At 37.4% G+C, this 144,179-nt stretch overlaps 1 protein-coding gene across 5 annotated transcripts; it reads right to left on the bottom strand.

Annotated features, from left to right (window-relative positions):
• Positions 1–48,439: 48,439 nt before the first annotated feature.
• Positions 48,440–115,058, bottom strand: ETV1 (ETS variant transcription factor 1). Of its 5 annotated transcripts, none has more exons than XM_085050823.1 (13): positions 114,887–115,058; positions 114,230–114,363; positions 113,327–113,414; positions 111,562–111,609; positions 101,627–101,680; positions 81,016–81,145; positions 79,261–79,449; positions 75,196–75,443; positions 63,279–63,347; positions 60,830–60,898; positions 57,626–57,795; positions 53,843–53,944; positions 48,440–51,268 (listed from the first exon to the last, which is right to left on the bottom strand). In XM_085050823.1, the coding sequence occupies exons 2-13, from the start codon at positions 114,272–114,274 to the stop codon at positions 51,047–51,049; spliced, it is 1,434 nt and encodes a 477-aa protein (XP_084906949.1). In that variant the 5' UTR covers positions 114,275–114,363; positions 114,887–115,058; the 3' UTR covers positions 48,440–51,046. The 5 variants fall into 5 exon arrangements, with proteins under 5 accessions (XP_084906949.1, XP_084906950.1, XP_084906951.1 ...); XM_085050824.1 differs by lacking the exon at positions 114,887–115,058 and adding an exon at positions 114,465–114,612; XM_085050825.1 differs by lacking the exons at positions 113,327–113,414; positions 114,230–114,363; positions 114,887–115,058 and adding an exon at positions 111,045–111,186 and having other exon boundaries at positions 111,562–111,593.
• Between the last annotated feature and the right edge of the window lie 29,121 nt (positions 115,059–144,179).

Below are 144,179 nucleotides of genomic sequence, written 5' to 3' on the forward strand. Positions count from 1 at the left end.
CCAGACACATATGTAGTGAGTACCCTCATCCTCTATACATGCCCCATTTCTATTACTCACCAAAACATTTAGCTGTTTCTAAGTTTTTTATTACAAACCAAAAAAGAGATGTGATTGTATAAACTTCTTCGATTTACTACGGATTTAAGACAAATGCATTTAAATATGGGTATTAAAAGTTTTAGAAGACTAAGCTGCCTGAAAAAAATGATGCGTATTGGTTAAATAAAGAATAAATTATTTGGAGCATCTGTTCTGGTTAGAACAATATTCTTCAATATTGATAACAATCCTCCTAGTTTGTTTTGTGGGCCCAAACCCAGGGCAGTCTAATCAGTATCAGTTCAAGATTATTTTGTGCCAAAATTTATGAGGACTAACAAAGTTGGTCAAGGTCAAGAATATCTAGGATGACTATAATGTATATTTTTGTTATGCCCTTGATCATCAATTTATTTTGAGTAATTCTCCTATGCACTCTTACCATACGGAAAAAAAACCAAACAAACAATCAAACCAAAAAAGGCAAGCCAAACAGCCCTTGCCACAAATAAGGATTGAAAGGCTGATGTACTCAGCCTTTCAATCTGGAGGCAGTGAAAAATTATTGTCAGCTAGTAATGGATGCTGTTCTTTCATTTTAAAGGAATTTTAAAGAAAATTCAGGATACAGGCCTGCTGAAATCATGTTCCATGCCAGTAGTGATAGCAATCCTTCTTGTATAAAGTTCTATATCCTGTCTACAACCAGACACAGCACAAGACTTTTCTGTTGGCATATTTTTTTCAGATTAAATGAATAATTATAGAGATGGATTGGATGGAAAGTCAGGAGATCTAGCTTAAATCCTACAGCTGCCACCTATTTCTGCATGACCATGTGCTGAATGCTGAAAATGTCCTTCCATTCTCTCAGACAGGGATGCTGATATTTCTTTTTCTCTCTTTCTTTGACTATCATGTTACCTTAGAATATAAAACCCTCATAGCAAAGACTGTTTCTCCTATATCAAATAAATCCTTGTATCCTTGGTAGGATATGTTATACACAGTTGTGAGATAAATAATCATGTTCCAGTTCCTAACTCAACATTCATAAACTGGGAAATTGTAGTAAACTCCTGAGAAGATTAGTTTGAATGGATTATGAGAAAGATTAAAATGACAACACAGTGGCTTGGGCTAGTCCTTTTAAGTGGGAATGTTTTGTCTTTAATGTCTGCCACTACGTCTGTTATTGGGTGGTGAAAATATCTGTGACGTGAAAATATATATCTAGCACCATCTTCATTTATACTTAAAGTTTCAGCTCTAGAACTCTTTCCTCAACAAAGCAGGTATGGAGAGGAAAGAAAGGAAGGGAGGAGGAGTTATTGAAAGTTAAATTATTTCATGACAATGTCTGAGTACTTTCTGGAGTTCACCCAATCCTGATAAATTGCTCTTCAGTTCAGTCTTGTAGTTCTCCTTCACTGTGGTCAGACGATGAATCAATTATTATGCTGTTTCTGTCCATTGTCTGTTTTTCTTGCTTTCCCTGTGTAATTAAACGTGAAATATTCTTCTATTAGCTAGAAGACAATTGACCTGATCCACAAAACAGTAAGGAAATGTGACGTGTAGCACAGCTATCTTCACTTTGCCTGAACATTCGGCAGAATCTGGAGATGCTGCCAGCCTGGTGCTTCAAAGGATCAGGCCCCTAAAATGCTCAGTAGTTTGTATTTATGCAACAGAAGTTACATCCTGAGCTAGCTAATCTACTGTATTCCCCATGGAGGCATCCCAGCATCAGCTACGTTTGCTATCTCTATTCCTGTTTAAAGGTGTCAGCCTAAATTCAAGCAGCTGTCAGCTACCTAGTGGGCTTGGCTCTTTTCTGGTAGCTAATTGTGCAGACACCATTGATTGGGAGTGTAAGCCACTTGCTCAGGTTCTGCTTTGCAGGAAAACAAAGAGGAAGAATGAGAGGAAAATAAACCCATTCATTATATATAAGCCAGACATAACAAATATAACCTCAAAGCTATTTGCAAAATTAGCCAAGCATACATGCTTAATGTGCAGATTATTTTCCATATCTTGATCGTGCTATGGCCAAGATATGCTGCAGAAACAGAAATGAGATGTAAGCAGTTTCTTTTCAGTCTTGTTTCTGATTTCAGTTATTTTTGAGGAGACAAAAATCTTTCAGAGAAAATCAGATTCATATAGTTTGCTGGCCAGAAGGGCACATTATTTTGACCTTTGTAAAACACAAGCCACTTCATCTTGTTAACTCCCTATCAAGCTCAATAGTGTGTTAATGTCAGATTGTGGCAAATATTCCATAAACATCTAATAATTTTCAAAGGCAGAAAATGGAGAGCATACAACACAGAGTGAAAAGGCATCTAGACTCGCACCAGAAACTTTCTGAACAGATTTAAGTTCCCAGCAAGATACAAAATAATAATTTTCCCTGCTAGTATAGATGTGTGAGGCACTTTCTCCTTTTCTAAGCCATGAGCAGAAGATTTTTATATGAAAATAAGGTATCCCTAAGCATTGTTACTGAAGTTGTAACCAGTATAGCTGAACAAACTAGCCATTTGGAGTTCTGCTTTCATATCCTGTTGTAGGTGTGAGTGAAGGTTTAAGGTACTGAAGTTTTAAGGATGTTCTGTTAATATGCAGTTCAAACTTTTCAGCATTTATTCTAAAAGCTGTACCCTATAAACAAGCTCTTTTTTTCCCTACATTGTCTACTGTAAAATAAATGTGTACACACATGTATGTGTCTATGTGCAAACTAAATCCTAATTTAAAATGCTCAGCCATGAAGAATCACAACATTTCTTGCTTTCATACATGAAAATTATAACATATATACTTGACAAAAATTCACTGCAAAGCAGTGGATACCCCTTCAAAATCACTCACCCTCTGTGGGATGTCACTCTTCTCTCAGCAGTAACTGACTGACTAGTCAAACACATCTGACATGCTTTGGGGACTTAAATCCAATAACACTAAAATGGATAAGGCAGTGATCTGGATGGCAACTTGAAGAATGGTGGATTTGTTAAATAGATCAAGGTCAGCAACAAGATTCATCTAACTCTTTCTCTCCTCATTTTTACAAGTGCTAACTTCCCTAATTTTTCTTCTCTGGTGACCTTTAACATGTTCAGTGATGATGCCTCCCGCAGAGCCTTAACCTGTAAATTTTTCTGCTACCATCACTCATGTGTTTTCCACAGAAGGGTATTTCTGATACAGATTTATCAATATCCAGACTTCTAGTATCAGAGCATGGTGTTTGCTTCTAGAAAGATTCAGAAAACTTTCAATGTCCAAAAATTTTAGTACACTGAAATTTTCTATCCTTAAAAGCTGACTAAGCCAAAAGAAAAAGGTGAAACAAGCTTAAAGGGATCTGAGAATCCTATTCCTCCCCCATCCCTGTTCTTTTTCATTTCCCCTGGAGAGGAAAGTGACATTTGTTTTGGTACACACAGAATCTTTTTGAAAATCTGACTGATTGCATATTGAGCTTTGTGTGCAACCACTTTGATTTGAAAGAAACTGCATTTTCCAAAATAAAGCAAGGAGCGCTGAGAAGGGAGAGACACAGCTGTATGAAGCTCCACGTCCCAGCAGTGGGTGTGTCAGGTCCCCCCCACTCCTCCAGATGCTGGTTTCTTAGCTTTTGGGCTTTCAGCACAACTTTGGGGGAGTTTCTATCTCATGGTTTCTTACTCTGCCTAGCAACATTTTTAAGACTTTTTTTCTGTCTGGAATTTTGTCTGTGAATCATTTCAAAGACCATATTTCTGGTGATACATGCTATCAGGCAGAATTAGCAAAATTTTTCCTGACTCAGGCAAATAATATTTGAGCTAGTTTCTGGCATCAGGAAGAACACCCACAAAAAAGTGCCACTTTTTGTATTGTCTGAACTACCCTTTTCAACCTACAGGCAATTGGCACCCAGGCCTCTTGAGAAGGCATCCCACCTTTGTGGTGGGCACAGTGCCACCCTAGCAGATGGTCATGAGTGTTGGCATGCTGAGAATCAGTATGTGCATCACGTTTGAGTACAATAGGTCAGCCTCTCATCCAAGTATGTGGGAATGAGAGTGTCTGCGTTAAGCTTCTGTGCCAATGGTTAAAGGAATATACCATCACTAAGCTAGCTGAAAGAGAAGTTTTGTTTTTTCAAAAATTGAGTCTTGTTCTTTGTAGCTATTTGGGAGCAGCACTTCTGATGCAGTTCTCTGGTTCCTGGATCACTAATAGAAGGCAGAATGCATGTATGCACACATGCACACACATAGCCCAGCCAGGGAGACACCTTCTTGTTTCAACAAAGATGTATTTTTGCCCTATTTGGTACCCCTGCTGAATGGCTCATCTAGGTACAAAAGCCAGATCCATAGAAGCCAGCATATAATTTGAGCTCAATAGATCCCTAAGAGCACTAGAGTATTTGGCATGAAATTTGCAATGGAGCCCTTGAAGGGCCTTTCCCATCCTGGAACCAATGGAGGCTAATTTTGATTCAGTAACAAAAAAAGCACCTTGCTGACATAATAGAATGGACTTGTTCAAGCTCCTTTTTTCAGCCAGGTTTGAAAAGTTACTGATAACAGTAGGCATGCTTTTTGTACTATCTTCTACAAAAACTGTAAAAATTCTTCCCAAGTAGTATGGAGGCTCAGGGCATTTAGGCTGAATTGTCTTATCACAACCTCTTTCAGTGTAAAATGTGGTAGGAAATAAGACTGCCATTGTCTGTCAATGGCTTCTCTAGCAGAGAGCATATACTAAGAGCAAGCCAGGAGCATCTGGTTCTCTAGAGAGATGATGACCACTCAGACTTATTGATGTCCTTTGGCCTTATACATTTGGAACTACATCACAAGGTGCATTGCAATTCATCAAATTTCTTCCCTATGTCACTGAATATTCTGTTTGTGCTTACAAATGTCACTCTTATTGGAAATCTAAACAGCTTAGTCCAAACTGAATAGATACTCCTGTTGTCATCAATTTTAAGTAGACATATTGAAGATATTTTTTTTTCGTGGACAGTGAACAAAACCACCTATTTTTTTTACCTTATGTATATTCACAGTATGATATTTTTTAATTAGTTTTATGACTCCGTCAGGAAGAATAATTATGAAACTTTTTCACTACCTTACTAGTCATTCTTGAGAAAAAGAGAGATTGACTATAATGAATAAGTGAGCAACTGATGTGGAAGAGCCAGAGTCATATTGCAGACTTTACCTCACTTGAAATTATGTGAAATATTAAAAATAATCATTATCAACATCAGCTAAAATCAAATAAATGCAAAAGGACTCAAGTCCACTTCCAATATCTGAGCTCTTTGAATCTGTTCCCTGGAGGCAGCTCTATTAATGAAAATTATCGAAATATTTTAGGTTGGAAAGAAGTATATTCTGGATTAAAGCCAATAATAAGCAGGTTTTATAACAGTATGCCAATTACATCTTACATAGGTAAATTAGTTGTCCTTGTATCATCAAAAAAACTACCAAACTTTGATGGCAGAATTTTCAAAGGTACCAATGAGGTTCAGTAGATTACTTAAGTTTTTCTCATCTTTTGGAAATTTCCCCTATTTCCTCATGTTACTAATAATAGCTGGATAGGGCTCAGAATCACAGAATCATCAAGGTTTGGAAGAGATCTTAAAGGTCATCTAGTCTAATCTTCAACCCAGCACTGATATAATCACTCCTAAACAATATCTCCAAGTGCCCCATCCAGACTCTTCTCGAAGTCTTCCAGACATAGTGACTCCAGCACCTCCATGGGCAACTTATTCCAATGTCTAACCACTCTTTCAGAGAATCTTTTTCTAATCTGTACTTCCCCTGGTGAGACATTTCCTCTCATCCTTTCACTTGAGACATGGCAGAAGAGACCAACCCCACCTGTCTATAGCCTCCTTCCACAGAGTTGTAGAGAACAGTAAGGTCTCCCTGAGCCTCATTTTCTCCAGACTAAACAACCCCAGTTCCCTCAGCAGCTCCTGATAGGAGAGGTTTTCTGGACCCTTCATCAGCTCCATTGCCCTTCTCTGGACACACTCCAGCACCTCACTGTCCTTTGTGAAGTGAGAGACCCAAAACTGATCACAGAACTTGAGATGCAGCCTCACCAGTGCTGAGTACAGAGGGGATATCGCTGTCCTGGTCCTGCTAGCCACACTATTCTTGACACAGGCCAAGATGGCATTGGCCTTCTTGGCCATCTGGACACACTGCTGACTCGTATCCAGCTGGGTACCTATGTCTGCTACTCATCCTACTGCGTCTGCTTAGAGCAATAGGAACACAGCTCCCATTTCTCATATATATATATGAGAAATGAGATATATATATATATGTATCCTCCAGTATTTCTCATAAGAAAGAAGAGAAGAAGGCACAGAAACTAGTCACAATTAACACATTCATCTCTATGGTCTAACAACTTGATTAATAAAAGCTGGATAGGGATTCACAGGAAAGGAGAAGTTTCTGAGGACATTATGCTTGCATTCAATAACAGGGAAATAATTATATTTAAAAAAAAAACCCAAGAACAATTACATAAAAATAATTAAAATTCCAGCTACAACTATTGTTTATAATAATATGACATATAGAAATGTCCATATAATTTTTAAACACATATGGTGATATAATTTGATATAGTAAAATAGTAATATATTGTATACCATCATATAATAATTAGAATGCTAACCCATGCTAAATGTTCTTGTAAAACTGAAAAATCTTCATGATTCAAACCATACTACAACACTGAAACATCAAATCCCTCGTTGAGAAGCTGAGTAGAGAACGTCTTTTTGCGTGTTAATTATGCAATGGTCAGATTAACAGCATGAAAACCAACAAGCTTTTACTATATCATTTACTTAAGTCTTTGTATTTCAGACTTTACACAAGTGAAGAGCTCCATCTGGGCCTTATAATTTTAGTAGCACTAACTATGCAATAATTTTTTCATCATTTAAAAATAAAAGGTAAGAGTAGAATTAGAGGTACCACTAGATTGTATCATATCAATGATTTGTTCTTAGTCCTTCAAAAGATGACAGATTCTTAATTAATTTTTAAATAAATAAAATTTGTCATCTCAATTATATTTTTAGAAGTACCTGCACTAGTTCAATACATAGCTTGAGTTTTTCTCTTTTCTTTAATATCTTCCCATGCCCTTGCAAATAATTGTTTTGTCACTTAAAATAAGCCAATAGAGCAAGAGATTACTAGTCCTGTTGGGACAGTAAGTAACGCACCTCTGTGTGCCTTCCTATGTCTTGAGAAAGAAAAGGAGAGGAAGATAAATTCATATCTGGATATGGACCTGGTGACTCCAGCACCTCCAGCTGGACCTTCCTATTACAAATTGTGGCAGAGCCCAGAAAAGTAGGAGAAGTTCTGACAAGCATTCTTTCCTTAGTGCCCACAAGAAGATTGTCGAGGAAAACATCTTGCTGAAGTGAAAAAAGTAATAGTAATATATTAAACACCCTATTCTAAAACACTTTGAAAACTACTAGAAAAGCATACATCACACCTAGAATGCCATTGTGCAACAGAACTACTTATTTTACAGAATAATAAGGTGGAACCTGAAGCTTCTGAGTTAGGAAGGACGATTCTTAAAGATGACCATAACCATGGTACACTCACCATAACTTGAATGACAGATTCATCCTTTCATCAGTTTTCTGTCCATGATTTTGTTTTCCTGTTTTGCGAAGAATCTCCAGATTGAAAGGATCAGGCCTTTTCTGCCATCATTGGTGACCAAAAGAAAGATAATAAAACCATTTTTAAGGTGAGAGTGTAAAACTTGAAGTTTTAGCAATGATAAAGGAGTTTTCTTTATTTTCACAACAAAACTGTTATTACTACTTCATGTATTAAACTAAGTTAAACCATATCTCTTCCACATCTCCATAAGAAATATGTAAATCAACTTCCTGTGTTAAGCAGCATAACAGTCAATGTGCTTAGTTTTCTATGAGAATTATCTACCCTCCATCCTTCCCTGGAACTGGACAACCTTCCTTCTAGGCAGTCCTCCAAAGATTTAAAACAGCTAGCACAGTGACAGAATAGTAGAATGCAGTATCAGAAAACATAGCCAACTTCATTAGTAATTTATTAAGTTAATTAATATATTTGTGTCCCTGGCTAATTTCTTTTCTTTTTTTTTTTTTTTTCTCATTAAGGGTAATATTATACAACCTTCATTTAAGCACATGACATTGTCATAGACAGTTCTATAGGTACACCGCAGGGCTATCACATTATGCATGAACAGGCACCCAAATGAATGACAGAGAAAGAAAATAAATTACTGAAAGACAAAAAAGAGATTTAGATGTATTCCCAATGATTGCTGCCAGTAACGTGCTAACTGACATGATGCCTGTGCTGGTTTTGGCTGTAGTAGAGTTAATTTTCTAAATTACAGGATTTATAATCAAGTATATCAAAGAGTCAGCATTTTTTGTCTATCACACTTTTCTTACATTTTTCTGCTTCTGAAAGTTCTAATTCTCCTTCAAAGTGTTTTTTGTAAGAGTAGCATCAAAAAAGATGTAAAATTTGAATTTTTTAATCAGATGTGTTATACAAAAATAGTCATTCACAATTCACCTTATCTGCCCTGTATGACTTTGTTAAATCTGTGAAGGATTCCATAAGTAAGCACATTGTGTTGCAAACACATCTGACTTATATAGAGGTATCTTATGTGGCTTAAGGCAATCTGGCTCAAACAGCAGGTGAACTAGAGAAGGTAAGTTCACCTACACCTATCATAGGCTACACCTCTTCCAGCAGCATAGCAAAATGTTATTCCAGAGCTTAGCTTTCTAGACTCCACCTGAAATGTGGAGGTACTCTCAGGCTGAACAAATGACACTCAAAACCACAATAATAAATAAAATGCAGGCATCTCCCTGGCTAAGATGTCCCACTCACCCCTGGAGAGTAAGCCAGAGCACACATGCATGCTCTGCACTGAAAGAGGGTAATTTAGATTGGCTATTGGAAAGAAATTCTTTCCTGTGAGGGTAGTGAGGCACCAGAATAGGTTGTCCAGAGAAGTTGTTGACATCCCATCCCTGGAAATGTTCAAGGCCAGGCTAGATGGGGCTCTAAGTAACCTGGGCCAGTGGAAAGTGTCCCTACCCATGGCAGTGGGTTGGAACTAGATGATCTTTAAGGTTCCTTCCAAATTAAACCACTCTATGATTTTATGATGTCCAGCTCCATGTTTCATTTCTGAAGAAAGGCAGAAGGTTTACAAGGCAGGGCATTATGAAAACTCAGTAGGAAACCAAGAGCAAGCTGCAAGGTTATGGCTCAGAGTTTTACTTCTGAAGCTTTCAAGAGCAAGACACCATGCCCAGCTGCGTTACAGCAGCCCTCAGAATTGCCCATCTGCCTAATACAAAATTACTGAAATGTCTGTTCCTTTGTCATAGCACAGCCTATCTTTTTCCTAAAGTTCTTCCCTAGAAGTCACTTAAATGATGTTTCAGTTCCCTCAGCAGTCTTTGAGAGGTTCAGGTGTAAATCTTCATGGAGAATCTTCAGAAGGAAGACTCCAGTTAGCACAGAAGACACCCCAGCAGCTGTGCTGCCTTGCTGGGGTCAGGCTGCCTTTCAGTAGCTGCAGTCTGGCTCTGCAGGGCAGTGCTGGTCCTTGGTGGTCTATGATGGTGCCTATCTGAGCAGAAGTCAAGGGCTTTTTCTCACAGTCTGGTCTCGTTCTTCTGTTTGTTTGTTATTCACCCAGACCATTAAATGTAACGAGGCATAAATAGCCCAGTGAACACAGATCAAAATCCAGATCTCACACACCATGCCAGAGTCTTTAATCAATAAGCTAAAGATTTGCTGTCCCACTTATCTGTTTTCGTTCTGGCCATCAGAGTTAGACAGTGATGGAAAGTAGACTCTCTGACTCCCTCTTTTGAATTTAGGTATCTATGTTTTATCAGACAAAGTGGCCTTTTCTGTACAAATGTCATTAACTCTCCCCATTCATTGGGAGCTAGGATTTCTGTATGTGCCAATGATGCAAACTAGCATCCCTGAAAACTGTCTAGCTTCTGGGAGCTTCTAGAAAACCTGCCAGGTTCCCAGTGCAGGCAAAAGCAATTCTAAGGGCAAGATCATTTATATGGAAAGAGTGAGGAATGAAAATCCACTGGCATTTTATACTAAATCCTCCTAACTTCTGCGAAAGTATTGTGGAATTTGTTCAAGTGACCAAGTCTGTTTTATTTTATATGTATATACTTTATCTAAGGGAAAGGATTCTTTATCCAGCACTTTTACACTATTATTTCTGTCTTCCTCATAAATACATTACATTATTGTAAAGACTGAAATACAAAGAGATGAGGGTAGTTCACTGAACAATCTGCAGTATTGTGGGCCTGGTTTGATCCTAGCTGATCAGTATGTATTAGGAACAACACTTCAGAAGACCAGAAAGTCAAACAGACCTAAAACCAGTGCAAGGTTTCTGGTTGGAGATTTCTTACATATGAAATTACAGTTGCTGTCCTCTGCCTGGTTTACAAAAGTGCTATGCATTAAGGAGAGGTCAAAAATTTATGAAGTCAGTGACTGCCATATAAAGAGTTCAGTCATCAGGGTGAGAACAATCTGACACTGTCTAATAATAAAGCTAAAATTTCCCTGTATTTTAATGTCCTCTTCCTGAGCCCTTTGAAAAGAGCCATAATTTATCAGATCCAAGATAATTAATAAATCAAAGTGAAGATGGAATGTATGATCCAGGGCATGAGCATCTTGCAACTATTCCCACTATTGCTCATGCCAGGCACCTCCAACCCCCCAGCTGGAGTCCCAAGTACTGAGCTAGATACCTAACCTCTCAGAGTCATTTACATGAAAAATTAGGCACCACCAAAACATATCCTTAACAAAATCTTGTCGTGAAGGGAAGCTTCCTAAAGAGCTGGGAATCTCCTATGTCTAGCTAATAGGAAATGCCAATCATGTCTGCAATCCCTTCTCTCTCCTCTGGAATTTTGATTCCCTTCTCTGAGCTGTGAGCAGACAGATACTCCTTTTCCACTTGGGACCCTCAGTCCCAAATCCTCTCCTGAGGGAAGCTTTACCAATTGCTCTTTGTGCAGAACTCATTGTTTTATTTCAAAAATAAATCCAAAGGAGGAGCCACATGTAATAGCTCGGCGGGTAGAGGCACTCCCCGAGGAGAGTGAAGGGGCACAGTGCTCTCTTCAGCCTGAGGGGGCATCAAATTAGCAGCTCCAGGAGCTGCTCCAGCCACCGAGCCCGAGGGGAGTCTCCTTCCTGCTGCTCCCCTGAGCAGTGTGGCTAGCAGCAAAGCCATCGCAGCTCCTGGGGCCAGCGCTGAACAGGGAGATCTCACTGCAGCTAGCTAGTGGTGACTGGCCATGATTTGTTCTGCCAGCTTGTTTTGTCTTCCTCACTAGGAGAATTCACACTACAACACCGTAGTCCAGCTGTCATACTCCAGCAAGAACCCCTGTCAGTACATTTCCTATAGCAACAGTCAAACCTGATTCACCCAGTAGCATTGTGGAGAAAAATGTGGAAACATTAACACCTCCAAAACTGACAGCATCTGAACAGCAGTACCCAACTGCTATTAATCATTGTTACTGTGTCAGTACCATCTTCTTTCTAATATTGACCATTCTTTTTACTTTTGCCAAAATTGTTTTTCCCCTTCAGCCCTCTTATATTTTGTAAGAGTTCTTTTAGGATACATCAGTGTCTGGAATATTTCTCATACAGTGCTGAAATAGAAAGGAAGCACAATGCCCCACTCTGCTGTAAAACAGTCGGCAATTTTTTTTCAGCAATAAACAGAATAACAGGATCTAGTGTTTTGCAATTAAATTGATATTACTACTTAAAAAAAAAGCTAGCAAAGGTAGAAATCTCTCAAGATTCCTCATATAATTATTTTTATGTTTTGTATATAAAGTCTTCCAAAGACTGATCTAACTACATTTCATCATATTCTCCATATTCATTCACTATGCATTATGTCACATCAAAGGTCAGAGTAACTTTTTTTCCTACTCAAGAACAGTAGATTCTAATATCAAATACTTTTTCAAAGAAAAAGCAGATAATTAGTGGATAGGATAAGCAGAAGTTTTATCTCTAGAGAATTCACTCCTCACAGATCTCTAATTAAAGCAGAAGAAATTGCATGATGTGCATATGCTGTTAAGCGTTAGCACAAGCAAACCTTGAAGAGGGCTGGTACAAAGTGATACAGGATATTTTATTTGCTTGTTTCTCAACACTTCATGCAGACAAGACCTCTACTTTCGCTTCAGCTGCTAATCAGCTTGTCTGGTTACAGGATGTTTTTTTGTTGGCATTATTAGTAATTATTTGCATTGCCTTGGTACTTGGGAGATCTATTTACAAGCTGAAATTATGCTACTCCTGCCAAAAATGCAGGCTCTGCTTCAGCAAGATTACAATTTAAGGATATTTCTATACTGTACAGGAGACTACTGCTCATGATAAAATCATTTCATTTAAAGATATTTCAGATATTTTCTCTCTATTCTGCAGCTAGCTCCATAAATATTATGGAGATGTGCCTGAAGTATGATAAGAGGCAACAGATACAGACATATGGGGAAATACAAGGGAAAAAATGAGATGATATTGGCCACTAAGATTGATAGGGGTCAAAGGACATTCACATCATAATTGCTGTCAGCTGTTCACTAAAATTTATGGCCCCAAAGAAGAGAGTTTTAAGGAGAAAATGAAAAAGGATTATAAAGTAGCTATGTATATAGTTAGAGGAAGCTTTTCCCCAGGATGAAGAGCAGGGGGAGAGAAAGTTCAGAGGTGGCTGAAGAGACAAGAAATGAATAATGAAGATTCAGGTGTGAATAGGGGAATATTGAGGGTGGAGACAGGGTCTGGAGAAACCTAATGGTGAAAGCAAGCAGTTCAGATCTTACATAAAAAATGTGGGAAAAGATGCAGAAAAAGGAAAAATTCTATTCTTTAAAGGATTGAAGAAATAAGTTAAAGAAATTATTGTAACAGCATTTTACATGACACCAGATTGTTGTAAAATTTGGACTAAGACATCCTACAGTATTACATTGTTTGTAGTTATTAAATATCTGCAAGATTTAAATTCACAGCAACTTTAAAGTTATATTAAGCCAGTGGCTGAAGCCACGTCTACAGACAGAAGAGTGAGATTGGCAGCTCAGGAAGATGATTCATCTTCTTCTCTAAGAGAACTTGTGTGGATCTCCTTTTGACTAATAGACACAATCAAAATCTTTCTAAACACATTTTGAAATGACTGTATTGAGCTACTTTTTTTTTTATTCCATTTTTTAATGCACCGTCTCAGTTACATCCAGGCTTCCTGTCTCTTCCTGTTCTCTAAAGGTTATGAAGTTAATTTATCAAAGTGGTTTTAAACATGAAGTGGTAATGAATATTTACACACACTATGTCTGTCTTTGATGAGATAAAATGTGAGGATTTATTAAACAATTTTCCAATTAAAGATAGTCTACAAAGAACAAAAGATACATCATTGGGCTGAGTAAAGCAGCACATGTGGAGATGTTAAAAGCTTATGAATTTAGGGAGTATTGACCTGTAATAATACACTACTTCTGGAAAATCCAGTACTGTTTTCTCAGACAGTCTTAAATTTTGGTATGAATTGCCCTTTCTGTGATTCTTTGTAGGTTTGTACCCCATGATGCAAATTTCATAGGAGGCTTCCACCCTAATATCTGTTGTAACCTGTGGATAGTATTTCACACAAAAATGTACTTTCTTGCAGATCTGTAAGGTATAGCATGCAACAGGAGGACAAGTAGAAAAATGGTATTACTTTACCTGTGTTTGAGAGGAAGGCTCTTTTCTTTTGGTGATGGTGGTCATCATATACAATGATGTCAAGAGTTGAGGGAACAGTTTGGCTTCCAAACAACTTGTTTACTGGCCACACAAAATCTGGGAAAAGGTGCAGTTAAGTCCTACATCATGTCTGTTTTCTACTGAGAAAAAAATTTGTATACACACAAATATATAGGACTCTTGGGTCATCCCACTTCTTATAAGGAAAGCTGAGTAATGTCAGTATTCCTGAAAACCAGTGGGCAAATTCACAGAACCACTGTCAACTTGAAGAGTTTGTTCAATATTTTTCCTTTTGTCATTCCATGGGTCCTAAATGTGAAGAGTCTGTCATTTCTATACATAACTACATTATACGCAGCTCAGCTGTTGGTAGGAAAAAAAGAACAGAGAGTCTACACTCCTCTCTTTGAACTCCAAATTACACTCACATTCAAGAAAATATTTATCTTACACAATTATCAGACTTACCATGATCTAAGACAATTTTGTAACTTTTATCAAATGATGAAAAAATAATTTTGTCCTTGCCTTCTTTCAAATCCAACAGTATTCTTACTATTAAGTGGGCTGTAAGTGCTAGTTCACATTCCTGAACCTTTGAAAGAAAACCAACAAGTACAAATGAAAATTAGTTATTTGTCAAACATCACTAACAAACTTATACAAGGGCCAAAAGACATCTGTATATTTTAATTTTGGGGGGGAAAGAAAAGACATACATTTACCATTCAAATAAAATCAGCACTAAATATAATCAGACTGGGTTCAGGTAGTCCAACTTATCTGTTGGCACTTTAAGCACAAAGCATGTTACCTCAATACAGGACACTCCTTGCTGGTGAGTAATTTACCACCCATGTGTGAAAGCATAAGAATAGACATGGCTGAGGAGTTATTAGACATTGACTACGTATTGCATGTTGCTGCTCTAACTCAACCCCCAACAAAGCAGTATTACAGTTTTTATACTTCAATAAGAATTTCAAGACATGCTGTGTCTTCTCAGAAGATGATATGGCATGTCAAAAAAGAAGTCAAGATCAATTTTGTGAAAATGGAGCAAGAATTTTCTACAGCAAAATGAACACCATCCAATTAGAATTTGTTCTAAAATCAGCTGTTGGTTTTTTTTCCTCTTTTCTTTCACCTGCCTCTTTTCAGTCAGAAAAGGCAAAATCTCAGTGTCAGCTTCTCACATACTGTCTGCAGCTGATGCAAATGAAACTAGTTATTAGCTTTGGATAAAGGAAATATATCTTGACAAATAAGGTTTTTTGTCAACTGTGTATAAAACCTTTGATACATATTCACAACTGAGCTTGAATCTAGATGTACTATTCTCCTCAAGCATATGTAGTAGAGCACAAAATGACGTTATAATTTTTAAGGGCTAATTTATAGTGGAATGAACAACTAATGTGCTTTTACCTTGCAAAATATGAGGGTGATATTGGACTTTTGACTTAATGTGGCCAAAAGAAGTAAAATCATTTCTACTGTCCTTGTCAGTGGAAGGCAGTTGTCAGCCTATGTTTGTATTAAAGCAATTAGTGCATCGATCTTAATATGAATTTCGGCATTCAGAAATCTCTTACTGAGCGGGACTGATCCTTGCAGTAGTTTGAATAAAACAAAATACACATTTACCTGTGATTCAGTAACATTTTGACGTTTCAGACAGAACATATCCAGTCTGATGAAATCTCAGCTGGGGCTTAAAGCCTGGTTCATGATGGTGGAGATTGCTAGCATTTTGTGTCAGGCAACCCTCTGAAATATGTTACACAATGGCTTTTCTTCTGTGGGATAATTTCAGGTTGCATCTATCATTGCAAGTTTCCACTGTAAATCTAAGAGGCAGTTGGGCCTCAAAATGTTTCACTCCCACTTTCTTTAATAAATTGCTTTTAACTCATTAATAAACTCCAGAATTAATGAATGTAAACATTATTTATATTATTAATTAATGATAATTAATTAATGAAGCCATAAACAGGTATAATAGTAAAAATGTGATTAATGCAGAACAGAGCTACTGAAAAGTACTTTTTAGTTTTCATAAATATTAAACAAATGGGAATCGTAACACATTTTAGAAAAAATATTGGCAGGTAAAATCAAGAGGGGATTGCCTGTAACTTTACTCACTTCTGGCATTTTGGAAATTGTCTCTACTAATTATGTCACAATCTTTCAGGTTCTCCATGGAGATCCTAGTTGGCAGCAGAAAGATAAATATGTACCAGATAATATTAGTCTAAATTAAAACTGCTGTCATTGTAATTGAAGGAAATGTGAACATAGGCAAATTCAGCTCCCTGAAATTTAGAGCCTTCACCTATTCAAGTCAATGGGTCAGCATTAATTTTAATTTAAGCTTCTATTGCAGTAGATAATGAAATTTTAAAAAACAACAGAGAAATAGATTATATCGTTAAAGTTTTAAATCCAAAGAGATGTATACATCAAACCCAATCTCACACCAAGCCAGCTGCCCCTCCCTACTCTGTCCATGTTCTTCCTAAAATGATGTACTCACTGCTGCCTCCAGGGCCAGCATCCTGGCTACTGAATGATCTTTGCACATAGTGCCTCCTCAGATACATCTGCACCACATTTCAGATCAGTCCACGGCAGTTGCTGATGTGATAAAATCCCAGGAGTTCCTGAACAGAAGCTGACATCCCACAACACCTTGAGGGTACTTAAGAATAAACTCTTTTCTACCCTCAGGACTACCCTTTGCAGTTACAGATTCCTGTTCAGCTTCACACAGAGCTTCTACTATCACTTTTAGAGAAAAATATGATAATCAGGCCAGTTAACCTTAAATTGATTGTTTGTGAGACTAGCTGTTGGAAAACACTACCTGTTCTAGTCATCACTAGTCGTTCAGGAAGTCCATCTCATATCTAAAAACGGTGCAAGGGGGATAAATCCAGAACTTGGCCCCAGCTGACTGAAACAGATGCTGTTTGGTGAACTTAAATGCATGAATGAGTGACTGGGGAGTTTGGGGGGTGGTGGTGGTGGTGTCCATTTCAAAAGGTAACTCACAGCAAGGATCCTTTGCCAGGCTAAAGCCGGCATTAAGAATGAAGAACAGGAATAAGGCTCCAATCATCTTGATGCAGCAACATTTGCCTCTGATTTCTAGTTCTGACACAGACCTCCAGTGGGAGCATGGACAAATTCACAGACCAAACTCTGCCTCAGTAGCCTGTTTTTAGATTAGAAACTGTTTTTCTTTGCTTCTGAAGGAATAAATCTTTCACAGTTATGCTATATCTGTAGGAGAGCTGGGTTAGACATCCCACATTTACTTTTCAGAGCAAAATAAATTAGCCAGATGTAACTTGCAGACAGAATCACAGAATCACAGAATCGTTTAGGTTGAAAAGATCTCTAAGGTCATTGAGTCTACTGACCCAGCACTGCCAAGTCCAACACTAAACCACATCCTCAAGTGCCACATCTACACATCTTTTAAATACCTCCAGGGTTGGTGACTCAGCCACTTCCCTGGGTAGCCTGTTCCAATGCTGGAAAATATTTCGGTGTTGCAGCTGGACTGATCCTAATTCTTTCTTTAGAAGTAACTCAGTTTTGTCTTCATAGTTCTTTTATATTCGCAAACATTGCTACACAGGCTGTAGAACTAGCAAATCTACTGTCTTGCTAATAGCTTATCTCAGTCTGGCTGTCTGCTTGTTTCCAGCACATATGACATCCATGTGTTTATACTGGTTCAGAGATGACCAACCCCCAGGCAGCAACAGTGCAGACAAATCCATGGATTTCAATGGGAATATTGCTGTTTAGCTCAGTAAACAGAGGGTCAGAATCTCTTACACTCAAATGAACAATTAACAGGCAAAGGATAAACTGACACATGTTCCTGAAGGCTTCAAGAAGAATGAGGAGGATGCATCTCTTACAGCTCAATTAGTAAAGGTTAAAAGCTTAGGACATCTGATTATAGGACTTCTAAGCCTCATTGATCTAGGACATAGTTGCACATTAAGCAATGAGAAATATTTTAATTGATCATCCCAATTAGCCATGAAGTGTGGGGTGAGCCAGCTGGGCACTGAGCACTACCAAGGCTGAAAATCAGAAGTGTCCTCTAATTTAACTGGATTTGGTTTTTTTTTCTGTCCTGCATTTTACTTGCCTATTCTGTATTTTCTCCTATCTGCCAAAAGTCTTAGCTCCTCTGTGCACTAACAGCTAGATCTCAACATCAGCCACTTCAAACTCAGACAATGCAAAATCAATTTTGCTACCAACATTTGCCAAGTCACAGAATATGTTTGTGTCAGCTTTTTAAGTTATCTGACTTTTTTTCCCCCCATTGCCCTGTTTCCAACAGTGAGGGGCTCAGCTGTTTTTAAGGCAGGAGGGTTTTTTCACTTTGTGTCAGTACAATATCTTTGATGCAAACATCTTCACATGTTTTACAACCATGCATTAACTTCATTGCATGTCATGGGGGATTGTGTATTTGTCTATCCGTGCAGCTATATTTATACACATTATATATATCCATATAGCACATATACACATATGTAAACAATACATATATTAGTATACATTTTGCATTATATGATTATACAACGCTGTGTGTGGTTGCCAGTTAGCCTTATGTAATCCCTCAAAGAAATTATGAAGACTGTAAAGGGTGGTTGTAAAATATGTGAACATTTCTGAGTCAAAGATCTTGCATATACAAAATGATTGTATATACAATCATCACTGTCCCTCTTCACGTCAGGATAAACTGTAGCACGTAGCAACTTCTCAACACCATTCAACAAATCATGAGCACAATTGGGAATAGGCAACCCTAGCCATGAGATACAATTTATTTTCAGTGCTGTGTATTGAGAGATGGAAGGCATTAATGATGGTACTGATACCTAAGTGCTAAACAAAACAGTGTCTCTTTCTTCCCTGATTTCCTCGTTTTTTGGCAGAAGTGATTTTATTTTTGAACATTTATATTCTTCTTGAAATAGAGTGCTTCGAAACAAGAGTGTCGGAAAGTTAAAGTGCAGGAAGATCAATGAAGCTTTTTAAATGGTTTCTAAAAATGTGATAAATCTTTCTTCTAGTTTCTTCTATAATAAGCACAATGTTTAGCAAAGTAGTTAAAGCAATTTTGGGCTCCTGTAAATCTGACTTAAGCTGTTCTAGCATTAATATGGAGAGGAACATTAAAGAATTACAAGCATTTGTTTAGAAACTGAGTATAGCTGATTTACTCTCAACCAATAAGCATGTTCTAAGGCATTCAAGGTATTTCTCTTTTGTCTGATTAAACTGCAGTTAAGAAAACATATAATTAAAATAGTTGTAGTCTATGATTCATAATCAATATTTAGTAGGGTAGCACAGAGATTTCTAAGGGTAAGTGAGGTACACATAAAGCTTTCTCAACAGAATGTTAGTCCACTCTAAAAGAAAAAAGTATTATCATATGTTGGTGGCTAGGGATTTACCAATCTTCTGCATTATCTGCTCTTCCCTGTATTAGTACCATAGTTTCCCAGCAGTCTTTTGGTCACTGCATGTTCTTAAATACAGTTAAATTAACACTATTTGCAGTCTATGTCACATGGTCTCCATAACTTCAAATAACTTAAGCAGTATGAATTGGTTAACGTATTTTATGACTGAGCCATATTAATGAATACTAAGCAGATTTTAACAAAATTAAAGAAAACCAGCTCAACATGTTAGATTTAATAGGTAACTTGGAAAACTAAATGCTTTTTTTCTGCTTGAAAATAGTCATCTGTTTTTTTGTTACCGCTTGAATATGAATATTCTGCTGAAACTGGTGTAGCTGTTGCTTTCTGTTGCTCTCTGTTACTCAGTGTTTTCAGAGCTTGGGAACAGATGGTGCACCACCTGACTCTGCACACTCTAATGTAAGATTCATTGTGCTTCACAGGAAATCAAAGATCAAGCAACATTGCAGAAGGTGAAGCAGCACCTCAGCAACTAGCAACACAGTATGATATAGTCAAGTGGTGGAGCAAGAAAGCAAAAAGAGAGAAGGAGAGAGAAAAAGGGAGACATAATAGAAGAAAGATAGATTCTTGAGGTTTATTTTGCTTTCTTCTTTCTCCTTTTACTTTCTGCTTTTTTCTTTTTCTTTTTTTTTTCTTTTTTTTTAATCAGTCTCAAGTCTATTTTTTGGGAAAAGGATCATGTGATAATGAAATAAAAAACTTTAATCCTTAGGTTGTCAAAAGTTCAGAGCTCCCAAGCAAGATCGGAATGTTTAGAAGCAAGAGAGATATCTGATCTGGTTGTTTGCTTCCATTTCACTAAAAAAAATCCTGTTTGTAATATTAACAGCTTTAAAAATATTTAAAAGCACATTCCAAATTTTAGAGGGTCCTATGGCTGTAAAGAATTAGTTATTAGTTACCTGTCTCTCTTCACTTGCTACCCATTCTTCCCTCCCTTTTCCCTGACTTTCTACACCTGGACAGCACACTCAGGTCTGGGCCACTCCTTTAAGGAAATCCAGAGTTCGCAGACAAATTGCTACATGCCCAGGCTGTGTGATACCAACAAGGGCAATTAAGCTCTGGATTGAAGGGCCTTCCCTTAAAACACTTGCCATCCTTAAATCTTTTACCTAAAAGCTGGGAACTCTTGCCTTGGACACCTGCACTGATGTCAAATGATACAATTTCAAGTGAAGCAGGGTGTTACCCTGATGTACCTTCTGTACTTATATTCAGAAACTAAAAACACTGCCTAGCCCAGATGGCAATTTCAGGTACCCAGGACAGCACCATGCAGAACACACAGCACTTTTCACTTCACTCATGAGAGGCAGGTACCTATCTGGAAGGCTCATCCCCTACTTTCTCATAACTCAAATACAGGAATTTGCATAACTCTGTATCCTTAAAATATAATCCCATCCCAGCATCTAGGCCTGACCTAAATCTAAGTGAAGGCAATAGGAAAACTACTTTATGATTAATTTGAAGTTCATCAGAACAAGCCTTGCAGTAAAATACTGCAAGGCTGTGTGTTTGAAATGTGCAAATAGTGCAGCAAAACACATGGCTGAAACCTTTACCACAGTGAAGAAAGTAAGGAAAGTCAAGGATCACCCAAAAAGAATGGTCAGGGGAGGGTAAACAGCAAAGAAAACATTCATTCAGTCATCAAACTCTTTGTGTGCCCAGCTTGCACCTGGGTATCTAATGTGCAATGAATTAAAAGTGAGGTGGCCCTTAAGGATCTGGTCAAGACTAGCAGGTCAGCAAAATTATTAAAGCCATTGAGAAATACAAAATCTATGTTGTTATTACAGAACTCTGATGCTATGAAGATCAGATCTAGGCATAAATATACAGCAGCAGACTAGAGCACAACTGCACTGCCTCTTTGGCTTGTGGTGTGTCTCAAGAAAGCCATGCTTGTACCTGTCACTTAGAAAGCTTAGAGCCTGTATCTTGTAAGTTTTCACTTTTAACCCGTCTAGGAAGAGAGCCCTGAACCCTGTGAAGTCCCTGTTCCTCATCCTTGGCACAACCAAGGAAGAAGATAAATATTAATTTGTTAATGAAGGCTTAAGATCCATCCACCTGAGACTTATGATGTCTGGATACTGGTAAGAAGAAGGGCAAAACCAAAATTAAAAAAGCTGATTGTCCCCCAGGACAATGTGTGTGAAGCTCAGTACATTGCAGTACCAGATGAACAGAAGTTATACCAATCTTAAAGACAGTGAAACATCACAGAAGACAAGGAGCAGAAAACAGCACATCATTCATTGCATCAGTGTTTCACTGTGCTGCATACACAGCTGATAAGACCGAATCTTACACTCCTCCTACAGCATTCACTTTTGAAACAACCTGATTGCCTCTGCACATATGCTTTCCAGTTGCATGTGCCAGCTTTACTGCATACTCCTCTTTCACATTTCTAACAGACCCCATATTTATAGGAATGATGCATATAGTGATGTTTTTTTTCCAGCTAGAGCAATGCAACAGGGAGCTGAACACAGCTGATGTGCTGCCAGTTTCAGTTCACTGTAGTGAGGCTGTATCTGAGAGGATTGCAGTGGTGTAGCTAGAAAGATTAGTTTAGTTATCCTACCTATCTTCTTTGTATGAACAAGCTGGTACCTAGTCCCCTTGGTCAGGCACACAGTGAGCAACAGCTTTGTTTAAACCTCAGGATTTAAAAAGTATCTGGTAGTACAGGGGGGTGCAAACACAGTTGTGCTATCGGTACGCTAATCATAACTGGAAATTTCATTGGTTTCATAGGTTTAAAATGGCTCCTTTACCCCTAAGCATAATAATAACAATAGAAGTTACAAATTTTAGTTATCAGGGTTTTTTTTTTTTTCAGAAATTTTCATATACAAGACACAGCTTAAAACAAATCCTTATTTGCAGATGGATTATTCTTTGACATATAGAAAGTGAAACAGTATTTTTTGCAAACACAGCAGGCTTGACACCTCTGCATGTAAAATCAATTTGATATTACCAGTATACATTACCTTACTGTAAGCTTTATTTTCTTCCTTTTTTTTTCTTTTTTTCTTTTTTACTTCAGGCAATTATAATGTAAGCTTTGCAAGTAATCCTTCACAAATCACTGCCCATGTAGGGCTCTACATTGAAAAGTGATGTGGCTGGAATAATGATATTTCTGTAAAGAAATAATAGGCTGGAAAAATTTGGAATATACATGGCATTAGGGAAGAGATACCTAAATTTTTCCTGGTAAAATCTAAAGTAGTTGAAATAGAAAATTCAACAATCTCTTCAATCTAATTAATTTTTATATCCTTACAGTATTTGCTCACTTACATTAATAATGTAATTTGTTACTTCAGAAGTCACTGCAGTAACTTAGTTTGACTCTTGTAGCTGAGCATGACACAGAATAAGAAAAGATACTTTAGATTCAATTTGTCCACAATATTTGAAGAAAAATACTTAACCTCTTAAAATGAAAACGTAAGGTTATTAACCAAAGAAGACAGTAAGCTTGAGTAAGAAAGGTCTAGCTATAAATATGATTACCATTGTTATTTATACTATGTTCTACCCTGCTCTGCAATTACATTTGACTATTTTTAAAATTTAGTAAAGATACCTTAATATCTTCCTTACTTAGATGACTGTGGACTGAGAGAAGAATCAGTGACTCAGCTTTGTGGACTGAGAGAAGAATCACCTCTTCACCAATGAAGAGAATAAGCTTTACTACATCTTTTTCCATAGAATTTTTTAATTCTCCCCCTTATGTCATATTTGTGACTATTAAGTCATACTCAAACACAAACAACAATAATCCTGAATACTCCTCATCTCTCCCCTGGCCATACAGTTTTATTCCCTCCTTCTCACCCATGCTGGTGTTTCTGTGATTTGGCACTGAGCTAGTTCATGGAGCTGAGTTGGCAGAAAATCACTTGCTTTTTAAAGGCCGGGGAAGAGATAGGCAGAGCTGTGACTTTGGCTGGTGGCACACTGCAAAACAACACACTGAGGGATGGGAAAAATACTTGCTCACAACAAATCTCTTGAGTCCACTTGCAAGTTTTTAGTGATGCGTTGTGCATGTTGTTGTACAGTCTGCTCCTTCAATAACAGATGCAAAGGGGAACGGGTGGAGCACTTCTAGAGACTCAAACATGTTCATTCTTGGAGATGTTCAAAGGCTGTCTGGACACCGTCCTGGGCAACTGGCTCCAGGTGGTCCCACTTGAGCAGGTAGGTTTAGTCAAATGACCTCCACAGGTCCATTCCAACCTCAGACATTCTGATTCTGTGAAAATTACATGGACTCTGATGCTGATCTGTTTTTTCCCAAATGTGGTGCTCATAGCACCTTGTTTCATTCCAGCTATATATCTGAGCTCCATAGGCATTCTATTGGGATGTCTTATGAATCAGTACACACTCTTTAAGTTGCATCATTTAAAATCTAGGGATGCAGTACCTTAAAGATTTAGCCATGGGTCTTGAATAACCTTCCTAAAAACAACAGAATTTAGACAATTACTGTGTAAGCCTGAGCTGTTCATAACCAACCTCAGCTTTCAAGAGGAAATTAATTTGCTTTTTCCTGTTTTACCAGGAATTTATTTATTACCACTGCAAAGCAATTTGCACGTCTCAGTGTTGACACGAATACAGAAAGGACTGGGCTTTTCTGGAAGAAGCTGGCAAATTGTCACAAACAAGGCTACATATTAAGTCCAGAGTGGTCCTTCTGCATCACTTTTCCTTGTACACATAGTAATTTTGAAGCAGAGGGTTAATAGATTCCACTTTTCAAAAATCCAAACTGCACACTGACAATAAGGTAAAAGCCACCAATAGAACTAAAGTGGCTCATTTTTGCCACAGATATATAGCAAATATCTAATCTAACCTTGGTGCTGGAGAACTGACTTTCTTTGGTAATACAGTTCTTTCTTAAGGTATCTCTTTACAGCTACCAATGATTGTACGCCTTACAATCCAACTAATGAAGAATTAACAGTGACAGGATTTCAGAAGTTTTATTAAGAAATAGCATCTAGTTCTCTTAATCTAAAAAATATTACTTCCTCTCTTGGAGAACATAGCTAAAATTCTTAGTTTTGACCCACATGAGGGTCAAAAACTGGATCTGTATTTCCCAGAGTCTTCAGAAATGATGGTTTTTGGAATAGGAAAGTGGAAATTCTTCTCAAAATGGCTTCTCTGGGAACAGAAATGTCTTCCAAAGACTGAACAAACAAACAAGAAGCAAAAAGCATTACTGGAGTCATGTCTATCTGCTTATTAGATAATTTGCAGGATGACAGCTTGATCAACCACAACAATGCCTTTTTTCTCTGGCACTATTATCTTTTTATTCCCAATGCCATTACAAATACAGTAAACTCCTGAATATTCATATTCCCTTACCTATAAGGATTTCCACTTACACTCTTCCCGTCCACCATTTTATCTTCTCCATCCTGTCAGCTGTTGTTGACTGTTTTTTTGTTCACTTTCCTTGGCCTACCCACCTGTCCTGCATGACTTCCAGAGATTTCCTATCTACTTTTATACGTAACTCATCATCCACACCCTATTTGTCTTTCTCAGTCAAATATTATCTCATTCCAAATATTTGTCTTTCACTCTATCAAGACCAAACAGACTTTCTGTTACCCTGGCCAAACCCAGACAACAGTAACCACAGAGCACAACTTTCCTTCAAAGGCTGGGTTGAGCCCTGTAGGTCTCCACTCCTGCTCCATGTCACCATCCAGGTTGCCTCTCCTGTCCATATCATATCTGCTCCTATCAGGTTCCATCAGCTCATTGTAGCCATCGCTTCTTCCTTCCCAAAACACCGACCAAACAGAGGACACACAGCTTCAGGACTGGTTTTGTCAGTCCCCCAAAGGATTGGGGGAGCAGCACTCTTTACCTCCTTGGAGAAAGCTGGGATCCTGAGCACTGTCTTTGTGTTGATCTCCGTATTAAAATGCAAATGAGTGGAACCAAGTTGCTCAATACTGGCATATCCATCCTTCAAGGATCACACAGTCTCTGATGCTTGGACCAGGACCAGGAGCAGGAGAATCTTCTGTGCATCCTATTTATTTATTCACTCATTTTGCAAACAGTACTGTTTCTCTTCTGGATTTTCCCTCCCAGGAAGATTTCTTCCTGGTAATTGAATACAGAGGCTGTCAGCCAGGAACAAGAAGACCAGTGTTTCAGGAGCAATACCTAATGTAGCTATATTTGAATGTACCCAGACTGGGGCCTCAAAACCAGAAGATGGGAAATGCAAAGGGGTTGCTAGTTTCCCTGACTCAACATTTCTTGACAGACAGTTGGAAGCCCTGTCTTTGTGAAGGTGAAGATGTGAGGCTATGAATTTTATCCAAATAGAATTAATAGTATTTACAATACCAAAAAAGGTAAAGAAATTAACACCTCACCTCTTTGAGAAATGGGAACCTTTTCCAGGCTATATCCAGATGTTAGATTCTCATTCCAGCTTCTTCTCTTTCTGCCATATTAACAGCTTTCACAAATTTATATTGCTCAAGAACAAAATTGTTCCACAAGGAGCTTCTGCTTCTTCTTGCTGGTGATCTCCAAGACACTGCAGTACTGCAAGCCTGAATTCCATTCAGATTTCAGACAGACTGTTGAACTGTAGATAATGGATATTAAAACACAAGCTTATAGGTCATGGCAACTTCTTGCTGATATTGCTGTTATTTTAAAAGTCATTTTCATGCTGTCCTTGAAAGTTAAAACCAGATCATACTAAGAAAGAAGGCATTTTGCTGGAATCTTTAGGGCTGTGAAAATCACGACTTGGGCCTTGACTTTTCTTATGTTGTCACTTTGTTCTCAGAGCCGAGACCTTGCCAACTTTGCTTCTTGGAGAATATTGAAGCAAAACAGCTGAACATCAGAAACAGCTCATGATGAGCTTGTCATTTGAGTTCAACAGCAGGGGCCCCACACTTGGTAACCATTACCACTGCCTAATCTACTGCATGTTTTCTTAGTCAGTAGAGATTAGAACAATGGTACTTCAGACATCTACTGGGAATAGGGCTAAAATTGAATTCTTAAAATTATGTGCAAAAATAAGCGTGTATCATATACACAATATTTCTTTGCTGAATGCTGGCCTAATAAAAATGCTGCTTGATGTTATGCTGGAGTCCTACCTTTGGGAATTGACTGTAGACTCTAACAACAAAACACAGAGACTATGGGCTTTCAAGGCTTCTATAAATTTAGAAACTCATTGAGAACACTTGTCCACACAGGGGGAAGTTTTCTAAGTTACGTGCTTGGGATTAGGCTGTGTGATTGCCAACAATGTTAATGGGAGTTATTCTTGCCTCTGAAAATATCAGCCTAACTCTGTAATAAAGTAATTTCCTCCACTATTGGTTTAAGAGCTTTGTGCCAAATTTCTGACCTCAGTTACTTATTTGAAATCCAAGGTTGTTTTCTGGATTGTGTTGTAATGAATCAGTGCCTGCAGGCAAGAGAAACAATTGCTCAATAAAATTCAGAGACAACCAGTTCATCCAGGACTAATATTGTCTGCTTCTAATACATATTTTTGTACCACTATACTCCACAAATAAACCACCAGTAGGGGACATTAAATGCATTCTAAATAGAAAGTCTGTGAAAAAACTTCATAGATTAAGAAAAGAAGTATCACCTGAGAGAGCTGCCTGCTGAATGAATCCAGTGATTAACCAAGGCTGGTTCCTGGTCCTTCTCCTTGAGGCTGGCAGAGCTGTTCAGTGCAATGGACAGGAGGCTAAAATGACAAACGCCAGCTTTGCATTCCAGAAAGTTCACTATCCCTTGAGACATTGTGGCTTACCACTGCATTGCAGTGAGCTAAACACTGGCCCACAACAGCAGTCCAAGTGGGCTGTAGGAGGCTGTTCTGCTGTTTTAGAAAATGTTCACTAAGATGCAATAGCTCTGACAGACCAGGAAGAAAAGTTTTTGAGACCTAAGTAGGAGTGGGGAGGTATTTTATAGGCCATAACCATAAATCAATGTTTATCATGATTCCAAATTGGGGTGACAGCTTGAAACAGAGCTACTCACACACTATAGTGCAAAAAAAATCCCAAAAAAACTGATACTAAAGGTGAAGCAATTTTCTTGTAATTTCAGCATCAAGTAATTTCATTATACCAAGTAGAAGTGAAGCTGGAAGACATTTTTTCCTCTACAAAACTGTCAGGTTTGTTGACTGTGTCTTACAGAGCCATGTGATACTGTTCTACTCTTTCTGGATGTCCAAAGATGCAAGCAGCTAGGACAAGTGGAATTTCCCCCTTTCCAACATGGACAGGGCAATGCACTAAACCACTCAGACCATGTAAAAGTGAATTACTTGAAAAATTGTTAGAAGAAAGTTAAACCAGAAACTGCTGTTCAATATTTAAGTTATCTAAAAAGAAATTAATTTTATTCAATTTAACAAAATTAATTGTTGTTGAGAGATTATAAGTTATCATACTCTAATAATAGAAGTAGTTTTGTTTCTTTTTCTGCTGTTTTTGTGGGTGAAATCTGCATTTTTCAGCTGAACAAACATGTTAATTGAAAATAGTATGACTAGATCTAGTTTAAATGCTATAAGCATTTTGGGTTTACAAAGTGCTGGGCATCTTGGCTTTGGTCTGATAAAAAAGCCAAGTAAAGTATATTTAACTTTAAACACAAGAACAATCCAGCTTGTATACTGCACCTGCATAGTTTGCAATTCACTGTGGTCTCTAGCTGACTCTTTCCCATCGGTGGAAACTCACTCAGTGGGCCACTGGACATCCTGGTCTTCTGATTATTTACACCAAAAGAACCTGTTGGAGTCACAGATGCTCTGTTTTTCCCTGCATATCAGTATTTGTTTACAAAGAAAAAAGGAACTGCGCCTGCATCCCATCCCAACATGTAGTCAGAAGTACATTGACTAAGGCAAATACTTGAGGAGGAGAGTGGTTTACACTTTGCCAAGCATTCACACCATAACACATCTATAATGTAAAGAAATTTTACAACCTTCTTCAGCTTAGCTTTGTGGTAAACACAAGCACAGGTGTCCTTTTTTATCTGAAGAAATAAAGCAGATTGTTGCTGCTGCAGTTTGGCAAGTGCTGACAATGGTCACCCAGGTGTTATTGCAAAGGCCAGGAAAAAAAAACCTGAAAAACACACTGTCCCAGACACCAAACCCAACACTCCCAGGTAAGAGCAACACAGCTATGGAAGGGAAGAGATGGACTTTCAGTGCAGCAGTTACACTACTGCCTTTAGGTCCATTGCAGTAGTAGATTATCACTATTTTTAAAGTGTTACTTCATTTACATTCATCTTTTTCAGCAAAGACATGTTCAAAAAAAGTTCATTTTTCCCAGAAAAGTGATTTTCAGTCTTTCAGTGTGTGCACCCTTTATATCTCTCCACTCTGACCTAGAATATCAGATCAAGAAAAGCAGTATGACTCAGACAAGAAGGCATTGGTTCTACACCAAAGACACGAAGTGGTTAAAGTTGTTGTGTGGATTACAGACCAAACAGGAGAGATCACTCTGGTATTTACAGTTGCCAGGAATGGTGAGAAGGTCCTGTATTTATTATCCTGTTCAGCAAAATGCCAATTTGAGAAAATTAGGGAATCGGCAAGAATTAGAGTTAGTAGCAAGTTAGTGATACTAAATTTGTCTGCTGGGAAATTTGTCTTCTGTCAGTTTCCCAGTTAAAATCTGTGAAAATGCAAGTTGACTAGATTGAGTGAAGAACCACCAGCATTTCCAAAGGAGGATGTTGCCTTATATCTGCTGATGAAAGCCTAGATCTTTGGTCTTCAGTCTTTTTACAGTATGTTATTTATGGTGTTCTCTCATGTCAGTCCTTTTATCTTATCAGGTTTCACATGAATTATTCACTGAAGCTCTGGCTATATGATTTGATTGCTCTTCTAGAATGTATGTTAAATTTAGTTATGCTGCACTTTTCTTAGTGAAGCCTTATTACTGAGACTCACAGTTTAGCAGGATACAAACCCCTCCTCCCACCTTCCAACTGTGGGTTTTGTTGTGGGTTATTTTTTTTTAACAGAATGTCAACAACATAGTGCTAGACAGATCCTCCATTTAGACTCTGAGGCTTCATTTTCATCTAGGTTTTCACCTCTCAGAAAGGTCTTGAATGTCTTGAACTATGTTCTATTCAAGTGTATTTCTTGTAGGATGCCAGCTGCTTTCCTGGCACTAGGCATGAACGTCACTGTTAAATTATGCTCTATAACACTGTCTCTGACATCTTGAATGCAATGTTTCTAACCCTGACCCCCCTTCTGAATTGAAAGACATGTTGAGGATTATTCCTGTTCTGGCCCATTCTTTCTCACTTCCCCTTGTATTGTGTTAGATAACTGAACTAATTGCTGTGACTCAAAAATGTCACAACTTTGCATGTAGGGGCTTGCTATCTTCCTCCCAGACAACTGACAGCATGAATAATGTTGTATCAGCAAGCTTTTAAAATAAGGATGATTTAAAAATATTCTTTCTAACTGTGAAACAAGAAGATTATTTGGAAGATGTCTTTTCTATTGTCTGCCTAATGAAAATGTTATATTGGCACATAAACCCTGTGTATCTCTTACCGCTGACCTTACCAGGACTGAAAAATCTTAAAATCATGGTCTGAAAATTTTCAGACCAAGATCTGAAAAATCTGATCTGTGAAATCAGAAAAGACTTTTTGTATAACCGTCTACTGAAATGAGAGTGGTCAACAAATCCTTTTTTGTTAAGATATTTAGTCAGGTGTCCTCACCTCCGATTAGCCCTGGTCTGCATACCCAAACTCTCTGAGCAGCCATAGCCCTGAGTTTCCCTTTCTGACCTGAGCAGTGTGGGGAGCATGGCTTTTTACACCACCTTCACATGGGAGTGATGGGGAGGAGCACATAACATGACATAGAAACAAGTGAATGGTTCATATTAATTGCATAAATGTTTCAACATTTTATGAAGCTTGAGGATAAATATCTAGACTGCCCAAGACTGGCATTACGAAGAAACACATAATGTTCAAACCAGGAATACCACCTGCCTCTAACTTTCTTTTAAATTATTTAGTACAACTTTTGTTTATAATTCCAGCTTGAAATCAAGAACATCTACAACCCCAAGCATCAATGCCCTTCAATATCTAATTTCACAGTTTTCTTAACACATATCTCATGTTATTTATTATAGTCAGTGTCATCCCAACACCTTTGTCTGTTCTTGCTACATTTTAAATGGTTTAGCTGGCAAGCCATCAATCATAAATCATGAGACATATTTTAACTTCAACTAAGATCAGTTTAGAAAGAAAATAAGTTTTCAATGGCCTAAATGTGTACATAACTCACATCTATAAGTGATAAATGCCTGTTCTGGAAAAAACTCTTTTTTTTTAGAGTTTTGGTATACATCTATAGAAAGAAACAAAATTTTCCATTTCTTTATGGCCTGGAGCAACAATGTAATTGATAAAACCAAGCTTTTAATGTGAGGAAGCCTCTGCAGACCTGTTTCAGAGCTCAGGAATATATCCATTAAACACAAACTTTTTTTCCTCCAGTTGTATTTCAGTCACTAGGTAAATGGAGGAATGATATAATCTTAGGTATAACTGAATTTCATCCTCTGGAGACATAAAGAAGCTGGAATCATTGTTTTTATTTACTCAGCATATTTTAAAGCTTCCCTTCCTGTAAGATATCATATGCAGACTAGTTCTTCAATTGCTCTCTAACCTCTGACTCTATTCAAAAACAAAGATATTTGAAAAATATGAACTCATATGTGAGTTGGCCATGTGCTGCTGTTAAAGAACAATATGACAACAATAACAAACTCACAATAGAAAATTATGGAAGAAACCAAAACTATTCAGTTTTACAGTACAATAAACAAGTATTTAGAAAAGATGGTGGCAATTTCTAGAATGCAATTTTAAATCAAAAGAAAATAGATAATTTTGTATATTCCATCAGGTCTATTGTACTAGCCACATTAACCAGGTGATGCTCATTTCATTTTACAGGTAATTTATTGCAACTGCAACACTAACTCCAAGGCAGTTCACAAAAAATAATTTACTTAAAGTAAACACCATTTGCCTCTAATGATGGGGCAAAACAAACTTGCAGAGCATTTATGAACAGTAACATCTCTCTCTTTCAGTACACATTTGGAAACTAATCTCTGTTGTTTGCAGATGAATTAAGCATGGCTTGAAATATCATTAAAGCCATCTGCTTTGATGAGAAAAAAGACCTGCTGTGATCATTTTATTGCACTGACAGAGGCTAGGGACCATTTTACAATATTTTTTAGCATCATTTACCCTAAATTTGACATCCTGTCTAAAAAATGATCAGTATTATCAGTTATGTCATGCTTATTTAGAACTACATGTACAGAGAAAGCAGCTTAAACAGGTAACTCAAGGTATTTGTTTTGCTGGTCTCCAACAGATGGATGAGCCTGTTTCCCAACCATTAAAATCAGTAGTTACAACAAACTAAATGTTTATGGGTTCTGTAGAAAGCTTAATCTTCTTCCTAAATGATAGCTGCTAATAGGCATAAAAATATCATCAGTGTTTCAGTTACAAATTAGTTCCTATGGTCCATTTAAACATAACCTCTTTTTATTTTTTTTCAAGTATGCTCTGCAGTTATTCAAAGTATAACAAATGAGTAGGTTAATATTGCTGGCTTTTTACTTTCCAAATACATACTTTTTAGACCAAATCCATCTCATTTGCTAGAAGTAACTTCTAATAACTTTCAGAATCTTAATATTTCCCTTTCAAAAATACTATTGGAACTCCTATAATTTCATCAGATTTTCATCTCAAATAGCTTTCAGCAGTATTTTAGTGACTGGATTCCACCATTACTGACTCCCTTGTAATACCATACAAGATATACAATTGCAGCAATCCTCTACCAATAGCAACACTGTCCTACTCCCTATTTAGCTTTTTTTTAACGAATAAATGTACTGCACATATGGAAGCTGTTAGTAAAATTTGTGGCAATAAAACCTCCTTACATTAAATGAGTCATATTATGGTGCTTTCTTCAATTCCACGGCAGAGTGGTGGATGGACCACCTATTAAGTGACACCTAAGGAATGTCACTTATTCCATCAACATCCTAAGCAGGATGGCCCACATATGACCTGAGCTAGGAACCAAGGAACAATAACCAAGGAACCATCTGAGGTAGTAGCTGCTGACTAGAACCACAGAAAGTAGTTTTAGGTACTAATAGTATCCCTGTTTCCTGTACACACTGTACTCATCCAAGTATTTTGGCACATAACAGAATCCCCAGTCCTGCGACCAGTCTAGAATAAGCGGGCTCTGAGCATCCATTTCATGCATTCATCACAGTTACAGGTCCTTATGGAAGTACATAACCAACACAGCACAAAGCAGGAATGGGACTGCTTGGTTTTTAGATTCTGATGGTGATAACTTCTTGATCCAGTCTAGGACCTCATCTGCTTCTTTATGACCAGATCACATCCTCCTGTGGTAGGTGAGTACTTCTGTGTACAGTCTGCTTTAAGGCAAGATCATTCAGAAAGAACTTAATAATATGGAGTTCTCATTCATATGCATCTGCCTCTTTTTCATTTATGACTCTTCAGTTCTCTCCATTCTAAGTCTTTTCTAGATATTCCCCTAATTTCTATCCCATCTCCAGCAACCCTAATCCTTCATATGGCTCTAGTCACAGAATGACCCTCTCCTCATTTTCTTTACTTTCTCTCCATTTAATTTTCTTTTCACTTTGCTTCACACTTCATTATGTCTAGAGAAGTACACATTCCTCTCTTCACTCCTTACTTGCTGATCCTCTACCTTTACCTTGTGGTTATACATGTACATGTCCTATGGATGTCAGCAACCCCACTCCAAAAATCAGTCAACAGCTTAATAAAAGTTATTGAGTTTTCAGCATTTCTTGAATGCTGAGGAATTTTTCTCTCAAACTCCCCTGTGGCCATATCTGAAAAGCCCTAGTCTTTGTAGCAGATTGCATTAACAATTGTTATGCTTCCAATAATATTTGGGGATATCAAATCAATGCAATTATTCCCATTTTGCAGACAGAGAACTTGAGCACAGAAAAATGAAGATGGTGACCATCCTTGTAAAGTAGGTCAGGTAAAGATCTGAATCAAAAGACAGGTCTCTGGGAACATATCACCAAGGTTTGTTCATTTTCTCTAGTTCATATGACAAATATTTGACAAATTTTAAGCATACTTTCCCCTGAGAAACATTAAAGAAAGTCACCTACCTGAAATCTTCCATACCAAGGTGAAAACATATCATCTAGAAACTAATTCCACTGTTAAGTACAAAATATACTTTGTCATTGAGAGCATTGTGCAACAAAAGGAGTTAAATTGACAAGGAGCACAGCAAACTCATCACACATGTTTATGTTTCTGGGTTAAGTATGGAGCCCTTGGGCTCATTCCTTTCTCATCTTTTTGCAGGTGTTTGACCTGTAAGTGTCATCACTCTACCTCCCTTGTCTGAGAAATATATCTGCTGGTACACACAGAGGTCTTTGCGAGATCCTAAAAGCAATCCAGCTGTATCTCTAATGGTGCAGAGGGACTAGAAAGAAATAGCTAGGAGTTTCTTTGACTATGTAGCAGATCACATGAAATGTTTGATGATTGCATATGAAAATATTTGATATCTATCTCAGACATGCAACAGAAGCTGTTAAAGTCTATGCAGTATCAACTATACAATCACAACTCATTACCTTTCTCATTACCTATTCCATGCTAATTCTAAGAATAAAGCATCATATTTGCATAAGAATATTGTCTCAGTTACTCAACATTGTTTTTAAAGGCAGACTTGGAAGTTAAATAGTGATATTTTTAAAACAGTACAATGAACATTGTACGAAACAGTCACATAGTAGAGAGCTGAGTGAGATAATGCATGTACAGTATTTTTTCTGTCTCTAATAAATGATATTTGCAAGCTTCTGTGATCAAGCTTCTGTACTCCTTGAGTGACAGAATGGTACAGTTGATCCCTGAACATCTTGACCTGCCTTTTAAGATCCACTCTTTTAATTAGGTAAAGTGCCTTGGATCTCATTGCTTTTATCCCAAAATGTTCTCACATAGCACTTTCCTTTTAAAACTTCTTAGATTGTGTCACAGACACACACACACAAAAACAACAGTCTTTCAAAATTAACTCTGAGGCAGAATGTTCTCCTGCTGGGTTTGTCTGGAAAAAAACCTCGTCATTTCAACACTGTCCTACTGTTCATCTAGTTTCCTTTAAATGAATTTATCCTTCCATTCCCAAAATAAAACTTTTGAAGGAAAGATGAAAGATACACTGCAATGGAAGACCTACTACCATCTTACATCAGAAATCAAGATTCATAGTGTTGAAGGAGATAGCAGCTGTTTCCTGTGCACAAGATGTAAAATATATCATATACAACATACAGCATATAAAGAATTTTAAATGTATATTAGCTAATCTTATAATTTCTTTTCATCTTCAAACAGTTAGTTCATACATTTTCTTTTTTATTCTGTTATACTGAAGAATATAAATATTCTGCATCCAAGCTTACATTCAGAGCCAACTTTTCCCAGCTGGTTAAGAGTTTAAGGAGCACTGCCAATACTTGCTGATTCACAAAGTCGTGTTACTCATTCTCTCTTTGTCTGTCTTCCACATTTTCTCTACTCTTTTCTCTATTTTTCTGATCAGTATTGTACAAAAGAAGCAATCTTTTCTTTGTTTGCATATTTGTTCTGCAAAAAAATAGTGTTGATGGTTCTGATAATGACCAGAGTATGATTTATCTTGAAATATTCCATATTTGTGTTTCATTAAAAATAAGACACATGGTTTTATCTGTCCACTCTCACATCTTCTGAGTTCTAGACAAATGGGCTACTGTATGAAGGTTTTCTTCATTTACTTTGAATAGAAGCTATCTTTATTTCCAAAGAACTATCCAACATTTTCCATCAACTCATTTCTTTGCTCTTTACTTTTCCCAACACTTAAACATGTGAGCTTTCTTTGTGCAAATATGCAAGTAGAGTTGCAACAAATTACATTTACAAACTAGAACAGCAGTTACAAGCTAGAAAAAGTTAGAAGCTACAACTCTAGGTTTCACAGTGAAGCTCAGTATTTGCAGAGTACATTACATCACTGCTATTTTTAGTGCAGCAGCAATAAAAGCAGATTCCAGACCCCACAGCACAAAATACTGCAGGAATATGTATTAAAGAAAAGCTTTTATTCAAAGATCTTATGAACTCAGATCAACCTACTATAGGCGTTAATGGAAACAGTCTTATTAAATTTTATTTACCTCCATGTTGGTTTGGGCTTAATCTGTAATTTGCATAATAATGGCTGCAACTCACATACAAACTCCTGAAATTTCAAAAGACTTTTGTGAGCACAAAGACAAAACAAAAACAAAGCAGCAGAGAATATTTTCCCTGACCTTGGGCAACCAATTCAGACGTGCATTGTCAGTGCTGCTTCTACAAGCCAAATCAGAAAGCAAAGATAGGAGAATTGCTCTTCCTGTTTGCTTTGTGGCAAAACCTCAGTTTCTCTTTGAGACCTATAGTAAGATACATGAAGAGAGAAGGTGAGAATTACAACTGCAGGAAGGATGGAAGAGAATATGACATCTGGACTGGCATCTGGGATGTACAGGGCTCAGTACTTCATGGCATCCCCATGAGGACATTCATAGAATCATGGAATTGTTTAGGTTGAAAAAGACCTCTAAGATTGCAAAGCTCAACTATTAATCCAGCACTGCCAAGTCCACCACTAACCGTGGGCCTAAATGCCACATTTGCTTGTGTTTTAAGCACCTGCAGCAGCTGAGCAAGGGGCATCACCTACTGTGGACAGGAGAAACCACAAATGAACCGCTTGCTGTTTGGAGCATCTACAACAACCAGTGCCTCAGTTCTGCTAGAGCTGATGTTTCACTGCATCCCAGCAGAGCTGACATCTAATGGCAGACTGGATATGGACTTATAAAGGATTTCTTTATCTTATGGAAAAGCTCAGTATGAGAGAATGAATTTTTTCTGACACACTCGTTGAAAGTTACTGCAGTTATCACATCACTGAAAAGCTGTTTTTGAAAATCTATGCATAATACCCTGTGTTCCATTTCTGGTTTCAATTCTGCTAGATTCTCCATGAGTTTTCCAAATGGAGAACTACTATTGTATTGATAGTAGTATCACTGATCTATGATAAAGCCTGAGTAATATTATAGTTATTTGACCATGCCTAAATATATAAAGGACAAAAAACCCACACTCTTTTCTGTGTTTTTTCTGTCTAAATTTTAAAAAGTTAACTAGCTAGTAATTGCTTTGCTGTGAATTTTTACCTCAGGAAATTATAGAGGCATTAAATTTCTGAGTGAAGTAACAAAAGAAAAAACTCTAGGAACAATTTTCTATTCAATGACTCAAATGATTGCAATTAACCGCTTTCACATTTTCATGAGTTTAAGAAAGAATTTGACCTTCTTAACAAAGAATCAGAAACTGACTACTCTTTCTCTTAATCACTCTCTGAAACTGAGCTAATTTAATTCCTGGATGGTGCTGATTTCTTTGCTATAGCACAAGTGCAGAAATTTGACCTTAGAGCTTATAAAAATTGGTTTTCAGTATAAGTATACTGGAGATGTTTTTATACAGTATTAATTGATGCTTATTGCAAGCTGGAGGGCTGATCATTTAAAGCTGTGGTATCAGGCGTGCCTTGCTTGTGGGCCTTTGCGACATGACAGCAAATACAAAGACTATTAAAATCTCTTTGTGAAAACACACAAAAATCAATCCTCTTCCAGAAGGAGGTGCCCTCCAGCACAATCAATACAAACTGGTACAACAATATCTTATGGTGCTTGTCAGCTGCTTTAAACCCTTTTGCTCAGCAGAGCTCACAAAGTGCTGCTGCCTTTCATCTCTGCTGGATTGTGCCAAATGAAGATGTATTTCTAAATGTGTTGCAGGGGCAAATGCTGCCATCAGTTACCCCCGTGCAGATGGCTTTAAATTTGGCCAGGTTGTACCAGACTGATCTCAACTTGGATTTCATCCACTAGAGCTAAGGAAGATGAATTTGTTTACTGCCTGAGACTTTTCTTTCCTCTCCTTTAGTTATATTACAGGTTCTTGACAGAAATTTTTGCTCTACATTTTGATTCTTGCATGCTAGAGAGGCCAGAATGCAAAAGCAATCTGAGTCATGACACTCTACAGGTTCTTTCACCTTCCTTCTATTATTAATCAATGGTATTAACTCCAATTACAAGGCTACTGGTGGAAACTAATTTCTTCAAGAGCTGTATGCCTTGATCAGGTGCATATCTACCTACTCCTTTAGCTTCAACTTTGCTTTGTCTCATTAGGATTGCTGTGCATGTCACACTTCTAACACACGGCTGTGGAAATCCTAGGATTTCTGCAGTGACTTTCTAGCAATCAAATATTTTCCCTAGATCATTATGAACCCAGGACCTGATAAGTGGAACTATTTGGTTCCTACTGCCTATCACCCAGTTCAATCAGTTTTATCTTCTGATACGTATTCCTTGAAAATAAGCACCACAAAAAAAAGAGCGATAAAGAACTCTGGCTTAACATAATGTTGCTAGGTGTTGGACACAGTAAAATACTCCACTAGCCCAGGAAAACATACCTGCACACCCATTCAATACAATAAGACACTTGATAGGCTTGTACAGTGAAAAATTAGACAGTATTTTCTGTTCTTGTGCTGTATTTCTTTATGTAATGAGACATCAAACACCATGACTGAAACCAAATCCCATAAAATCTTGTCCAAACAAGCCCAGTCAAATCAAAATCCCTTTTATGGAAATTAACCTTCTGTGAGAAGAACAGAAAACCCAACCAAATAGGCAGCTGCATGATATTGTAAATTAGTACATTAGCCTTTCAGCCTTGGGAGAACAGAGTTTAAGTTCTGGCATTAGGCAAAAAAGCAAACAAATTTTGAGGTCTCATGTGAGTCATGCTCATGATGTACTTTTGATAGTTCATGTTCAAAGAAAGGTCATTGTGATTTGTATGGATCACACAGTAGATTTTTAGCCCCTGTTATTATTAGCTACTTAGTTAATGTATTGAAAGTAACAGTGAAAAACAAAAAAAATCCTAAATTCCCCTCCTTCATGAAGAAAAAATATGCAAATGAGATAGATCCTGGTTTGTGAGTCAGGGAATAGTAGTAAAAATGTTAGTTTTTCAGTATTGCTCCATTATTATTTTGAAAATACAAAATACCTTGGACAAAGATGGAATTGAAATGGGACAGAAAAACCTCCTAGCAAGTGCAAAGTGTATCTGGTATGCAAGCACTTTGCTTGATCTTTTCTCTTATTGAGATTAGAAAGCCTCCAAGATCTCCAACTTTATTCTGTACTTTTCAGTTGAGTGGAGCTACCATTATGGGTCCTGGCTAGCAGGAGATGCCTGTCCTGCCAGCACTCCTGCAGAAATCAGGGATTGGCCCTTATTCTTTGAAGCTGCTGGGGTCCATCAGTGCTGGTCACATTTAAAACACCACCTCCTAAGGGCACAGGAGCAGGAAATTCCCAAATGACAGAAGTCAAGCAGGTGAGGCAGAAGGCCAGTTTGGCTGAACAGGGATGCTGTCTTGGAAATAAGGCAAAAAAAGCAAGCTGTATGCACAGTGGAAGCAAGGTCAAGTGACATGGGAAGAATAGAAAGATGCTGCTTGCCACTGTAGGGAGAAAATTCATGTGGCCAAAGCTCAGCTGGAGTTCAAGCTGGCCAGAAATATGGAGGACAATAAAATTATTTTTCTTCAAATATATTGACTGCAAAAGGCAGTGTAAAAATAACATCATCCTAATACAGGATGAGGATAGTCACCTCACAAACAGGAACAGGGAGAAGGCAGAGATGTGTAATGCTTTCTCTGTGTTTGAAATGGTTCTAAGTTTCAGCAAGGAAGATGTATTTAATACTTCACAGTATCCTTGTATAGACATATAGTGGTCTTCTTAAAGAGGAAAACGATAGAATATTTCATACTCTAAGACAACAGATTGCAGATACTTGCCTTTTGTAATGTTTTTCTGACACAGTAACCTCAGTAAGATATGTTAACCTATCTGAATATGTCAGCTTGTCTGCCTTAGCTTCCTGAAAATAGGATTTTCAAAATGAAAGAGTGGAAAACACAGAAGGGGAACCTAAGCAAATGGAAGTACATGGGATAAAAAGAAAAAAGGATTTTTCTCACCAGAAGAAGTGAAAAAGGAGGTTGCAGTGTTCTGGTGCTGACAGAGATACAAAATAAAAATAAGTAATAGTCTGTTTCTGATAAAAAACAGAGAGAGAGAAAAACTCTTGGATTTGCATGGAGAAGATAGCAAACAACTGGATGCCACAGACCAGTTCTTTACTTTTTTATCTTCATTTGCATTTGTGCTGATTGGTTTGACCTTGCTCAATTCACACCCTCTACACAAGAATAAATGTATAAAGAAGGGGGAGAGGCAGAATGAATCAGTCTTCTCATAGCAAGCAAACACAAAAAATCCAATAAGGCATACAAGATTAGCTTCATCCATATGAAAACGAGGTAGAGCAGGGAAATCTTGGGCCCAGTCCTATTGAATTCAATAGACTTCTGAGTTCTCAATTTAACTAAACTGTATAGAAAGATTCATAGAACTACTGGAAATGCTGGAGGACTTACCAAGCCATTGAGTGGAGCTCTGCTGCCAACAAATGTTGACAAAAACTGATGCTTCTCATTGTGTTTGGCCTTTGAACCCTGTCCCTTCACAGTTCAGATTTTCATCTCTGCAGAGAATGTTCATGCATTCAGGAAAACATACATTGCTTACAGGTATATAAATGGCAGAGGGACCGAAGGTCTGTAGACCTCAAGGCAGACTCAGAGAAAACACTTGAACTGTGTATATGGAAACACTGTGACTAAATATTCTTCTCTTTAGCTTATTTTGACAGAGATGATTATATTTGCAATCCTAAACTCTCTGTTACCAGCTGTAATTATTGTACTTAACCTTCAACTCACTAATTATTATTCTTTTTCTTGAAGTCTTGTGAAGATGCTCTGTTTTACAGTTCTCAGGGGAAGGTGAACATTTTTCTATTGTTATGCAGAAACTTGCAACAAATAAATGGATTGTCTTATGCCAGTAATGAGAATCTGTTGGATGTTCTTCCCCTCAGAACTGCTCAGTCCCTTTCTAATTTTCATGTTTATTTTGAAACTGGACAAAGAGCAAACAAAAAATTTTATATTTTTTAACTTTAAATATACATCAGTGCAGTCCTTCCTCTAGTCTGTTGCTAGAGATCTGACTATATTTTAAGGTCTGACTATATTTTAAGTCCTCCTTGATCCACTTACATATCCTTTCTACCCATTTTACCAATAACTGGCCTGTGTGCTCCCTTTCCAGGGCAATTAGACTGGCTACTTTCAAAGACTTTTATTAGAAGATTTTATGTACTGGTAAGAATTTAGTGCCCTTTTTTTTTGTCTGATTCTGACAAATTGGAATAAATGCCTTATGGGGATCACACTAAGCTGTATCTTACAGCTCCAGGATGGCAGAATCATTAATGACATCTCTTAATAGAAGCACTTATATATTAATAATGTATACATTAATTACATGGCTATTATATAAAGTGCCTATAGAGTCTATGTACATGAATAGTATCCACGTAGTAAATCAGAAAGCTATATGTCAACTGTAATTATCCATTCATTTTTAACTTCCTTTTTCCTGCTCCATTGGGCAATCTGACATTCCAGCAATCTGGAAAAGTTAATTTTCCTTTCTTTTCTTTGCCTTTTCTTTTATTTTCTTTTTTCTTTTCTTTTCTGATAAAGTTTTCCTTCTTTTCCCACAAAATCTGAAGTTTAGGCAAAATAGGAACCACCAACTTCTGTCTTCTAAAAGTCTGAAATAATGGACAACTTTTGTTGAAAGAGGCAGTCTGAATATGTGTGTGAGTACACAAATATTAGCTAAGACATCTGTGCTACTTCTCTAAGATGCTCAGTTTTGACCTCACTTTCAAATTCTTTGTCAGGACTTGAGACTTTCCATCACAGTCATTAAGTTCATAAGCAAAGAAATGAAGAAATCTGTGCCACTATTTAAAAAATTTCTAGACATTTGAGGAAGAGTTTTCTCTCTCTCTCTCTCTCTCTCTCTCTCTTTTCTTTTCTTTTTTTCAACCTATGAGGCTCAGGGAAAAAAAATATGCTTGGGATTGTTGTTATAAAAGCCTTTTTTATATGGGCAGGGGGAAGCTGTAAAATGTACTTCTGTCTCCAGAAACAAACAGCATGGAAACAACAAGCAGCTCGGGCGCAGTAACTCAACTCCTTCATATCCATGTCAAAACAGCCCTATACCATGTTGCTCCATGATTATTCTATCATTATGACATAGCAACAACTGCATTCAGGAAGGAGTGGGTTAAAGGCTTGAGCTTGAAATCTGAATTTTACCTTTCAACAAGAAGAATAAAGAAAAAATATTAGGAATCTTGATAGCTTTTGAATTTTAAAGGGGAAGCTTATTTTGCTCTCAAAAGCAGGGTAATGAGAAAAGGAAGCTACCCTATACCTATCTAAATATTTAAAACCTGATATATTGGAGAGGCTTGCTTTTCTTGGTGTCCTTTTTTGCTATGCTTATAGGCCCTTTGAGGGCCATTTTCTTTAACAATAATTTTGCTGTCCATGTACTGATTCCAATCTTTTTTTTTTTTTTTCTCTTATCAATATAGAGGTTCATTTTCTTACATTGTGATGTTTTCTTTGGCACATCTGGTTGAACATACCAGATGGGCTTTTTTTTTTTTTAGCAAATTTGAGATTTCATGTAGTGCAAAATTTTACTGGCTTGAGTTACTTACATGTCCTGGGTGTGCAGTCCAACAGAAGCTGAACTCATCTGCTGTCCCAGAATCAATGGTCTCTTAGCAAGCCATTACAAACAAATTTTTGTTTCTCGTGAATTACAATTTACAGTTTGCAGTTGCCAATTTACAGCAAGACTGAAAGTTTTAATTTTCTTTTCTTTTTTTACATTTAATGGTTTCAGGATTCTTTCCTTGCTCTTCTCTACTGGGTAGAGCTATGACAGCCTGTCCTCCTAATGTGTGGAGCTACTGTCTGTCCCATTTAGGGCTTATATGAGAATTCAGCTCACACTTGCAATGATATTTTAGACTGATACCATTTTGGGACAATGAGTCAGCAGGTCACACTTTTCTGGCTAAATCCTCTTATATAAATTTTCAGAAATACTAACTTCCCGTTATAGTTTGTGCACATGGTCACCCCCAAGTAACACAAATCAGCCAAATAAATCCGCCTTTAGTCTTCCAAAAATATTACTAACTGAAGACATCACATACACAGTATTTCCAGAGTTTTTCATATTATTTTACAGGAGAGATTTGGGTCTCTTACTGCCGTGTTTGTCGTAACCATCCCAGCAAAATCCAAACCTTCTTGTAATGAGAAATCTGGTCTTGGGCCCACACCTGCTTTCAGAGAGGCAGATGCACTGCTCTGTTGATACAATTGATATAAATGCATGAAGTCACCTAAGGTTTTAAGGAAGACTCCAAGTCTGATGAAATTAGGATACATACTGCTTAATGTTATCTGTTGAGGCTGGAACTTAGAGCATTATGGAATATGGAATTGATAAATTTAGAGGCAATATGAGAATGGAAAGACATTTATTAGTGTGTTTTTTTCTCTCTCTCTCTCTCTCCTTAGTTTTGACAGTTGTATCTTCTCAGCTCAACTTCAACCCTTTATCTTACTATATAGCCTTAGCTTCCTCTATGCAAAGATGTCATGCAGAGAGCAAACATTATGGTGAAATGTTAGGTCTTAGTGGTGGGGATATAAAATGAGTATTACTCACTAATTGGTCAAATTTTATTCTTGTTTTTTTTTCATTTATTCTTTGTTGAAAGACAAAATTCCCAGCTAAATATAAATGCAACAATATTTATCTTCTCCCTTTAAAAAGAACTCCAACCCCAATGTCAGCAGCTTTATAATCATGCACAAGCCTTTGCAATTTAGTGTAAAAAGATCCAAACTACTTAAATGAGTTGTGTTACCTCCTTTCCAGTTCAATTAGAGGACCCAAACAAAATGCTGTATACAGAACTACCTTGTGCCACCAGAACTTTGTGCTTCCATTTCAAATGCACATGTCCATGTATACCCAAGTCACCTGTAGCCAAAGGTACATTCCTTTGCAGGTCTAGCCTTTCTGGCTAAATCTGCAATATACCTGATTTTTGCTATTATAGAGAATGGCTGGAAGCTTAGTGCACTCCTGAAGACTTGTAAATGTTCACATGGTCTTTGTGATAAGCTGGGCAGGTAGCCTGACCCTACAGATCCCAGTTACCTTTGCAGAGACTAGTGCTGAGCCACTTGGAGCAGAGACTCTGGCACACAGAGTCTGCCAGCACTGGTCAGAAAAATTAATTGCAAGGATTAGAGGTGTGTATAGAGCTCCATCAGAGAGCTTTATACAAAAATGGAATGACTTGTCTACATCAGTAGAATGCAGAAGACATGTACTTTTGTTTAATTTCATGTTTTATTGGTCTCATGCTATGCCTCAGGTCTTGATCATTTGTATATCTTTCTGAATAATGCAACAAGTAAAAAAAGTCCTGTGTATATACTATGCTAGACAGGCATACACATTACCAAATACAGGCCATAGTCTCTTAACATAAAGCTACATAGCTGATTTCAAGGAAACCAAGCTGAGTTATATCAACCCACAATCTGCCCCTGAAAAGTATTCCTTCTTCTTTTGTGGTTTTTGTTGGGTTTTTTTTCTTTTCTTTTTAGTATAGTGGGATGATAAAAGACACTGTATTTATAGCCCCAAACACTCTCTGCATATTCCAATATCTTGTTTGCTCTTTTAACAGCTACCAAACACTGTGCAGATGATTTTACTAAATAGTCAACAATCACTCTGAAGTCAGAACTGATACTCCTGTCCTTGAGGATAAGCTACTAGGGCCAAACACATCCCCAGTGCAGCTCTGTGCCTAGAACATTTGGCCCACTGACCACAAAGTGCACTGCCTTCAATTACCTTTTCTCTCTTGCTCTTATCTCAGTGTACTGACTCTGCACTTATCTTAGTCCCTTCCTTTTATCTAAAATACTGCAATCTTCCAAGTCCCCTAATGCAGTTCATGGTTTGACTCCTGTTGTTCTCATCTAATATTATCATCCCTTTCTGTGTTTTACTTTCTCTCTTCCCTTTCCTGAAGCACTCCCACAAGCACCAGTCTTAAAAAATCACTGCTGTTTACAGAGTTTATTACTTTCCATCATTTCTTATGATTCTCCTGCAGCATGTCTTTCAAATAATTATCTCTGTGATTTACTGTATCGGTCATATAACCTCCTTCTTCCTGTACTAATCAGCTCTGGAATATCTACTTGGTAGAGCCAGATTGCCCCTGACAGACTTTTTCCCATCTCTGTGCTTCCTCACTCAGGCATGCTGGGATCGTGCTCTCTCTGGCCTTCTACACACACACACAGCTCCTCACCAGATCTTCCAGGGCAGTCTCACTCTGGCTGGCCAGGAAGCAGCCTAAACTGCAGATTTCAGCAAATGTCTCAAGCTCTGAGGAGCTGGTGCCTCTGCAAAAAATCTCTTTCTGCCTCTATTTAGGTGGTGTAGCCATATGCCACTGCCCATGAAAGGCTTTGACTGAAAGCCACCACAGCAAGCCCTGTGCAGTACATCTGAAATACTCAACACTCTGTACCCAAGCTTCTACAAAGTGCCACTGTAGTGATGAACAGACTGTTCTCTAAAATACCATGGGTGAGTGAAGAATTAATTTAAACTATCTTCAGATAGATCAGCTGGGTCCTATCAGTGAAGGGAGGGGAAAAGAAAATGGTGTAATCTCCTCAACACTTTCCTTTTTAGGGCAGCAGCAAGAAAGTACCATAGCCTGTACTGTAAATTACACAGCAAAAAAAGCTTTTTTGAACACCAATTCTCTACCTGGTTACTTGGAAAGTAATTGTGGAAAGTGATACATCTAGACATTCCTTCTGAAACAAAGCTAATTGTAGCTACTCAAAAACTACCAAACCACCTCACCCCACCCAAATCCAGCCAGGGGCTGTTACCTCTCTACCACACAACTAAAAAACATGGATATGGACATATGTGCCCACTGAGCTTTGCAAGAGCAAAGACACAGAATTACATGTTGCCAGATCCAAATGCTTGATTGTGACCCTTCCTCAGGGGTACCTTCCTGTAACCCATTTAAAAGCTCATTGATAACGAACAAAATTTCAAGGTACACTGAGTATTTTTGAGGTCAGTCCAATGAAGCTATGTAATAAGGACAATACAGCAGTATTAAAAAGACATAATACATTGCTAGAGTAAATACTGCTATAGTTTCGGAGAACCTGATGTATGGGTACCTTCTTGGAATTAATTTACCCTTTACCTGTTGTGGCATTTTCACACAAAGAAAGTTCTTTGGGAAAATGTCAACAAGACACTTCACAGACATTTTCAGACTATTACATAAGAAGATGGCACAGATATTTCCTTCCCACAGAAATAAAATTGGTGTTCAAGAAGGAAACCAATATTTCAACCTCTTAAAGCAAAAGATGAAGTTAACTTTACCTACCTACACAATCACAAAAGCTGGGAGGTAAGGGATAGCACTTTGCTGATGTATTTCTGAGTCTTAGGGATCAGGCAGACAGATCTGGGTAATCTTGCAATTTTAAAATGCTACTGCCCCTAGCTTTCCATGCTGCTGCTCTGACACAGATTACTCCTCTTGTAGCAAAAGTAACAAAAGACAATGTACTGTAGTTCCTTCTTCTGTAGGAGCACAGGGAGGGCAGTGCTCAGTTCTGTATTGCAGATGCTCTAGTTCTCAACCTGGTATCTTAGCAAAATGCAGTGGACTTTGAACTGGAGTTTCTGTGGCACAAGCACCTGCTCTTAGCTGCTACCTCCTTTCCAAGCTGAGTAGCCTCTAATTTAAAGCCAAACCAAATCAACAAAAACACCAAAAACAAACCAACAAAAACAACAAAAACACCAAAAACAAACCAACCAACCAACCAAAAACCAAAACCAGAAACAAACAAAAAACTCAAACACACAACAGAAAAACCCTCAGACAAGCAAAGAGAACTGAGAAACTACTTTCCTAGGCTGTTATCGCTAGATCCTAGGCTCTTATGCTAGTGGAATATTCCAAAATTATGATTCTTAGAGTATAAGATACCGTATTAATTAAGACTCCCAAAACATCTTTGAAGTAGACTGTTTAGAAAAGTCCTCAGTACTATTAATGTGAGCACTGAATAGGGCTGTTTATGGGTGCTATTACCTGTAATACATGAACTGAAGCTAATGCTCTTCAGAGGAGAAAGTACAGCCATTAACAACTCAAAGATTTCCTCATAATACCTTTTGTACACATTGATCTATTTCCTGCTATTAAAAACCAACCAAACAAAAAAAAACCACAAAGAAGGCAAAAATATTTCCTAGATGATATTGTCCTGTGAAGATGGACTTGCAGCCCAAACCAGTCAGATGTCAAGGGCAATAAAACTCTAAGCATTAATCCCTGGGGAATAGTCCCAGGTAGCAGAGAATCCCAAAGATGAAACGATTCTGGGGAAGGGGCTCTTTGCAGGGAATTTCTGGAGAAAAACCATTTTTGTATCTCAGTTTCCCCATGTAACCTCAGCAGACCACTGTAAGTATAGCAAGCAGATTAGGTCTGTGAAGCAGATGCAATTTGCACTTTCAGTGAATGTAAAGTTAAGGTTTGTACTGCCACTGGTGCATAAGACCAGTGTAACCTTCGAGAAATTGCCAGGTTCTTTGCCATGGAAGTTGTATCCCTAAAGCAAAATCTGTCCATTGTCCTAAACCTGTAACCTTAACTCTCTCAAATGGGTTCTGAGGGGATCTGCCAAGCCCTTCACTAATTTCACCTCTGTTCAGCTACTGGTGCAAGTGCACTGTGATGGCAGATGAAACCTGAGCCCCTTCAGCTGTTCCACCGTGCTGGGTCTTCCAGCAATGCCTCCCAACTTTGCTCCACAGCAGCTCTACCCTGGTCTGTCCCACTGCTCTGCCCAGCAGGAGATTAGCCAACACAGACAAGCTCATTCTGTCACAGCTCCTACTAAAAACAGGGGAAAGCTGTATATTCCTTCCACTTGTGGCACAGCTTGAAAACAAAACCAAAATACTCCCAGACCAACCAAATGAACACCCAGACCCCTCACTCCAGCCCCAAACACCACACATTCAAATCCCGTAGAGTATTAAAATGCCCTCTGAAAATGAGTAACTGTTCTTAGTAGGAATCAATCCCAAAATTTACATAGAGCATCCTCCTTCCTTTTGTCAGTCAAATACAATGCTTTGGTAATCTAACTCCTGGCTATAATTAATATATACATACACATGAATTGTACATACTCCTCACCTTCCCACCCCCCCCTTTTTTTTTTCTTTTTTTTTTTCATTTTTTTGTTACACTTTGCAGCAAGCCATTCTAGGTACTGGGAACAGAGCATCCTCTTCCAAAAGAACAAGCTTTCTGCAGGGGCCTCTCCAATCCAAATGGTTAGGAATCCAATACACAACAATCTTGCAGAAATCAGCTGCCAGATTTATTATTCTACCTGAAAACCCCAAACAAACAAAACAAAACAAAACAAAAAAAAAACCCCTAACCCCAAACAAACAAAAAAGTGGAATAAAAATAGACTTTAAATAAACCTCTTAGGTACATTTTAAAAAGGGTTAATCAGTTCAATGAAAGACTTGTCTTCTGCCGAGAGATCGTGTAATGTTGGTCTGACTGCTTGTTTTGTTCAGTGAGTCACTACCGTATACAGATATATATATTTTTTCTTCTTAAATATTACATATTTCACGCAACTTTTAAATCTTTTTTTTTTTCCTTTTTCTGTCCAACCCCTTTCCCAAGTACCCACATCCTGCCACAGGCAAGAGGCGCTCTGTGCTGACATTAAAGAACCAAAACCAATCCAAGGACTTTTCATCAAAGCATGTTTCATTTGAACCTTAATTCAATGGAAACCACAAATTTTTTAAACAATATTACTCAATGTTTTCCCTTTCCTTTTTGCTAGTTCTGCAATTTTAGACTTCTTTTTCTCCGTTGATCACCAAGTTTTTAAGTGCCATTGAGACCTATGGATAACAGAATTAGGTGGCATATTAAGGCATATATAATAAAATATGTTGTCTCATGGATATGGGTAAATGAAATACCTGCCCAAATGCTTTTTATGCACCTGTGGTTTCTGGTGACCACTAATTTTTAAATTTTGATTAAATGTGTATTACAATATTCATAACTTAAGTAGTGTCTTAACTGACAAAGGATGGAAGATTAACCCACCACCTAGCACTGTCTTTGAAATCCATCCACTAAGATGAAAATTTTTCTTGTTGTTTTATAGTTATGTATTAATTTTTCTCCCACTTCTTAGCAACCTAGGAAAATGAGGTACTTCATATAACAACTATTTAAATTCCACTGGGCACAAAATGAAATCCAGATCTTACCTCCATGTCCCCCCTTCGAACTATGAATTATTGTATTTCAAAAAAGGTACTCATAAATATTTTAAACTTTTGGGGTTTTGTCAGGGCTTTTTGTTTTCATTTTACATATAGAACACCATGTGTGGTTTGTCTTCAAGGTAACCCCTCTCAAAAAATAAAACAATTTGAAAAAATAACAAAACAACAACAACAAAAAAAAAACCCCTCAAAATTTAAATTGTCTTCCAAGTATATCCAATCACATTTACATTTAGTGTCCAAGACAAGTTGATTGGTAACACCAGTGCCAGCACTACAACGTCATACAGCAACTTCATGGTATTCTTTGACAGTTCGTCTCTGTTCCACCGAAAATTACGAAAGGTTCTGCAGAGCTTCCCTTAGCAAGCTGAAGCTTACTAGTCATTTGTGGATGCGCATAAAAGCTGCTTATAGCACAGCTATGGCGTAAGCTATTTTCTAAGCAATAAATGGTTCAAGTCATCTATTTTGTCCTGAAATGCTACCTGTAGTTACAGCATTGCTTATAAATGGTCATAGTAAATTCAGCATCAAAGAGAATATTACAGAAAAAGACAGCAGCAGAAGCATTAGCATTATCTAGTATTTATATATGTTATCAACATAACACAGCAGTAAAAGGTTTAAATGCATATTAATGGGTACCGTGTCTAAAAATTACTAAAGTACCTATTTAGTGTATTGGATATTTTTCTCAAGGAGTGCTTGCTGTGTCTAAACAGCATAATTAGATATGTGACTTAGTACAGTTAATTCCTATTGATTAAATAACTTATTTATGTACCAAAGGAAATGGAAGGATACAAAATGTTTTCTCCCTCCTGATCATGATCCTGTATTTAATGCTGACATGATCATCAGAAAGCCTACCCATGTAATTACTACCCTCAAATGGATCTTGAAAAATCAACGCCGTAGCATGGGCCATATATGTACAACAATGTGGCTCCAGATACAGCATGCTGCTTGCAATCTGAAGTCAGGGATTTTGCTGCTTGATCACTGTACTTATGGCCAGTCTGTCATCAAATAGGATTTTTTTTTGAGGCCACACCCAAAAAAAAAAAAAAAAAAAAGAAAGAAAAATGTTAGGAAAACTATCTGGTTGTTCTCAGAGGCAAGGTACAAGGTCTGCCACTGAAAGCTTCTAAATTAAATGCTGTGGTATATGCTTTGCTTCTCTTTTATAACTGCAGAAAGACAATTAAGAATGGCAAGAAACAATTGCCCTAGGCATGCTGTACTGATATCATCATCAAGTGGTTATTTTGCACAATGAGAATTAACTGTACTATGGATACCCAGAGAAAATGTACAATATCTTATGCTGATATGAAACAAAACAGACATGATATAGCTTTTTTTTGTACTTAAAACCTGTATGTTCCCCTCCCAAACTTAAGTAAAAAGCAAACCCACCCTTTTCCTCCTGTTACACAGAATAACGTTTAGGTTCCAACCCTCCCCTTGCAAATAAAGTGCGCTGTCCATGGCAGACCATAGGAGTAATGCAACAGGAAAAGCCCCTTTTAGTGTACTATTTAAAAAACAAACTAAAGTCGATTCAGCTTTCCTCTGGGTCTTGGGAAAGAGGAGAAGCTTAAGGGAGGGGGAAACATCCCCATCACTGTCACTGCTGTTAATAGACATAGCCTTCGTTGTAGGGGTGGGTGTTGCAGCAGCCTCCGTCCTGCATGTAGACCATGCTCTCATCAAAGTGGGACAGAGGCACAGTGTCCTCCTCATTGATGTGGCGCTCCATGTCAGTCTTCAGCAAGGGGCGCTGGTTGTCCGGAAAAGCCATGGAGAAAAGCGCTTCAGGGTCACAAACAAACTTGTAGACGTATCTTTCTCCAGCCACCTTAAGACAACAGAAGGGGAAAAAGGGTGCAGCATTAAGGCCTCGTGTTTTGTGACTCCGAGTTCAACAGTCTTGTAAAGAACTTTGTTACACAATTAAAAATGTGACAGCAGAACTGGTAAAGCAATGACAGAGCAAAGACAAGAGGGACCTGCCAAAGTAGACTGCAGGATGCTCTTGACTTTGCCACACGTGACATCCTGTTGGAAGATGGACTAAGTATTCTAATTCTAAACATTTGTTTGTGATCATTTCCTATACTTAACCACAAATGGAACTGTTCTTATTGGAAAATGTAAACAAATTGTCACTACAGTGGCAAAATAAAATTACGCTCTGTGTGCGAAGTGGAAAAAAGAATCACGTTGCACGATAGAGATCTGGATTTCACTTTACACGGATTGATTCATACGTACGTATAAAAGCACTTTAGTTACAGTGCATGCTGATTGTACAGGGACAGCGTAAGCAAATACGTAGGCTAATATGTACTTAGCAATTGCTCATGCAAAGCTAGGACATTTGGATTTGCTTATGGAGGGGCAATTTGTCCAAAGATCCTAAAGTTTTCCCTTAATCAGAAACAGTCTTAAATGTCTATGTTTCAATTTCCTAAAAGCTAGAGAATGAGAAAAACAACACAGAATTGCTGTCTTATTACAAACTAAAAACAGAAGTCAATATAGTGTCTTCTCAAGTACCTTATTTTAAAAATTGCACTTAAAAATATGCGTTATATTGCATGCTCATAATTTCTTAAAATTATTTTAAAATAAAAATCATATTGTCTGCTTCTTGCAACTCCAGCTACCATGCCACTCAAGTTACTAAGGATGAAAAAAAGTGTTGCAAACTTAACTCTATTCTCATGGGTGCAAAATAGTTTGAAGCACCTCCTTAAAACTTCAGCTTATTTGTTTTACAAATAGAATTTGGTAGAGACTATATTTTTTATGTCCAATTAATGTCAGCAAGTTTGATAGACTAAAGGTTGCATTCAAAAATCCAGCTTGTACATAACCTGCTATCATTCCATGATTTAAAAAAAAGGAGGGAAAATATGCATACAAACTTTGCCATAAAGAAACCTGCTTTGCATCTACAGGTCCCATTAGTTTTTAACATACATGAACTGGCCATATAGAGTGATTTCAGGACAAACCTGAAACACTGTTATGTCAGAAAAATAAGCATACAAGCTAGCTTTCAAAACGTGTGTTAAACACATTCTACTGGATAATAAAGTAGTAGTTTAGGAGGTATCAGGCTAGCTGTCAAAAATACTTGTAAACTTTCCATGTTAATGGATGTGTGGGTTGGGGCAGCATCATCAGCCTTCTGGTATTTCTATCCCCACCTTTTCAACTTGTTTCACTCTGCTGCAGTTTTCTTTTTTTTGCTTTTCTGCTGCCTTTGATGTGCGCTGGCAGCAGAGTTGCCTATGCAGCTGAGCTGTAACCTGCAACAACGAACTCCTCTGCCTGAAGTACCAGTCAGCAAAACCAAGAGTTTCTGCTTCTCCCTGACTGGACCCAGTTTCCAATCCAGTTTACAAAGACTCAGTGTGCAGTTATGTGACACCCAACAATCCATAAGGTGCTGAGCTACTGAAGAACCATAACCCAATACTAGCCCAGATTGTCATCCAAGTTGACTCCTGGATAGTGAAAAAGGACTGCACTGCAACAATACCATAACCTAAGCAAGAGAACTTCACAAAATCTAATGGAAACTTGAGTAACTTGAGTAACAGTAACTTGAACTGAGAGCATTGTTTCTGTTCATGGAATTGGTATATGGCAGGTTTAAACATGTTCATCATCACTGGTTACAAGACCAATGTGAAAAGACATGGAATAAGTTTTGCAGTCCAAGGTGTTTATTATGATCTTTGATCACACGTGGCAGTTTTGTAGATACAGCAGATAGGCCTATCCTATTGATTTCTCAGTCAATCTACATAGTACTACACAGCAAGATTTAGAAGTATACATATACATCAGCAAGTCTCAGTAGGGGGATGCATTGAATACTGTCAGCAAGACAAGACTGTAATATATAAATTATTGTTAAATATTTCCCCTAACTCAGTCTGAGTATTAAATTCCACTCAAAACCAGCATTATTACTGGAAAAAACTACTGGAAAAAATATAAAAACATTTGGTATGTAAATAATGTAATTAATAGTTTAATTATTCTCACCTATCTTGCATTTACTAAAGTACCCAAGCACTGGGCAGCTAATTCAGATCTGCAAAACATTAATCATACTGTACTCTACTGTTTGCCTTTCCCAGCTGCTAGGAAGCTCTTTTGGATATTTTTGAATGTTACTACTTCTTTCCCTATATTCATGAAATGCATTGTGGGAACTAAAACCACATATATTTTTTACATAGGAAAAAAAAAATCTTAATGCATATGCTGGACCTAATAGGACAAAAAGCTTAGTGTTTGCCTAAACAGATGAAAAAACTACCTAAGCCATGCAATTACAAGTACTCCTTGTAAACTGACCTATGGATTAACATGCAAGGCTCTGGTGAAATGTAATACAAAATTAGCTACTCACCTTTTGCATGATTCCCTTTTCATAATAATAGCGAAGCGATCGGCTAAGTTTGTCGTAGTTCATAGCTGGCCTGTTTTTCTGAATCCCCCAGCGACGTGCCACCTGCCCCAAAAACAGATTAGCAATGATTTGTTAAATGCATTTAACAAGCAGATCTTATCATCAGATACTTTATTTGGGGATGCAGGAGGGAAAACCCTGCAGGTGCAACAAATAAGAAAAGGTTGCCATGACCTGAACTTCCCATGTACTATTATGAATTTTAATTGGATGTGCATCATCTTTAAACTTGAAACAGACTTGTTTGCAAATGTGGTGGAGGGTTAGGGTTTTTCTTTGCTTTTTAATAAAGAAAACCAATGAAAAAATAAAGCCATACTAAGAGATGACAGAAAAAAATATTTAGCAAGTTCCACCACAAAACTTTCACAAAATCTTTCTTTAGTGTGATGCTATGGATAATTGCACTGTCCCTGTCTTTTCCTTGCTGTCAGAAAACTAAGTCATTTTAAACACACATGCATACACACTTATTTCATGAATGAATACAGACTGTACTTGGAACAAGAGCAATGTTGAGATTATTAGGAGATACAAGTCAAAAGACAACTCCCAGTCTTAAACATTACTTCAGCAAAAAAAAAATGAATTATCTGAGGAGGCAGAATAATCTCTTGGAAGAACTATATGATGGTATGAAGAATGGAATAGAAATTTCATAGTTTCAGTTGTATAATTTCCCTTAAAAATAACAATAAAAAGTGAATTGAAAGTAACTCATGAATCTATTCCACAGAGAACAATATGCCTTCTGCTCTGACTTATTTTTTCTACTTGATTTTATGCTTCCTGTTTTATTGCTAAAGATAGTTTTGGACAAAGCAACCCTTTGTTTAAAGAGCTTAACTTCTTATTCCTCATCTGAAATTTTATTCAGCTATTGGTGACATTTCAATAATTGTCTGTAAAAATGACTATAATGTCACCAGAGGGAAAGAAAGACAGAGCTGATGAACTCTTTAAAGCACATTTTATAAAAATGATTTAGAGGTGCATATGCATACAGCTCTGGAAAAAGGACAGAGTAGCCAAGCAGCTTCTCTTCAGACTGCTCTGTGAAACTTCCCATAGGTGTCTGGAGCTTTTTGATGCAAGCCATGACAACACGCAGCACTGAGCAAAATCCATGATTTCAATCTCCACCTCAACAATAATTTATAAAATTTCTTTTGAAAGCGTTATTTCCTTTCAGTGGTGCAGCTTTTCAGGCTTATGTAAATTATCACTGCTCTGCTAACTTCAACTACATTTTAGCTGTACTGAAACACACCTCCAATCATGTAAATTTATTCCAGCTGCAGATTTGGCCTAGATTCCTAACTTTGATTCACCTATTCATTTTTGTAACACATAACCACATCACTCTTTTTTTTCATTCTTTCCAAGGTTTTTTTCTGTATTATTCAGTCCTAAAAGTCCCCAACATAACAGACTTGCAAAATAAATAAGTACACAGAAAAGGTGAACAACAAGTAATGGTTAAGAATATGTTACATCATGTGGTATTTTGACACTCCTAAACAAGCTATCAGATCCAATTCCAGTCCCTGAACTGCATACCATTTACCTAGTCCTGCTCTGAGGAAGGGATTCAGGCTTCTACCCTTCCACCCTACCTTCTGGTCGAAGGTTGCTGTCCCTGTGACAAGCCTGCATAAACGGACCTATGCCCAATTCTCAGGCTCCAAACTTCACAGTTACTTACTTTCTGAATGAACTGTGGCACTCCAGGAGCTGATACATATTCATTTTTGTTGTCACTCTTTCTACAAGGGCATAAACCTCCAGTAAGGAATGGGATGGAAAGGTCATGTCACTGACATCCTAACTTGCCACAGCAGAACCAACAAGCTCTTTGATTTCCCTTCAATTTACACTTGGCAACCAACAGAACTGTGCAACTTCCCATAGGCTATTCTTATTTTAATCGACTGTTTCTGTCAGATTCATGACATTCATATGAAAACAACTTAGGCTCCTTTGTACTCCTAAAGACACACAGAGTGAGGTAAGTTTCAAGCCTCCTCCAGATCTGGGATGCAATTCTGCTCAAAAACACAAAGCAACTTCTACACAGTCAGACATACAGATGAACTGTTCAACTTAAATTAGAATATCCAGTTCTTCAGGGAATTACACTATAAGGAAACCTTAGGGGTTTGTTACTTTCCTTTCCTTAGCTAATAAAATCTATAAAGTTTTTGCACCATCTGCTGGAAACCATTTCTCAATAAAACTCTTCAATCTTGAAAAAATGTGGGCATACCTTAAAGACAACACAAAACTAAGAGAGTGAAAAATGTGTGACTGGGGTAGGGGGAAAAATTAGATACATCATTCACCAAAAACAAACAAAAGACTTTCCAAAGATTTCACTCTGTTCCAGGACAGGTTACACAACTAAGGGATCCATGTAGCCTGCTAAGGCTTCAGACTTGCCAGCAAAGTTTCAGTATCATATTGACTTAGATGGTTCTGAGCCCAAATCCTCACACACACAGCACCAGGATCTGCTGCGGGGACTGTCCCTAGAGGGGGCATGCTCAGACAAACCAGAGCCAGCAGAAGGGTCCTTGCAGCAACCTCTCCTCAGCCAGACCATGTCAGCAGGGAAAGGGACATCAGTGCTGACACCACCCCCAGCTACTCCAGCATGTCCACAGAGCTGTTAGCAGACAATGTAAGGAAAGTGCAAGAAAGCTTTCAGACTGCTAATGCCAGCAGATGGATGGCAAACAGCAGAAATAGCTGGTGGAATGCAGAAGCAGCCATACACCCCCGAGCCTTCCCACTCAGCTCTAACTCGGAGGGGATCGTGGCAGAAAATTTGCTGTGGTCTCCTCTATTAGCAAACCCTATTCAAGGGGCAATAAAGTAAAGCAGAATGATACTGCCTCTTGACAACCCAAATTAAGTCCTCCACATCAATCTTACAACAAAATTCACACACACCTGATCTTCCAACAGTTTCCATGATAGTTTAGAATACAGGCTATGTTACATAACATTACCTAGTCCAAAACAGTTTACATAATAAAACATTCAATTTATTCCTGTTTATCACACAAGTGAACTAAGCCACGCTTCAGCTAATATTCATGAATACAAGTAATTTTATCTACCCCACGACTCCTTCATGGTTCAGAAAAGCCATGCATGTGCATGAGTGTTTGCAAGCCTAGGATCTAAGCATGTACTAAACAATTTAATGATTCAGATTAGCAGGAAGATTCTGAAGAAAACTCTAAGAGAAGGTTTATATAATTTTGATCAGATATTTCTGCCCAACAATCTTAAACGTCCTCCTTTGCCATGTGTCAGACTTAGGGTACTTCACTCTACAGCCTAAAAACGTTCCAAGTTCCCACATCTTCCCTCTGAAGAATAGTTGGTGTTGAAAGACTAGTAAGTTTTCAAAGGATTTTGGAACACAGTTCCATCCCTAAAATGATTCTGAAAAATGTGGACCCTACAATTAATGCAAAGCATTTAGCAACTCTAGTAGTTGCAATATTTTTATTATTTTGTGGGAGTAGGAGTCAAGTCTGTGCTTAACCACACCCCTGTCCTAACTGAAGCACTTGCCTTGCCATCCTTTGTTACCCTTCTACAGCACTACTGAAGCTGAATATTGAAGGAAAATAAGGCCTAAGCCCAAAGGAGCACAATGAAATTTGCAGGATGGGGCAGGGGATGTGAGGGCATGCCATCTGTCTAACTCACCTCCTCTGGCTCGATCAGCTTGAACTCCATGCCTCGGCCAGTCCACGCTATGAAGTGAGAGTTTGATGGATCATCCAGCAGAGCTACCAGGAACTGCCAGAGCTGGAGCGAGCCGCGCCGCTGATACGTGGGACCTTCGCGGTACATGCCTGGCTCCTGTTTGACATCACCTGCACACAACAGCAACCACATCAGAGGGGCAATGCCCTGAAACACCATTGCTTGGTTTGTCAGATAAACTGGGGAAGCAGTCTTTAGGGTTAACAAAACAGAGGGAAGAATCAGCCACCCTCAAATGAAACATTCCCCTGTTTGCTGGGGACTTACAAGAATATATTAATACACTAAAAAACTCTTAAATTCATTCATGATTTATGGAAGCCTCACTAAGCTTCTCCCCATGTAGTTTTGATAATGCAAATCTCTTGCAAACCACTTTGTAATATGCTCTCTCTGAAAGAACAAAAACTATTTTTGAGACAACCCCAATACGTGAATAACTGTGTTTGTGTACTATACTCTGCACAGGCCCCAGTTTTGGTAATGTAATGTATGCTTCATAAAGCTGCAAAACCCTATTGAGTGAAGCTTCTCTCACATGCAAATGCTTCTAAGGAAAATTTGGTAAAGCATTTGACTCGGACTTAAACAGCAGGGACTTTACGTATAGGCATGTAAATCCTGCATTCGAGTTCCTCTGTGGCATACTGGACTTGCATATAAGCACAAATTACTTTTACTCACATCTACATATTAAATTAGTATTCCCTCTGAAAAGCAGTAAGTTAACTTTTCAGAAATTTTAAGTCTAGAGAAACCTTTTAAAAATATCAATAGCATTCTAGTAGCTGTTTCACAAATTGCCAATGGAAAAACCATCCTGCTACATCCAAACTGTCCTTGTTGTTTTTAAATCATATTCATACTGAACAACTCATGCAAACAACAACAGCTGAAAGGTGTGATGCTGAAGCAGACAGTATTTTTTTTCTCCACACAATGACTACAGTCCTTTATATACTGGTAAAATTCTTCATTTCAACTATCAGAACAGCAAAAGCCTCCAATAAACAGTGTGACCTGTTTAATAACGAAAGTCAGGAATTTATAATCAACCACAACATTAGGATGCTCTGACAGCCATTACAGAATGGCTCTGTGTAGTGAAAGACAGAATAATAATATTAAAAATGGAGCACTTCCTTTTGTAATCAGGAAAGAAAATTGAGTCAATAGCTGTGGAAAACAAATAAATCAACGCAAGGCTTTTCGGTTTATGTGAGGCTCAAGTTCCAGTCCTGAAAGGCCTTCTTTTTCAAGGACAGATTTTTTTCTTGTAATGATAGCTGAGCAACATGCAAATAGCAAGTGCAGTATTACACAGGATCAGATTCTTTCCTTGCGCTGATCTTTGATTTCAAATGAAGCAGCTGAGAATCTACTTCTGAAACATCAAGACTAGTCCTGGGTTTACCCACTTTTTGTTTTTCTGGCCAGAATATGATGACACATCTGCTATTTTTCCCCTCAAAACATAATGCTACAAGTATAAACACACCTATTTGCATCATGACATCAATCTTCTAGAGTACAAGGTGTTCTCTCGATGGACAGTCACAGAAATTAGCAGCAGACTTGTTTTGCAAACACACGAACACTTCCCAGCATTTATTTCTTTTACTGTATTTGTATTTCTTTTTCATTTTCATTCCCTTCCCTGTATAAATTCCAAACTAACCAAAAGGTTTTTCAGGGAAGACATAGACAAATGCTACTCCTAACAAGTTTTAACTTCTTGTAGTACAGGGTCTGATCCCATTCCCATAAATGTACATATTAATTTGACACTGATACTCAGATCAGATCCACAATCATTTGTGGGCAACAAAAAAATACCTGACACAGTGTGCTTTAAAAAAAAAGAAAAAAAAGAACAAGCAAGTTCACATTACAAAGCCTGGGTATAACTCAGACTATGAATAAATCACCCTTTCCATTAATGTGTCAATGCAGTGACAATGCAATACTGGATTGAGCAATCTTCAGTTAGGTCTAATTTTGTTTAAAATTCTTTATCTATTTCTTACCAACACCAAAATACATGTGATACTCTGTTTGAAGAATGTGCAATTCTTTGGGTTACTTTCAGAATCTCCAGATCTTCAGCAAACACAACAAATGCTGCTAAACTTGCAATAGTTTTGTAATCCAGAAGTGATTCTCAGGGGAAAACAAAACAAAATAGGAGACAAACACCAATTCTCCAGCTCTACTTTTAGCTGTGGTCAGAAATTTGTTCACAAGTTTATGAGGAAGTGTCTAATCTTTCCTGCTAAAATAAATAAAGCTGGACATACACACACTAACACAAAAGCTACACTAACAACACCACACCAGCATGCATACACTAACATAATGCCATTCTTGCAAATCTAAGTAATTGGTCTCCAAATTACTTCCCAAAGTTGCAGACTAACAGAGTCCCTGGCAAGAAACACGGTGTCCATCTACTTTGCTCATAATGAAATAAATCTGAAATCAACTGAGTTACACCAGGAAACTGATTTTACGTCAGAGTAACTGAGGATAATTTGGATCATTCATTTTAATTGACCTCAGAATTCCTCTTTAAAAAAAAATCTGTTGTAATTGGTAGTGTTGTGAACAGAGTATTGATTTGTTATCAATCCCACAGAAAAATAAACCACTAGTACATTCAACCTAGTGCAAATACATTGGCACAAACACAAAAATGCCCTATACACTAACTCCCCCCTATTCATCACTTCACAGACAGCAAGACAAGAGGCTTAATCCGCAGTAAAACCAAAGCTGCTGCTTTCTCCACTGTTTTGTTAATTATAAGAACAGCTTTCATTAAATCTCAAACAACAAGTAGTATGTGATCATCAGTGCAATGGAAATCCTCCTATTACTTCTCAACAGTACAGGAACTGAGTTCCTCTGCCACAACTCTGGATGCAGCATCTTTTGCTGGCAAAAGTCGAATGACATCCTATTGAACAGGAGACTTTGGTTTCAAGAGACAAAGGTCAGCTTTGGTTGGGCGCACCACAAATGGTGTGTTAAGGAATCCTAAATTGGAACGTTACTGGGCTTTTTTGATCAGCAACAGAGAAAAGTCCCTCATCTCTTTCTTTTTCATCTCCCTGCACAGGAAAAAGAGAGATGTGTCATACATACCGTCAAACTTCTCTGGAACAACGCAAGTGTCATCATAAAACTGCCTAGGTCCCTTTTCATACATACAGCCTGTAAGTTAAAAAGAGAGAGGTGTTTATATAAAAGATGCATGGAGAAAAAAGAGATCACAGGCTTAATGCCAGAGGGAACACTAAGTTAGACAGGAATCAGATTAATATCCCACATCCTTTACACACCACCCAATCCCAACATTTTGGCCTAAGTACAAGGGTGTTTAATTAACGTATGCATTCCCAAAAGACTGTTAATCTCCACCTGCTAAAATGAAAAAGCACCCATTTTTCTCTATGATTTATTACCAAATGTTTGTCTCATTTCCTGTTTGAACTAGAATGGCTTTGACTTTTAACCATTAGTTCCTGCAGGTCTTCTCTCTGCAAGACTAAAGAAATACCACTCAGCATTTCCTCCTTGCACTCACAGAAGTCACCCCTCACACACAGCTCTTGATGTTCCTTCCAACTAAGATAATTTTGTAAAATTTTATTTTGTCATTAAAAGACAAAACTCTCTGCAACCCAGCAGTCCTTCTGGCACACCCTTCTGTGCACACTCCTACTATTCCCTATTATGCTAATATTTTGCTTAACCAGAGCTGTATAGCATATCAGTATCAGTCTCACCAGTGCAACTGAGCGAGACAAAACATCTCCTCTCCTGCCACCCTACTTTTGACTGCCTGTGTTACAGAAGGCTTCTTTGCCTTAAGGTTACAGTGGTTGCTTGGGTTGGTTTTCCACTGTGAAGCTGAGGAGGAGGAGGCCCATCTCAAAATCCTTTTTCCCAATATATTGTTTCCCGGTTCCACAGGCCAGGTCTACATTCATGTTTAAAAAAAAATTTGTTTAATGTGCCCAGATTACCAAACAATTCAAATTGCTTTGTGTGACTGCCCTGTCCTGCCTGTTATTTACTGCTCTATCTTTGTGCCATAAAGTTATCTATTAACTTTGTTCCATATCTTTAGTGAAAATATTGAATAGCAACACTCCTGATATCAATTCCTACAGAACTGTAATAGCAACAATCCATTCAGAGATGATTGCCCAGTGACAGCCTCTTTTAGATCTGTCAGTTGGCCAGGTCTTAATGTATTTAATGTGTACTTTATTGATATTGCTTTGTGCTAACTTCTTAATCAGAATGTAATGCAGAGGCAAATTGAATGCCATAAAAAGTCTAACTATATGATACAAACATCTTTATCAATCAAAATTTTATTTTCAGCAAGGAACAGAATCAGATTTGACATGACCTTTATTCTGTAAAATTATGTTGATTGATTTCCAAATACAGAAAAATAGTTAGCAAACATCACTGCTTTTTTTATGTCATTCATAAGAATTTTGCCACCTCCAACTCCTTATGAGAGCGTAACATTGCTAAGATTGGGTTTCCCCTAACTGTTCTGTGATTAAAACTCAAAACCTTTTGCCATTAGCCCTGTAGTTTGCGGATTTTTTTTTTGATGCCTCTCACCTCCCTTATCAAGTTTCTATACTTCATATAATTTCGTATAACAAGACTTAGAAATTTCTATCTCCTGTTTCACCTTCCTTGTTAAACACTATCATTTATTTCTTTGTTTTCTGTCTTTATTTCAACTCAGAAGCAGATGGGATTTTAGCCAGATGTGTTATCTTTCCAATTGTGTCTTTACACCAGCAAATGAAGTCTTCCTGGAAGATATTGATTCACACACATCTGTCTGGATTCTCATGAATCTCAAAACCAGATTCCTCATGTTTGTAAAATTTGCCCATTGGAAGAAAAAGAAATAAACCCTAAACAAACAAGCAGAAAATAATATATTGATAAGACAGCTAAAGTAAAACAAGACAGTGGAGGGTATAACCTCTCTTTTAGTCATATTAGTTCTGTTGGACCTCTTATTTTTAGTACATATAAAGTACTTTCACTCAGAATTATTAATTTTGACAATTATGTAAACTCTGTCCCACTGAAATCATTGGGAGTTTTGGTGCTTGTCTCAATTTGGGCATAAGATACATCAAAACATTGCAAAAATAATAACAAAAGAAAAAACCTAAACCTTCACTGAATTTAAAGTATAAAACGGATTACTTAACACAGTTAACTGAGCCTGTCATGCTAACAGCCTGGAAAATATCACTTGAGCAGAATGAGTGAAACAGACACATTTTTAAGCATCTCTTCCTTTCAATTGCTAGAGGCTTTGAAAAGCAGAATAAGTTCATAATATAATTGCTTCTATCCTGATCAACCCATGGCACTAAAAGAAACCACAAAAAAGTCAGTGCATCAGAAACTCAAGACTGAAAAGGGAAAGAAATATGATGCAAGTTATCCCAGCAGCAGAATTAAACCAGTGAACCCCAAATCCCTCCAGGCTTTTAAATTTTTTACATTTCACTCATACAAAAGTGATACATAATAGAAAACTTAACTTCTGTTCTGTTTGGATGAGCCAGGAAGCCTTCTTGCCTCATGTAAATGGAATGGCAACTAGGCACTTCTGAAAGGAGAAGATGACAATGCAAGTCAAAAGACTGTCTGGAATTAAAATTGTACAGGTTATCAACGAGACAGGCTGCAGGCAGAGGAGCAACAAAAAAAGGATGCAAGTTACAGTGAGAGGGAACCTGTCAACACACAGACAGCATTTCAGAGCAGCACACACAACGCATGGCAAAGGAGAAAATCTTGATGTGAGGATCATAGATCCCATCTCACATAGGCACTTGAACCCCAAACCTTTTGTAATAAACTTGGCTAAAAGCTGACTCCCATGGCAATTACACTCTAGACCATTCACAGACAAAAAAATCCACACCAGTGACCATGAATATTTTAAACCCCGTGCTTGTATATCTATCTTTGTAACTAATTCAACCCAAATTTTTAATCAGTTGCACTGAAAAGACTGCCAGTCACACCAGAGACTTATAAACTCTACATGAACACAAGGAAAGTCAAAGTGAATTCAGAGTAGGATAATGCTTTTTAGACTCTGGTTAAGGACTTGAAGGGTTAATGAAATTTTCTGCAACTGCTAAGCATTTTATTTAGGAATTTAGATCTATCTATATTGCTCTCCACTTGCACATGTTGAAAACAAAAATTATACCTTTCAAAAAAACAAAAAAACCCAGAATAAACCTGTGTATATTGTAAGTAATACTGATATTTATTTTCTATTCACCACCTCTATTCAAATCTGCAAGAAGAATGAGAAAAGGCAAACTGAACTAATGAAAAAGGTATTTTTTAGATATATTTCTTTTTCTTCCCTGCGTCTTGCACTGTCCCCAAGTAGCCACATCCTGTGCACAGGGACTTGCAAACAGAAACACACCGTAAATATTTGCCCTTCTAGATCACATTTAACCTACTTCTTGGATATCAAAAGTCTTGCTTAACAAAGTCTATTTGATCTTGTGATGAACTCCTACCCTAAGCTATGCAATCTGTTACCAGTAACTTGTAACTCTTTAAGAGATGCAAACAGAGGTCGAAAGAGCAGACATTATTTTTCCAACACTGCCTACAGACTCTTTCAGACTGTGATTCCAAATTTCACTGTTCACTGACTAGTGATGAGTATCAAAGATTTGGCAGGATAAGAAAATGAGGTTTTACACTGACTTCACAAACAAGTGAAACACAGGGCAGTAATAATAAGTTTCCTCTAACAGTCCATGGTCCCTCTTGCACATCTGTGCCAAGCTCTTCATTACCTCCTCTCTCGATGAAACGCTCAGTGCCTGCCTCCTCAGGCCTAGAGAATTTCTAATGTCTCAGGCAGCTATTCTGAGCAACCACAGGAATCAGTGACTCAGTGATCACCCGAGTCAAGTATAGCTCTGCAGACTAGAAGTCAAGGCTACAAGCAGTGCTTCACCTGCAAGGAATCATTCGTGTTACCAAGTAGATTGAATTCTAAGGAGAATGGAAAAATCTACGTAAAAAAGAGGAAGTTGTAGAACTGAAACAGATGCTATTTTCTATTTTAGGTAAAAATTCTCTAGTATTGGCAGCAAAGCCCTTTTTGACTCATGAACTCCACTCTTGCAAAGTGATAGAGCAGAGTATACTGAATAAAGAATTATGCACTCATCCACAAAGTTGTCTTCTTAGCCAATTCAGGGTTTCATCTCCCATGCTCCTAAGTCAATTATAATTAACATCTGGAGTCTCTTTAAGGCAAGCATTGTTTGTACGAACGTTACTTAATCTTCTGGTTAGCTTGTGCTTAAACAGTCCACAGAGGACCAAAAAAATACAGCAAGGAAGAGTTTATTTCTCGTAAAGTAACTAGAGTCTTGTTATCCTAAAGTGCTATCAGTTAATTTATGACTATCAGAGTGGGTCAGACTCTAATCAAATTGTAGAAACATTTCCAAAGTGATTATTCAATCAAATGACTAACATGGTTAATTAGGAGCCATAAACATTGCTCTGAAGTTCATCAAAGTAATGACTTGCCCAGAAAAATTACTGCTAATTAAATTGCCTGCTGCTTTCATTTCTACCTTATCTAATAAAAAGTCCAACCAATGAAATTTAGTATTGCAGTTTTAAATTGTACTAAATGCTTGACTAAGACCCAGAAGTATTTTTACAGGCTAAGCGGAGCTACTTCAAAAGAAAACATTTTAGTGCAGAAATTACAGAGCAATTATATGTTTTCTTCTCCTTAAACCATTGTTTCAGACAGAAGCAGGCATGAAATACTTCCAGGGCAAGATCCAAGTGTTTGAGGAGACTGATTTATCACCTTTTTGCAAGTTTTAGTCTTTGAAGAAAAATGTGCCTGGTTTCAGACAAACAACAAGCTTAGTTCAGACTGTTAATGAAATGATTCCCATTGTAAGGTTATATCAGCTCAAGAACAGCAGAACCCGTTTAAAAATCCACAACAAACTACCTAAAACTATGGAAATGTAAAAATATTACTTATCTTTTATTATCAGTTTGGAATACTTAGGGATCATTCTTCGTTGCTCTTCTTATTAACAGAAACACAGCAGTCATCTTAAAACAATGAATGTGGTCCTATATCACATATCATTAAACCATTTTTTTCCCCAATAGGTGCTGTTTTAAAAATTACATGTAATCTAGGCACTGCAAAAATGCCTTCTCATCCGGGACTGTCACAGAGAAAAATAATGGAAATAAGCTCTGCTGTGCCTTTATCAAAATACATCCAAGCAGAAAAAGCCCAAACAGACTTACTCAGGACAAGAAAAATCTGCTATTGAATTTAGCAGGCACAGGTTCTAAGTTTCAATTATCGAGTAAGATACTTGACTGGTCCCTTGGTAAGGTAGTTCATATTAATTATCATGTCAGAATTTAATGGGTTAGGTTGTCTCAGCCCTGTATAACTCACAGCAGGTAAAGAATCCTTAAATCCTCTTTTCTGATTGTTTTTCAAAGATAAGGATGAGATTTCATTCCCACAATCTTACCCTGCACAGAAAAAACCAGAATTGCAGCCTGTGTCCCTATCCAGAATAGACACAGGGAAGATGGAGATTCTGCAGGCAAAGGGATGAAATGAGTCACTGTATTCTATGGGATGAAGTGACTGACTGTCTTCTGAATGAAGCAGAGCAAAGCAGGAACTGGAAACCTGAACCAGGAATTATTTTTCACCCGTTCCTATTTCTGACCTTACACAGCCTCCCTAACTAAAGGACAGGTTGTTATGTTACACTCCAGCTCTGAACTACTTTTTGGTTCAGTTTAGCAACATCAGCTGAAGATATGGAGGTCCAGGGCACACTGCATGTGCTCGTGACAAAGCACAGTGTGATACATAGGCATTGCACTGCACTCGTGCATGTGCAGAGGAAGAGAGGTGCAGATGGAGGCTAAGGCACAGGCCATCTACACAGGGATGACAACAAGACTGGAACCTTTTTACTGTCTTCCTGCCTACTTTTCCCACTTTCACTTTGTTACCAAGTAAGTCATATTAGAAGCAGTTTCCATAAGGAACTGCTCCAAAAGGAGCTGTTCCCAAAAACTTCGAAGGGACTTCACTGACAATCCTGCAATTTAACTCATACCATGTCTTCCTAAATTGTCCTTTTGGTCTGAAAAGTAATAACATGAATTTTGGTCCTTATTTCAGCAATTCAGAGTTCGTGTGTCTATACAGATAGACTTAAATGCGCTGCTTGTCCTCCCTTTGTGCTGTTGGGCACAGAAGGGCACACACAAGCCCCTCAGGTAGCTGGGACAAACCTGGCTCCCAGGTGTCATTCCCAAGTGCCAGCCTGATCCTGTGCTGCACCCACTGTGAACAAACCAGCCATCCCTTTGGTGCCTTGCAGAGCTTCCCTTGCACAGTGTGAGCGCTCCTCTGCTACATGGACAGGTGGCTGGTGTAGTGGGAGAGATTTTTACCAAGTGCAGAGAAAAAAGTAGCCTTTTAAAAATAAAATGTTCAAACTAGAACACATCATGCTTTTGGCACTAAACTGAAAACACACAATTGCACTGCAAATAATTTTTCTGTCCGTGGATTTCCAAGAGCACTGACAAACTGTTTACAAAGGAGCACTTCATCCAGCACTGAAACACATTCAGCCTCCTGGTGGAAAGCAGCTGTTTACCACACCATTGAGAAGTTCTGACCAGCTCAAGGGTGAAGATAATAATGAAATCACCAGAAAACAGGGCCTTTTTAGGCAAGAAAGGCAGTTCTTCAAACTGGATTGCAACAAGTCGCTAAGGTAGCACCAGGCATCACTAAGAAAAATGCATGATTTGTGTTTTGTAGGGAGAAGTAACAAATTATTCTTTTGGATTTTTAAACCTGCAGAACACATTAAGATTAAAAGTCATGTCTCCCCGAAAGGAGACATTCAGGTAGAAATACTGGAACCAATTACATTCTCCCTATACAGGAATTGCTTGAGCATATTTCACCACTCAAATGCCGGTGGGTAAAGTTTTAGTTCAACCACCTTTAAAAGCATTATCTCCTCACAAGCTATGTAATGAACAGAGTCCTACAAACTGGTAAAGTCCTGGCAATGCAAAAGTCAGCATTATTTTTTTCAGTAGCAGATTCAGCATAAAAATATAGGTGCACTGAAATTACATGGGTGAAAACAGACAACTTCTCAAAAAATCAATTTAAAAATTAAGCTATTTTTCCCCAAATCATTATCCAATTTAGAAACATTCAGAATGGAAAGTTTTATTCATTTTCTCTGTCACCAACCTTTGCACCAGAAATCTAGAGAAAAAAACAAAACAACTTACAAGTATGTGCACTCAGAGATACACATACACTTCCTTTTAAAAAATAGCTGATTAAAAATTGTTAAGTTTAATTTCTTGCACCTCACTTCACAAAAACTTGTCAGAGAATTAGGTTTGGCCCCACCGACTCATGTCAAAGTGGAAATATTACACACTTACAGAAAAAAACTTAAGCAAACAGCTTCCTTTCCACAACTTTGGTTTTTAGATCTATGACAACATCTAATGCATTTTGTGAGACCAGATGTCAACAGCCTGTCTAGGCGATGTGTAACTTTTTGTACAGCAGAACAGGAAAACAAAGGCTCATACATTCAGCTCTGAATTGAAATTCCACATGGAGCTGATCTTTTGAACATACTTTAAAATCATGTATTTGCTTTTATTAACCTCAGTAACTGTAAAATGTATCTTAAACATTGCTCTCCTTTGAATTAAACAAAAGACAGCAGTATTTTCTCTCTCCCTCTCTCCTTTTGTTGGTAATCTTACTGCAAAAATGTCTGTGTTGCTTTTTCTCCCCCACCCCATCCCCTGCCTGTAAAATCGAAGTTGGACAAACACTGCACGGCTGAAGTGACATATTTGAATGGAATTCAGACCAACCAGTTCCTGTTTATGTTTCTGATTTGAGAATGTAGCCTTCTCATTCACTATACATTAGAAACACACCAAGGCCATAAATGGTGTCAGGTTGCAGGCAGGCAGGGCCAAGCAGCATTAATCATTACTTTAAGGCAACTGGCAAAAGCAGCAGCTGAGGGAACACTACACCCTTCAGCTCCGCATAAATGGACATTCCAGGGTTTGGCGTGTGTGGGTTGGCTCTTTTTTTTTTTTTTTCCCCCTTCAGCATCCATTTTATGAATGAAACTTCAGGCTGCACAGAGTCCATTCATATAAAAGCTATGCTCACAGGGCTCAGTCTCTTGGGATCAATTGGTCTTGGGCAAGGCTGATGTGATTGGTTTAAGGCAGGCTTCAGCCTTCCATTACTGATTTAAAATGCAGCCTGTGTCCATTTGACCTGCCTTAATGCACAAAGAGTAAATCCAGACTGCGCTCTCAATCCTCAAATCAAATCATTAGCCAGTGCCACTTACTGTAACTGTAGATTTACAGGATATTTATCCATTTCTTTGAAAAACAGGGACTGCAGGACAATTTTTCAGATCTTATTGTCTGCTTTGAAAACAAAAATACATGTATGGTCTCCTGCCTATATACTCACATTAACTTGGTGTTCAGGTTTTCCTTTGTTCATGAAGATAACATTGCAAAATTAATTCTATTCGAACTACAGTTTTATTTCAGACAGAATTAGCAAATACAGAAAATCAGCTAGATTGAAAGAAAGTGAAAGGGTAAATTTCTGCCTTTCACAGCAACCTTCTGAAGTCCAGGTTCCCCAAGTTTCCCTGTCAGATGCTCTTATTTTCTGCTGTTACACTGTTCACCAGCAGATTTGTGTTTTAAGAGCAAGTACAAAGTCCAGCACAGCTTAACTACTGTACAAAATCCATACTCGCTCACTGAAGCAACACAGCAAAAAACAAGTTCGCAAAAAACAAGTTCCCAAAAAACAAGGATGAAATATTTTAAACCACAGGGAAAACTGCAAAACCAAAATCAAGGAGGGGAGACTTCTTAAACCTAATTCAATAGCAAAACCCCATCCCTTCTCCCCTCCTGCCTTTATGCCAAAAGGATTTTCATTGAGAAAAATTGTACTTCTGTGCATAAGAATTTCTTTAAGGCTATAAGGAGATGCAGTTTTGAGAAGTGTATATTGAAGCACCATATCCAGGAAAAGGATGGTGTCAGTCCTGTTTCACAGAGCATTTTATAAAAGTGCTTTAAAAATACTGCAAGTATTTGCAGCCTGATTAAAAAAAAAAAAAAAAAAAAAAAAAAAGAAAAAGGAAAGTTACAAGGAATTTGAGGAAAAGATTAAGCAGCTGGAAGATTTTTGAAGCAAGATACAAGATCTCAACGAGTCACACTGACAGAGCATAGACACAATCTATCTATGACAATTTAGAGGTAGTACATAAATACCAAGAAATTGTTAACGAAGAGGCGTAGCTATGAGCAAGGAAATGGAACTGATCAAAGAGAAAATTAAAGCTTATAATCAAGAAATATTTCTTAACTGTGAAGTCTATTTGTCTGTGAAATAATCTCCCAGGGGAAAAATAGTAGTAATAATACTTAGCACTCACACAGCACTTTACATTTTCAGAGCACTGTACAAAAAGTAACCAATATGATCAAAAACAGTAGTAGAAGCACCATGAGTTGTGTCATTTTAAATGCTGGAATGGTCAGTGCACTAGAGAATATCCTGGAAAAAGCAAACCAGCACTGTCTCTGACTGAATTTCTCTCTTCACACTAGCATCTCCAAATATCGAAACTTTGCCTTCAGAAGTACAAGAGAATAACCAATTGTTAAAAAAAGAAATGGGGGAAAGAAAGCAACCTGCAAATAAATATAATCTGAACAAATAATTTTTTGCCTTGTGAAATTTCAGTTCAACAGTTTGTTTTACGCTATTCGGCAAACTCCCAAATGTAAGAATATGTCGGCTGATGCCTAGAGAAGAATGTGCTACTAGGGACCTTTTTCCACGTCAATTCCCACTGACTTGCTTTTCAAAAAACACCTCATCAGGTATTTGAGAGGACTCTTGCGTTTTATTCTGTTTCCCGTCATTAGGTAGATACATTTATAACATGGATGGCAGAATGATACCAACATTCTAGATCTGTAAGAGCAAACTTCAGAGCTTAATAAATGTCATAATTAACAACTTCCTGCGCAAATGTTATACGAATCCTTTGCTGCAAATGAATTATGGCACAGCATTTTGCTTTGGCACTCACGTCTCGAGTGCACAGGTCAAAACTATTTGTGGGAGGGAGAGCCATGCTGCAAACAGCTTAGCAGGTGGAGCCCCTCCTTCATTTCTTACAGGGGCTGGAAGTTGTCTACCTATCGAGGCAGAAGTTTTCAAGAAAAGAAAAGATAATACAGCTGAATGGTCAGGTTTAGGCCTCAGTAAAGCTCATTGCAGCTCCAACAAGGTTTTCTAAAGTAGCCACATTCCTTCTGCCAGATTTTTGGTATTACATATTTTTATACTGCCCACACTGAGACCCTAATCTGATGTTCCCACACTTCTTCATCTAGAATTACAAAGAAAGTCCCTAGGAGCTACGATTTACACATATGAAGTACCTAATGTTCTTTTAAAAATCACCCAGTTCTAACAGGGTATCCAAACCAAACAGGTTTATATATAAGATTTGTCTCTTGGCCTCCTCTCATTTCTCTTAACAGAGGGGCAGATCCCCATCCATTCTCACATGCCAACACAAGGTATTTGCTTGCAAGGCTTCAGGAATTAAAGGGATGAGCAACTCAGAAAGCAAGACATGGAGGCTAATAATTCTGTCTGGAGAGCTCATTCTTTAAGTGATGTGACTAGTGTCTTGGAAGTGACAGGGAGAGAATCCAAATTTTCTAAGGTCTGTTCAAGCGTATTAATTGTGAGGCTACCCTGAAATGAAACTGTGAGAATAGTGCTATAATGCCCCTAACACCTTCAGGAAATACTGAATCTATCTAAATTTCAACAGAAAAAAATCCTAGCAATCAGTAAGAAATACATGCAAGCAATAATTCCTCCTCTATTTAGCTCCATTACCATTGCGTGACAAATTTCAGTTTCCAAAGACATGGTCACAAAAATTTCTCAGCCAAAACAACTTTCAATCAGGCAAAACAAAATACGAGATTTAAACTCAATATTTTAAGATGCCATTTTAAAACTTGATTTTTAGTATTAATTGATACATACACAGCTAGAGTCATATCTTAGTATACTTGCAAATACACTACATCATGTAGGAAGGACTAAGCCTGTGAAGATCCTGCTCAAAAATAAAGCCCAGAAGAGATGAGCAATATCAATTTTGGCCTTTTTGGTTAAGTACATGAACACATTACTGAATTCCAGAAGTGCTAACTGTACAGGAATGCCCGCTATGAGGCCTTGTAAACAAAGGTCTTAGGAAGCCTTTTGGAGCACATTCATTAATAATGGAAAATATCAAAGCTCTGTACATCCTTGGCTGCACTTCTGTGCCTAAAGTTGTTAGATTTACCATTAAGTACTATATATATCTGATTATGAGCCATGAAAAAAAATCCATGGCAGAAAATGTCTGATTGAACATATATGATGCACTGTGACTTCTAGAAGTGTGGATGGATAAGGAAGAGCCTCTACTCTGTTGACATTTTTCTTTTTCCATTATCTCAAACATCTCCATTATCCCTATTCTGCAGTAGAAATTGCATACCTGCAATTACAATTACAACTAATTGATCTGCCATTTCCCATGTCATAATTAATGTCATGTTTTAATAGAGTTGTAATCATTCTATAATAATGCTTTTCATTCATCAGCTTCCCACAAAGTATAAAAGAATAGTGCACAAAAGCAATGAACTTTTATGAGCCCCTTTCAAAAACATCCTAAAAGAAACATCTCAGTGCATTACTATGAACTTTTTAAATATGTTTCTATATTCTTATCTGAGCTGCAATAAAATACAATGCAAAAAAGACTTTTTACTCCGGCATTCCTCCTTCCCTGCACATCCATAGGTGAAAAATTAAATCAATGATTCAGTGACAAATACATTATGTTTCCTAAGGGGTTATTTAATGTACTCTTAGCAAGGATGGAAAATTATGGTTTCTAGAGAACAGATGGTAACAAGACAAAATATCAACAGACCGCAGTTGTTGACTGCAATTTATGGAGTATACAGATGTGTCAACTTAAATGCAGTGATTCTGAGGCCAATAAAAGTACTTCCTGATACCAACAGATTAATTTTTCATGACCACTGGTTACACAGCTATTACATTTTTAAAAACTAATCATTCATCTACAAAAGAAACAACAATTTTGCTTGAAGATCATTATTATAAAGTGGAATGTAGTTCTCGCTGACACAAAATAAATAGGCATGACAGGACTGGATACAAGTTTGTACATCTTCATTTCAGAATAAAATTTCCTGCTTTTTTCCATAAAGAATATTCCAAAGAAAGTTGAATGCTAGCAGCCAATCCAGATTTAAAGTAACAGTATGCAATAGGGAGATCCCACTTCTGAGCCAAATACATAGCATGTTTACAAGAAGGCCTTTTTTGGACCTTTAGTTTAGCAGGATAAATAACAGTGCTTGTGAAGGTTGCAAGGGACTGGTAGTGCCTGAAGCTCCAGTCCCCCCTTTATTATCTACTGCCACATGAACTACACAGTCTCTCCCAAACTGTTCTGTAGGACTAGAAATACACACCTCCCAAAAGCCACAAATCACAGAAATTTCATCAATGAATGGGTTGAGTTCTAGACCTGATCCTTGTAATCCGATTTCCTTTTCATCTTGTTTTATATTTCAGCTTGGAGAAATATTTCCCCTCCCCGGTCCCTTCGTTGTATAAGGCTAACTCAAATTTACCTAAGGATTGGTTCTTTGCTTGTCAAGAATAAGAAAGGAGAAAGCAGCTCTACTTTCCAAATTCCCCCATTTTAACATCTAGATCAAATCTATATCAAGCACTTTACATTAATGATACCAAAAAATACTCCACCAAACAGACAGTGCTAAGTTAGCTACAGAAAAGAAAATATAACAACGGTTCTACACTATATCAAATTGCAAGATAGTTTGTCACGAGCTAAAATTTCAAAGGACACTCAGCAGCCATGTAGCCTCTGGAATATAAACTGCAAAACATCTATCCAGGGACTGAACCAGAAGGAAAGCCCTGGGAGTACAGCAGTATCAAGAATAGGGAGACAGACTGAAGTCAGACAGAGCCATCCATTCCCCCTGCCCAAGTCAGCATGGATGTGTACAAAAGAGATGTACCCTCCTCCAGAAGCACAGCTGGGATATGCTGAAATCCCTCCCTTTCAATGATGTGGCATACACAAAGCAGGGCAGACGCAGAAGAGGAACTGCAGGAGGAAGAGAAGCTGCAGAAATCACTTACACTAAAACTGAAAAAAATTTTGATTGCATTTTCTTGGATCCATACCAATCAACTGTTTAACCCCACCTAGTGCACTCCATATGTTTTAATCTCAGCTTCTTTCCATACCACCTTTCCAGCTTTCTTCTTTGTAGCTTCCTTTGCCTTTTAACTTGGTATTCATGAATAAACTTCTTTTTTGATTTCCTAATTCTCTCTCTTTTCCCAAGTATAAAATAAATATTATGTTGAAATTGTGCCAAACATTTACAATGTTATTACCCTGATTTATATTTCTATCCTTTCTATTGCTTATCTTTTATATTTTGATCAGAAACTATTGAGAGCAGACTCTGCCACCACCTCCTCTGTTTTGAACTGTCTGTAGAGCAATAAGGTTCCATTCCAGTTGCCCCATAAGCACAATCATAATAAACATTATTAACAGCAACAGTGTATTCTCTACATCAGCAACCTGGCATCTCAGATTATGTACTTCCACAAAACACAGCAGTATGCACAAACTGAGAAGCTGACACCAATTTGGCCGATTCTTCTCCCTCACCGGTTTTATAGCTGTATAAACCCCACTTCAGTGGAGTTACTCCTGATTTAAAGTAATGCAAGCAAGAGGAGAAAGAGTCCTCTATTTCTGGCAGACAAATGGAAGAACTCACAGAATGGAGCACACAAATTCAGAGGTCAAAGATGAGATAGTACAGAACAAGTTCCCTCTTAAGAAAGCAAATTTGCACCCATGACTTTCTTCCACGACTTCTTTAACCTGTACACTTTCTAGACGGAGATTTCTAGAAAATGAAACCCTTTTAAGAACAAGCAATGTGGCATGAGTCACACTGTATTATGTAGCAATTTTAGTACTTTGTAAGCTGTCTCAAACATAATTTGTGAGACTTAAGCATCAAAAGAGCACATTTCAATTCATATCATCAAAATATCAAGAGCACTGGCTTGGAGTCATATATTCCTTTGCTATGCAGAATGAAAGGAGAATCTCACCTACCTGAATCATATGCAAAATCCCTAGGTTCCTGTTTAATCATCAGAGGAGGGGGGAAATTTTGACTGGCTGCACTGCCAACCATAGCGTTGTGTTCATAAACTGGATCGTGGTACTCCTGCTTAAAACCTTGAGGCGGGAAAGGGATGTTTGGTTCAGACATCTGGCGCTGATATATTGGACGTCCTTCCCTTGGCATTGCCGGCAAAGGTGGGAAAGAATTGCAAGGTTCAGAGAGCTGGCGGCGAAATCTAGAACACAAATTAGAGAGGTCGTGTAAAGGACTTGAGCTACATTCCCTTTCCCAGAGATCTTCACAAGTCATTGCTAGTGGCTGTATAATTTTCTCAGGAACAAACATTTTGGTTATGATCATGCCAAGCGCTCCTGTCAGGATCACTTGCGTTGTACAACAGCGGCAAGCAAAGGAACAAAAATCTCACCTATTAATACCAGCCCTAACACCTGTCTCCATCACATCCTCTTTGCTTTCAATACCTTCTGTCAACAGATGAGGCAAACAGGAAATGCACCAGCTTCAAAACAGTAGAAAGACTGACGTTTTCCCACAGTAACATGAAGGAGGTGTAAGGTAGCATTCTCTGCTCTCTCACAAGGGTTAGCAACATCTTGCTCATACTCTAATTTACTCTTACCCATCTCACTGTTACATGGAAACCATTCTGACCACAATAAACACATTTTGAATAGTGTGTTGTCTGCTCTAACATTTGGAAACATCCCAGGGTGAAAGTCCACTGTTCTGTCCTCTCGGGGTAGTGCCATGAGAGATTGACTCAAAAGGATGGCACTGCATTCCAACTGTAACAGGAAGGGATTGTCAGCACCCCAGTAAAAGGAGAGGGCACAAATTTTTACTATGAGAATTAATTACTCTCCTGCCTTAACTTTTCCCCTTAGTAATTTCTACATGAAAGTTGTAATCCATGCAAGCCACACTTCCATTTGCCACTCCCAAATGCTCTTCAGTGGGCATAAAATAAGAGAATTCAGTTTTAAATTAACTTGATTTACATGCAATGCTACTGTCAAGAACCTGTGTGTGTTTTTTCATCCATAAAACCTATCTACCTGAACTAAAAGGCCTGAATGTAATTACTTGGACATCTGCAGGTTCAGAAGCATACAGAAGAGTACAAGGATGCTATTTTCCCACTGAGCCCTGATGAGCTGCATGATGTCTTCCTGTTATCTCCTGCAGATTACCACAGTAGTAAACCCCACAGCAGTAATAATTGTGTCCTCACTAATCAGCAGCAGATGCAATGTTCTTCCAACAAACTGCTTACTAGTCCTGTTATCACTTATTATAAACAAGACACACTTTAAAAAAAAAAAAAAGTAACTAGTGCCTTTCTTTGGAAGCTTCTTACTGTCACACTAAAAAAAATTAAGACCTAATAATTCTTGAGCTTCCTGTACTTTGGATCTGAACCAACTTTGGTTCATGCAAGCAAAAGACTTCCCCTTGGAGAAAACTCTGTGAGTGAAGCACAATGCAGGCGTTTGATTGCACAAGCAATACAACCCTTGACTATCAACTCATAGGTAATACATATTTCTATAACAATTTAAACTCTACTACCCTCTGTCATAATACTGCAGTAACTTGTTCTGACAAATATTTAGTATCATAGCTTAAATATAAATACTGTAGAAACTACAGAGATAGAAACTATTATAATGTAGTGGTGGAGACAAAATGAATTTTTCTAATGCTGCTGTAAATACTATAATTTTTACAGTAGAAAGAGTACTGCACTGTAACATTGGGTTTTGCAATTCCACCTACACCTGCAGAAAATAAACTTAGAAACTCAAATGTATTATGAAACAGTTAGGCTGACTGGCACTGCATTCATTTCCCTCTTTTCCTTTTTTCATTAGCCAAAAAAAGAAGCAGAAATTATCATTAAGAACTGTCAAGGAGTGAATCAGAAAATTGCAACTTGAAGATAAAATAAGAAACAGACTCACTCACAAAGCCTCAAAGGAAGTTAATAATACTTGTTGTACTGGAAGCTTTGTATGGAATCAAGCCATTTGTTTATACAAGTGGATTTGTTTCCTGTTGGTACTTGTTAGGACCACTTATCGTTCAGATACTCATGCCCTGTATGAAGATGCACGGGCTGTATGTGCATCCTATGCCATCAATACGTGTTCCAAAAAATTGTGCCTTGAGTTATAGACTCATACATGAACTCACATATGCACATCATTTATTTAAATGACATATTCTGAATACACTCATTGTAGTTGTATCTCACCTTGTAAACTAGGAAAATTTTAATTTCACAAAAAATATGAAGTACATGTTTGCTTCATACACAAGATTCAAAATAAATAAGAAAATTGGGGAAAATATCTTCCACTCCAATTCCACCTTTCTTTTAAAAAGGAGAAATATGATATTATTTTGTTGCTTGAGTCAGCTGTTTTGGACTTTATTAGAACACATGATGTTCTATAATAGAACGGAAGCATTAGTGCAAAATGCCCTAAAGAACATAAATATCAAGGATGGGGTGGGAGGGAGCAGAAATCATGTAAAGAGCCTACAAAGCTTGCACAGAGCAAAAGTTATGGGTACAGAAAATATACCAAGGTGTATGCAAATGTCTATAAATACTCAGGCTAGGGCTGACATACAGGTTCAGTGCTTTCTTTACAAGTTGCTTTATAACAGAAGATTTTTTTCATCTGAAAAATCTTACTACTGTTCTCTGCACGTAAGCCATTTAGCTTCTGCCGATTTCAGTCTCCCACAGCCTGACTTTGGTGTACATACAGAAACACATTTATCCAGCATCCTGTGATCTAAACCACTCCTGGCTTCACTGGGGGCCTCTGTGGTTAGACCACAGTCCACAACTGGGGTGGAGATGGGGACTATGGCAGGTGAAGGGGCCAATTCAGTATTTCTTCACTGCCAGAAGGGCTTGTAGAGAACCTTGGTGGTATTTAAAGCTATCTCAGCAGAGCAAAACCAGCAATATTAACCTTAACAACCTCCTCCAGAGGTTATCTGCACAAAAAGCTGGAGATAATAGCCCTTTTTAGAGCAGAAGCATGCAAATAACAGTCCCAACAACTGTTTTTCTTTTCAGGTCTTTCTTAATTTGATAATGGTTAAGAGGTAAGACAAGTTTCTGAACATATATATATATATATCTTTACGCACCATTGGAATTTTAAGTCTTCAAGAGCAATCACAATACAACATACAAAAACACATCCACGAAATAAAGGTTAGGGTAAACAGAATTCCACAAACAAGTGTTTGGACTGAAAAAACAGGGAAATCCACTGAGCATATCTGTTGTAAAACTGAGCTAAGAAAGATAGTTTTCTGGGGATTTCTAACATATCAAAACAAAAAAGGGTGACTTGAGGACAGTTTAAGCTTTAATTCTAGTCTCTAGCTCTTGTGGCTTTTACTCAGACTAATGTTATTTAAGCACAGTTTATGTTGGCATCTTTGTCTGAAATGCTGCATTACAAAAGGGCTTGGAAAAATGATCCACCCTTCCAAAGAATATTCTGAAGCAGGAACACTGTAACATGGCCACTTATCTTTTAGATAGGTGAGCTGCTTAGCAAGAGGCCAGATATTTATAGTTAGGAACACGCTTGCCAGTGACTTCATCACCTCATAGGGCTTTCTAGCCTCAAGTGAATCACAGAACTATAGAAGAGCCCAGTTAGAAAGGGATCTTGAAAGACTATCAGGTTCAACCTTTTGTGGGAAAGGGAGCCTAGACGAGATTATCCAGCATACTGCAATCACCCTCAAAAGACAATACCAGCAGGTAATTAAAATTCTGTCACTGCCAATACGAACCCCTATAGTAGTGCACCAAGCTGGGTGCCAGCCTTTCATAAACACACACATTTCTGACACTATGAACTTTCTGTTTTCACCTTGATGCCCCAACCTAAAAGGGAACAGCTGTGGGCAGGAAGCCAGTACTACCCCATAAAAGAGAGCTATAGCCACAACTGAAACACCTTGAGCATGGGTGCCTCAGGTGTTTTCTATTTTACCTGTGATCCATAGGGAAGCTGTTGTCTTGAATGGACTGGGATGGAGGGAGGTGGGTAGGGAAAACCCGATCAGGTTTAGGAGTCTGAGCGGAGTTTGGGGAGGCATGGTGCAGCGGTGACACGGGAGTGCTGGATGGCGTCGGTGGGTTGGAGGGCCTCATTCCCACTTGTGGTTTCTGATCATAGGCACTATTTGTAAGGCAAGGGAAAAGCAAGGCAGGTTATTTTTTCTGAAGAAAGAAGAAAAACCAAAACCATAGCATGTACATCCAGAAAAAAATCACCACAAGTGTCACATTTAGAAGCTTTTGATTATAGCTAACTTATTAACCAGTTTGGGGCAAAAGAATTCTCTACTTTACACAGAGAAGAGCACAGAAGTCATGTTAGAGGAAAGTGATTCAGCACAGCATTTTCTTCTCTGGGGCTCAGAAATGTATTTTTAAAGGACTCAGTCTTACAGTCGCATTCTAACAGGAAGTATACAAAATACATAAAAGTAGAAGCACCTGGACTAGAGCACAAAGAGCTGACAGTGCCTGTCAAGACTCTTTTTCTTTTGCACAAACCACAAAGTGAGACAGTAAAACAATACAGCTAGAGGGAAGGGATCTGACCCAGAAAAACAATGGTATGCTGGCTTAGCTACCCGTACTAGGATGTCAGCAGCCTCACCCGACAGGCTTTTTTACTCCTCTCTCTCAAAAATAAACTGCTGGTCCTACAAATACATAGATGTTATTTTCAAGGGTGTCTCAAATCAGGAAAGGACTTGAGAAGACTTTGATCATCCCTGTTTCAAACCAGGAGAAATGCAGACATCAGGAACATAGTAAGCATGAGCTTGCATACTTTCCTACGTCAGGTCCCCTAGCACCCACCAAATCCATCAATGGAGTCATTTGATTTTTGAAACTAAAATCATTCCTCATGACTGGCAAAGGTGCCAGTCTTTTGCTTTTTTTTTCCCTATTCATATCCAAAAAGTTAAATGTTATAATGCTTTAAAGGCTAACAGTTTTCATAATACATTAATGAGAATCAAAACTCACAAGCAAGATGAAAGTTTCGAAAATAGACCGAAATGTCAATAAGAAATCCTTCACTGCTGACACCAAAGGAAGGAGTGGCACATAAATGCAACCAAAAGAAAGTCAATAAGGAATGAAGAGGTTTTGAGCCCCTCCACCACCCACAAATAAAGCTTTTATTATTTGTGCCTATAAAAGAAGACAACTTGCTTTTGAGTAAGTACCAAAGATGCAGAGACTAATGAAACACTGTTTTAAAAGGTAATCATCCATGAATATACACATACAACATCTGCAAAATTTGTCAAATACCTAATGTGTTGCTCAGAACTGCCAATCTCTTGCCTGTTACACAGATCTCTCCTTCCTAATGTGCATAATGCATTTTGAAAGTACTTTCAACACAGCTCACAGAAAACAAGATACTCTTTCCTTCTATTTCACACTTATACCCTGGGTTTTTAAACTCTGGCTGTCTCCCATGGAGGAGGAACAGAGGATGTGCATTGTGATGAAAAACACTGCTTTAAAATGATTATGTAAGTGTTTGATACAACTGTAAACAAATCCATCAGTGTTCATCAGCTAAATGCATGATCTCATCAGTCTGTTATCTGCTGAAGAGGTAACTTTTATAAGATCTCTGTTATGGTTTTATTACTCTTTATTCAGTCCTCATTTAAATCAGCAGTTCTTACTGCAAACATGCTCCCGATTGCTTTACCTGACATTGTACAGGCACTTTTCCCCATAACTGAACTTGAATGGTTGCTCTTGACTGCAAGCGGAGCCAAGTTCCGAACATGGGCTATGGGGTTCCTTCTTGATTTTCACAGGGAGACCATGAAAAGCCACTGGAAAGAGAAGGAAAATCCAATTAAAACCCAAGTACAATATCAACAATTAGCTTTCCCAAGTAAGCTAGGCACTGCTAATTAAACACACGATTAATTAATCCACTGTAATAATAAAAACAATATAGGAAATAAAACATTTCAAATATTTCTTTGGGTGTCAACTGAAAAATAGACACCAGAGATCCTTCACATTGGCTATTATCACTTCTATTGTTTAATAGAATGATGGCCAGCATCCCATCTCATTAGCAGGAAAATAACAGCCCACTTATATTTGGCTTAACTGCTGTAAATGTTGTCAGAGGCAAAATACTTCCCAGGCACCAAATGTTTCTAAGTAATATCAGTGAAGTAGCTTTTAGCTATAAATGCAATAGTAGTCTGCTTCAAGGAGTGCCACGCAAATTACTCCAAAATAAATTTCAGATATATCAGCCTCAAGTATATGATCAGTAATCTTTTTGTCCCACAAAATGCTTGAAAATTTTCAGTGAAACTCTTGAAACTGGATGATTATATGCGCCTTTAATTGTAAGTACCATCTAAAAAAAAATCAGAAGAAATGGCTTAGGTATTTTTTCTTAAAAACAAACAAGACAAAATCCTGGCCTGACCAAATGCAATAGTAAATGTGATATAGACACAAAAACTATACAATACAATACAACTATATACAAAAACACAAACTGAAAAAAAAAATAAATTCATACTTTTTAAAAGCAAAAAATACCCCAGAGAGAGCGTGACAGAAATACAGCTTTAATTAGAAGCACAAGTTGGTCTGTATTAAGAAAAAGGCCAAAAGTAAAGACAAGGTTAACAAGCAAATTAGTTTAAGCCAGGCACCTTTCCTTATTTCATATCCAACCTTAACAGAAATTAAAGCAGAAGAAAATTCAAAGTTCACTTGATGTTGACAAATCTAAGTAAGTGGAGAGGAGGACAAAAGACTAAAGGAAAGTTATGACACAACAGCTTGAAAACACACATGTCAAGTTTTAAATGAAATGAGGTTGTAAATACATTTTTGAACTCTGAAATGCCTAGAATTCAGAGATAATTTTATCACTGATTTTTGATGTCACCAAAACACCATAGTATGAACATCAAATTCCAGCCTGACGTAGACACTTGTATCTCTGCAAATCCACGTACATGCAGCAGTTCCGGTTAGGGAATCTCAGCACAAAATCAGGCTATCATTATGCACCATTAAGTAGCATCTTGCCTCTTCTCTTGCACCTGAACTTGGGAAAGACATTTTGTTGCAAACCATGTATTTTCTGGTCTAATTCATCTGCATACACAGGCCAGTGTTCAGTGCGGGAGACAGATGAAACGCTGTCTAAGAAGTGAGCATCACAACCACTAAACTCTGGCATCTGTGAGTAAGGTCTGGATTCCAGACTTTTGCCATGGGTTTTCTCATGGCTGGGCAATGTTCACAGAACTCTTTCACAAATAGATCCTCTCATGCCCTGTTACATGACAGCTTCTACTACTGCCTTTCAGTTGAGTCATCCGCAACATAACACTATGCTATTTTGCCACGTATTTTCACAAAACTCACAAGAATTGTCTCTAAAACTGCTATTCAGCTATTACATTTGGTGGATAATAGTCAGTTATGTGGAAAGATTAGAAAGGAGAAGCAGACGATAAAATGTATACAAATGCATACGCACAGCACAGCAGCTTAGGAAACAGAGATGGAAAATGTGAACATCACAAGAAGAAAAGAATTCTTCCTGAATAAAACTCTGAACTTGTATGAAAAAGAAGACTGCATGGACTTCTTGAAAAGAAATTCTCAAATTTAATAATATGACAAAATGCAGCCCAGTCAGCTTTCCAAAGTAATTGCAAAGCAGGCTGATATCCAGTAGTTTGTTTCAGGATGTTGCTAGCGAACTTTTGGTGCTGACTCTCCTTTGCATGACTTGCTCAAATTGTGCATGCTACACATTTAATGCATATGATGGGCCCTGCAACTCTGGGACAGTGACTCTGACGCAAAGGTAAGCAACCTCTTTAACTTGGATCAGAAAATGAAAACACAACTGCAACAAGACTTTTTTAAAGCCAGTATCACATATTTGCACAAAGGCCACATGCTGCTCTATTTTTTTTTTTTTTTTTAATTTTTACTTTGCTACTTCCTTGGAGTTAATCTGTTATGAAAAATTACTTCCCTTATTTATTTTTAAATAACAGGAGTACAGAGACTCCCACACTACAGCCCTGTGCGGAGAACTGGCTGGGTATTTCATCACAGCGCTGAGAGCCTGAACGTCTGCTAACAGGCAGTTTTCCAGCTCACTGGCACAGGCACAAGTGAAAGCAGCACATTCATTTTGTGCAATTTGCTTTACCTTCCCACATGGAGTTGGTGCATGTAAAAGGCTGTTAAGTACTAAATTATTCCTTATCAAATCACCATCATCTGGAGTCATGATCAACACTAATTAAATTACTTTCACTGAACACGGCTCCAGCCTGCTGCCTCAACTGCGAGGTACGTTTTATTTTGCTTACTGTACAGTCCTAGCAAGGTACAGGGCACAGTGCTAGAAGGCATCTGTGCTGCAGTTTTAATTAAAGTTTACCTCACCTTCCTCCCAGCTTTATAAGCTAGGGTAAAGTGTATCAAATCAAGTAGGTTAACACCTTCACTTCATTTAGGGAGAGCATTACAGACCAAAGTGATTTTATATTAGATCTTTATCTTAACTACAGCCAGAAAGATAATGTAGCTGTAAAATTTAAAGCCTTCCTGGGGCAGTCCCCTGACACAGTCACCATGCTAACCGTTATCTGTAACTCCTTAAGTGTACACTTTTAGAGGCAGAAAGGAAATAAAGATACGCTGATAAAAATACTTACTGCATTTTTGGGGGGCTTTCTTGAAGGCTACTTGCCCTTTCAGATCATATCTTAAGTGTGGCTGAAGATGACAGACCTATTTTAACAATAACATTTCAAACATTCAAAGCAGTTTTTGTATCATCACTGAAACCTTCTGCCCGTCACTTTTGATTTTAGTGTGACACTCATTCTATAGTGCATCTATTAAAAGAGAATTTAAACATACACTGTTTTGCTAAACAGGATTTTATATTATGTTTTCAATCCTCTTTCTTTTGAGGAGAGCAGAGTTGCTTATTTATACAATCTAATTTTAGTGCAGCATACCAGCTACCAACACATTCAAATTAACAAAATGACATTTTAAACAACCAGCTCCTCACCACTTCTTTCTTCCTGATGGTAAATTCATTTTACTTAACCCCAGAACACGAGTCTCAACCCTATTAAAGTAACGGGCTCTCTGCCTTAATAATGATCTTATTAAGAAGTGACCAAGGGCCAAGATTTCATCCCGAGTGATTACTTACAGATAACTACCTCTGAACTTGAAAGGCAAACAATTGTACAATGTGTATTTAGATGGATGGCTTCAACACCTCATCTCAACTACCACGCAAAGTCAGTCTTATCAGTATCAGAAACAGACCCTTACCCCACAGACCCTGTCTGGAGCATCTCCAAAGCCAACACACAGATACAAGGCAAGCAGAAGGATTGCTACCATCTGTAGCAAATTGATGAAGGTATAATACATTACTGTATGCATATTCTCTATGCATAAATATATCTATTTATAACTGCAGAGTAAAAGGGCTTGCATATTATACATAATGTGCTGTTGTACAGACCTAGATTTTATACAAAGCAATGATTTCACCACGAAGGAAACTCATGTGTAACCTGCAAAAACATAGGGTGAAACCTGCCATCCTTCCTTCAGAAGTGCTGTCCTCCTTTGCTATCTGTCAACAGCCTAATCCCTGACAATTCTGTTCCTAATAACACCCAAAGAAGACTCAAATTAAGAACAATTTTATTAAGAACTCTGAAATCAAAGAAGGAATCGATTTGTTTCAGAGGTCTCATTTGTACCCTTTCTAGCCTGAGAAAAAGGAAGTGTATCACCTCTGTACAGATAGGACTGAATCTACTTATTTTAAGAAAGCCCCAAAATGCACTACATTAAGCAATGGCTTAAAATATTTTTCAATTCAAGAGATGATTATTCAAGATGAAGAAGAAATGAGGAATATATTATGTGAAGTGGCAAGTCATTTCTCCTTTGAACAACAACTAAACTTCAAACTTTCAAACTTCAGATTCCTGCCCAGAACACACGATAAAATCTTACTTGATTTTTTAAAGAATTAGAATGGTTTTAAACATGTTTTCAAAGCTGTGAAATATTACTGGTAACTCGATGACATTGGCTAATGGCAAGCAGTGTTGACTCTGCTGACCAAAGAGACAAAGATGTCCTATTCAACACTTGTAGGTCAAGAGTATGTATTTATATGGTAAAAAATCAATTAACAGCAGTTGATTTTATACCACACCTTGCTTCTGCTAGTGAACTCCAACGTCTCCTAAGTAATACTATATTCACATGTATTAAGTTTGAGGACTTTGAGTACCTGAAAAGGAAGTAAGTCATGGTCTAAACATGCTGTTTCTGAGCTGCTTTTCAAATTTAGGCTCTCAAATCATTCTCTAAACCCAATTCTGTAAATAAACTCACTAATTTTTATCATCGATTGAGGCAAAATTGCTAATATGCAATGTAAGTTTTGAGAGATTTCCTGAACACATTTGAATATAGGGAACTTGACTCAACAGCAAGATGAAAAGACAGAAGATTTAAAAATAAGCTAATACCTCTGCAACTCCAGGTACTAGACTGGCTGAGGTGACCCAAGATAATACTTGGTAAAATTTCAAAAGCAAGAAGAAAAGGCCCCTGTACTGATAAAGCCAACTCTGTCACACTTTAAATCTATCTCGATACACACAGAAATGCAGCAGGCACTTCAGATACATCAGAGTCTCTCCAAGATTCTTTTCCAGTACATTTACCTCTGCCAAGCCCTCCCCTTCCCCCAACACACAAAAATCCATTACTAAAGGGTCTAATCTCAGCTATCAGCACAGAGTGCCTTTTATGGAGCCATTAAACCATTTCTCTTGTTTACAGTGCCTGAAGAAAGATGTGAATTATGTCTGTGACAAAACAGGCGATAACATTTCTAAACTGCTATCAAAATGCAAACTGAAATACACTTAAGGACAGGGACCCTAATTCGTGTTTTTGCCATTTTCCTCGCTCACTATAACTTAACAGCACTCACCTGATGATTCAAACAAATTATTTATGCTGTAAGTACAACAGGTAGGCATTAATAATAAAAAAAAAATCTGCTTTCAAGCAGTTTATTGAACGGTTCGTCAAAGAGCATAAAATGCTAGTTACATCTTAGGTGATAGTAATGACCTAGGTGCTGTTATCAGTAAACATTTTTAAAAAATCCAAATACAACACTGTGGGCTCACATGAGTCCTGAAATGCCCTATTTTAGCAACAGCCACCTTAATATTTGAATCATATATTCATGATAGGTATTTGCATATCTGATGCAGTCAGCTATAAAACCAAATATTTTCTCTATAGCTTTCTAGGTGGAAATGCTAGGCTCTATATATATTTTCCAAAGAGGTTTCAAAAATGTGCATTTTATTAATGAAACAATAGCCTCCTGCATTCTGGAAGATATTTCTTGATTATTTATTTCTAGATCATTATGATTTGTACTTTAAACCTTTGTAGACAGCTGCACTCTGAATTTCAACAATCATTTAATAAGCATCAGATTAAAGATATCAGGATGACAAATCAGGATGCTCTTTCAATTTCATTGTACTATATATTTTGAAGAGTTTTACTGGTAACTTTGAGATGCTCAGGACTCATCAGAAGCAGGTATTTGGCATAGCTGACCATTCATTCATACCCTGGAGGTTACTGTGCTTACCATACTAACAAAAAGATGTTAGTATGGTAACATGTTGAAATAAAATTCAACATGCATGATTGTACGGTATGATGTTAAAATAAAAACATCAGGTAGGAGAGGTGAGAGATGAACAGAGCTGGGACAGTAAAGGCTGGTAAGCAAATATTTCCAGCTAAACTGTTCCCAATGATTTTGAATTAAAAGCCTGTAAATACGTAAGACTGCTACAGCTGAAGACAGAAGTGACTGCAAGCATGGATTACTGAAGCAAGATCTGCAGTTATTTTCACCCTATGTGATCTCTTGCAAAAAACCATTTTGTTTCTAACCACTGCAACAGCTGTAGAAATGAGCAAGACTAGAAGACTGTGGACTGATTTAAAAGTGGCTGAACAGATTACATCTACACAGACTCCACCAAGTTCCTCAACCACTTATCTATCAAAGTCACCTCTATCAGATCTTAGCTGAGCTCCAGTCAACTGGATTTCATTTAGGTCCTGGTCTCTGCCAGATACTAGAAGAAGTTGGTGACAAATTGGATGTCTGACACACAGATATGTATCATCACTGTGGTTTCAGAGACTATCCTGGCAGTTTATAGAAAAACTGAACATAGACAAGAGACCTGAACATTCACTACCTTACAAATGAAAACTCCTAGAAAGGGGAGGGTGGGGATGGGAGGAATCTCTGTATTCCTATCTAGTACCTTTTTGAAGAAATAAATTATCTCTATATTATTCTCCATTTTACGATTACATCTAGAAAACTAGAACTCCTTCAAGATGCAAAATTCAGACCTAAAGACAGCTGGGCTCCATCCAGACTCACCAAGTAGTGCCCATTCACCTGAAGCAGTCTGCAAATGTGTTTGGGTATTTGTGTGTGCACACAGAGTCAAATGAAAGTAAGCACAATGAATGTGCAAGCATGCCTCTGCAATGACACATTACATATGGTCAAAATATGTGTAATACTGTAATAAAGAGCAGAAAGCTTTCTCCTGTTCCAATGGATATGTATAACTGGAGAGAAAATGGGGAAGCAGCATGCAGAAGAAAGTAACAACTTGTAAATGTGTGAAAAAGCGTTCAATAAAAAGCTAGCTCTTTCTTATGTGGCAGCCTAACTCCAACTCCAGAGAAGGAAATCTCTGGATAGCCCTTAACACAGAGAATGCTCTGCCACCCCATGTGTCAGTGCTCTTTCCCAGAAAGTGGGACTTCATGACTGGGCAGTACTTGGCAAAGCTGTTATATATGATTCCATCAATTCAGTCTTCGCCTTGGCTTCAGATCAGATCCTTCCAGCCCCTACCAGCTCAAAAGATAGAAACAGCATGGGACCTCATTTTTTGGAAGCTAGTTCTGAACGATGAGCCCAAGCACCAGCTTTCAAAGCCAACTGGCAAGAATAGAATACGTGGGCAAGATGGATCTATTTGAGAACCTTGTTTAACAAAAAGAAAATACCAGCTTTGAAGTAATCTGTCACCTTTACTGGAAAATATGCAACTACAAATGCACTTTAATAACAGTCAGAACTCACACTGCAAAATGAAGCAAATTGCTTATTTTCTCTTCCACACTAAAGCTTACAATACTGTGCATGTCAATTAATGGTCTACTTGAATGCTGCATCGTATGAACTCTACGCAATAGCATAGTCTTTACAATCCTCAGGGGGTGGGAAAGGATGGGGAGGAAGGTGAAGAATAAAAGACAGCCCAAAATTGTGAGATTTTGTCCTCAAAGACTACATGGACTGTTCTCAGATGACATGGTATGAGAATAGAAAAAAAAAAATTGATTTTGAATTTGAATTAGGAAAAAGTAGCAAGCAGATGAAAATGGACTGCAGCAAAAGCTGAAATTCATTTTTGTTTACTACCAAGGAGTTGCAAGATGGAAAATAACAGCTTAGTTTCCTACAATTGATATTGGGAAATTCTGGACATTAAGATCTACAGTAATGCATCCATCTTAGCAAGCATTATTTGCTAAAATAACTTGCTCTTGATTTGGAGTGTGATGTTTTTTTCTTTCCTAATATTTTAAGTAAAAAGCATTACAGATTAATGACTAAAAGACAAAAAATTGCATTGATGAAACTCAATTTTAAATTAATTGAATCAACTGTTCATCTCTAGATTATGTTAATTCTATATATTCACCATAATTTTCCTTATTCTTACTATGATCTGGAATTAACACAAACTCTTTGAGACTAGCACCTGAGGCTAAAAAAAGTGTTGAAATAGAAAACTGGTGCACTGTACTTATAGCACACCAAAGTTGCAGCAGTATCCATCAGCCAGGTTTGTATAAGGGCGTTTGTACACAGGAAAGGGGTGACCAACAAAATCATCACTATAATGCAGGCAATACGCCATTTCCCTACAGGACAGTGTATTTGACAACGTGATGGTCCTGCCCCTGTTCAGCAAAGAAATTCTTCTAGATGCTTCTTTACAAAAGAAAAGAAGTATAATTCTTAAATGGAAATGTTCTTTTCTAAAGCTTGCGTGCTAAGATGCTAAAAAATTTTGCCAGTATAGCTATTTTGGGGCAGCTAACCCAAGACTCCCCTGCCATGATAGATGTACCCTCTCTGAGAGGTGGAGGGGTTTCCAGTTAGTGTGGAAGAGGAAGCACAATATTAGAGGTTGTACCCATTCAGCTTAATAATTAGTTCACTGCTATAAATCCCCATTTTTAGTGCAAGATATTCCTGATTTGCTTGTCTGTGCAGTTGCAATTTCTGAAATGCTCACTCATTGCAGTTACTGAGCGTACACCTGCAGCTTTCTGACACTGGAAGTGCTGAAGGCACCACTGAGATAATTCAGATATTTGTAGCCACTTGGCTTCTAATTTAAAAGGACCATGCCAGTCAAAAACTACATAGTATATTCACTGAATACGTTCAGTATAACAAAAATTAAAAAGCCCACACAAAAGGGTAAGCCACCTGACTGGGGGATGGGGAACTAACTTCCAGTAAATATCAATAAAAGATGACCTACTCACTAAACCCAAAGGTAGAGCAATTCCAAGGCAAACTTTTCTAGAAGGTTGCTAGTAAACACCTAGTTAAGGCAGTGTAGGTCCTTTGTCCTAAATTGACAGTGTATTTGGGCAGCTGCTACCTGGTTGAACTGCCAGACAGTATTAGAAGACTGTCTCTACTCTTTTACACCCAAACATGGAACATTTTGGCATAATTTTGGTTAGTTGATCCCTCTTTGCCTCTATCCCCCAAAAGATTTCCACTTTCCAGCTAAGAATTGTCCAGAGGGTGTTTTCAGGCAGCAGGAGCTGCAGTTACCAACACATTTCTTAGCCTCCAAAAGCAGCGGCCTCATAGAAATGCTGTCACAGGCACTGTTTTATTCCGATTTATGTCCACTCCCTGCAGTGCTCTCTTTCCTTTCCAGACAGTTTACCTGTCCTGCTGCAGGAGACTCACAGCTGCAGGCAGTCGAGTGAAAAGTGCAGCCAGAGGTTCTCTGCCTCCCAGCAAGCAGCTCCAGGGCAAAAGTGAACCTGCTGACAAATACCATGGGCACTGGATAACTGAGAAGAATACAAGGAAATTTGCAGAACGTTGGTGGGAGGGAGAAGGGAAAGATTAAGCTAGGAGGAGTGAACTGGCTCACTTTGATGTCTGAGGAGAGCAGGTGAGGCAGGACGAAGAGCTCTCCCTGCCCCCAAAGTAAACAGAGGCTTAGGGCTCTCTGGAGAAGGAAGCAGTAACCTAATAAAATTAAACCAGCTGCGTTCTGTAGCAATTGAACTAAAACACGTGGATAGCTGAAGACGATTATAGGGAGGAAAAAAAAAATCTGAAGAATTTTTAATCCCTCTATACTGGATCTGCAACCTCCACGACCACACAGAGAAACGGGGCTGCAATTCACCTACATTTGCTTTCCGTGTTAAAATCCTGGGAGGAGATCAGGGGCATTTTTTCCTGCAGTTACTGATAATGTATCTGGCTCCAAAGGCTCCCGGGCACGGTGCAAGAACAGGCAATCCACCTTTTGAGCTTCTGCTAAAGAGGAAGTTCTTAATGTACAATCAAGCCTGGGAGAAAACTTAAATTGTATTCCTACCTGGGAATTATCAATAAAGTTAAATGCAAAGAGAAGAGCTGGCCACTGTATCAGGGTCTGTGTGCTTTTCTGAGGACAGGATTTCCATTTGCAGCAATTTTCAAAATTTAATTTAAATTGTGAGAGGTAATGGCTAAGCACTATGTAATTTCCATTACTAAAATATCCAATAATATCCCAGCATTTTACACATGCACACACACACACACACACACATATACTTTCCACTTCAGGTAAATCTGCAGTTTGATGTTTCAGGTCTGGATTTAAATAGGTTTTGTAAAAACAGAATATGGAAAAAACCTCTGGAAACTATAACAAGCATTTTTCCCAAACATAATAGTAAATTTTAAAATAAACCATTTTGTACTTTTTCTATTTATCTAAAGGTATCATGAACTTGATATTTAGGAAAGATGCCCACAGCAGAAAACAAACAGGAACTGATTCTGCCTCATTTCCCCTCTTATGGAAAAGTTTCAAGTTACATCAATATAATTATTATCTTTGTTCTTTTCTGATGTATTCATGCAAAGAGCTAACAGTCATCTATGAGAGGGCTACTGATCTTGTACTTGAAACTGGACAAAACGTGAAAGAAACTGGATTTAATTGCTGGTTCTGCCATAATCCAAACTAGTGTGAGAAGGTGACTTCTAGTTTGAAGTAGGTCAGAGACCCATAATGCATGTGTCAGTCTGTATCCCTATAAAAACAGGAATATCCTCACAATAAAAGAGCATCTTAATAAAAGATTATCCTTAAGGATAAGCATGCCTGTCAGATAGTTACTCAAGAATATTCGAGCACAAAAAACCAACAAATAATGAAATGGACTACACACAGTGCTCTCCAGCATGAATTAAACAACTAGTTTAAAAGATTATTTACAATTTGTTTTTATTTTATCAACTCTCAGTGACAGGCACTAAAAAGGAACAAAAGTGCATTTTGAGATTAATTTAATTTTGCCTGTAACAGTAAGAATATGTATAAATTCATAAAACAGGTATACACTAACTCAGGGTCGCTAATGGGATGTTTGTTTACTTCACGCGGAGAAAGAGACTGTCACCACCCTAAATACATGTGCCCTTCATGCCTCAGTGTGCAATTTGCACAAATGCTCACCAGTAACACAACCCTAACAGATCACGTTCACAGATCATTAAAGCAAGCCTGAAATCTAATTCTTTAATTCACTACCAAAAACCACTGCAAAACCTGCAGTCTCCAGTGGAAAAGGTGCGGGCCATTGAAATAAGTCAACAGTAAAATTCAGCTCACAATTTTTATCACTGATTCAACAGGGAAACAAAGAAGCCATTGTCAGAAGTGGTTACGTCTGGGAACATAAAGTCAAGACTATATTTAAGTAGGCCGATTTTCAAAGACTCTTAGCAAAGAGCTCTTTCTGGAGCCAGTGGAATTTTGACCACCTGCAACCAGGTGCTAGTTCTCAGCACAGATATTTAAGGCTTCTGCTGCTACTTAAAGCATTCTTACTGCATATGAGACTTGTAACTGAATGTACATTACCAATACACTTGCTGATGTTTTCTGAAGCCAAGTGTTCCTAAAGTTTTATGATTATTTTATATGTGCAAACTGTCAGTAAGACTGACAATTATATGATGTATTTCCTGTACGCATGTAAGCATACATATATATCTATATATCTATGTATAGACGCACTGAGTATATAAACTTGGATTAATCCAACTCCCAAATTCTAATCCCAAATGCTTGAAACTTTTTGTCTTTACTGAATACTGACACTTTAAAAACTCCCTGTTGTCTCCATTTCTCTTATTGCTTTGGTCATGTGAAATTTTATTAACAGATGGTTAATAAAGAAACATTACATTCAGTTTCAGCACGAAGACAGAGTATTAAAAAAGAATTAAACAGTTTATCTTTTTTAGGTATACATTACAAGCAGAAAGGAAACAACCTTTGAGCAAAGAGAATCAAATTAGCAAGACTGGGAATTGTTTTTGCACATGTAATTTTTCAAATGTCCTTGATGACGACTCATAATATATAAATTTAAAGACAAAAACCTGGCCAGTCAGTAACCTTCCTATTCAGTGACTGCAGGACTCGGCAGTAAATGTCACTGCTAAAAAATATTTCACTACATTAACTTACTGGCAACCACATTTGCTGAATAAGTTCATAAACAGCCACAGGAAAAAAGACAACCAGGAATAAAGCTGCTAATGATTCACTCTTTTCTAACATGCATAATCCTCAGCTTAAAGAAGAAATAAATTTGTAAGAATAAAGATATCCTTTACCAAGACAGTTCACTTCTCCATTCACCCCATCAAGGTCATACTAGAATCCAGGAACAGGTAAGAGTAATGTATTGAAGACAAAGAGAATGAAGAATAAGTTAAAGGAAAGGAATCCCTCTCAGGGAAAAGACAAGCACATGTCTTGATAAAATAATCAGTTTTCCATTTATAAGTTTAGACTAGGTTTAGATCATTCCTCGAAAAAACACTGATGACATCTCAAACTCAAAAGAATCAATAATCATTTTTGCATGTTTATCGGCTTATAAATGGCTTCACTGTAATTACTTCCTAGTACTGAAATGCACAGGACCAAAACAAAGGGACGTAGAACCTGAAACAAGGGCTGTTTTTCCTGTATGCTTATGGAGGGCTACCTCTGTCCTACATGACACGAATGTGTCACACACTCCTCAGTGCTTAACTGATGGCTTGAGGAGTTTCACTCTCTCCTCCTTTTTTTAACTGCTATACCCCTTGAAAACTTTATAGCACTCTGTAGGAGAGCCTGATTTCTATCTCCAGTTGCTGAGGCAGCAAGCAGAAGTAAAAAAGATAAAAAAATTATACAGTCTGCAAAAAAATTTTACATAAAGAAACGTGTAATAAATAGAAGTGGATGAACTCAGCTTGCAGACTGCCTCCTTATTTTATACCATTCCAGAACTTATAGATTTTCAAATCATTATTTAGACTGCTCTTGAAATACAAGACTCATTTTGTGAAAACACTGCATGCAAAGGAGTTTTAGGATAATAAGGGTTTTGTAACAAAATAGAATCACAAAGACCCTTCAGCCTGCCTTGCTTGGTTTCTGTGTGAAAATAAAGCTAAAAAAAGTTCATGCACACTTTGTTTAACACAACTGGAATGGAGAAAATGTTCTAATACATATACATACTCATGATGAAATTAACAACTATCTGGATTAAAACAGAAATAACTGTAGTGGTAAGAAAATACTACCATGACCACAAGTTATAATGTGAGGATCGCTCGTATTTCCACAGATGGGACCTTCACAAAAGGAAGGAGGGGAGGCTTCCTCAGAGAGGAAATAGAAGGTTTTCTCAAAACTGGGAATTCAACATTTTGAATAAAATATGTTTAATGTTTTTGTTTTTATGTAAACAGACCTTAGGAAGTGATCTGACAGCCTTAAGAAATTACCATTTGAAAGAAAAAAGGTCTACATGCTTCATCTTTGATCTACGAGACAGATTTATCACAGGACAGGATGACTGAAGTTTATTCATTAGCTGATAACGTTCACATGCAACCCAAGCCTTTAATCTGCTATAAAGCAGCAAACAAGGATGAGGCTCTAAGGAAAGGAAACTAACTCAGCTTGGCTGAGCAGGGACATGGCAGTGGAAGGGCAGGAGGAAGACAGGGGGACAAAATCCCACAAGAAGAACCCTGTCCAGCTGCCTGGGCTCCCTCATGCCCCCAACTGCTGCAGACCATCAGGTTCAGATTGGTGCTGTGCAGTTAAACCACGTCTGCATAAGGTGTCTTCTGGCTCTGCGGATGCCCAGAGCATACCTTTCCATCCACAATAAAATTCACATCACTCTGAAAGAAAGGTTCCGCTTTAAAAGTTTTAAAAACCAAAAAGCTATGATGGGGTCTTCTAATTTGTTTCACAGTGCTACTGATTCGTTTCACAGTGCTGCTGCTACCACCAGTATTTACATAATCTGTGTGCCCCTACCACTGCTGCAATCCAGGAGAATCTAAAGTCTTTGCACCTTCAAAGCTGGAAATTTAGTATAAAAATACAAGCAGAAATGCAAATAAATAGAAACTGCTTATTAAAATCAAAGCAAACCCATAATTTTTCCACTATTAAGATCACAAGTCAAGAGCATTAAGATCCACACTCTCCCTCATGGTAAAACTTTTTCAAGAATTAAATCTTGCAATTACGGTCACAATTATGGCAGATTTAAATATATCCAAAAGTCTTCTAGAGGAAAAAGAAGAAAAACAAAAGCCTTATTACCAGAGCCTAATGCCCCGTCAATGAGCTACAAAACAAGTTTTCTGAAAGACACTAAATCTTAATTTCTTTTGAATGCGAATGAAAAAGGAAAAAAACAACAACAAAAAAAATAATAGAAAAAAGAAAGTTAACAGGTGGTAACAGTTTCAGTCCTGCTTTAAACAAAGGAAACAAGTGCTCAGGGATACAATGAAAGAAGCAAGGCTATCTAAGGCAACTGTGAAGGGAGATAAGGTGGTCAGCATCGACTCCTCAGTCTGACCTCTCCAGCTCTTACAACAGCAATTGCACTGGACTGTCTTTGTAAAACGCTTTTGAGATCTCCAGATAAGTGATCATTAAGAAAACAGTGTATCTCACAGCACAGCGATACATGCATTTCGGTACCTACTTCAAACCAGAAACAAAGATGTTAAGCAACATGCCCAAGGTCATGCAAAGCTAAAGGCAGGAACAAACCACAGAGCCCTGACTCTCACAGCCCTTCAGAAAGAATCCATCACAGTCGGGCATGCACTGAAAGAAGTAAGCAAATGTCTCTGTATTTGACAACATCTGACCTATGGAAGGAAGTAGTTTCAAGACAAGTGGCAAGAAACAAAACACAGCTGCAGCAGAAAGCCCTACAAGGGAATAGCTCAGCACCAGGAATAAGTAGCACCACCTTGCAGGATATCTGTCGGACTGCCTGCTGCAGCACCGTGCTCGCAGAGCTACACTCAAAGGAAAGGTTATTCCAGACACACAGACTCTAAATAAAGGCAAATTAAAAACAAAACAAAACCAAATCAAAACAAAACCAAAAAACCCAGCAAACAAACAAACAAAAGACTCTCAAAAAAACCAACTTGAAAAGATGCTCATGTGTGCAACTTGCCATACGCAGACAACCAAAACGCTACCAACTGCAATTTCTAGAACATTTTGCACTACCAAGACATGACTACCAGCTGCCTATGTAATGAATCATCACATTAAAAAAATGTCATTTTTTTAAAATCCATTAATTTTTTTTCTAGAAGCTGCAAAATTAAACTATTCTGCATCAAAACCAAAGCTAAATCCAGTAAATAAACCTCATTTTGACTTCAGTAGGCCTGTCAGAACTTCTCTTATTCTGGTGTTTTCTACTTTAATTGCGTGGGGTTTTTTCTCCAAAATATGTCAAAATAAGGGAAAATTAATCTCTATCAATTGCTCACTAGCTCTTGCTATACTAAAGCAAGCAGAAAATGCTCTTCTAATTCTGAAATTCACATTTGAAATTTAAATCACAGAAAGAAAGAGAAAGAAAATAAAACAAACAAAGCATTTCTCATCTGATAATGCAAAAAAAATTCATTATTTTGTATGCTGCAAATATATAAATAATATTAAAGCTTTTCCTCATTTAAACTGCATTTGGAATATCCTACACCATTAGTTAAAATGACAGAAGAATACAGCTACCTGAAGTCTATGTAAAGAATCTCTCTTTAACAGGCTTTTAAAGATTGCAAGCCAGAGCACCTAAAAAGCACATCCCTGAATAATTTAAGGCTTCTGGCATCTACATTGAAAGCGCTCCTTTGCTAAACCTGGAGGAACAAAAAAAGAGGTAAGAGAAAGAATAAAGGTCATGAAAGATCAGCAACAAAATCACTACTAAAAAACGTATTTTTCTTATCTGAAAGTTTAATCAGACATAGAGGAGCATGGATTTTACAGCCAGCCCTTCCCATTTACTGTCAACAGATGTGGTCTAACACTGACATTTACCCCTTGGCAGTGTTAAGTTAAGGCTGTGATGATCTCAGAAACAATACAGGAACAAAGCGAACGAGAAGGAAGGAAACTGATCAAGAAAGTGAAGCACAAGACAAATCCTTATCAATAGAAACTAAGTAATAAATAAAAGTCATACCCCAGAATTTAACTTTAATTTAAAATATGTAACTGACATTTCAGGGCAAAAGAAAAAAAATAGAAAAAGAAAACGCTGAAAAATAGATCCGTGCAAATACATATTATTGAAACAAAATAAACCGTGATTATGTTATTAAGACACCAGGCAATCTAGTTTGGTGCACCGTAATCCCCATTTGTAACCAATTGTACCAAGGTCGCATTACAATTCAGTGTTTTGTTGACAATACCAAGTTTTCTTTGCCAACTACATCTTTTAAACATCAGCAAATCCTACCTACTTCCTCTTGTGTCTGTCACAGAAACCATCCAAACAATAGGAGCAAGTAATCTTCACCTCAACAGCTATTGACTTCAAGCAAACTGAACACTTTATTCATTTTTACTCCTGGAGTGGAAAGTCCTCGCTGTTCTACAGTATCTGAAAGCCTTGCCACTGATTACAAGCAGTTCAGGATCTGGCTCCTCCTCAGTATATGAAAATGGACTTGAAACAATAGGAAACCTTATCTGAGGAAGTTAACACAGGTCACCCTTCTCCAAATGTGAATACTGACTTTATATGGACAGAAAACCAGCTTAATTAAGTTTTATGAATTGGATAAGAATTTGGAAAAATGTCACGTACAGAATGCCGATTAAAAAAAAAAAACCAAACACCCCAAAACATTCACCTTTTTAGAGGAAACAGATTTTTACTTCTTTGTTTTATGCAACTTTTCATGTTATTGTTAAAGAATAGTCATTAGGAAGTCACTCGAATTTCAGCAAACACGTGAACTGCATTATAGAAGCAGATTCAGAAAGAGGCATAACCAACCTGCCTAAAACAGAATTAAGTAAAAGCCTGTAGAAGTGATTCCTCACTCCTTCTGTGGAATTTTTATTTCTTGTGAGAACGAAAATGAAAAAGTAAGAAAATTACACTATTTAATATACAATTCAATATTTTTCCAGTGCAACTTCAAAACAAAGTAAAAATAATTAAAAATATCTTTTTTCATACACAATTTTCTCCCTGAGAATTTAAGAAGTTCAGTGCTCACAGAAAGCAGAAAGTTACAAGAAACTAAACAGTGCTTTGTTTTCCAAATTTCATCCAAACAAGCTGGTTGTTATCTACTCAACATTCCACTCACTCTAAATAAAACTGCAAAAAGGTTTTTTGTGATAGTTTTGTCAAGTTCAAAAAATATTTAATAAAAAGATAAGAGAAGATGGGGCTTTGATGACAAAACAGAAAGGCTTGAAAATGCAGGCATTACCAACATTTTCATGGTAGGAAGGACCTCTTTCCAGAAGACATAAAGGAGTAACAAAATAAATTTTACTTTTAAACAGGTAAACTGAAGCTTAAAGCATTAAGGGCAAACTTGACGTGCTGGATCCTTAGCTAATAGAAATATGCGTAATTCCAATAACGTCAATAATACCACATAAAGCTGTGCTAGCTGTTGATCTCACTCATAATATCTAAAGCCCACACCTAACTATAAATACACATATTATGTTTGCTTTTTGAAAACTGATTGAAGTTTAATAGCAACTCATAATTGAAATATTCATGGTCCCAAGCTAGCTTTGAAGTTAAATCCCTGAGTGGATAAAGTGGACTGTATATCTAATCTAAACTAAATGTTTCCCTTAGTTACTAATACCAGTGCAGGTTCACTAGTTAAAATCATTATTAGAGAAAATAAATGCAAAACCCACAGCATTTTAAGGGGCATTTAATCCTGCTCAGTGCTAGGACACAGCACATGATCTTGGCAGTATCAGTTCCTCTACCACCTTCCACATCTTGCTTCAAGAGCTGAATTCTTCAAATCACCAAGCCGGTGATTTCTAGGCAAGAAAATTTTAACCATATTGTTCCAGAGCTGCTACTGTTACCAGAGCTCTTCAAGTCTCCTTTTAATGTTTCAATTTAACAGCACAAATCTGTCTCAGCTTTAAAGACCATTTTTAAGCAATGAAGCTAGAAATAAAATGTCATTATTTTTTGTACCTGGACTGCAGACTGTAATTGTTTTGCTGGAGCACTTCAGTTTTCTTTACATACTTTGCACATCACACACACCTCCCTACCTATATACAGCTCCGTAAATGAAATTTCTGTAACAAACACAGTTTAGTTTGAACTAAAGTGGCTGTGAACCCCTTCATTGATTTACACTTCTGTCCTTCTCCATTTTTGGCTCAATTAAATGTATTAAACACTAAATCTGTGAAAGCTTGTCCATTCTCTCCCATGTAAAAATAAATTTAAAAATTTTTTTTGGTTTTTTTTTTAAAGACGTCTAGAGATTCTGCCAGACTACTGCCAGTAAAAGGCTCAGTACTGCACAGTTTTAGACTATATAGAGCAAGTCATTATAATGGAGTTTGAAGGCAGGCTTGGATCCTAGAGAAAACAGTCACAATTGTGCTACTTCTGCAGCAGTAATTTCCCCATGGCTTTGGTTATGTTGATCTCCGTTCCTGTTTTGCAGAGCCCACAGCTACATACATTATATCCAAGTATATGTCTGAAACTCCATAACCTTTGCCAGAGTAACTCTCCAGGAAGCTCTCCTGACCTTTACTTAAGATAAAGAAACCAACTGAAATGAAGAAATAAATGTGCCTTTGATAATACTGTGTAAGCTGTGGCTAAGGAACTTTGAAATACAACAGCATTAATAAAATAGCCATATTAGGAGAATTTCTTTATCAGCACAAGCAGTGGCCAGCTTCAATGGGGCTTTTCATTCACAGCTCACAAATTATTTTCCAAGAATCATTGACTTGTTGTGTAACGATAATTGTGAGTTAATAGAAGTCCCAACTGAACTTTGTACTCTTACACAAAGGATATATGCATGAATGACTATATTTGGACACAGATCCATATGTAAAGTAGCGTATCTGACATTCAATTTATAGATTGCTTTGTCTTTCATATTATAATTTAATTAAAAAAAAAAAAAATCTTTGAAGACACAGGTTAAAAAACCCTTCTGTTATAAAAAGCAAGTTTCAAAGTTTAAAAGTGACCATGATTGTTGGTTAGCATATGTACAGGAAAAACAAAATTAAATTGTTGCTGTACCGCGATACTATCCTGCACAGCAACAATTCCAGGGGATTAAAAAAGAGTGTGAGCTTTTTTTTTGCCTCACAAAATGCTGTTACGAATACTCTCAATAAATTCTTCTTAAAACAGCTTCTTAATAAATGGAAAAAATAAATCATTTATAGGAAAATTCAGCAAGTGGGAATTTGTTTTTTGGGTTAAAGACTATTTTAATGCAATTCTTCCTAATCGCTCTAATATTAATCTTAACATTTCAGTACAAGAATGCTGTGTTTAACAGCTATCTGGTTTAGTGAACTGCAGTAATTCACTCTGATAGGATAAACTATTTAAGTTATTTAGCAAAATGCAAAAGGTACCATGTGCTCTGTTACAATCAGCAAACACTGTTAGAATAAACCTCTAATGATGGGGAGAAGAAGAAAAATGCATGAAGAAGCTCCAAGAAGTCTGAGACTTTGTCGGATGTTTCTCATGCTGTGCCCTTGCAATCACTCAATATCACAGAGGAGCAGGTACAACAAAAGGGAGCCAGCATTTAACAGAATAGTAGCATTTTAACAGGTAAAGGCAAGACTTGAGGGGTACAGGCTGATAAAAATAAGTTTAGGCTCTTGTTAAATAAGTAGAAAACAATGCAAAGCATCCATCTTAACATAATTCCTGCATTCACCGATTAACTCAAAGGAAAATATTATTTGAGCACCAAAATGCCACACGCTAAGACAACTTAAAAATGCTTCAGCTGTGGCTGTATTTGATTGATTATGTGGAGGATTTTATTTATTTATTCATACACAAAATGTGTTGAGCAGCCTGACTTCTGCTCAGCAGAGATGCATCCCACATCCCACAGTATCTGATCTGTACCAGATAAAAAGCTCCTCTGCTCACTCCACAGACAAAGAAACTCCTTCCACCTCCACAACCTAAGTTTTTCCATGCTTCCCTGGGGCTGTGTGGTGGAAATGACAGGAAAGGGCCCCCTGCTAAAGGTTATACCTTCAGCCCAAAAAAGTTCTTTTGGCTGCACATCAAAATGCCACTTGCTTTATCTACTCATCACACTGATGTCACCGACCAGCAAAAGGAGCTATCACATGACCGTGGATGACACAACAAATAACAAATATGAAGACAGAGATTTAAATATACAAATATATATATTTTAAGAAAGTGATGATTTGTAGTATACTTACAACTTTCAGCCTGATAGTCTGGCACAAACTGCTCGTCATTGTCAGGTACCTGAGCTGAAGAAAGGAAAACAAAAAAACAAACAAACAAAAAACAAGAATTAAAAGAATAAAATGTTTAATGCATAAACAATTTGCGTTTAATTCTTGCATTTAATTCAAAGCAAGCCAAGTTTAAAACTATGATTTTTTGATTCTTCATTGTTGAGGATGAAAATCAGGCAAGCGCATCATTTTGATATCAGATCAACCCTGGGGTGAAGCCGTGTGGCGCAGTGTGAGCCCAGAGAAGCCCCGGCACAGAGCAAGGGGAATGGGAGGATGTGTGGGTTCACTGGCCCTGCCTCACTCCCTCCACCAGGGTCTGGACCTACCATGCTGCTGGTAAAACTCATCAGTGCTCATTTTCAAAATATCTGCACATAAAGTCCACATAAAACCAAATCCTAAGAATTAACACTTATGCTTCTCTAACCTGAAACTACCATACATTCAGCTTACTTAAAAGCAACTCCAATTGTTCATGGCAGTTAGCCAACACAGTAGGGATTTTCTGTTATTGTTTTAAATATTCAAAAAGAACTATTTTACCAGACCACAGAATTCCTGGTTCGATGACAGCATTTCAGGCATCAAAAAAGATTTACTTAAAGCAAAAATCATGATTAATATCCATTTGCCTTATGTAAGATCGTCTTTGCTTTTAGGAAACTTCCATCATAAACCTGAGCTATTAAATACAATCATTTCATGGTCTGCTGATAGATAATTTTACTCCTCTGGTATCACAGTTCCTTTTCATTGTATATCTATGACATTAGCCATCTCTCAAACTGCGTGGTAAACTCATTTAAACCATTTAAGCTGAAATACCACTAAACGTTCATTAGAGATGAATACATTCAAATAAACGCAGAACATTACACGGAGAAACAGCATCCTCAGAGCATGATTGCTTCTGGTACATCCCGAGACAGATCCAGCTTATCTCTTAACTTTGTCCTCTTTTCTTCTACATACACACTAACTGGAATCACCACAGCAAAGCTGCATAAAATTATCGTTTAAAAATATTTCACACAGTTCTTGTATAAAGACAAGCAAATAACTCACATGATCTTAATTAAAAGTTAACATCTGCCATGATCTGGTTACCCAACAAGCTTTGAAAGGTAAATGTTGCTTATATAATAATTTATCGAAACTGTGACTATTAAACGTTCTCAAATACGTTAAATGATAAAAGATAACTTTAATGCCCTTCAGAGCACTTTCTAGTATAGGAAGTGAGTATTCCCCATTATATATGTGCAATTGCTACTAGTTTTAATATAACTTTCTTGAATTAAAAATACATATTTAATTAAAATTACAATTATTTTGAATGTGCACTACAGTACTCTTTGTGGACCAGATCTCCATTCCTTACTCAGGAAATATTTCTGATGACTTAACTGGAAGGTTTGTTTCCTGGGTAAAGAGTTCAGAATCAGACTCATTAAACTGAAAAATTATTTGCTCTGGGTTTTAAAATAAATTTAAAATCCTACTGTCTTAATTGCAGCAAATACCCCTTAAAAACAAATGACCTTGGAAATGTGCAAATACAGATTTGAAAAGAAGTGTGAGTAAGATAAATACACTGTGTAATTAGCCTTACTTTGAAAAAAAACCCCAAAAACATAGCTACTGTTGCTTTGTTGTTTGGGCTTCTAATTAAAAAAAAAAAACCAAAAAAAAACCCAGAACAAAAAACAAAACCTAAATCAAACATGATAGTAATCCATTGTTTTAGAATAAACCAGTACCTCTGCGGACATGTTGGCTCCTCGAAGTTTGAAGCTGTAAAAAACACTACCAACCCAAATTTTCCCAGTATTTTTGATGCATTCAATTTCTCTTTCTTCCAGAGAAACCACAGAAGTTTTACCAAGAATGAACTCAAGGACAGGATAATCCCAAATACTAACACTCTGCAATTTCTGACATTTCATACAATTGATTACATGCGAATGTTTGGCATTCTCCTTACAAAAATGCCAACTATTTGACTGTCACAGAAAATCTGATTATGAAATAAAGGTCTTCTACTTAAAAATCAGTTCCTAAGGATTTCTTCTATTTCCAGTTGTTTTTCAAGCATCTGTGAGTACATTCAGAGTTAAAGCCATTGAATCAAGCAACTTCTGGTTTACAGAAGACACATCCCACACATTTTTCTTAAGCCAGATATCATTTTCAAATGCAGCAAGGAGGCTAGTAAAATTATTTTTTATCATGCACCTGCATTTTATATATACATGTATATGCAGATAGATATGTATACACATATAAAAATCTGTGAGTCTAGGATATCTTAAAAAGCCTCAAAGAAAACAAAACCCCTCCTGTTTAAATAAAGAGGCTACATTTAGTGATTGCGCAACTGGGACAGAAATATCATATAACTTTCCAGAGAGTGTACTCTGCGCACTGGATAGCTTCACCAGTGTTTCATTCTTGTTTTATCAGTTTAATTTGACTTAAAAAATCTGTTGCAGAGATTCACATATATATTGGTAAGTAAGGTCCTTTTTTTTTCCCTCAGCCATAGAGTAAGAAAAAAGTAAAATGTATCTGGTTGAACTGTTGTGGAAACCACTACATTACTGCCATTACCCCTGATTTGCTCTTATTTATGGAGTAAACAAGAATAATGTCCTTCATTCATGGATTCCCAAAATTTATGAAGGCATATTTAATAGAGACAGAACACATCACTTTATCGGTACTCTAGAAACAGGTGGAGACTATGCTGTCAAAATTTACTTTAAATGCAATATTAAGATAGTCTTAAAAGCCTCTGTAGAGAAAGGAGCACAGCAAGTTAAGAAGTGTTTAAAACTCTGCCAAATATAAACAAAACAAATAACAACATCCAAAACATTCAAATTAGGAACATGCATTTCCTACTGGAATGTAAATTTAGTAGCATCAGTACCTTAGAAATGGACCCACAAGCCTATACAGACAAATTAAAAGGACCTGCTAACTGGTGGAAATGAGAACGTATATATTTTTCCACTTAATCTGATATTATTCTTAATCAAGCAGAACTGAAACTTGCACATGACCATACTGCTGAAATGCAAGCACTCATCATCATACCGAGACTCCTTCCACCAGCATCTCTCTGTGAGATGCTAAATCGTTGGGATACATCATCCCATTACTCAAGAAGATGAGAGCTTTTGTACCTACATTTTGGATAATTATAGGTAGATTTTGCAGCAAATTAAACAGACAGGTAAAGACACTTCAAAGTGAATGTCTGAAAGGAAAATGTAACTTGCAGTCACAACTGTCTACACATTTATATACATAGGCCATTCATTTCCTCTTTTATTCACAAATACTGCAACTTAGCAAGCCTGCTATAAAACCTCCTGTTAACATACACAGGCCACAATGCATAAATCACCAAAACTTTACTTTTTTCACTTTGCTATTCAGAGGGAAATTGAAAAAAGATATCTGAAATGATCACCCACCTGAGTGAGAATATTTCCTTGAGCTACTTAATTATGGGGGTTTGAGAAGGCAAGTAAGTATATTCCAAAAGACTAATAAAAGGTTTTGAAGGCTATTAAGCACATGGCTTTTACTGCTTATAGCAGAAGCAGTTCATTCCACATTCAGAGCCATGAAGTCTCAGACTCCTGAAGCAGACAACATCTGCAGCATAAGCTATCCAGCTCAGCCTAGAATATTACCAAAAGTTTTCTTCTTCTTCTGACGATAGCTATAATGTCTCAAGAGGATTTGGAAAGGATGCAAAATGTTAATGATGATCTTGAAGATGTTATCAGTTTAGGTTTTACAGTTTCACTACCTACTGAGTTATGCAAACATCCACAGCACAAAAAATACTTAATACTTGTTTGTAGTTTTTAGAGCTTTAAACACTCTTTGAAAGGCTGAACTGATGGCTCATTTTGCAAAGGGAAAGCAATTTGGAGAAAAAAAAAGGTTTAGAACTCGGGCCTGTAAGCATGCTTTCATTGCAAGTAAACAAAAAGTCCCCATTAACAAGCATCCAGGACAAAAGGAGTTAATATTTAATTAAAACCAGCTCTATCCACTGTAACAATGACCTGGAGCCAAACAAGGCAGAAGATGTATGAGTCATTCTTTCTGCCAGTGAATGAGACAGCTGATCTCCGAAGCAATTCCTCAAGACAAGCAGTCAGAACTGGAGTTCTGCCTCCATTCACAAAAACACAGTCCAGCATGAACCATGTGGCCCCAACCACAAGCTTTTCATGTCACACCCTTCCAGAAAGCTACAGCAAAGTAAACTTGAACTTTAGGCATAAACATAGTGATTTCACTGCTTTGTCTCAAGATGCAGCACAGACCTGCTGAGGAACGTTATTTAATAAATGAAAAGTTAAGCAAACTATAAAGGGCTTAAACTTAACTCTTCCTTCTCCCACTCACAAACTGCTTCCAAAAGCTCGGCTGCACTCCAGAGAAAGGTGTTCCTGTTAAAAAAAGGCTGGAAACTTTCCAGAAAAACAAGAAGCTGAAAATGCTTCACTTAAAACTTTATTTTGGGTAGCAGAACACTTCCTGCGGTACTGTGTGCTCTGACCTCATGCTTCACTTTTAGAGCTAAGAGCAATTAGTTTTAAAATATCCATCATTTATTCAAAGTGGCAAAAGAAATTGAAATTGACAGGAAATTCTATATGAGCAGTAGTATTTTGGCCTCAGCTAAAATAAGACTCCGGGCCTCAACAGTAATGGGTCTATTGAGTTTTCTTTGATTCATTGTCACTTCTGAATATCTGAAAGATTGGCTAAATTGTAAGTATTCCTGCAAGAGCTGGGGTGGGGGTAGTTGGTTTGTGGTTGTTCTTTTTCCACGGGAACAACTGCTTCTAACAAAGAAGCATTGGAAAGGCAAAACAGTGATAAATTTCAAGATGGTAAAAAATATTATTTCCCATAAGCACTGGATTTGCTGTCAAAACAACCCCAAACCCTCTTTACATAACATGAGATGCTCTGACTAATAAACTTAAATGCAGTTCAAAACTAGCTCCAGATCTCAAAATTCTTCCTTATGTGAGCAATCCCTAAGAATATGAAGATGGGTTTGCAGAATCTGCTCTTCATTTGCTGCTATACTAAAAATGAGAAAAAGCTTAAAAGGAGTACTCACATTTAACATTTTGCTACATACCTCATGGTTAGCAAACCTCTCCACACTTTTGAAAATTATTATTTTGAGTAAAAGTAATTTACTTTTCTAGCGAACAAGAAAAACATGAAAAAGTTTATTACTACGCAGACTTTCAGACTTGTAGATTTTTTGTGGGTTTATTTCTTTTGGATTTGTTTTCAAGAACATCCCCTTCCCTCCCATTTTGGCTAATCTAACTGTTCCTTTTTTTTGTGCAAATATTTAGGATCATGAGCTGTGAGTATTAGAAAATCAAATTTATCAGATCATTAGAGTCCACTAAAAAAAAAAAAAAAAAGGAAAAGAAGATATTCTCTGTACTACAAACTGAAAGTGTTTTCACTGCTTTTAAGTGTTTGTTCCTGTCAGGCAGATTTCAGCTTTGGAGGTATTAAATTACTATTTTTTGACTCTTATTGCTCCTATGAAAATGTGGATAGTTCTTGAATGTGGCTTCATACCATCTGCCTTACACTGGGTAAATTTTACAACTTTTTGGCATAAAAAAGCTAGTTAGTCAGATTAAACAAAGCCACTCTAACTAGACTAATATTTGAAGATCCAGTACTTTCTTTTATTAAAAACAATCCTTCAAGAACTACAAACTATTTCCTTTCACACCTCCTCATTTAAGAAATAAACTACAAGTCAACACTCGCTTAGACATCACAGCAACATTGGTGGGTCCTTCACATTAGGAGAACAGAGGGAACAAACTTTTTTTCTAAAGTTCATTCCAAAGTTAGCCATTAATTATTTGAGATAACTTACTTACTTTCGGACCCTAAGAAGCGGCTTCTGCACACTAGTAGCTTGGAGATGCCATCCACTCTATTTAGCTGAGTTGCGGTAGAGCCATGAACCCGTTACCTGTAGCTATTATTTCAAACTACTTACTCTTTACTTTGTCTTTTTGTATGTTTTTCAAACCACACAAAGAACATTATATTTTATTCTTTATACCATCTGAGAAGCTTATTAGCTACTGCTCTAAGAAGCAGATCTAGTGCATAAATTCATTATTTGTCTTTGCTTGGGATGCTTTTTAGATATCTTGAATAAGTTATAGGAGAAATTAGTATCTGAGTAATATTAAATAAAAATCTGAGGGTTTTGTTAATCTATTATTTCCCAAAATCAAATGATTTCACCATAGAAAGGAGACACTCACTCACTCATTAACAATTTGTTCTCTCTTCATTTTGTTCCACAATAAGAAGGAACAGCTACCATGACAAGATAACATTAGATTAATATTTTACCCATTTTTTTCAAGTCACTGAACAATTGTTATCTGCCAGAACCAATCTAATTCCAAATACATGGAATCAATAAAGTAATTTTATAGTATTAGCATGTCAAAATATTGCCACCGAGTTATTTAAATACAAAACAGAAGATAATAGCCGAATAATATTTGCCTTGGTTAGCAATAGGCAATTTTAACTATTTCAAGTCTAAACACTGAAAAAAATTTTAAAGGCTTCCCATTTTCAATTTCTAGCAACAGAAAACAGTTATACTCTATTTTCTGTCTTGCATAACAATTGACACGGGGCAACCTTCTTCAGAGTTAAGTTTTACATCAAAATAATTTAGGTTCTTTCTTACGTATATAATACTACACAGAGTAAGAAGCAAAACTCATTTCCATAAAAATCTACTATGCAGCTAGTGGAATACATTTGTGAGCTCTCTGTAAGTAGTATTCAGCTTGTTAATTATGTAGTAATAAAATATTAAGCAGGTTACTGAATTGTTTACATTTGGATAAATACTTTAATACAAGTGAACCACCCCCATTTCCAAGAGGAAAAGAATATGTTTCTTTTCTCTTTACTTGTTTACCACCAACTTGTCACATGTGACACTAACTGTAAAAATCTTCAGGCTAAAATATGTGATGTAGTAAGGACAGCTTCAGGAAAAGCAAAACAAAGAAAAATCCACAACCATTATTTTTGTGTAAATGCAACTCAGTTTCTTCTCCTAACTAATAAGTAGATTTTTGACCTGGTTACTCCCCAGTAGGGATCTGAACTAGTGGGAGAAACCTGGTCAGCTGCCACAGCTTTTCTTAAAAAGGGTCAAGATGTTTTAAAATTTCATGGTCATTTCCCTGGCTCCAGAGCATTAGGAAAAGAAATATGTAAACACTACTGATGCTGCCAAATTGGCAGACTTCTAGCCTAGGAAGGTCCAGAAGAACATAAATGGACACATCTAGCAATGGATAAACAAGTCTGATTTCAAAATCTGTTTCCTGGCTAAGCTCATCCATATAGGCATTTGAGCAGAGCTACAATGTCTTCAAACACCAGCATATTATAGAGACTAACAGAAGTTGTTAAGGGTGGGGTTTTTTTCCATAAAACTTTGGGATCAAGCTATGGCTCAATATTTGATGTTCCCATCTTAACTTTTTATTTCAGTATTAGTTTAGCCTTAAGGAAAGCTGTGCAAAGTTTGTGTTTCATGGAACAGCTAAAACCATGGCACGGCCCGAAACAGAGATTTCTGGAAGTATTTCTAGAACACTGAAAAACCTGCAATATTTAGTTGCAACATACTGTGGACAAATAGCATTATTTAGCTTTATTACTCTCTGCTAGGTAAAAAAGTAACTTTTTTAAAAATTACTTTTAAATATTTCCCAGATTATTTTACCTGCCTTTATAAAGGTTATTCAACCTGGCTGGCACAGGACTAGACACCTTCTCTCTCAAAAACCTATCTAAATTTATTCAGTGAAATACACTCTGATAAAGAGGTAAAAAGGCTCTCAAACAAGTCATTCTCATCTAAAATAAGCAGTGCCTTCAGAATAAAAAATGCCATTACATTAATTTATGTACCTGAAGAAATGATCAAATTAGTTTTAAATTCTGCATTATTTTTCAAACTTCTATTATTATCTGCACATGCATTATGAAGCTGCCTGTATTTTTCTGGCTTAAGATCAAGGATATTTAATAATTTTTAAGAAACAAAACCATCCATGCCAGTGGGAAAAAAAAATCAAACTAAAAGCCAAACTCTCCATTAAAAATAGAATCTTTTGAGTAGCATTTTAACATACCTCTGATTTGCTAACATGAATGAGATGATACAATGTAAAGAGTTCCTTAGGAAAATCACCACAGGGAGACAGCTACAGTTGCATCTGACCATTATACTGCAAAAATGATCTTAGTACAGGACATCCTGCTTTCAATCATTAGGGAAGAATTGTAGTAGTTCATAAAAATATATCCTCTGTTCCATTAATTCAAGGCGGGCTTTTTCATTATAGACAGAGTAACCCCATACTAAAAATAATACTAAAAGAATAGAAATGTCATTAAAATAAACAATACCTCACAACTTACTTATAGGTAAAGAAACCACATATAAAGCTGTTAAAACAGAATCAGGACATAGGCAAGTAGTCATCAGCTATATTTCCCTCTTTCTATGAGCAAGCATTTCATCCCAATATCTCTGCTTTCAAAAAAAACCCCAAAACAAACAAAAAAACCAAACAAACAAAAAAGAAAAAAAACCCCAACAACAAACTAAAAAAACAACAAAAACAGAACATCTCTTCTATAAACAGCTGTGCATAGTCCTGTACAGGAAAAAATTAAGCATATGTGAATACTCTCATTCATTTAAATCAGGATGAATCTGGAGAGATTATTTTAACTTGCATCAAATTTATGTCTATTTAAGATGCAGAATTTTACATTAAAAATTTGACCAGAAATATTAAGAACAGATAATGCACAAAAATCTTTTTACTTCAAATAAACAGTACTGCAAATATCAAAGGGAAAAAAAATCAGAAAATGCTGCTGAAAACAAATAGACTGGAACGAGCAGAAAGCTACCTTGCAACTTGTTAAAGTTCTCTTAATGCAGCAGCACATTTTTGTTATTGTTAAATGAATCTCTCAACAACTCCTCAAAATTCAGATTTATACAATATTCTTCTTAAACCTCTCTTCACTAAAATGTGCTCTGCAAGATTATTTGAAATACTTAAAAGAACATGCATGTGTAAAACAGACTGATGTTAGTTTTCTAATCACCCGGTACAGAATCTCACAACTACAAATACAAAGACAAAAATAGCATGCAAAATATTTAAAGGTTTCCAAAAAAAAAAAAAAAAGAAAATAAAGAAGAAGTACTGGTTAAGTATTTCATACACACCTAATGTTCTGTGTTGTGAACAAGGTGGAAAGAAGACACTTGCACTTAAATCTTGAAGCATCCCGTCCCGATGAACCCAGAGAAACTAATTTCTGCCATCAGAAAAGTACTCCACCAGAACACCAAATAATTATATGTGCTGCTGAAAAGGAAACAGCAAGCCCAGTTCTGGCTGTATGTAGTCTCTCGAGGTACAATAATATAAACCTGATCAATTGCAATTAAAATCTGAACAGAGGCTTAGAACTTGAAGTCTTGGTGCATTAGTTCTTGCCAAAAGCAGATGTGATTGTGAGCTGGAAGCAATTTCTCCTGGTAATTTGTGATGACACTGGGTAGAGCAGCCCCAGAGTCCCCAAAGACAAACTCATCAGAGGCTCTAATGTATGCATGACACATGAGGTGGCTCTTTTAGAGCTCAATTAATTGGGCTGAACATTAAGACAGCAAGTTCAGGACTTTTTTTTTCCCCTCCAGAGTTGTTTTTCCTCTTTTTACAAGCAGTTTTTTCCCTTACCTTCTGCAAGCCATGTCTCCTGTAATTGGCTCAGATCTTGAAAGAGTTCTGCAAAAAGATAAAGACATGGATAAAAGACTTACACCTTTAATCTCTTCAGAAGACTAAAATATGTTAAAAAATATATTTTTCCCTAAGAAAAATACACATTAATTCTGTTTTGGCAGTCAAATATACAGACAAAGTAGGCATTTTGAGGCATCAGTTAATGATTTTTCTACACCTATTAGTAAAACCCCAAGCACTTACTTTATTTTCAGCTCTTGAAATAATAGCCAGAATCTTAACAGAGCTCTGTAGTACAAAAGCCTTATTATGAAATACATAGATGAGTTAAAAATTATAATATATCTTACAGATGAACTATTCTTACACAATTCAGGCCTCCTCCTTTAATATCTGCCCCACATAAAGCTTGCTTGGACTTCCACAGTCCTTCCTGAGCAATAACTGAGTATTTTTAATCGTAGGGTCATAACTATCATATAAAAATTCTGAAGCCATGACCTGAGATGCTGCAATAGCAAAGAGAAATGGGAAATCTTTTGTACTTCCCCTTATGTTTTACTTCGTATGACATGAGAATCACCACTATTTCCTCTATGCTGTACTCACTGTGCTTCTTTAAAGCTAAAACCACCTTCTTCATGGACTGAATTTTTCAGCAGCTTATATTTTGCAATTCACTGAAATCAGTTACCTGGAATGGGTGTAAATCAGAGCAGCAGTTGACTTACTTGCAAACCTCAGAAACTCAGTTACAAAAATTCTGTTTGCTAAGACTAAGTAGGATATTTGAACTAACAAATGGTTTATTTTCAATTTACTGTATTTTGAGAGAGACTTCCTCTTTTATGAATGCTGACAGATAACTATTTACATATACTTAAATGACAGAGGCTATTCATTTCTCCTGTGGACTGATACCCCACATTCCCAGGGGAAAATGATTTTTCTGAAAATCAGAAAGATGCTTTCTTTTCCATCTACTTTTCTGGGCAAGTAGGGATTTTAAAAATTGTGTCAGTGTGTTTTTACCTTGGCCTCTACATATCTTCCTGTATGTCTCATGTACTTTCAGGGCTGTAGGCATAGCATGTATACAGTCCTTGTAACCTAAAGAAGTGTTAACAGCTATTACCAGCCTGCAGTTCTCAAGCTACAATCCTGAGTGGCTGCTGATGGGACTAAGTTACAAATCTTTGGCCCTCCAGAACTTTTTCCACTCTAAGCTTCCTCAATCGAAGTTCCCTGGATTTTTAACCCTGTTAGTGTTATACAACAACAGAAAGAGGCCAGCATACACCAGAAGCCTGACTGTACAGTAAAGTTGGTGAAAATCAAGTCTCCACACCCACATTCTCTCACTCCTGCTACCATCAGTGAAGACATACAAGGGAAAAGGATGTTAAAAGGGGGGAGGGATGAAGAATACCCTAAATCTGAAGAGGTCTGATGGTGAAAAAGCCAGGTGCCATGACTTGTATCAGATGCTGCAAAGGCTTGGCCTTGGTGCATGACATCCGTGTGCTACATGTGCACAAAATGCAACAGGGTAAGTCAAGGAAAGACTTTCAACTTTATAAATTTATTGCCTTTGCCAGTTTGTTTTGCATTAGTAAATGTAGTTTTCTTGTCTTGTTTATTCAGATTGATCTAGATATATTTATCTCCTAAATAAATAAATAAAGAGCTCTCAAAAAGCCTCTCTGCATTTGTAAGAAAGAGAGAAGGGGGGGGGGATGGGGAAACGACAAGCCCTCACCTTCTGAATCATGAGCCAGGTCTCTGTTAATGAATTTTCTTTTCCTGACATTTGTCGGTCTCTCATTACAGTTTCTCCCACGTGGATTCTATAAACAGGAAAGATCAGTTACTTTAGAAATCTGAGGTTTGAGATTTGGTTGGGTTTGTTTTGGGCTTTTTTTTATTTAATCAGGAATATGCAAAGCTGGCATAAATTTGTTACATTTTCAAACAGGGAAATGGTGGTCTTGCAAGGCTTCAATTTCTAACAAAAGATATTGCTGAGCACCTACCATCCTCCAAAGGATTCCTCTGTCTAAATGCAACACATTTCTATCTATCTATGTAGACATCTATTTGTACAGATACATCCATAATGTTCTCAAGCAGCAACACAATACCAATTATGTATTTTTAGCATCTAAAGTATACAAACTTACACAATAGCCCATAAATCCCCATAGCATAAGCTATGCAGGAGAACCCAGATATGAAATTATAATAGACCACTTTGTTTCCCTGTGTTACTTATAAAATTGTTTGCAACATCCTGAAAGAAAAAAAAAACAAAAAACAAACAACAAAAAAGAGAGGAAAAAAAAGGTTAATGTTTGCCTCAACTTCATTCTTCTGAACGTTGCAGGCAAACGCAGCCAGAAACTTTGAATGCAGCTGCTGCTGCTCTCGCCTCCCTCATCCGCTAATCATGTGCATGATTTTTTAATCATCCCAAAACTGTCTTTAAAAGAACACGATGCTTTATTGCAATAACTACGAAGATAGGCTCATCTTGCAGGCATAGCTCCCAGATGAAGAGTCGCCCTTACAGCCGTAACAAAGCAGAGACTGTGTCTGTAAAACTCCCCCACAGAAATAAGTCGGAGTCAAGTTTATAAACACCAACTTTGAACTGATCACTCACATTGGTGACCATGTAAGGCACTTGCTGGTCATAAAATCCATCCATTCTGCAGCTCTTCCACGAGTCTTAGCTCAGTGTTTTATTTACTGGGCATTTGATCTGGAGATTTCCTCGGGATCTGGACTCCAATCAGCCTAGAGGGGAATACAAGATGGCTTTTAGATTTAAAAGGAAGAAAAAAAAAAAAGAAAAAAAAAAAAAAGGCAGCATGAATGAACTGCTTGCATTTGCATACCTAATTAACCTCAAAGAGTCCCATTCATAAAAACAACCCTCCCTTCTCTGCCTTCACCTGGGTTACCCGCTCCTGCCAGCAAAACGCGGAGCACAAGCACTCCGCGGCGGCGGCCAGCGGGGCGAGAGGCAGGGCTTTATTTACACTGCGCGCCGCGCCCGCGGGCGATCCGCGCCGGCGGCAGCGCGGCTCAGCGAACGTGGGCTCAACTCGTAATGGCGAACGCGGGGCTGGCCGCGCACCTCGCGTTGGCGGCGGCGCCGGGGGCCGCGCACTCCCCGCACTCACCGCGCACACACACAGACACACGCACGGCCCCCCCGCCCGGCACGGCCACCTTCTCCCGCAGGATCGCTCCCGCAGCCCCACCGCCGCCGCGCAATCCTGCGGGGCGCCGGGCAAAGTTGCGGGGGAAGACCCACCTGAAGGCCACGCGCGGCGATCGGCTGCAAAAAATTCCCTCCAAATTTAATAAAAACATTAATTATTCCCCGGCACTTCCCCCTCGGAAGCCGCGAGCGCCACTGACAGAGCTCAATCCCGTGGTTTTTCCTCTCCTCCTCCTCCAGGGGCCCCCGAGCCGCGCCGGCGGATCCCCGCCGCCCATTGGCTCCCCGCGCCCCCCGCCGGATCGCCGATCGCCGCCCGCCCCGGCCCCGGCCCCGGCCCGCCGCCCCCGCCCGGCCCCGCGGGGGGCGACTCCCGCCGCTGCCCCGACCCGCGCCGCCCGCGGGAGAGCGCGTCGGAAGTCGGCGCTCGGATGCCCGGCGGTATCCCGGGATCCTGCCGCGGGCACGCCGTGTCCCCTACACCCCTCGGCCCCGGGGGGCGAGGCAACCCCGTCCATTCACAAAAAACCGATTTATTTAAAGAAAAAGTTTCGCCTCCCCGACTCCGTAAAGCAAAACACACCCGCCGCGCACACGCGCGCCCTTTCTGGTGGCAGAGCTGCCCCGCAAAGCGCCGCGGGCGCCCGGAGGTGAGGAGGAGGTGAGCGCAGCGAGAGACACTTCGTACCGCTCTGCCCGGAGCTGGCAGCATCCTAGGGCTCATGGTTGCTCTAGGTTTGGGGGGTTTTGTTGGGCGTTTTTAGTTGGCGGTTTGGGGGTTGTTTTTTTTTTTTTCCTTTTTGGTTTGGTTTTGGTTTTTTTTTTGCTTGTTTCTTTTCTTTGAAACATAGAAAGCAATTTTAATTCCTACGAGGATGACATAATTTCTAGGTTTTGTGGAGAGAATTTGGCAGCACCCATGCTAGGGGGAATGCTAGCACCGGATCTAGGGGAATTTTTGGTGTAGTGGTGCCAGGACCTATCAAGTTCAGGAGTTCTGAGCACTTCTCTAAGAAAGCGAGCTTTCTGTTCTTTGGACAAGAGTGGCTGTTGGAAGGCTGCGTCCAAAAACTCTTGCCTTTCTGAACTGCCAAAATGCACCAAAGCAGATTGTGTGGTTTTGTAACAGCTATATTTGTCCTCTCTCAGAGCAGTGAATTCCAGGTATCACAGCAATCAGGTGTAAATTTAGGTATTCATGACGCTATTTTGCTGTGAGATACAAAGTTTCAGAGTTCTATGATCTGATGTAGTTCTGCATTTAACAAGTAGAGCCCCAAGCTAGCGAGTCCAGCTTCTCACTCAGCCCTTTCTGAGGGCTCACTTTATAGCTAAGGGTGTAAAGCCAGCTAAAGAAACCTGCTTTTGCATAATTTCCCTGTGGTGGTTTTAACAATATTCAGGTTGCTTCTACTGTACTACTTTGTTTTGAAAATTATAGTTGTTTCATTCGACTCTATTCTGGAGCGTATTAATTTCTGGCACAACAATTTGATTCTCCTTTTTTCTGATCTCACTATCTATACTCACTTGACACTTGTCATGTCCAGCTGAGGAAGAGGGGAGCACCATGTTCAACCACTTCTGTCCTTCCCACATGGCCTTCCCAGGGAAAACATCCACCACCAGCAGCTTATTTTCTGTGTTCTTGCTCCTTTTGTTTTCACACACCCATCCCAGCACACCTGGAATTACAAAAGAGTAATGATACTATAAATGTAAAAACCTATAATAATTTTATTGTGTTCTTGACGACCAAGTCTCTCAGTTGCTGTCCCTGCAAGCCACTTCTATGATAAAATAATTGGTAATTCTACCACCCCACCATGGGCAGCTCTCACTAGACCAGATTGCTCAAAGCCGCATCCAGCCTGGCCCTGAACACTGCCAGGGATGGGGCATTCACAGCTTCTCTAACGAGGCCATCATTTTCTTGTTTATAACCATACTCAGCCTGGAGCAGCTGCTGAGCTTGTGGGAAGGCTGTGACTACAGATATGACCCTGGGGAGCAAGTGGCTGCTTTAACCCCTGGATGAGCAGAGCTGATGAAGCTGCTCTCTCCAGCTGACCACCCCATGCCGCTGGATGGATATCTTGAGCTACCCAGCAAACAGCTCCCAAAGCACCAGACTTTACAACATACTCTTCTAAAGCAAAATCGGTAATGGATTTTCTTATCTTTAAACGGTGTACTAAAAATTGTTGGTGTGTCAGTCAGCCAAGGTAATTAAACCAGCACCAGCTGAAGTTTCCAAAGTTACCTCAAAGCCATCACGGGTTAGGTATCGCCTGTGAATTTCACACTGCTGGGTCCCACCTTGCACTTCCCTGCACCACAACCTGCACCTCACAAAGTCTGGCACAGCACCATGGCCACCTTCCAGCACATACCACCACCCCTGCCCGCCATGTGCACAGGTTTGGCATTCTGCTTTACTGAGCTGTAGGAGGTCAACACTCCGCAAACAGCCTAGCTCTCCCTGGTCCCAGCTGGGCTGTAACTCCAAGAGAGGCTGTGCAATAAATGCATCCTGGCAGGAGAAGCTCTGTATTGCTGTTCCTCCTCATGCCACACACCTCTTCCTTCCCTCCTCCCTCTCTCTGGCCCTGCTACACATGCAGAGAGGAAAGGAAGAGTAAAGCTGTTTTCAAGCCCTCTTTATCCTCATCTTTGTTCATCCACTGTGCTGAGTGGTACTCAGGAAAACTTCATTAACTATTAAGAGGAAGATGCTGTAGATGGACTTCTGTGTGCCGAATTGCAGTTGTGTATCATCATCAGTCATAACTGTCTCATTTGTTAACTGGTGAAGGCATAGTAATTAGTTTGTAATTTTGCATGCTTATTCAAAATTCTTGCAACTTTGGAGTTTTTTAATAAAGGTTTTATTTTTTTACTACTCTTTTTAGAAAACAGTACCTTAAATATATTTTTTTTTATATAATCATTTTAGAAAATGAAAATTTAACCTCAAAAGCACTTTCATTTTTAGTGGAAAGTTTTTTACCAATTTGAAAATATCCAAGAAAATGTGCTTGATTTATTTTACTTTAAGAAATTATTTTAAAATCGACTTTTCTAATGATACTGCTTTAGAAGCAAGATACTCTTTTTTTTTTTACAAGCAGGCATGTTCAAGTACACTATAAAGCTTCACTATACATTGAAAATTATATATTATTTCCATTTCTTAATGACAATATATACTTCACAAACTTATTTGAAAGTGGACAATAAAATATATATTTTCTTTTCAATTTGACCCACTATGGAGCTACAAATAATTGCTGTAATGTAAAAAATAAAAATCCAGACAGAGCAAAGTGAGGATTTGATAAATACTGGTTTCTTCTGGAAAATGTGATAATAATTTAACCACATTTTTGAATAAAGAAATAAACCAACAAAATCCAATATGATAAAATCTAAGTTCAATATTAAAAAAAAGAGTAAAAAAATAAAGACTATCAATTGACTTGATAACAAGACAGAGAAGTGCACTCAAAAAAACTTTATGATAGAAGAATAAACCTTTTGGACACGTTCATAAAATTATGCTTATACCAAAGAAAATCCTTCAGAGAAAAAGATAGTAGCAATTGACACATAATACACAGGTACATTTCAAAACAATATTAAGTTAAAGAAGCTTTACTTGTTTTTTGAAATTGTTTTGCTTTATCCACTCTTTCTAGCCATTTCCACAGTAAACTTTGATGTACTGATGGGCCTGATGGACAACAAAAAAGAATGATCTCTGTCCAAACAACTGTTGAGCAGCAACTTTTAAAACACAGTCCATAGAAGACTCAGTAAAATAACAACTATGTACGGGACTGGCTACAGCAAAACCATGAAAACCTAATGAGATTTCTGTCTGGTAAATTAACCCTTGACCACATTTTAACCTCCTGATGCTGACTCTTTCAGAAGATTAACAGTGCTTGTTTTGTCATGATACTAGTGGCATACAAGGTAGTATATAACAACAAAATTAAAAGGAAAAAAACAAAGAAATCAATAGGGCAGGTACTTGCCTAATATTATGGCTTTTTATAAAGTCTTTGTTTTAAATGCAGCATCAAGGACTAAACTTTAATTCAGAACAAATTAAAGTACCAGCAGGAAGAAAACACATGGGGATTATATTCATATGCTAAATTGTGAGATGTGGAATTAAAAGTACATGCAAACAAGTACCTTCAATGAAAAAAGGAAAGAAAACAAAGGAGTAATCCCAGTTTGACTGTATGAATTAATAGCACATTGCATACATCACTGTCATTTAGACCTAGTATTGCACAAACCTAGAGGCCTCCATAAGCAGCTGCATTTCGATGTCCATTCACCTGATAATGCAATGCAGGGCAATTTTCAGGAAACATTTATGTACTAGTATGTACTAGTGGGAGGTGTCTCTGTCCATGGCAGAGGGGTTGGAACTAGATGACCTTTTTGGCCTGTTCCAAGCCAAACCATTCTACAGTTCTGTGAAAGATGAAAAGAAAGTTTAGTTTAATAGTATTTTCAGCCTTCATCATAACTAAGACTTCAAAGTATAACAGCTTTAGAAAGGAGAAGGCACTCAGAGCATTGGCCCAGTTGTTGGAGCAGAGTAACCTCAGTATCGTTCTGGCTCTCCTAGTAGTCTTCTGGATAATTCCTACACAGACAACCCCTGGGGGTTTTGTGCCTATAAGTGAGACATTGAGCATTGAGTTCTTAACTTGAGGTACTTTTGATGATAATGGTCTATTATTATTAATTGTGGAGATACTAGCTGCATCTAGCTCCTTGGATTGTCCTAATCTAGTTCCTTCTGAATCTTTGAAGGGCAAAAATGCTACACATATGTGTTAACTTCAATGACAGGTGCTACACAGCAGGAGTGAATCATCTAGAACTGTGAATCCATGATCAGGATGAATTCTCAGCTCTGTGTACCAACACAACCAAAGCACTAGGCAGTCCTCTAGTTCAAAGTACCAGAGAACAACTCAAATGACTTTTTGATTGAGTTGTATAAATCATCTTAATCCCATCACAACAACACTCATTTCCTGACCAACTGAGCAAATCAAAACAAAATAAAAATTATACCAGTCCAGGACCTAATACAGCAATGTATGAGTCACTGGAAGAACAAACCAAGTTAAAACATGTAAATGTATATTGCAATAGGTTCTTGCAGGGTCAGTGGAGTTTCCAAGTTTCTCTCCTTGCAATTAAATTAATGAAATGGCCAGCCATAATTAAGTGATAATGAAGTGGTCTAGAACTCGCTTGAATATCAGGCCAGCAAAAGAATTTGCACATAACCCCTAATCTCACAGATGGCTTTAATTTGCATGTCCTCCTGTATGGATACCAAGAGAGAATCATGCAAACACTTCAGAATCCTTCACTTAATTTATATGAGATTTCTGCCCCACTGTAGTTCATAGAGGTTACAGAAAACCTCAAATCTCCTGATGCAGTTATAGTCTAAGGCAAACACAAAGAAAGGAACAGGAAGAGAAACACTTAAAGATTGTGTTTACTAAGTTTGCTGGAAAATCTGTCATTTAGAAGTTGTTCAGCACACATTAAATGTCTTTGGTCATGATTTAAGCCCTCCTGAAACCCAGAAGACACAAAGATGACACAACGTGCCCTTTCAGAATTACAGACTCTCACTCAAGATCACTATTGGACATGCTCAGAGCTTGAGCACAGATATTAACATAGCAGCAAGAGGTCTGTTAGAAAAAGCAGTGTCATTTATTAAATGAGTGGCTATAATGACAAAAAGTCAAACAAGCTTGTGGAGTCGAAGAAGGGCCTTTAGCCTATTTCCTCTTTTTTTTTAGCAAGGGAATCAATTGGGTTAGTAAAAAATATGACCTCTTGCTACAATTGTTCATTTATGAATTTTGATAGTTACAGCAATAATCAAAACTATTACTGTTAGCAGGCAATGGCTATATTGATATTATATACGTGCACATGTGAAATCATAAACATGTATAACCACTAAGACCTAGCCATCCATTTCCGCCTGTGTAACATCCCTAAACCCAGATGTCTGCATACAGCACCTGAGTATTCCAAGACAAGCAACGCAAGAGTCAGAGAAAGGGGGCAAAATCTAAACACAACTCCACACATAGAAAATTACAAGATATTGAAAAGGAGATATTGATTGTTAATAGAAAGAAAAAAAAAGTTAAAAGAAAGCAAATAGAATTTCTTAGGAGTTTTTAAGTAGTAAAGACCTAGTGAAGATGATAATAAGACCTAAATAAACCAAGACATTAGTTGAAAAGCACAGTTTAAATGATGTTTCAGAGGCAAATTCTGCCCCAATCTCCAGTTAATTAGAAAGGGGCTTTGCTGTTAACAGGCTGAGAGGCACGTGTTGCCATTGTTGTTCAGGTGAGGAATTAATTTTTTGCGCCCATTTGCAGTAGGGAGCATGTTTTTTGTTATAGCGCAGATAATGTAGGGAAAACAGATTTTTTTAACTTCTGTGGAGATAATGAGATCACATACATTATGTTCTCACTTTTGCCATATTTGATATATTCTCTATTTTTAGTTGTTGAGAATGCCAGCCTTTGTAGCAGGGCTTTGTTGTGCCTGAGAAGGTGCTGAATAAAGATGGCTGGTCTCTGCCCTAGAGAGCAGAGGTGTTTTGATCATCAAAACAGAAATGAAAATGTATTCTCCCTCCCACCCAAACCCAGTACCCTTGAGAGGCAGAGGTAACAAAATAGACAGTAGCTATGTATGGCTTCTGTCTGTGCCAAGCAGAAGCATTTTAAATAAATTTTCAGGCAGCATTTGAAAGCACACAATGTATGCTGTTGTTGAGCTTTCCATGAGAACTTCCCCCATCCAAAGTGAAAAGAGGAAAATGTGGGGCTGCAGGCTGTCGTTACTGGTTTTGTAGCTATTACAGCTATTAGACAGCTACCTGGAGCAGACAATATCACACTCAGGCTAAACTATATTGCACAGAGCCAAAGATGGTGTGCGTCTACAAAAAGTGGTTGAGGAGAGCATGGAAATCAGGAGAAGATGGCAATACAGACAAGGAACTAGACAGTGGTAGCACTACCTAGCACATGCAGGCAGAAATGCCAAAAGAGAAGGCAAAGTTCAGATAGAAGGAAATCGTAGGTAGGCAGTGACTGGGAAAAGCCAATTTCTGCAAGGTTTAAATTGAAGACTAAACATCTATGTTGAGTCACATGGTAAGTAAATTCCTCACTGGGAGGAAATGACAGGGAGGAAAAAATCAACTAAAAATGGAGAGTAAAATTATATGTACAGCTGTAATAGGATGTACAGGAACTAGAGATCAGAGTCCCACCATACAAATTGTGCATGTCTTCACAGAAATAATAAATGCTACAAAGGAGTTACTGTTTGAACCCCTAGAATTACAAAACACAGAACATTTAGAAGCAGGAAGCGATCTTTTCATTCAGTGAATTTAGTGTGCTTAAAAACTTGTGTTTGCACCTCCCAAAATCTGTTCACAAGATAGGAAAGAATAATTATACCTGTTTTTCAAAAAAGGAAAATTAGGCTCTTGCAAGTATACCAAGGATCAAGAAAAGGGACAAATGTTGCATGCTGGGAAGATTTCAGTAATATTCCAGGACTTCATTTCTTCTTTGACCTAGCTATATTGGGTCACCAAACTCAGCTCTGATGTGAGAGCCTTCTTCCACATAGGGTGCGCAAGGTTACCATTATTCACAATTTTGCAATTCATTAGTTTTCAGTATTTGAAAAAGAGGGGAGAAGGGAAGAACATGCCATCTTTGAATGTTAGGATTTTCATTTTTGAAAGTATCATGCTTTAATAAGGCATTAAGTTACTGGTTCTTATTGGATTTTATTTTGCCATAAAGATTCTTTTTCCTGTTTTGAAGAATGAATAATATTTTAAGATGTCCCACATTCAATCAATCAATCAAACAAACAAAAAAAGGAACTGAAAGCTGGAGGTGGAATTCAAGCCCTGGTATACGTGACAAGGGCCAAATGGGGCATATATGATCTAGTTCCACATCCAACTGCTGTTGTTACAGCTACAGGTTCACCATAAGGAAGCCGGAAAGGTAAAATGACTGCAGGTTAAAGGAAGCTGCCCAGCTCTTGCTCTCTGAAATATATTCCTATGAATTCACATAGTTTTAGTCTTTTCAGGACTGTACAACCATAGAAGAATTCTCCAGTCACTTTCCATTAATGTAAATTAAAAAAAAATTGAATCTATAACTAAAATAATACAACTTCTGAGAACTGTCTGCTGCCTTAATGAGCACACAGCATGTATACTGTCCCAAAGAACAAGAAGGATTCTTGTAGCATGGTGACTTTTTATGGTCTTATGTTCCTTTCAACACATTTTAGGCTGAAAAATTACTGTAAATGTGAAAAACATTTTTTACATATGAAACCCTCATAAGCTATTCTGCTCCATCTATTTCCTATTGCATATTATTCTACCGATTAATTCTAATCATAAAAAGTGTAACAGAGTAGTAGAGCAGAGATTTTGAAGACAAAGTATGTACAATATCCCCTTTTGTTTTAAAAGAGGGGAAGGGGGTAGAGATATTGAAAAACCTTCCACTGATCTTATTTACTCTTCGCTGTATCTTTTTATTTGGCCTTTGTATTTCTTAGGTTGGCAGAGTATTAAATTGGGTGGTAGCTACTCCACATACATGTTTGGGAACATCATAGACTGAGGCTTAAAAGTAACTGAAAGATTTTTTTGTGAGGATCAGAGAGTCTTCAGGAAAAAACATACTATGGTGAAAAAGATCCACAGAAGCAGCGGCTTTTTAAATGTCATGCGTAGGCACAGCAAGGGTTGCACAAAGTTCCCATGACTTTTGAAAGAGTGTTAAAATAAAATAATGTAAAATAATAATAATAACAATAACAATTACTACTACGAGAACTACAACAACAACAATCACCAGTCAGTCTGAATGGAAATTTTCAACTGGGCAGAATTTCAGAAATGCAATGGCACAATAGAGGCCTAAGGAATTGACATTTACTTTCTTGTCTTTCAAAATCATATATTGCTTGAGAAAAAGGGAAGGAGAGGAAAAAAACATCTCTGAGAAAAACACTAATATAAAAGCTACAGTTTACATTTGATAGGATTTGGAGTATTTAATTACATTATATCATAAACCTAAGATTTGAAATGGAGAAATCATATTTGGCATTTGAACATAACAGGATTGACTGGCATTAGTTTTTCAAGTTTTGATTTGGGTTCATCTTTATTTATTTTAACTTTAGTTTCAAGTGCTAAGTTTAGCTGTCTTTCAGTGCCAATTGGTATGTTTATTTTTCTTTTCAATTTTAGAGTCCTACACTACTCTTTGAACTGGAGATTAATTAAATTTGTGGTAAATCATGTTTTAACAGGACTGTACAGTTAAAGAAATATAAAAAACCTTCTCATTCACTTAGAATCCAGTGCAGAAAAGAACAGAAGCTCAGAAAGACATAAAAGTCCTCAGATTGTAGATTTGTCTCAGAAACACCCCAAAATATAAGGCTTCTTACATCTAAGATTACAATCTCTGCAATCTGGTACTTTATTCGGGATGTTCGCGTTGCAAACTCTGTTGAATCTTAATATTACCTTCTCTGCTTTTGATGATAATCTAAGAAAGCAAGCTGTTTTCTATTCACAAAGAATATTTCACAATGGAAAGCTCAAATTTACTAAGTCACTGTGATTTTTTTTCCCTTCACACAAGGAAGATACAAACGAGAACATACCTGAGTTAAGAACTTCCTTGCTTGCTTGCTTTTAATGCTGATTTGTTTCACAAACTCTGACTACTAAATTTAATTTTGTAAACCAAATTAATGGCAAAAACATATACTGAGTTTTTAAGGGCTAGCACTCTATGTAAGCCAAAGAAAAACCTTCCAAAGAGGACTTTTAATTTAATATAATAGTTTTGTTGCCTTGTTGTCTGGGCTGGATGCTATTCTTTACCCTCAAGGTCTCTTCACAGGGTGTCAAAATATTAATTTCAAAAGCTAAAAGTTACAGGATTAAAATTACCTTTGCCTCCCTGAGAAGTCTCTGCCATGACCACAAGTATGCCATCTTTGGTACATTGCTCCTTCGATGATATAGATGAAAAGGAGCAGTAATATACACAAAGAAGAACCTATGCACTCATCTGCACTGAAAATCGCTCAAAAGCTAAGTATTCCATTCATGTCTCTACCCTTAGGATAGTAGAAAATGGTGTGCATGACAAATACTAGTTAGTTAGAATATTCTTGAACAATGTTCAAATGCTTAAACAATAAGTAAATTATTAGAGCCATGCATAATGTAACTCATCCACAAGGATGCTACGTTTGTACACAAGAAGTCAAATTAGTTAAAAACATCATCAACAAATTACAATGGCAAAAAGAGAAAATCAACTATTTTGGCTGAATCGCAAAGTGAAAATACGGGTGTTCACAAAACACATATCTGTATTCTAGAGTTAAATATTGAATGAAAAAACAGCAAATGCAGAAAGAGAGTAAACTAAGCCTTGAAGCTGAGAGATTGAAAAATTAAAGAAAATGCAATTAGAAATTATTTTTCTAAAATAGAAGGTGTAGCTCTTAAAGATGACCAATGTCAGGGATGCTGGCCTAATTTCTAGTAGTAAATAGTACAATAACAAAGGATTATTGAACTAGTGCTTCTCTTATTGTTTTAGCTGTTATCCTTATTAGAAAAGTGCAAAGGTAGGCTGCACAGATTTTTTTTAGAGCTCAGGTCACAAGAAAAATGAGCCAGTGTCTGTAGAATTCCTTCAATAGCTTTAGCAAAGGGATGTGATTTCACCATTTTCCAACTAATGGTTGCTTCCTGGTGGCTTTTGATTCTCCAGAAGGCACCTGACAATACTGAATTAGATTCTGCATAAACTAGCTTAGGTTCTTCAATAGTCTTTCCATGCCACTTTGCTGCAACAGCATAGTAAGTCAAGACTATTAGAGATCATTTACTATAATTTCTAAGGCTTTCTAATTTATCCTGTGGTTCTTTCTAGCAACGGGTCTTTTACTGCATGTGGTGCTGTCAGCTAAATGTTACTTAGTGGGTTGTGCAGCCTATCAAATTTTGCAAGCTCATTTACAAAGCCCTTATCAGTGCTTAAATTCAGAGTTTTCTCCTGAAAGTACAAGGACGTGCCTTAACAGAGATAAGAGAGACCAAATACTTCTGGCATTTGCTTGAAAAAACCCCAAACAAATGAAAACACATCATCTTGCAGGGGACTGAGCACTTTGGGAACATGCTGGAATGGCAACTCGAAGAAGTACCCACACTGTGCCTTTAAAAAGTAACAGTTTATTTGGTTTAATATAGCAGAGAAATCTGTGCTGCCAGTACTGGCTGACAAACATCCCTCAGCTTTTCCAAGAGGAATATGTCTATGGGAAGAGCTCAGTTGACTCTTGATGAGCATTTAGGCTCAGGCTTCTGAGCAAAGACTGTCAACACGAAAAGTATTCCTGCCAGCTATAGTGGTGCTTTTGCAAGACCACTAAACGCAATTTATTTTTTCTGTCTGAATATAGCATTTCTTATATTTTTCATGCTTTCCATATGGATATCATCTGCTGTTCTGAATGCTTAATAGTGTAATATAAGCATACTGAAGTATGTTCAGAAGACCTCTCTTATCTGTACCAATATCTCCAGAAGCAACTCTTGCAAAAATACTGCACAGCACATCAGAGTGAAACACTAAACATAACTCACCTCATCATGAACACAAAATCACATTCATTCTATTTATCGCTGTTAAGATAAATTAGTGAATAACAAGAAGAAAAAAAAGGTAGCTTGCCTGCTTACTTAGACTAATGATGAGAGTGTCATATTCTATTTATTAATAGCATATTTTTTTAAAAACAGTTGAATAGTAATCATTATTGTAAAAGAGAAAGCTACCATAAATGTTAAATATCAAACAAGCTACATCTAGCACCCCTGAAGATGAGATCTGGAAAACTGCAAGAGCTGACCAATTCGCTCCATAGTCATCAGCAGAGTGACTTTCAACATGACCTAGGAGGATGGTCTCAGTTCCTTTTTTTTTTATATAAGAAATTTTAAGAAATTTTAAAGAAATTAAGAATATAAGGAAGAAAAAAGCTAAGAACTTAGGTCAAATTTTGTGTCACTCTTGAAGCAGACCACATTTCACTAATTCTAAATCAAAATTTACTTTTGTCAATAGAAATTTGATGCAAAAATTCCTATTTTCATTTTTCTTATTGATACTACTCTGATTTTCCAGCCTAACTCCTATTATTTTTCTTGGTCTGACTAAAATTTCCATAGGGACGGCAATTACCCAGAATGAGCTCAGGAATTTTTTGTCTGGTATGATAACAAAAGTGTTGTCCTGGGTAATATCTGGTGTAACTAATGCTAGTGGGGTCTAGAGATCTTATTATGGGACTAGGAAAGCACATCCTGTTACTTAGTTTTGTACCAAAGGATAGTAAGCAAACCTTTACATTTTTTACAGCCTTTATGTTCACTGAAATTGGGAAGAGGATAATCGGGGAGAAGGGGAAGTGTAGAATATCACGTGGGAGGTCTCATTTACAGGAGTTACTCTTTTTTTTCCCCCAGAGAAATAGACAAAACAAAAAGCATGTGCAGTAAAAAATAAAGTCATCACATCAACACTATACAAACAGAAGAAATGGGCATAGGCAAAATAACAGGTAATTTACTTGTTTTTTTTTTTACAGTCTGAAATATTGTGTAAGACTTTCACATAATACTTCAAAATATCAGTGAAAATTTTGTAAGATGTTGAAGGAGATGTCAGGAAAAACTTCATTTCACATTTTGGTCAAAATGAATTTTGTTGTTAGATCTCAATTCACACAGTACACAATACTGATGGGATGGTAGCAATGACTGTATTTAGAGTTGGACTTGGTTGGGCTTGGTAAGTTGTGTTAATTGTGAGTTCCAGTTCACCTGCTTTACCTAGTATTTTGAATAAATGAAGTCCGCAAAGAGACAAGAGAATGCAATTCAAGTATTTGTGATGTTTTTTATGCAGTATGGCGTATTTTACTTTTACTACAGCTGAATAGAATGTGTGTGAAGAAACAAAGAGACAGAAAGCAGCAGAGTGCATTGCATTATCCTGGACCATATCAAACCAAACAGACTCCTAGAACTTTTCCATGCTTCCAAGAAGCCTCACCCACACAAGGAACATAACCCAGCATCCTGAGGGACTAAAGCTGGGACCTCATCCCTGCAACTAAGAGTCTTCATAGATCCACAGTTTAAGCGCTTCTGAGAACATAGTTTAGCTCTTTGGTGTACCACAAGTATGCAGCCGTTTCGTTAAAAAGTCCCAGCTGTATAGTAATCAGCACACATTTTTAATCCATCCATTCTCTGCTATGAAAAGCCAATACAGCATAATAGAGAATTTTCACAAGCATCCACTGCTTTCAGTTATAATCTTCACTTGAGCCAGCTCTTCATTTCTGTAGGTGCTGAACCAGAACACCCCACGGATTCAACAAGGCTAAATCTTGGACCTCTGACAGAAAAGTAGAAGAATGATCAGGATGCCACTCATGTCCAATAATAATGTTCAGAATTATATACTATCCTTCTTGCATAATATGACAGCAATTAGGGAGCTATGTACCATACCTCCCTCTGCCCTCCAGCACCGCAGCCATGTTCAGCAGTAAGAACAGAGATCAACCCTTCGTAGCACCACACAGACATTCAGTGTGAAGGGGATGTTGTTGGGGTTTTTTGGTTTGGGTTGGGTTTTTCTTTTCAATAGAAAATCCTGGGAAAAGTCTTCAGTACATTCTATTTTTTTAAAAAGGTAATATCCTTAAGCAGTAGAACAATTTTTTTTTTTACAGCACAGGCAGCTGTAAAATGGAATCTGACAAAATGGTCTGTTATTTATCTGCACAATGTCTTCCCAATTTTGCCAATATCTTAAGGCTAATTTCCTGCAAATTTTCATTGAAGTAAATGGTTTTCATTTCTCCTCTTTGAAAATGAAAAGCTTGACATTTCTAAAGGTGGGGATGTTTGGAATGAGCAGTATTATTTAAATGAGAACCTCAACTACTCCATGCTGAACCCTAGAAGGTTTTGCCAACCTGGTTATACCTGATCACTTGTTTATGGGAAAGGACTAATCTCCCCTTTCATCCGGAAGGTTTCCCCACCCAGTGTCCAGCAGTCAATCCAAAGTACACCAGTGTCTCTTTTCCAAACTACATGGCTTGTAGCAGACTGTAACATAGAGACTACAGAGAAACAAGACAGGTAAAGAACCTGCTAGGCAAATTTCTCAGTCATGAAATCACACATATGGCTGGTTTTTCCCATTGAAATCTCAGAAGGAACATCCGGTTTTGTGGCCATTTGGACAGGAAATGGACCATTCTGTCTGTACATCTGTGTGAAATCAGATTATCTGTCCTTGAGCTATCCTCGTTATTCACTTGGATACATTGTGCAACCCATCCTCTGCCAAAAATATGCAATGGGAAAATAGTTATGTATGATCATATTTAGAAAACATTAGAATAATCCATTGATGAAAACTGACAATCATGACATCAAAAACTTTGCAAGAGAATTGGCATATTTAATAATAATAGTAATATTATTGATAATAATAATCTTAAATTTAGTCCATTAATTGTGTTTTTTAGTAATCCCCCCAACAATTGACATAATTTTAAAATTATCTTTATTCATAAACGTAAAATTCCTGAGTAAAAGTTTCCACTTCAGTCCTTTCTGTGTAGTTCTAACAAAACCAGATTATGGTTTCTGTATTCAAAAGTTACAGCTCACTCTATTTAAAATTCTTCACAGACTAGATTTTTAATAAAGAAATAGAAAATTATTAAAATATTTCTGAAAGCTAACACAAATGGAAATTGAAAATAGCATCAGTAAGTACAACTCATATATTAGTGTATAAATGATGGATTTTTGACATTTCATCACAAACCATAAATGAATATAAGTTTATCTACCTACAGTCTTTGAATTTTAGCCTGAAAATGAAGCTCAGAAGTACTTCAAAATTATTTGAGAAGTTTATTTAGATACTTACTTGTGAAAAAGAAATGTTTTGTTTAGAGCATTCATTCTTACAACTCATAACTAATTGATTTAATCCTTACATTTTTGAAGGGAAAAACCTTCTATTCAGAGAGTTAATACTATGATTTTGACAGATATAAAAGGTGCCTGAAGATGGATAAGTAACTCCCAACCCATATTGAAATCAATAGGGGCTGTGCCTTACCAACATATCCAGAAGTCTAAAGACAAATATAAATTTCATAATAAATGTCAAAAATTTGAAAGAAAACTGTACTATCAATGTATGTGAATGAGATTGTGTTCCTTGTTTGGGGAATTTAATCCACATCTGTCCAAGCATGTGAAAATGGCACAACTTCCTAGACACTTCCACACAAAAACCTCATTAAACAGCAGCACTACAGCCTGCTTGAAAAAGGCCAGTATACGAAGTTCTTTAATGCAAGAAAAAAAAATTCCCTAAAAAAGCCTTGCCCCAGTAAAACAATAACAACAACAAAAATTGTTCACAATATGCCACAGTCTAAACACCATTTTCTGTTCTGACATCTGTGTCCATGGTTGAGTTAAAGGGAATTTTCTGCCAAAATTTCTAAGGCTTTTGAGAAACATTTTAAGAAAGAAATTACGCAGAAGGAAAAGTACCATTTTTGCTTCGTGATGTTATGTCTATTGGGTTTTAAATACTGATGTTTTTAGGTACTGTTAATTATTGCTAAAGCTTTTCACTTTTTTCCATTCTTTTGATTTGACTGCACTTCAACTATAAGAGTACTTCCTTGGGAGTTCATGTGTGACATACAACCACAAATATCTGGCATCTTTTTCAAAGCATAAGCTGTGGTGCATCTTCTAAACTATACAAGCATATAAGCTTCATCTCAAGAATCTTAAAAGTGCTTAAAAATCAATAATTGAGTGTTTTGTAAGAGCATCATCAACTCTCTAGTGATGACTTAAGAGGACTTTGAAAAAAGGTCATTGTGTAATACTTGAGAAAGTGCAACTCCTCTCACCTTCAGCATTAAAACACCTCTTCATCTTAAAAATAATTGCATAATAATGGCATATGAAGCAAATAGTTTACTTCCACATATAGATATTGCATACCAAAATAGTGTCTATTGTAGAATGACTAAAATTTTATTGTAGCTACTAGATACACAGACACATAGAAAATTGTGATACATTGTTTTTGGAAATAATAGAATTCATATCTATATCAAGTCTAATTCTATAAAAGACTACAGTGCTCAAAAAATAGTGTAATTCAGTGCACTGCAGACAACAAGGGCCTTCAAATACATGAGAGATGGTGCATTTCAGACTACTATGATCTGGTTTAGCCTCAAGAAGGTTTACTGTACTGGTTGCATGGTGCTACTTTGGAGAAAGTCATCATTGATGGACACTAGTAAAGCTTTGTTGCAGTCATTTTTCAGCTGCTCTTTTCTTTCAATTCGACACATTCACCTATACCTAAATTAACAGGTAACTTCAAAAGAAGAAGCAAAGATTATGCCTATTCTACTGACTTCCTTTAGAGAAACAGAGCAGAGAAGTAAGAATTTGCAATTTTCCAAATTTGGCAACAAAACTACCTACATTTTAAGTTACCAGGCTGTTTATTTGATCTGTCCCTTATATCTAGTATGCAAATCTATAGTTACTTGGTTGAAATATTTCTGTTAATTTCAGAAGAGTTTAATCACATTACATTCCATTTTGCTACAACCTTCCACTACATCTTTTCTAGGGAATATTTACCCTAATGTCAGAAATAAAATGGTGTGAAATAATTAGAGTAAAACTTGCCTCCATAAGTGATAATTTGTAGTATTGTGTAGGTGAAGGTGGGGAGCTGCTTGTTTTAAACTTAGTTGGAATAGAAGCTTTATTCCCTGGAAATATTTAACATCAATGGTAGGTTAGCTATTTAGCATAAAGGGTTGTCTATTTAAATCCCACACTGTGCTTAATTGTGTTTTGTTTCCTCACCCACAAAATCTAGGAAAAAAACATAAACCAGAGAAGAGTGTATAAGCATTAGCTTTAAATATTCAACTATCTTGGCTTCTGTCATATCACAAACATGCTTCTAGCAATTCTTAACACATCATATAAACCAGTCACAATAAGAAATTTCTTACTGCTTCACCAAGGATGCACACTGTGACTGAGGCATTTTTAAGAATCCAGTTTACCACTGTTTCCCTGGAGAACAGGGCTAAAATGAAGAGATGTCAGGCAATTTTGAGAAGTTTGAGCTAATCTCAGGGTCTGAGGCTCCTGAAGCATTTGATCATCTCAAGATGCTCTCCCTCAAACTGGTTTCAAAGCCTTATGACCCTCTGTTTCACTGGCTGAGTCCATTGTGAATTGCTGAGGATACGCAGAGGAAAGGGAATTGAATTCCATTGCGACAATAATGTGATATCATGAAAAAAGCACAGATGTTGTAGCCCTATATATTCTTATCCCACATGTGTCTCAATGTTGCAAACTGGTGGTCACTACACATTATACCATATCAATACACTTAATTACAAATTTCAGTATATCTGCTCTCAATATTCAATTTTTCTGCTTTGCATCAATTATTTCAAAGGAAAGCCTTCAGAAAATATGCAATATAGTGGCACATAAGTAAATGGGATGGAGTTGATTTCTGTATAGATATAATGCACAGTAATTAATGGCTCTATAGAAATGTGCACAGTAATTTTCATAGCAAATCTGCTTTTTTAGTTAATATTTGAATGTTCAGTAATTCAATTCAGAACAAGTTTTCCTGGAAGGTTATTTTGTATTAGAACAACCAAACACCTGTAAAATGCCTGTTTAAGGAAATAGGACTCACTAATTTTAAATGAAAAATACACAAGAATTTCTTTAAATCTTTACAGGATCTGTAACAATGTGCACTCAGTTTTCAGGTACATTACTGTCTTATCGCAATGGAGGCTTCTAAAGTCCCCCACCTTGCAAAAATAAAATCTTAATCACTGACATTTTATCGCTAACACAAATATTAGTAGTTTAATTATATACTGCTAGTGTAAACATATGATTTAACAAACACCTAGCTCAGGCAAAAACTTAATACACATCTGATTTTCTAATGGGAGAGATACACAACTTTATATTTCAGGACTGAAAATGTCAATCTTAGCAAATGGATACTAACTGTAAGAGATAAGAAGAACAAAGAATACAAAAAAAAAAAAAATAACACCACAGCATTCTTGTAAGTTTTTGTTCTATTGTCTTTTAAATTAATGTTTCCTTTTTCAGAATAGGAACTGCTTCCACCATTTTTAGTGTAAAATACTTATCACTGCCTCCATGTACAAAAAAAGAAATTGATGGTATGAAGGATTCTTAAGACATGTTTTCCAAATGAACTATTTGTAAAATCTAAAGCTGATTACAGTAGAGATTTTTCTTCTATTTTCTTCTATTTCCTTTCTATTTTCTTCTAATTTTTTGTTCTGTGTTCTTGTGGCTAGCTGAAAACTCTTCTTGTATTTTTCCCCCTTTCCAGTTTTCACAGGGTTACTCTACAACATATTATTTCTGGGTTCAAGACATTTATATTAACATTAGAGACAGCAAATGCCTGTGTGACATGAGTCCATGTGAGAAGGACTAAAACTTGTGATATTGTAAGGGCCTCAAGTGCAGCTCAAAGAAAACACTTCCTCTCAGGGGTGGCGGAGGTTATGTAAATCCTGTCAAGGGTATCTAATGCCAACTGCATGGCACAAGGCTGCCGTGGGGTGAGACTTGAGGGATTACTAAGGACAGCAAAGCAGCACTGACTGGACTACTGAAAATGCTGGATAGATTCATCCACATAAAAATCAAAGTAAGAATTGAAAGGGGCATGCTACAGGTGTTGGTTAACTTTTCATGTTTTCCATGAGCACAAGATGACTGCTTTCTTTTCTTGCCCGGTCAGATTTAAGTAACAAAGGAATCAATATGTAAACACTTAGGAGAGACTAGATGGTGAATGATAAATGACAAGGATCAATTTAATAAAACCTATCAGGCCACAATAAACATAAGCCATCTCTGAAAAAAATTAAAAGAAATGGTTTTCTGGGTAAAGTGATTGTAATTATTTTAATAGATTTTTAGTAATGATTTTCATGTAGTCTTTATAAAGAACCTTTATAAAAGAAACAGGAAAATAGGCCTGGAACACACCTCAGAAGCCTGTCTAGTGCATCCTCTGCTCCAAGTAACAAGTGGCACAAACCCCACACCTAACACATGTTTCTGACCTGTTCCTAAAAACCTCCAGCAACAGAGACACCACAGTCTCCCTGGGCAAACTATTCCAGTGCTTACCTGTCCCTTATAGCGATATTGTTGGTCTTGATGGTCCAACTAATCACATCACTTCTTGCCCTATCCAGAGACCTCTCTGAGTATCAACATTTTACATGTAGAAGACCTAACATTTCCCCAGAATTTCTGTTTTCCTTAATAAACTACCTCAGTTCTTTTATCTTAGCACACAACTCATCCTCTAGCCCATAGATTAAAGGCAATTGGATAGCACATGAGGGGAGACACTGCAGATAGAAACATAAATTAGTACTAATTCCAATATTAAGATGAATAATCTACAGTCACGTTTTGAGAATAATAGTGAAAGGACACCATAGTTATATAAGCATAAGTTTTCCATGAAGGGAAATGCCAACTTGCCTAACAGTTTTACAACTTTCACCATGTTTTCTTATCATTTGTGCAGGTACCATTTCCTAACTACAGAAATGGAAGCTAAAAATCAAGTGTAATGACAGTAGATTTTTTTCCACATATAAGTATTTATAGCTCCCTGCATTCAAATGAAGATCAGCATTAGTTGCACACGGGACTTAAAAAAAGTAGTACATGAATAAGAGGAACATTCTAAACTCCTTTTTTAGAAGACAATATTTGAGATGTTACTATGGAAAGGAAGCAAAGAAGTTATTTCATTCATGATCTATCTTTAAAAACATACAATTTAGTTAATAAATTAGTGTTTACTAGAAAAGTCTCTTAAACAATACATGTAATAAAACATCCATGGGGATTTTTGTATTATCAGCATTACTTTCATCATCTTCTACAGAGGTTTTTTGTTTTCTGTATGGCAGTTGCTTTAAATTACAATAATTCAATATTTGATGTGAAAATTGTTAGCCAAAAATTGAATTTTCTTCTAATTATAATTGTTTTCAATTGACATTCTTGCTACTGGTACAGCTATCAAATGTACAGTATTATATTTAATCTGAGCGAGTGTCTTAAAATATAAAATAAACACATTTTTTCTTTCCTCACCTAATTTCTTATCTTCTGGCCTTTCAGACTAACTATTGCTTGCTGTCCTTGGGATTTGATCTTTGTGTTAGGTGAATAGTCCAGGCAAGGTCCACAGAACCCTTTGTGCAACTGAATTTACTAACATAAAGATCTGTAGCAGGTACAAAGAATATATATTGCAAAAATGAACATTTTAGAGAAAGCTAATGTGTATGCCTTGTAGATATTTGTATGACCTTTTAGACATATGATTTAAATGTCAAAGGCATGCAAAAATTATTTAAAATTACACTGGGCCAAGTCTAAAGATTTGTTCTATATGTGTCAATGAATGCATGTTACACTTCTGAAAAGTGACTTTAGGGTTCCACTGAAAATGCCAATTGCAGAATTTGTATACTTTCACTGATATTGTACATATCCCTATCTACTACACTTCCTTTGACTTCTCAACCATTATGATGTCAGTGGGAAAAGTTTATATGTAATTTGGCTACTGTAAAAGAAAGAAAAAAGACAACGTTTTTGACATATACCATGTTTAAAATGCAAATATCTGGTGCATTTATATAGGCTGGTAACATAGCCTATCTAAACAACAGAAATGGAGAAGTTCAGTATGGAAACTCTGTCTTTTCAGTGTGTTCTGTCAGTTATGAACAGATAGCTAGTGCTGATTTTCTTCCAGAAAGAGGTGGTTTTTTGCTCCTCTTTTTTGCTTCAGTAGTAGAAACTGAATGATAGATTGTGATATAGACTGCACACACACACAAATTACATGAAGACAGAAGGTAAGTAAAAGCTTCCTTCTACACTCCAAAGTAGATTCCCACATCTTTGTTAGGATTTTCCAAGGATAAAGGAAGAGCAAGAATTTCACAGCTTATCTCACTCACCCCATCAGAGAGTGAAACAGTGAGTCTGTTTGCTGCTCCCAGGGTGTTGTACATAATTAGTCTTTGCCAACATGGAGTAGCTGTACAAACTTTTTGCAAATGATGTCAATTTACTTTGTTCAAAAGAAAAGAAATTCTGCTTAAGGCACAGACACATTCAAGAGTTTTACGGTATCAAAGACCAAGTTGGCCATAACTGATTTTATGTAAGAACTTTACATTACCTTTGAAATAATGAAATACCATTTGGCAAATTAACTCTGAAACTCTTCACCTTCCTTAGTTTGAGTGAGACTTTTAAGTCAATTTTACTTCTGAGTGTTTTGCTAGTTAATTAAGTGAAATGCAATAATGTAGAGCTCAATGGAGGTCTTTTCTCCAGGTAGAACACCTGTCCCTCAGATGTTAATAGCTTCTTCAGTATGCAGAATTTGGGGGTGGTGTGACGACATACATGGAGCCAGAGGTATGACTGTAACCTGAATTTTGGTATAGATCTGTCTGCTTCCTACCTTATCGTTAGTTTTCATGTCTCTTCACTGTTTGTTTTATCTCACTTGACTCTTACTTTCTTTATATTGATGGAGACTTTGAAAGCCAAAAACCACTGCAAGGGCAGGAAATGCAAAGTGTGGTCACTTTCTGCATCCTATAATGAAATAAAATTGCTCAGTATCCTTTGTGCAACATGAAGATTCATTTATTGATTCAGAGTGCCATCATTATACCAGAAAATTGTGTAATATATTGCTACCTTTCAACAATACAAACTGGGGGGAAGGGAGAAAAGGAGAGCAAGATAAATGATAAACATCTTCTTGTTCTCTATTTTCTCTAAAAGTCTTCTCTACCCCATGTAGTCTATCTGCAGCTGAAAATAAGTATGAACCTCTTTTGGCAAGTAAACATCATCATGCTGTGGACAGACCCCAAAATGATACCTCCAGCGAGTTAATAATTTTTATAATAGAATCATTGAATGGTTTGATTTGGAAGGGATCTTCAAAATAATCTTGTTCCAAGGGACACCTTCCACTAGACCAGATTGCTTGAATCTCCTCACAATCTGGCCTTGAAGGTTTCCCCAGCTTTTCTGATCAAGCTGTTCCAGTGCCTCACCACTCCCATAGTTAAGAATTTCTTCTACGTATCTAATTTAAACCTACCCTAAAGCATTTAAAGCCATTACACCTTGTCCTTTTTTAGTTCTTGCAAAAAAAATCCCTCAGCAGCTATCTTGTAGGCCTTCCTCAGGTACTGAAAAGCTGCAACAAGGTCTCTCTTGGAACCTTCTCTAGTCTAGGCTGAATAGTCCCAATTCTCTCAGCTTTTCCATATGGATAAGTTCTCCATCCGTCTAATCAGCTTCATAATACTCTTCTGGGTCTGCTCCTACAGATCAATGTCTTTCCTCTGCTGGCAACCCCAGAGCTGGACACAGCACTCCAGCTGGGTTGTCATTGGAGTGAAACAGAGGGGCAGAATCTCCTCCCTGGCCCTGCTGCCCACACTGCTTTGGATGCAGCCCAGGACACATTTGTCTCTCTGGGCTGTAAGCACACACTGGTAGCTCATGTCCCATCTCTCATCCACCAGCACCCCAAGACCTTCTTGGCAGGGCTTCCCTTCATCCATTCATCCCCCAGACTGTGTTGATACTGGGAATTGCCCCTTGCTCTTGGCTTTGTTGAGCTTCGTGTGGCCACCCTGGACTCCCCTATCAAGTTTGTCAAGGTCCCTCTTCATGCTCCCCCAGTCCCCATCTTGCAGTCCAGCCACTGGAGAGGTGTGGAAAGAGACACTGCTAGAGAAGATTAAGGCAAAAATACTGCTGAGCACGTCAGCCTTCTCCTCATTTGTTACCAGTTTGCCAGCCTTGCTCATCAGAGGGGTACTGCATCCTTTAACCTTCTTTTTCTGGCAGACACACCTGTAGAAACACTTCTTGTTATTCTTTGCATCCCTTGCCAAGTTCAGCTGCAACTCCACCTTGGCTCTGCCTTTCATGTGCTGGAATGTGGCCATTTCCATGTTTCCTAAACTAATCTTTTGGGTAAACACCTCTACTTATATCTTTGCAAAATAATTCCTCATCTTCAAGAAAACAAACAAGAATATCTTTCATTGAACTGCCTATAGGCCCTAGCAAAAAAGGTGTGCAGAAAAACTCTGTTGATAATGACGTGCAAAATGGATAAAAGCCGCCTCATCATTTTCCTAAATGGCCCATTCCAAATGGTGGAAATACTTGCCTTTTAACACAGCAGTTATCTTCTGTTTAAATTACCTTTCTCTCTAGGATTTACCCGCGCCAAGAGATCCCTTAAGTCCCCTGAATATTATGTAAGCAGAAAATGGTAATGAATAGGACTCCATTTCTACATGTCTATGAAGACATCAGTAATTAATGACTAAATGATATTTGGGTATTCTAATTACGTAGGTTCAGGGAATATTCAGATTTAACACACTCCTGTCCTACTAAAAAAAAGTTAATTTGTACGCTTTTCCCCACTGTTCCTGGGAGTTACATCTTAGGAATTCTGTGCCTACCAGTCAAAGATCATGACAATTTTTAATGAACCAAATAATTATAAAGATACCTACAACATGGGCTTGAGTTATACATTTCACAGGACCTGAGTTACAGTTTTATCTTGTTGCTGGTGTACAAGCAGCCTCCAGGACCTTTCTACACTTGAAAATACTCTTATGCAAGTCATTCACACCTTCCTGAACCAACTGCAAAGAGCACCAGTCAAGGAGGCCAATTCATATTCTGCTCTCTAGAACTGGCTGCAAAGGAAGTCAAAACAGGTGAGCAATGAGAAGTTTCTGAAAACATTTCAGAGATGGAATGAAAGACTGCTCTGCAGTAGATTTGTTATGCTTCTAACTTTCCAGGAAAAACATAAATGAGCTCTAGCAATGTTACATTTGGTACCTATTGCAGACAGAGGATAAATAAAGATTCTCCAATAGTCTTGGCAGAAAAATTAAATGGCTGTGAACCCATAGGAGAGGGAGAAAAATCCAGTGTGATAACAAAGCTTTCAAGTGTAACCGTACACTGCAGAGGGACAAATTAGGAATCCTCTTTCTTGCCTAGATTTTCAAACATATTAAGTTCAGATTTTTTTTTCTTTAGCTGTCTAATTTGCATTCAGGTCTACAAAGAAATAGATAATATGCCTGTTAAGTGTCATTTTAAAAATTATGTCCAGTACTGCAAATAAAAATTTACTCTCAAACTACAGAAATAGAACCAAGGGGTTCTATGTCATCAAAAACCACCTCAGAAGATGACTTCTGTTGTTACCCTACTTTTGTATTTATTAGGTTCTCAATCTGTTAAAGCATGGCTTGACACATATATCTAGCTCTAAGGTACCTTGTGTAACATTTGGAATTTTTAAAGAAACTTCATCTGGTGGAAGGTATAACTTGTTACAAATGTCTATCAAACAAACATCTATTTTACTTTTCAATGGGACTAAATAAAATTCTATATAGATCTGAGCAAGAATCTTTAGGACAAAACAATGCTGCTGACATAACTGTTCTTTAGCATTTCTAATAATAAAATTCCACATAACTCTTAGGTTTCCCAAAGGGGTAAGAAGATACCTGCTATCTAGTGAACAACTTGGCTCTAATTTCTACAGAATGCTTAAAAACCTTCTCTTTAGTCTTCAGAGTTTTTTGTTGTCTTTACCATCAACCTATAAATTTATCCAGACATTCATTGTAGCCTTACGTAATATTCAACCATTATTGACCGTCTGCCTGAGGTTTTATCGATGAGCAGTATTTATTCACTGAAAAGTATAATGATGAAGCAATAGTTATGAACATCTGCAAGTTCTATTCCTGCATCTAGAAGAGGGAAAATGTACATATGTGTTTCTGGAAAAAAACTCAATCTTTATTCATTCCCACAGCAGTAATAAGGAAAAAAAAATAGCTTTGAAAGCAACTGTTCTTATTTTCAAAGTACCTTGTCATCATTCACATAGCTTAAAGAGCAACTTCAAGATTATGAGTCCTGAGCTTGTTCATTGGAACTGCACACCTAATTTACCCAACTTCCTTTCCCCAATGCACAGAGAATGAGAAAATTACTGCTTTATGCAGATCTGTCCATATATAAGTATAAATTGTTTACAGATATTAAATAAAAGTTTCAACTTTGTTCATATAACATACCTATTGAAAGGAGTAATGCAGAGAGAAATGTAAAGCATGAGCAGAAAACAAGACAACATGTTTAACACTGTAAGAAAGACAATAAAAGTAACTGAGCAGCAAACCCAAGAAGTCATTGCCACTTGGAAATGCTTGTTAGGTCAGTTTTCTTTTTCTAAGCAGAGGACATTTGACCCTTCCAGTGAATAGAATTCGCTAAATTGCTTCCTGTTTCAGAATCTGTGAAACCACAGGGTGAACATCCTCAGGAAACCCAGGTAGGTTGGCTATGGCCAAAGTGGCTGCTTCAGGAGCTGCTTGTACTAGCAGAAACTTGATTTGCAACAGGGTAAAGGTTGAAAGCTCAAAGATCATAGAATGCAGACAAAATAACAGTACAGGCAATGACTCTTCTGCTTTTGCAAAAATCATATGGACAAAAAAGTACCTGAATTCCTCTTCTGTATCACAGTGAAGAAAAAAAGTTCAAAGAGAAAATGTTTATCTTTGAACAAAAAAAAAAAAAAAAAAATCATGCTAGCTTGTTGCTACATTTCTAACTCGACAGAATAAATCTTACACAAGTAATGAATGTACAAGTAGTAAGGTTTACAAGATAAAGCAGAAAAAAAGCACAGGCTTTTTTGAAACAAAAGTTTAATAGAGCGCATAATTCTGGGGCAATTTCTATCTTGAGCAATCTCTATCTCCCTGTTGAAGTATCAAATGCTGATCATTAGGTGATAATCAAAACATATGTGGAGTTCATAAAATTGGAGTTGAAGTATGACTCTGTCTGATGGCAAGTGGATTAAAAGTTTAGGTTTATGTCATGCTTTCTCATTGCTACTAGGTAAGCTATGTTGGCCTCGTCCTCCACTCCTGTACAGGCATCCCACTGCTGAACAGTGCCCTGCCTCACAAAAATATTGACAACATAAAAAAGTGTTGTACACACACACACACACACACACACACACACACATGGCTCCTGTTAGGTATTCTTTTTTGAGTGTAAACCCCATATAGAACTCATTTAATTGTTTAGATACATAGTTAGGCACTTGAAATATTAGGTGAAACCTTACTTCTAAACTGGAATATACATGTAGAAGTATTTAGTTTAGTTTTGGGTCAGCAATTGTGGTAACAGTTATACATATCACAAGAAATTAGTACCCAGTTTTTCTTTATTTATTTACTTTCAAACTAATTAGCCTATTATCTTAGCCTATTATACAGAGGCTATGTCTGAGACAGTCCTAGTAACTGAGGACAAGGACTTAACAATATACCAAGGAGTAAATAAAATATATTCTTTAATTCTGTTCTTCATCTAGTAAGATTGCATAATTTTATTTTATCCATGGGTTTGGTGGGCTTTTTTGGTTACTTTAAAACTTTAAGTTTTATTACGTTTTTATTTCTTCTCTGGCAATAATAAGATGGGACTTGACATTAGCATTCAACTATTAGTGGTAAGTTTGTACCTAAGACCAACAACTTGAACTTTAGTACCAATATTTCTTCTGCCTGCTCTGGGAATGAAATTTACTAAATGCTGCCAAAAACTTTAAGGCAGACTCTGTTATGTACATGAAGTTTCTGGGTCCATTGTTTTCCTGTGCTATAGGAGTAGGAATCACATTTATGTGGCATTTTTATAATCAGAACAACTTAACTTATTTTTAATAAATACAGTTTTGTAATGTAAATAGCTTTGTTGATAATACTCTATTATTGTTGACAATACTAGAGATCTTGTGCCTGGAATTTTCATTGAAATCTAGCTGTAGTTCAATGTATTGCAAGAGAAACCACAGGAAAACACATTTTTCTTTTCAAAAAGAAATTTCTCTTCCCTTATGTTGCTAGCAACACAAGCCCTTCTCCAAAAATCTCCACAGACAAATAATGCAAGAGATATTCTACTTTAAGGAACAGTTTCCTCAGCTGCTTCATGTGTTATATTTAACCAACACTTGCAACAGATGCCCTGATGTAAGAAGGGGAACTGAACTGTGTGAAAAGGGTGCTCACTGTGCTGAGACACACAGACTTGTGCATGTGTATGTCCAGGGAACTTGCACCCTCAACCACACCAGTGCTGTCACATCTTCCTTACCACAAGGTGCCCACTACAGCAGGTGCTAAAGTCCCCTGTGTTGTCCAAGGGCATGTTCTTACCCTGCCCAAGGGGATCAGTAAAAGATACAATCACATCATAAATTTTTGTTCTCAGAAATATTAGTCAGGCTGGTAGAATTCCTGGACTAAAGCAGACCACAAAAGATCTTAGCAGGCTACTGTGTGACCTATATTCACAGGGAGTATTTGAGGTGTATCTGCGCAGTCCACCAATTTAATTGGAGATCTAGATGTACGGAAGAAAATATTAAGTCTGCACACTGTGAAAATGCTCTACTTTATGCTTTTTTCAAAACAAGGAATCCACTAGATCCAGCTCATCCCGAGGTAAAAATGTTTATCATTCCATTGACTTCAGAAAATGTTTAACTCTGTGTATTCAGGATAATTATGATTCAAGTACCTTAAATAGGAATGCTATGGTTTGGGAGATCTTTCTTCCTTCTGATCTACTAAGTAGGAGCTACAATCTTTGAATGGTTATTGTTCTCAGTAGGATGACAAATCTCACCCTAAATTTAGAGAATCTATATTTAAAGTCTGAAACCTAAGGAATCTGAAATTTTCAGTAGGAAGTTCTTTTCTGTGTAACATTTTACACACAAATGTATTCGACTCAAACTAAAATAGATGCCACAGTGTTAGACAGGAACCCAGTCCTCCTTGGTTTTCACTGTCACCAAGAAAGGGAAGTAAAAATTAAACTTGACTCATTATTCTATTGATGTAGAAAGCAGGAAGGAAGTCAGTTGATGCCACTGCAAAGTGATAAATACAGTAAAGTAGTCCCTCAGGCTCCACCAATTAAAAGTTACATTCTGAGTAAATAAACGTGTGATAAACCTGTTGAGTTGTAAAAGAGCATTCATACATTGCACAAAGCTGCTTTAGAAGTTTTAGTACCCAGTGTGTTGTTAAATCTCTAAAAAAAGGATAAATTTTAATATAGTAGAATCTACTAAAAAACTCTGAAAAGAGGTATCAGAAATTATCATTAAGAAGAGTAACTTTTCTGAATGGTTTAATTCAAAGCTGATATATAACTCCCTAAGTTCCACATGCTTTTTTTAACTCTCAAACTGAAAGTTAAATGGTGATCATAAAGCTGTTTCAAGGAGTAAATATATTTATGAATGGCTCTAGTCAGCCACTAATAAACACCATTTTCTTTCCTATTTGTAGACAAATCAGGAAGGTGGATATCACAATGTAATGCAGAATCAAGAAATGTGAGAGGTTTAGTTGGATTGCAAAGAAAATTAACACTGATAAGGGTTCTAAAATAAACCTAATTAGTATTTCATTCTAATTTCATTTAAAGGTAAAATACTTAAATACTGTTATCAATGTTGTCATCAACTTATTATCCACCATTAACTCTATGTTAAAACTGCTGGCTGCCTTCTGTTACAATTTCTTACTATTTTCTTATCTTATACAGTAGGTTGCACTATTAGATATCTTGGTGCGTTTATTGGAGTGCAATAAACTCATATAGACATTTCTCTCTCTTTTTCTAGTAAAACCCAGAAAAAAATTTAAAAGCTAAAAAAAACCAAAACAAAAAACAACCCCGCCAACACCTAGTCTGCCAGCAATACAGTATTAAGATTACAACTAGAAACAGTTTCTTGAATGAAAAAAAATGTCA

The sequence above is a fragment of the Lichenostomus cassidix genome, chromosome 2 (assembly GCF_008360975.1).
Source record: "Lichenostomus cassidix isolate B80296 chromosome 2, HeHo_3.0, whole genome shotgun sequence".
In the NCBI taxonomy this organism is placed as follows: Eukaryota; Metazoa; Chordata; class Aves; order Passeriformes; family Meliphagidae; genus Lichenostomus; species Lichenostomus cassidix.

Coding starts and splice junctions, on each gene's coding strand:
- ETV1 (XM_085050823.1), bottom strand. CDS start 114,274: ATGGATGGATTTTATGACCAGCAAGTGCCTTACATGGTCACCAAT. Junction 60,899..63,278: donor TCATCCAAACAGAACAGAAG/TTAAGTTTTCTA, acceptor TTTAACTTACAG/GCTGTATGTATGAAAAGGGA. Junction 57,796..60,829: donor TGTTCCAGAGAAGTTTGACG/GTATGTATGACA, acceptor TGTTGTGTGCAG/GTGATGTCAAACAGGAGCCA.